Source organism: Cupressus sempervirens, chromosome 10 (assembly GCF_028749045.1).
Source record: "Cupressus sempervirens isolate cs-2001-9-10 chromosome 10, ASM2874904v1, whole genome shotgun sequence".
NCBI lineage: Eukaryota > Viridiplantae > Streptophyta > Pinopsida > Cupressales > Cupressaceae > Cupressus > Cupressus sempervirens.
This window is the reverse complement of record NC_143127.1, coordinates 821,401,065-821,545,243: the sequence shown is the minus strand read 5'-3', so window position 1 is coordinate 821,545,243 and position 144,179 is coordinate 821,401,065. Positions and strand designations below refer to the sequence as shown.

Here is a 144,179-nt window from a genome sequence, read left to right as displayed (position 1 = left end):
TAAAATGTACTAAATTGAAAGTGATTATAGAATTACATGCCTATATGGTTCTTCTTTGCCTATCCAAAAAAGAAGAATATAAGAAAATTATGTCTATTTATTGACTTATACTTGATGATCCATATCACTATGCATGATCCTCGCCAAAGGGGTTAAATTTCCTAAATGTGTTAATCATTTATCTTAAGTTAGATACAAATAACTTAGAAGACAACATGAACATTTCACTCAATTTATTTCAGGATACTTGCGTGTGAAATGATCAGAGCTTACTAGGAGTCATGTATATCTTTAAAAAATTGGACATGTTATACTTAATGTTTATATCTACACATATGGTTCTGAAAGAAAATTTTGGTGCATGTTGTACTTTAAAATTAGATCTTATTAGGAGTCATGTATATCTTTAAAAAATTGGACATTTTCTACTTAATGTTTATATCTGCACATATAGTTTTGAAACAAAAAAATTTGTATGTTGTACTTAGCGATCAAAGCTTAGTAGGAGTCATTGATCACATACCTTGTACATTTCAACCATGTCATTGATCATCTTCTTCATATATATCATCATCATCATCATCATCATCACCACCACCACTATCATCATGTCATCATCATAATCATCATCATCATCATTGACACCATCATCATCATCACCATTATTATCATCATCATCATCATCACCACCACCACCACCATCATCATCATCACCAGCATTATCATCATCATCACCATCATCTTGATCTTCATCATCTTCAACATCTTTTTCTTCCATAACATTATACTTTATCGGCCTTCCACTTGGTTCATGTCTAACAACAAATGACCAACCCTATTTATGTGGAACCTCTGAGTAAAATGCTTGCTCTCATTGGCTTGGAAGAACATAGGGCTCCTCACCAACTGGCTCAAATGACCTTGTATTAGTCATTGTAAATCCATTATCATGTTGAATAACAGTTATATCTAGATCATTTTGATTCAATTGTAGCTTATACTGTTTGACAATGAATAGAACTACCATTTGACAATGAATAGAACTACTTTGAAGGAGTTAAAGTCACACTCAGTTATATCATCCAAGATTCCATAGTATCTATTTTGATATTTTTGAGGATGTATGTCATTTCTAGATGATATATTAGTGACCTCAAAAATAGTAGTTATCCCAGAATCACAAGTTTTCTTAGTGTTGTCCAACTTTTTTATGCAAAATTTGTGCCCATGATAGTACATATCTTTGTGGTGTTTGACCTACAATTTTTGAAGCATGTGAAAATTATTTGCATTGTGAGTTGATATGAAACATATGAGTGATGATCATTAATAAATTTGTACATACCTATCCACTTCTTAAACCCTTTACTAGATCAACTACCATTAGTGTAACATTGGAATCTCCATTACGATGAGCTTCTGTAACCAATGAAGCAACACCTTCCCATGTTAATGAGAAACCATTTTGTTGACATCGTTCAATCCATACCATCATCCAATCAAGATTGTTCGCAATATACAAATGTATTGCATCCTACTCTCAACTAGCTATATTAAAAAAATACACCAATTATAAACAACTTATATTGAATATTTATAAGGATTAATTAACTACAATAACATCTTATATTTACCTTTCACTTTCCTCAATCTAACTTTGCCCATCAAGTACTCTCCTTCAAATTTGTTAATGGAGTTCAGATCCCAAATGTGATCTACATGGATCTCTACTACAAACTTAGGAAGATATTCACTAATGTACACCATGGTCTAGTATACCATATATCCCTCCACCATAGAATCCTCAAGATGTGCTCTCTGTCAAACCAATCCTTTCAAAAATTTCAAGTGCCTCTCAACCATATGTATTGACCTAGTTAGTGCAGGTCCACATAATTCAATCTTCTAAACTTGATGTATGAGGTAGTGTTCTTGTGCATTGAAAAAATTTGGAGGTAGAAACTTTTGCATTTCACACATAAGATGAGGAATTTTTCTCTTCCAATATTTTATATCTTCTTTATTGATTTCTTTTGATGACAACCACCTCATGTATTTTCCAAGATCGTATATAACTTGTTTGACACTATTCTCGAAGTGGTGTGGGAGAGATAGAGGTAGAATGTACTGCAATATTTGTAAAATGAGATTATCAATATTTTATAAAAGAATGCAATGAAAACTATATGTAGTATGCAAATATATAGTGAATACAAAATAACATGAATTACCTTAATAAATATATGTCAATCATGTGTTTTCACCCCTGGCCCAAATTCACTTTTCTTTGATATGAGATTGTTTATGTTCTCAGGAAATCCTATGGGAAATCATATTTTTTTATGACTTCTTTTATAGCATTGCTCTGTTGCTCCAACAATAACCAACTAAGGGAACTTGTATCAATCTGGTCTCGATTGTTATTTGATTGAATTAAAAAAATTTATTGCATGGTTGGATTCCTCAGTGTCACTAAAAATTTTCACAACTTTGTCTTTGTCGCGTCTTCCATCCAAGATTTTTCATAATGTCTTTGTTACATTCTTTCCAATATGCATAGGATCAAACAAATGCACTATTGGGAGTTGCTCGTAGTATGGAAACCTACTAAATTGTGTAGGATAACTTTTTAATCCTTTTGAAAGTTGTTCATTAATGCCTTGATGACCTTTAGGAGCATAAATTACATCATTAGTAAACAAAATAAAATATGAGTTTCAAACAAAAAACCATCAGATGGAATGACATTATCTCTGCGATTTATTTTATTATATTCCAACTTCCATAGGCGAGGTGTCATTCTCCGTGGCTTTGATGTAGTCTCATCTTTCCCATTGAAAAGATGTTTTTCGACAATTTAGTACTTATGATTTCTATGGAGAAAGTGTTTATTCTCATCAAACACCTACTTTCCTAAACTTTTTGAATGACAAGATTTCATCTTTGGACCACAAACTAGACATGCAAATTTTCCCTTTTTCTGAAGACCTATAATATCATGTATAATTGGATTAAATACATTAACTTTTTGAGCACTATAACATATCAAAAAAAGGTGTTAAGAAGAGAACATAACACAAAAATGTGTTAGTCCAAGGGCATCATGTATTGTCCATACAAGCATTGCATAGAATTGAAATTGTCTCTATCTTATTGGTTTAGAGATGTCATACATAGTGATCCCATTCCATGACACCATCAACTCATCGACAAGGGGCTCAATATATACATTGATATCTTTAACTTGGTACTTACCTAGTTGAATGAACAAAAATATTACATAATTATTATGACCATTTTGATGGATTATTTATAATAAAGTGATTTAGATGACTATTAAATGAAAAAATACCTAGAATAATCAGTGCCAACATTATGTGCTCCCTCTTTATGGTCATCCAAGGAGGAATGTTATTGTTGATAACAAAAACAAGCCACACTGAGTAAGTAGATCTCATCTCTCCAAATGGATCGACATCATCTGCTGCCAATGAAAGCTTGAGATTATGAAGTTCTTCCTTAAAGTGTGGCCATTTTTCCTCTATTTCCTTGAATGTTGAACCATCTATAGGCATTCTCATAATGTCATCTTGATTTCTATTGTGTGCTTGTTAATCCATAAAATGTGCCAAGCTATTGCACCTGAATAATTGTTGCAGACGTAGAATAATGAGAATAACCTAAAGAGCCTTACGAGGCACCTTTTTTTTTATTCGATCTTATCAATATCTACTAATATGACAAACAGGGCATTGTGTTTTGATTAAGTAAAAATAGATTTTTGAAAGGACCCGAAACCTTTTACAAAGGGACAAAAAAGATATAACAATGAGAATCTTAAACAATTGTGGAGAACCACCTGACTAACTAGAGGGACACACTAATGTTCCCAACATAAGGGTAAATAACCCAAGTCACACGTAGACCATCAAGATTTACATTGTAGTCCTTTCTTTTGAGAGCATAAAGCCATTTCAAATGAGAGTTTGGAGGACTTCCCTTTTTTCCCTGTAATTGCAGTCCAACCATCCTCCACCTTCCCTACAACTTTCTACCAATCCTTGCTAACCCCCAAAAACCCCCCAATCGAAGAGCTAGCAATAGTGTTTTGGATAAACTCAGCAACAGAAGGGATAGCAACAAAATTTTGACTCAAAGTAGACAAAGAATTAGGAACCACAAAATCAGCAATTGATGGAACATCAACAACATTTTGAGTCAAAATCGTAGAAGGGAGACCATGCATAGCATCCAAGACATCAACAGAATCCTCATCCAAAGTGAGATCATTATGCAAAGAACTATCCATCCCATCCATAATTGAAGTGGCTTTCTGAACCATATAATGATCATCTGAAACCCCCAACCACCAAGAAGGTGATTTCTTCAATCTAAACTTATTAGCAGAACAATGAGTAGCAATATGACAATATTATGACACTTCCTACACCTGAAGGGAATACCTTCATAATTGAGAAGTTGGATCTAGGAACCACTTGAAGAAGCCAGCTTTATCATAGCAGGGAGCCCTTTAGATATATCCATCTCCACAAGGATGCGAGCATACGTTGTCCTAAAGACATCAGAGGAAACCAAATCAACCATTAAGTCCTCCAAGACTGAGTCCTGCCATAGATGAAGGGGAAGATTCGGCGATTGAACCCAAAGAGGAATCTTATCAAAGGACTCCTTGGTTGGATTGAAATTTGGGTACCAAGACTTGGCCATCAGGGGGAACCATTCCTCCCAAGAGAAACCATAGCATAGGATAGAATCCCTATCCTCAGCATTAGCAAATTTCACAATAAAAATACCCCTAGCCACAGGGTAGATCTAAACTAAATCTAAAATGATTAGTACCCAAAATTTGGATATCCAAGCATGTAGATCTACAAGAGAGGGCCAAAAACCCCTAAAATGAAATATAGTAGTTGTAGTAGAGAAATCATCAACATATGTGTTAATCTCATCAACAATGTTTGATTCAAGGTAAAGCAAGATCGACTTACCAATAGGAATAGCCATAGCCTCGTGGCTAGCCACAGCAGGATGAGACCCCTTCCTCATAGCCAAAGCAATACCTACTTCAAAAGCTATCACATCTGTATAGGAGATAATAGAGCTACCACCAACCACACAAGAAATGGTAGGAGAGGTGACCACGGTAGGAACAGTGGCACTAGAACCATTGGCAATCACTATAGGAAGGGGGCCAAAAACCCTGACAGAGGATGTTTCAAGGAGCTTGGTCGCAACATTGGTAGCCACCTCACCAAAAACCTCCCATACACCATCACAAGTGGAAAGCGGTTTTTCAAAAAAATAGGTGGGAGCCATCGAAAAATATAAAATTTTATTAACTCTTGGTTGTAGGCACTACAAGCAAGAAGCCCCACTATTTCACCAAGGGTCAAAGCAAACAACTCTCAAATAAGAACCATTGTAGAGATCGACCCTGTGGAGACTTGAACCCTGGTTGCAGGCCCTATAGGAAAGAAGCCCCACCATTTCACCAAAGTTACAAGCCTTAAATTTTATTGACTCTTGGTTGTAAGCACTACAGGCTAGAAGTCTCACAATTTCACCAAGGGTCAAAGTAAACAACTCTCAATTAAGAACCATAGTAGAGAGCGACCCTGTGGAGACTTAAACACTAGTTGTAGGCCCTATAGGAAAGGAGCCCCGCCATTTCACCCAAGGTACAAGCCTAAACTTTGGGAGAAAAGTCCAGTCCTATACAAGGGCCAAGGGAGCAAGTACTTGGCATGAAGGTCCCGTAAGGGAAACTGGCCTATAGCCATTCTCCACTATGAATGGGAGTCAAACCTATGATCTCAAGGAAGTAAACCTCAAGGCATAGACCAACTCACCTACAAGTGGTGGCTAAATTTTATTGACTCTTGGTTGTAAGCACTACAGGCAAGAAGCCCCACTATTTCACCAAGGGTCAAAGTAAACAACTCTCAATTAAGAACCATATTAGAGAGTGATCCTGTGGAGACTTGAACCCTAGTTGTAGGCCCTATGAGAAAGAAGGCCCACCATTTCAAAAACTTTAGGAGAAAATTCTTGTCCTATACCCTAGGTCAACAGAGCAGGTACCTGGCATGAAGGTCTCGTAAGGGAAATTGGCCTACAACCATTCTCCACTACGAAGGGGAGTTGAACTTGTGACCTCAAGGAAGTAAACCTCAAGGCACAAACCAACTCACCTACAAGTGGTAGCTTAAAAAATTTATTGACTCTTGGTTGTAAGCACTACAAGCAAGAAGCCCCACTATTTCACCAAGGGTCAAAGTATACAACTTTCAATTAAGAACCACAATAGGGAGCGACCCTGTGGAAACTTGAACCCTAGTTGTAGGCCCTATAGGCAAGAAGCCCCACCATTTCACCAAAGGCACAAGCCTAAAATAGGGCATTGTGTTGCAAATTCATGTTGTTTATAATATATAATATGATCATTTGAACATGCATGTATTGTTTGTTACTCCATTCGAATATCTTTCATAATGGTAGTTAATTCTTGGTACGAGTGAGGTAGAATATTTGATGGTGGTAACAAACAATCACCTATCAACCTACAACAAAAAAATATTTTTTTTTAATATAAAGGATATTAATTGCTACACAATTCACCCAATGTTAATTGTAAGGTAATTATGACTCTAAAAAAAAAAAAGATAACATACCTTAACTTATGTGTCATTGCTATCTTGGATAAACCATTCATAACCTTCAAGTTCACCAACAACAATATAGCAACAAGAAGAGTTGTTTGGGAGCCTTTGTATAAGGGCTTGTGTGCCTTCTCAAGTATAGATAGATCAAGATCTACGTCAATTTCATCATCATCATCATCATCTTGATCATCATGATCTTCTTCATCATCGTGATCTTCTTCAATTGGATCATTACCTTCTACTTCTATATTCACACCTCCATGTTCCCTCATTTCAAAATCCACATTCTCTGAATTGTCATGGTCCACAACATGAAACCCAGGGTGGTTGGCCTATATCAAAATGATGACCTTATATTAACCATGACCATGATTTCACAATCAAACCATGTCTTATGTATTGTATAAATTATTAAAATACATACCAATGGACAAAATTCATTCCCCCCTTCAATGTGACCATGTTGCCTACAATGCTCCTTGACTGTTTTGATTAGATATCTTTGATTCTTTAAGCCCTTACAATTTTTGCAAGGACAATAACATTTTCCATCACCTTTTCTTTTTAAGTTAGACCACAGTCTAGCAATTGTCTCCCTATTTTGTTGTGCGTTGATATCGTCAAACATGGTCTTTCTTGAATGGAATGACTCGTTGGTGGAAGAAGGATGATTTGTTTGCAACTTGTAGATTCTATATCAAGTGTATTAAAAGAACATCCAACATTAATAATCAAGTTGCCTTTTGGTAGGGTGATAGTTGGATTGAAAAATATGTATAAATCTATTAATATTTAACACTCATTAATATTCTCATTATAAAATTAATCATATATTATCTAACCTTGCATTATTTGTCCTCGGTTATTTTACAAGACCATTCAGGAATATCTTTACATCACTAGTAATAATGATAACCATTGATTATGGTAGGGACCAATATCAATCAGCAATACATGAAACAAATGGATGAACACACCCACCACCTTTAAGAGGAAATAGTTCTTCCAAGGGGCCCTAAATTTTGAAAAAAATTGTCTAGTCTTTATTAAGTGTAGCCTAAAGCTCAAAGTCTTGGCCTTGCAGTTGCAGAGAATTTACTGAGTATGTAGGTGTACTAATTTTGTGAAAGTGTATGGTGCATGAAATTCTAATTGAATTTCATTTGGACTTTTAGGCATGTGGTTTTATAATTAATTTTCTTGACAAGGGAAGTGCAAAGTGAAGCAATCCTGCTTTTGCATAATGTTGAAGAATAATCTCTTTAGTCTTTTAGCTGCAGTTGCCAAGCTGGTGTAGGAATAATCTCAACTGGAACAGTGTTATAGAAGTCTCAAAGAGAAATCAATTACCCTACCAAACAAAAAAATTATGATTACCAGCATTAAATAAAAAGGCATCCCCTTTCCACCTACACAACTTTTTTATTAAAATCTATAGACAATTGTAAAGAGTAGCTTCTTAAATCTATTAGACAATAGGATTCATAATTGTTTCAATTTTTTTCCTTCGCATATGATCATTCCTTGTACATAAAAGGGCAATTGTAATCTATTTATTTTTGTGCATAGGGCTCTCTACCCGCAACTTGGGTTGTATCGCTAATAGTTTGAAAGAGAAAGAAATTCATTCATTTTCTTTTATTACCCTTCTACGAGATAAACTGTACATAGAGAGATATCAAATTAGTTTCTAATTGCATTGTAACTTAAACAAAAGCAAAGGCAATTAAGAGGGCTAATGCCAAGAAGTATTCGAGTATCAGGTGTCTTGCCTAAACTCATTTCAGCTAAGTTTGAATTTATGGTGGATTAAGCATATGTAATTTATTTTCACTTGTTTTTTTAGGTTATGTGTTTAACAAGCAATTAGCTTAAATGATTTTGATTCTACCATCCACATGTGAGCAAGACTCGAAAAAAACATTGAGTGGTGGAAGTGAATTATATATCTGAATAGCATATTATCGCATAGACTAAATCATTATAGTAGTGAATTACATGTATTTAATTAAGTAAAAATTTAAAGTAATGGAGGCTTTAGATCATGAAGGGTTTTATATACCAAATCAACAGTCATGCTCAATGTTGATGTCAACCTATGCAAAAAATTTCCAGGTAGACATGGCAAAGTTCTATATCACCAGATCCTATTTGCATGCTTATATATTTTGTGCATTTTTGTAATGCTCCCTAAGTAGGGAAAAAAAGGGTTTACTAACCATAAATAGCGAACTGAATATAATAGTTTTTCGATTTTAATTGTCTGCAAGATCCACTTCCTGTTCAAACATTTTGTGGAAGTGTATGGAAGAATGATGAAGGTCAGCTATCATTCTTGAGATTTTCTATATCTGCATCAGCTGAAATTCTAACATTTACAAATTCAAGAAGGCTACAAGTCATCTCTTCAATCAATTTCTCCATGAGTTGCATGAAGCATTGCCCATTGGAGAACACCATCCTCAAAATTGGATGTGGTGGTTTACCTGGTTTAATGTTCATCTTTTATTCCAAATAAACATATTTGTGTTTTTTTGGTCCAAGTCATGTAATTAATCTCAAGTTAGTAGATTTTCCTCTAAATGCCATAGGTAAGAAATAAAAAGTACTTCAATCAACCTTTGCTTTTGGTAAATTTATTTTGAAAGTTCTTGATTTAATCAACATTTCCATTCTAAGTTAAAGCTACTAGTTTTTTGTCAAACTATGTGTGACCGATGTGCTCTATATAATCCACTCTAATGACTTTCGAATATTCAACATTCTTCTCATTGACAAGCTTTAACTTGTCAAATTCTAAGACTAATAAATTTCTCATAGACAAGAAAACCTAATTCTATCCTTTCAACCTTCCTTGGTTATTCTAGTTTGTAATTTGGGGGAAACATGGTGAAATAATGAATTATCAAGACTATCTAGCAAGGTTTTGATAGCACTTCGTTTGATATTGAATAGGAGGAAAATACATGTCAATTAAAGGTATGTTGTTTTAAATTGTATATATATACTTCTAAAATGTCTACTATCGAGGCTACACATTCATTTATAGTCCAACATACGGCTTCACCCTTTGAGTAACCCATAGATGTTGCTTTTATTTCCTAAAATGAATCATGGATGTAAACTGTAAAGCAATGATACTAGTTTTCCTTTTGTATTCAGTTAGTATTGCAAAAGAGAATTCTAGACAAGTCCTTCTAAAGTAAATGGAAGAAAAACAGCAGCGTGGAATTCAAATTTTTCTTTGTAAGTGACTATTTCTGCAACTATAATTTGTACTCTCTTATTTTTGCTAATGATCTCAATTTGGTGCAGCCCTATACTGAATCTTCAAGACAATCTAATGGTGTCACTTCTTGATAAAAAAGGGTGACACCATTTCTCAAACAGGTTTGTTTTTAAAGAACTTTGTGAGTTTTATCTTGATATATAGGATTGAGAATATGTTTAAAATATTTGGCTCATCAAGTTAAAATATGAACTCATCTACAGAGATCGTAACCCCAATTATTGTTGAGAAGGGCTTCTTGGAAGAACTATTTCCTCTTAAAGGTGGTGGGTGTGTTCATCTAAGGTTAAGCTCCATGAAGATGTTCAATACTTTCTCACTTTCTTTGTAATCAAGGGAGCTCCTCAATAGAACCTTACATAGTTGCTCACAACATAATTTTATCCCATTCTACTATTGTCAATATGTATAGGCAACATTTAAAGGTCTCAACCTACTTTTCCAAATTTCTATTTTCAATAAAGAGAGGTCCTGTGAAGGAAGGCTAACTCAATGGAGGAAGGTACTTCCTTTGTGAGCTTTTCATGGATCATCTAGGACTCAAATCTAAGTATAAACTTTTTAGATGATCTTACAAGTTAAATAATGTTTCTTGCACACATGAGAAACAAAGAGGGTGCATTGGTATAACTCTTGATGCCAAGTGGTTTGAACCAATGTCAGATTTAGTTGACGATCAAGATGTTTCTCAGAGAGCATGAGATTTCAAACTCGAATGGTAAATACATTCAAAGAAAGGGGACTAATGACTTATTTTCAAACGATTCTTCATATTAGTTTTTCACAATCTATAAACTAGAATATGATTATTTTTACTTTTAAGCATTTGCATTTTTCAATCAAACACATTTAATGATCCATTATCAAAATGAAAAAAAGAGTAATCCCAATATCAATTGAAAAACTTTGACATAAATTGCAACCCTTGATAAAAATATGGATAATAATTTTACATAAGCAATTTTAAACATTATCTTCTTAAGGTATCGTCCACAACTCCTACAATCAAGACCATAGGATTACCAAACCTTAACATTGTATCCACCAACCAACAACTTGCATGAGAACATTATTCTCACTTGGTTGAAGGATTTTGGGTTCATACATATTCCCTATCACAAGATTAGTTCTCAATCTTCACCTGTATACACATAAAACATCATTAAGGTATCATTTGAAAACTCTTTCATAGTTCATTATCTCTCTCCCTATTTAATTCTTTGCATTCATCATGATTGCATTTGTCTAACCTACCACAACACTATCCTATTTCAGGCCAATCATCCTTCACAACAAGACATGACAAATCTAATTGGGGTTTGCATGACTTAATGAGGATACTAAGCCCTTCCACAAGTTCATTCTGATGAAAAGCTACACCTTTGGAATACTTTACAAGGAATCATGATGTGATCAGCATTTACATTGCCCATAATCTAAACTTGACAAGTTTGCACTTTCCTATTAGCATATAGGTTAACGCAACCATCTAGTAATCTTAACATATGGTATCTTCCTTACCCCTACCATTAAAGACACTTTTATCATGATGTGATCAGAATTTACATTGCCCATAACCCAAACTTGACAAGTTTGCACTTTCCTATTAGCATATAGGTTAACACAACCATCTAGTAACCTTAACATATAGTATCTTCCTGACCCCTACCATTAAGGACACTTTTAAACGACTCTATTGATTTATCAAAACTCCAACCATCTTGACACACTAAATATCTTTAATCAAATCAAATAAAAACAAGTTGTATATTATCGTGTCATGATAGTCTACTCCAAATCTGCAATTTCTTGTATCTGTAAGAATTTTCCTTAGGGAAAAATTCACTCAAGATCAAGGAACTCAAGCACAAGCATAGAATAGACCAGAGTATGATTAGAATAACAATATCCAAAATTTATTTATTGTCATTCAAGGTTCAGTTGATGTACATACACACTAGGAGTGCCTGAATATAAAGGCCTCTAGAATGCTTCTAGAATGTCTAGGAGTTAGCACATTGATAACTCTTACAACAAGGCACATGTCCACCAGAAGTGGATTATCCTCCATTATTCACAGGTGTAAGTGCAATGATGAGAGGATAAGCCTACAAAGGTGTAACACATTAAATTATGTTGTAGACACCATGTGCTTAATTAAGAGTGCAAATAACTTTGTTGTCAACATGACAACTCAGTTAATCATGCAAACTCTAGTGTTGTAGACACCATGTGTTGAATTAGAGCTGCTTACTTATGTGCTATCAACAAGAAAAATCATAAGAGTATGCAAATTCCTAGGTGTCAAACTAGTAAATAATAAAATAATGCATTGACCTAAGTAAACTTAAGTAAAGTGTAATAAGTAAATACTTATTTACACCAACACCCCCACTTAAGTGCAACTTAGGGGAATGCACTTAAGCTTACAAAAGCTAGGATGAAATGCATGATGGGTCTCGGCTACTAGGCCATGTTAGGTACCCATGTACATAATGCAATGCAATCTCTCATAAGGCAGAGAAAGAGAGAAAACCTCATGCGAAAAACCCTCCCCCAAAAAGAGAGATGAGAAACAAGATGCATGGATGGATGGAGTAATCAAGACCCCCCCCCCCATGATGACATACATCAAGTATATACAAAAGAGAAGTATGAGAAGAACATGATCCCAGTAGAGGAAAAGGTCCCTCCCACAAGAGAGAGAAGAAGAAAGGAGACAAGGTAGTCCCCCCCCCCAAAAATAAAGAATGTTGATTAGTGATAACTACTTCAATGTAGAAGTTGATCCATGATTGTTGAATAATGTTCCTCCCCTTTGGAAGAAACAATATCATAGGTACATATGAGATGCTTCCCCTATGTGTAGAAAGAATCCTAATGATAAATGATGCCTCTAAAACTTGCTCAACTATCCCTATGTCGATACTAACGGGTGCCCCTTCCAACACTGCTAAAAAGAACATGGTTGAATCTAGCAAGGATGAATGTAGAACCTGTCCCAAAGAACCAACTATCTCCTCAAAGGATAAAGAGATTTCTTGCAACTATTGTACATAAGAATCCATAATCATATCAACCTATGAAGGTCAATCATGTAGAGAATGGACATGAGGGTCAGATTGAGCCCTCGCAACAACTAAAGAAGTATCTTCTTCATCAAAGAGAAGATGTATATCATCACTGATGTCTCCCAAATCTGTTATGTGTGATTCCATGAAAAAACCTAAAATATCTATCAAGAAGTCATCTACTAATGCTAGAGCTAGAAGACTAGGTGTACCCTACTATGCTAGACCTATCACTGTGGCAACGGATGAAGTATTCACCTCAACAAAGAGAAGATGAATATCATTGATGATGTCTCCCACATCTTCAATGTGAGACTCCACAAGTATCCTTGCAATGTCTGAAACAAAGTTATCCTATGAAGTTAAAGTAGGAAGACATCATAAATCCTATTGCATTGAATCGAGAGCATCTGTGGCTAGAACTAGATCAGTAGCATCAATAGGAGCATCAAGAGGTGGGATCTCATCTGGAGTTAGAGGTATCATAACTGGAGTGATGGAAGATAGAATGTCCTCTAGAAATGGAGGGACTCGTGGATCTCCATATGCTTCCCAAAAACACATCCAAATTTCATGAGGAAAACTTGCCATACTAAGAAAGATTCCTCAGTCATACTTCTATACATAAAGCGAAGAAGATGATGATGTGTGATCCAAGCAGGATTAGGTGGCAATATCTTTGAAGATAGATAAGGAATCACTTCCATATGTTCTCTTCTTAGATGATCCATGATTAAGGAACTCCATTTCTAATAGTTCCTTAGTGTCAACTTCGGTCTTATACCAAACTGACATATTTGACAAGAATCCATGAGATAAATATATGCAGTGTGAGGCCTCGCCCCGACCCATCCTAGCACCGATGATACATTATTATTTTGATACTCATGACTTGATATGTCAGAACATTATTTGATGCACTGAATATCATTATGCTATTTTACGATGTGTGATGCTTTATGTCAGTTATTTGATTTCATCAATTAATGTTTTATGAACATGTATAATGATGAAGTAAATGAATGCAAAACTACCACTTTGATTATGTAATTCTAATGGTCCAAAATATGAGTAGAATAAGATAAACAATTGAATATTAGAAAATGGATGCTTTAATTTATATGATTTTTCTGATACGTAATTTACATAATGCATGTGATTTCTTGATCTACTGATGTGTGCAATGAGTGTGCAAAAAATTTAGCCACGAAAAATCAATGGAAAGATGGAACTAAACCGCTTGTTAATTTTGTGCTATCTTGCATTGTCTTCTTTGGAAGGTTGTTAATTTAGTCTTACTATTCTCCTAGCTTTTAATTGTTCCTATTAAGTCTTTAAGACCTAAATATATTAAATTTAAGTACCCTAGGGGTAAGGATGTGGGTGGGGAGCACATTCCAACCCCTTAGTCTATTTGGTTGACTTTTAGGGTCACTCAAAAACCCTACTTTTGGTTGATTGCGAAAATTGATTGTCTCCTCCATGTGTTGGTGACTCAAACTCCATCTTGAGTTTGCTTGAAGTCTAGTTGAGTTAAGGATCATACTTAGAGGCATTTTGGAGTAGTTTTGGGGTTGTTACCCAATCTCTAGTTTTGGAAAAAATTTGAAGATTGAAGGAAGAAAAGGAAAAGCTCTTCTCAACCCACCATTTTTGCCATAAATCTTTTGTGAAGGTAGGAGTTCTTCACTCCTTTGAATTGTTCTTCATGTGTTCATGCTTGAATCTTGCTTGAATCATGCATAAGGCATTGTGTTGTTTTTGTATTGCTTGCTTGTGTGTTGGGGTTGATTGGGAGGGATCTTAACTTGTTTTTCTTTTGATGTTATTCTCATGCTTGCTCTGATGTTTAATGTTTTTTAGGGGATTTCATGGGGATTGTTTTGGCATCACTCACCCTTGGATAAGGAAGAAGTGGTCATGTATGGGGGAAGGGCCTTAGTTGGACCTCAATAGTGTAGAGTCTCCTCTCATGGTAAGAGGAGGGAAAGAGGGTAGGGTGTATGGGCCCCTACTTTTTATCCCATACTTTGTATGAAAAATTGAATTCTTGAAGAAGGGAAGGAATGAACACCCTTGTTATATTGGCCCCGAAAGGGCATTATAGAAGAATGGAAGTTCTTGAATTTTAGCTCCGAAAAGGCTATGTTATGGTATGGTGATTGACATCTTCTATTGAGAAAATCCACCTCCCCCCTATTTTGGTTCATTATTGAACCTATTGTGCAAAATCGGGTTGAGAATGCATGCTTGAATTGTTCATCATATTATGTTGTTTTACCTCCATGTTAGTTGTTGTCTCCCCATGGTTTCCTTGATGCATTGAAGACATTGGAAAAGATCTATTGCAAAAGCCCTAGAAGAGATTTCAATTGAATTATAACATTATGTAAAAATGTATTTAAACTTTGATGTATTTGGCAAGGAGATCAGGTTTTCTTACTAGTTCTTTCTCAATGGAGCCTTGAACCAGGATGAATAATAGAGAAAGAAAAAAGATTATGAAAATCTCCTTGCATTGCTTTTATGTGATTTCAAGTTTTGCATATGTATGTGAGAAAGTAGGTTAATAGATTATGTCTTCAAATTACGAATTCTCCAGTTTTCAATTATGTAATGAAAAGTAATTTGATATGATGAAGTTTCCAATTCAAGGTTTATGTATCAAGAGGAAATAAAAATCTTACATTGTGGTCACAAAGTTCACTCTCTCCTTGTTAAATTTCATAATTGACACAATCAAATTTGATTAAGAATTATGCATCACTTTGAACTCTGAATAAAAGGGAACATACACCTTGTTGTAAGATGATTGATAAAACATGAATGGTAGGAGAAAAGAAAGAAATAACCCTATTCAAATCCTTGTATTAGTATATTGTTCATAAGAAAATCAATGTTGTCATTAGGTTAGAATTCACTCTTAGTATATCAATATATATATATATATATATATATATATATATATATATATATATATATATATATATATATATATATATATATATATATATATATATATATATATATATATATATATATATATATATATATATATATATATATATATATATATATATATATATATATATATATATATATATATATATATATATAGATAGATATATAGCAAAACATATCAACACTCAAAAAATGGGCTTCAAAAGCAAAATATGCATTCCTAGGAGTAAAAATCTCTCTAGAAATTGTATGGAGAAATTTTAACCTCTTTTTTTGGGACACAAAGAATCTTAAAAGGATTCTCTCAACATCCTCTTAACTCATTAAATGTTCTAATCTTAAATATATAAATAAAAGAAAACATTAAAAAAAAAGAGGGCTTATATGTTGAAAAACATACATATATATTTATCGAAGTTCCCCTCCACCTAATAAACTTTTTAAAGTAAATGCACCACTCACCCTACCCTAGCATGGTTGGGACTTCCTCCACTTCTCAAGCTATCCTCGTGTTAGAGGTACCTACGCATGATAGTTGGGCTGATTGGATTATGCTTGTCCTTTGCAATTTATGGTTGGCCACCCAGTCAGTGAGCCATTATGAAAAGGAGTAGCTTGTTCTTGTTTCAATATATATTAAACTGGACCATGCACATGCGAAACCTTCTTCCCCACCAAACAACTTGGATCACGCGCCATGGCCAGATCTTCATGATGGTACTGTCAGCGCTTGGGAATGGTGTGAGAATTGTTTTGAAAAGGAAATTATAATGAATGGGCCAACCATTACTCTTGTCTTTATGGCACCTGCAGACCTGGCACTCCAACCTTCCATAACCCCTTGTAACTTGCACTTCTAACTGCCTTGGGTAGCGTGGATGTTGTATTGGGAGGAGCATAGTGCTGAGGAGATGTGATGTGACATGTGTCACATGGTATGGGACTAGCCTAGGTAGGTATAGGATAGGTTTAGATTAGGATTGATGGGTTTGTTAAGTTTAAGTTAGTGGTGGGATTAGGTTAGTCTTTAGTTTTAGATTAAGTTAGTTTAGTTATTTTCCTTATGTTTTAAATTAAGTTAGTTTATTTGAATGTAGCATCAAAATTTAATTTGGATGCTAGTTAAGTTTTATGTGTGACTAATTTAGGTTATGTTTACACTATCTTTTTAATTAGTGGTTGTTAGGATAGTTAGGTCTCTATCTGTTAGAGACCTTGATTATGATGTAAAATAAACTAAGTTATGTGTATAGGTAATTTAACTTAGATTTTTAAACAAAACAAAAAAAAAAAAAAACTTAGTTCTAAAGTTGTTAACAATTTATCATGTATATTTTTAATTATGAAGTATATCAACTAGTTTTGTGTATTAATTTAGTTAAGGATTCAAATTTAATTAAGTCTTATCTTTGTAGTAATGTTAATGTTTTTATATATCAGTATTATGATTAGATTTGTAAAATGTACTAATAACATTCCTCTTTCAAATCAATAATTGTTACACTCTTATATAATGTTAGTAAAAATTTGGTTAAGTGTAAATTTAGTTTACTGGCCAAGGAAGTTAATCATTATGTTGTAAACTTAACAAGTTATGTTAAACTAATAGGGTAATGTAATTTGTTTTGCGTGGTTAAATTTAAGACAAGTATATTGTTGATCAATTAATTTCAATTCATCGTTGCAATCTTAATGTAATAACGGACCAAATGTTGATACCAACTTGATAACGAGAATTTAACTTTATTCAATGTATTTCTTCTCATGATTATAGACTTAAGATGTAAAGTAGTGAACTTATACTTTATCTATGAAGCAACTTATCGAACTTAGTGAATTTAGTCTTTTTTTTATAAAAAAAAATTGTGTGTGTTTTTGTCCTTATATTTTGGGCATGACATGCACCCTCCAAAATACAAAAATAATCAATCAACCCCCCTAATGTATAATTTGGCACTTTATAAGTAGTGTGATTACAATGGGCCACTGTGTCAATTTTGACCTTAGTGGGCTTCTGATTTTTCAATTTAAAACCTCCTTATATAGTTCAAATATGAAACTTTACAATGTACAACCATTTTTAAGAAATACAAAGCAAAGAAAGGACCTATTTCTTAAAGTGGTATTTCTATCCACACAAGCCTATAATCTGATTGTAGATCTGGAAAGTAGACTAAAAATTCTTCACTTTCAAAAAAAAATGGAACTTGATCATGTGTCTAGATGAGCCTGTACTAAGCCTTTGAGGTTGCAAAAATTAGGATTTGTGATTTGCAGAAAAATTTAGAAACAAAGAGCTCAGACATCCTGTACCAATGTGTAGATCATGAAATTCTACCCCAAAACAAAACAAAATTGCTTGCAAAAAGGAGTCCATATGAGGGAGATATCATTGTTTGAAAATCACCTTTGTATTATTTTTCCTCAATCGCCACTGTCACGCCTCCAAAAATTTGATGACTCTAGATTTCACCTTAGATGTCCAATTTTGATAAAACAAAAGTCAATTTTAGGGTTTTTTGACCTTCTAAATATGATGCCAATATCTGATTAGCACAAGCAAGCTCCAATCTTTGCCTACAAAATATCTCTCCTAATAGCCTAATGGCCAAAAAAAATCAAAAAATAATGCAGATCTGACAAAAAAATAGCAAAGATTCAAATGATAAAATATGCAGATTTGAAATTTAAACTCAGAGATCTGAAATGATCATACCAATTCTACAAATTAGGCCTTGGGGTGTAGGTTTGCAAAATAATTTTTCCTCGGATTTGACTATGGCCCAACATAGGCGAATTTATAGTCAATTTTCATCAAATCAATGTTTCAGACACAATGGCGAGGTCCGTTTTGGGCTCTAGACGCTCCCAATTTATGTGGATTCTCTAGATTGGGTCAAGGTGCTGAAGCAGGAATGGTCTCAAATGCCTATGTGAAGAGAATCTCCCTTAGCTCTGATACCATGTAAGAATTTGGTATAGCTCTAATACCATGTAAGAATTTGCAATACGAGAAATTTTTGTAGAAAAATATTGGAGCTTGTTGGTGCTAATCAGATATTGGCATCATATTCAGAAGGTCAAAAAAATCCCAAATTGACTTTTGTTTCATCAAAATCAGACATATGAAGTGAAATCTAGAGTCAATTGATTTTTGGAGGTGCGACGGCAGTGATTTAGGAAAAATAATATCAGAGGTGATTTTCAAACAGTGATATCTCCCCCATACGGACTCCTTTTTTCAAGCAATTTTTTTTGTTTTGGGGTAGAATTTTGTGATCTACATATTGGTGTAAGTAGTTTGAGATCTTTGTTCCTGAATTTTTTTACAACACACAAATCTTGATTTTTTCCACTTCAAATGCTTAGTATAGGCTCATCGAGACACATAATCAGGTTCTTTTTTTTTTTAAAGTGCATAATCTATAATCAGATTATAAGCTTCTATGGATAGAAATACTACTTTCAAAAATAGGCCCTAAATTGGCAAGTGACTATAAAGTGTTTGAATCATGCATTAGGGGAAGGAGGGGGTTTCTTTGATTCTCTCTTGCATTTTGGGGGGTGCATACATTCATTGATTTAATGGAGGAGTTTTGTCACACATGTCTGTGAATTACACCCCCGTTGACAAAAAGGAACTATCACAAATGGAGTGCTTTAATCATTAATCATCTAAGAAGCAAGCATAAGGAAGTATTTCCTTATTTATGTTCCAACAAACTGATCTCTGATATCATGTAAGTATTTTCCTTAGGGAAAAATTCACCCAAGATCAAGGAACTCAAGCACAAGCACATAATAGACCAGAGTATGATTAGATTAACAATATCCAAAATTGATTTATTGTCATTCAATATTCAGTTGATGTACATACACACTAGGAGTGCTTGAATATAAAGGCCTCTGGAATGCTTCTAGAATGTCTAGGATTCAACACATTGATAAGTCTTACAACAAGGCACGTGTCCACCAGAAGTGGATTATCCTCCATTAAGCATAGGAGTAAGTGCGGTGATGAGAGGATAAGCTTACAAAGATGTAGCATGTAAAATTATGTTGTAGACACCATGTGCTTAATTAAGAGTGCAAATAACTATGTTGTCAACATGATAACTCAGTTAATTATGTAAACTCCAGTGTTGTATACACCATGTGTTGAATTAGTATTTTTTACTTCTGTGTTTTCAACAAGACAACTCATAAGAGTATGCAAAATCCTAGGTGTCAAACTAATAAATAATAAAATAATGCATTGACCTAAGTAAATTTAAGTAAAATGTAATAAGTAAATACTTATTTACACCAACAGTATCCAATCCAAAAAAAGTATTTTCAGACTTAATATAGATCTTTCACACATCAATATACTCTTATTATACTATTTTCACAATATTATATCTATATTTTAACCACCCATCTAATGGAAAAAGCCCTACTACAACTTCACACAATCCAAAACCTTATCCTATGACAGTTTACTAGTCATGTTCTAGTAATCAAATGCACATTCTTTCCTTGCATGGGTTCCTAAAAATTACTTGGAAATTTTTTATCTACACCTCTCCATGTTCAATTGAAATCATGTAAAATATTACATTGGAATGCTTTTGAGTTACCTTGGGAATTACCCTTGTCACATTTGAGAAGAACAATTTTGTGGGATTCTGCTTTGGCGAGGGTAACCCATTCTTTCTCAATATGTGTTTGGGTCTGTCTTCAGGGATCCCCTACCAAATAATACACTTGTAACCTTGTAAAATAATTAGAGGGTTTTGCGCAAGGAGAAAAGATGTTCCATGTGTATAAAATAAGCATAATTCAAAAAATAAATCACCTAAATCAGCCGACTATGGGGTTTCTGTGTAGGGATTTTAAAGAATGTGTGATTCTAAGTATATACAAAATGGGTCTCTCAACTTTTTCATGCATTGCAATGCATTACCTCAAAAAAATCTTACCTTCTTTGTATGCGAACCAACCTCTATATGTGAACTCGCCTCCTCCCGCAAACAATGAAAAATGTCTATCAACTTTCATTTTTTTTCAAATGTAACCCAACGTTCGTGGCTATTTTGACATCCCTTGTTCATGGCTATTTCAATATCCCATGTTTCTGACTATTCCAACATACACGAGACCATAAACGAAAAAAAAAGTAGTTCACAAGCCAATTTGGCCTCTTGTCGAAAACTTTCATCGAAAATAGAGGCCAAATGTACTAGTGCTTGTTTGTTCACTAGTTCCAATCAACTCCATCAGCATCAATATTTTCACCTTTTTTCTCTGAAACTCTAATCTGTGTTATTCAATTGTGCAACACTCAAAAATTTATATTTCAAGCCTTGAACCTAATAAGCATCATCACATCTAATATTTTCATTCAACATTAGTGAACCTTTGCCTTTCATAGGACATGAAACATCATTTCTAAGATTAGCAAATCCTCCATCATACTCTTCTAACTTATTAAACTTATCTATATCACCAATCATATGATGAGAACAACCACTATCAATAATCCATGTATCATTTTTAATAACATAAGAAATAAAGTATTTTTTTCTTCATAACTTTCCTCATTTGAATCTTCTTTAACATCAACATATATAACTTCCTCACCTTCATGTTCATCATTAGAATCTAGCCCAATGTGTTCTTCCTCAACAATGTAACATAACTTATTTCTTTTGTCTTTGTAATATGTATTCCTTCTATATATGTTCTCCTTCTTATCATTATTCTCATTCCTACTCTTTTTAGGATATCTAGACAGCATATTACCAACTTTATTACATTTCAAACATATAAGGGGTAGTTTACCTTTGAACTTTCATTTTACTCTCGATAGCCTCCTTGCTAGCAATGCTTCAAGCTCATCCAATTCCTTGTCATCTGAATCTGAATCACTACCATCCTTGCTGCACTTATCTTTCCTTGAACTTCCAATAGTTAGTGATGTCTTCAAAGCATTTTCAACTTTAGATATACTGTTACCAAAGTTATTCAACTCAAATGCAGTCAATCTACTAACCAAAGCATCAAGAGTAAGGACATTACCAAGAATAGATCCGAATTCTTGAATAGTTGAAACTCTAGTAGCATAAATAGGCAAAAAGGGTCTCATTAATTTACTTACAACATCTTCATCACTTATGATTCTTCCAGTTGCTTTGATGGCACTAACAACTTCCTTGATTTGATTGCTAGATTGTGCAATGTTCTCTCCTTCTTTCATCCTCATGTCATTAAACTTTCCTCTTAGGTTCTCAGCTTTAGCTCTCAATACATTATGATCTCCTCCATGTACAAGTACTATTTTATCCCACATCTCTTTAGTAGTAGCAAAGTCTTTGACATCATCAAATTCAACATCATTTAGATAAGAAGCAATCTCAACCCTCTGCCTCTTATGTTCTTGTGTTTTTTTCATCTAATCAACTATCATAGGGCCAAGTTATGGTGATCGGTATTGGTTATCTAGATAATACATTGCATAATCTCCAATTCCTAACAGGTACAATCTCATCCTATTTTTCCATGATGAACCTCTATCTTATACATCTTCGGATCTTTATCTTGAGTCCCTTCAAAATTTTCTCCTCCAAACACTTTTCTTTGACACCAATTGTTAGATAATTGAGAGGGGGGGTGAATTGGTTATAAAGTTAGTTATCCTATAGGTCCTTAAACACTTTTCCAAATATATAACTCTAAAAACTTTCAATCCACTAGCTCAGTAAACTAATCAAACTTTACAATCTTACCTAATTTAAACTTTGCAATAAAATGTTAACTTTATATACCAAGTATCAAGGTAAATTTCATATGTATACCGAGTTGTAGTAGTAAACAATAAACGTGAAATAACATGCAACACAATAAACATCCACAAAATTTGACAAAAGTATTTTAACATGGAAACCCTGTTAAGGGAAAAAACCACTTGAGACTAGCAACCCAAAAATTTCACTCTTCTGAAGTAAGCTCAATTAGGATCCAACCTTGTTTAAGGTTACATACACATTGATAATGTGACCTTATTAGATTTTTTTCACCAAAGATCATCTAGACCTTATCACTCTTGAAATAACTAGAGTGACTTGCTCTAAAGGACTTACAAAACATTCAACTAAATATCACCATACAAATGAATTTTCAAATAAGATTGTTAAGTCCACTCGGTTAAGAGAATTCTATTACAATAGTTAGAGAGTAACAACAAAATGGTCTGAGAGTAGTGCAACTACTTTTGTTGTTTCAAATCTCCATTTTTCTCATCCTCTTTCCTCTATTCATCTTTTTTTTCTTTTTTGTGTCTTCCTTTTGGCTAATCTAGTCACATACACATCAACTTAGCAATTCTTTTTATTCATCTTCACAATGCATCTCTTCTTACTTATCCTCTGGCTATCAACTTCAACTTCAACTTGATCGAAAACAATGAACAATTTGTTCATCCCTTAAATAGACAAATTTTTGCTACTTCACCAGATTCTTCTATGTTTTTCTACTTAATCACAATCATTCAATCTTCATCTAGCTTAGATTCATTGAATCTAAACACTCAAGTATAACACATTCACCTTGAACTTTGTGCTTTAATTTAAATCATTGAATCTCCTTTATTGAGTCTTCTTTAAATTTCTCTAGTCGTAGATCTCATAACTAAATTCATCCTTATCTTCAAAAATTCTCAATCAATCTTTATTTTCATCAAATGTTAGCCTCAAGTTTGAATCTTCTACTAATTGTTCTTCTTTTCTTTGCTTAGTCAATGCTACATCCGCTTGGTCAATCCTACGCTCGGTTAACATTGTTCTTTCTCAATTAATACTACTTATCATTCACTTCTTTATCATGTGCTCAATGACTATAGTATCTAGGTTAATATTGATTTCTTTATTTGCCGACCAAACTGTCTTCTCACTTCATGACTTCATTACTTGCATATACATAACCTCAACACTTAATCAAATCATGTAAAACAATCAAAGCAACATTATAAGTTTTCATATTCTAACTCATCAAGTGCCCATTCAAATCCATACACTTAAAAACACTTTCTTCATCATTATACTTTCTTCAAATCCTCTTCATCAATCAAATGATATGGCACTTTACTAAATTAGCATAATGTCTTACCCATTAAGGCTTGACATCACTAACAACATAACAACTGATATGACTTTCACATTTACATTATCAGTGCTACCAGTTAGGGCTAACAAAAATTATTATGCTTCATCTAGGAATTAGGAAGTTGGAGATAGAAGGTGATTCTCAAATTATCATTAATGTCATTCATACTAGCTCCACTCATAATTGGCTTCTTAACTCTAGACTAGAAAGAGCCTTGAGTCTATTAAAATTGTTTGGCTTTACCATATGCAAATATATCTATGGGGAAAGAAAAAAAGAAGCAAATATTTAAGTTGTGGGAGAAGATGGTTCATCATTTACAGACATCAAGATCATATCAAAATCCACATATGTGTGTGTGTGTGTGTGTGTGTGTGTGTGTGTGTGTGTGTGTGTGTGTGTGTGTGTGTGTACATTTATTTACACACATATACATCAACAAGCATTTATTTATATACATATGAAATATATACACATGCGCACACACACTTCTAGTTATATTTATATTTATGTTTTTTTTTTTAGCTTGAGCTATTTTTATAGCCCTTTCACACTTATATATGTCTTCTCATTATAATTTATTTTTTCTCTAACATGATTTCCACACACAACTAAGAGGGGGTGGGAGATAGGGGTGGTGAATCGAGTATGAGAAAATATAATTAAATCCAAACTTATAAATCGAGTGCCAACAATTAGAACAATGGTGCACAACAATAAGAAACCAAACACCATAACACAATGATTTTGTTGACTAGGGAAACCCTTGATTAGAGGGAAAACCCTAGTGGGGATAACACCAACAACATAGTGTACTAATATATAAATTCCTTGTGAAAGGATGTGACCCAGTTACAAGTCAAATATTGTTCATTTAGTACAATAGTCCCTATCAAAGGATAGATCTATGTTATGAGAGCTTGAACCCTTGCAAGAAGGTTCCAACTCTATTAAAGGTTGATAAGAAAATGTAGACCTAGTGTCTTAATTCTTTGATAAAAGTGAAAGATAGATTCTTCAGGATGACATATCCAATAAGCACGAATGGATTGATTTACAACTTACTTGCCAAAACAATCCATTTGATGTCTACTAGGAATGATAGGTTCTACTCACACCTCTTTACAAAAATTTGAACAACTTCATTGCTCTACTCTGACAATCCAACATCAAGATTCACATATATACATCCCATACATACCTCCAAACAAGGAAAATAAATTTCTTGTATACCCAATAGTAATAATTAATTAGGTTGGCCTATTAGAGCTTCCCCAATACACTATTTATTACATATGACCATGCTAAGGCATGCACACCTTCCTAAGCATCTATACAACCATTACATAAAGTGTATCACATGTTACAATAAGAATATAACATTTGCCAATGATAATTCAAACACTACAACAACCCAATCGGCCACTAGTAAAATGTCTCGCACATGGCACATCAATGACCTTCCTAGAATAAGAAAAATGACTTGCAAATTCAAAGATATGTGCATGAACAAAGCGTCTACCATCTCCCATGCTTGCTAGTGTTAATTCTTACCCACCATTATGATATAGCAAAAACTCTAGAACTCACTCTTTTGCATTTTCTTGCACATTGGTCTGCTACCACTCTTCACAAAAAACTATACCTTATCCAGAATATCACATAAAGTACAGAAAACATAGAAATGATGTCTATACTCATTCTTCTACACAAATGTAAGGTTGCATATTCAAATATGGCATCCATTGTCTATGTTGAACTAATAAGAAGCCTGGGATATACAAAATCAATGTTTGTCATGAACCAAATAATATATGTTGACATCAATGACAAAACATATCATTAGTACTGTATATGAGAAATAAGCATGCAAGAAATACTAAACTAAGAAATCAAAAGCATTTACAAACTTGTTAAACATAACATAAAGTGAGACAAAGAGGAAACAACTCAAATGAGAATGTGAGCCATTAAGGGGCTCTCTCAATGAGATTGTTCTCTTGTTTTTGGGATGAGTCTATTTGATAGGTTTGGTATGTATGCTCAAATGCTCAAAATAGCTTCAATGGAGGATTTGGATTTGGGTGTGGATGATGGCTTTGTTGAAAAACTTGGTCTTAAAATGGCATTATAACTTTAGCTTAAAGGTTGTGATGATATGGCTTGGGACGGGATCCAATTTATAGGCTAAGGGCTTGAGAGATGGAGGGTTAAGATGCAAGGAGAGATGAAAGCTTAAGGAGGGCTAGGATGCACTCAAAGGGGAGCACATGGATTGTGCTTGTTTAGCACCAACCAGGGAGTGACACATGTCACAGGGTGAGTGGATGGAGGAAAGGGCAAGGATGAGTCAACAAAGGAGGCTCAAGGGATAATATCTTCATAAAGACCCTTCATAATGGCTTGTAAGAGCAATGAATGGGTTTGTAAGAGTCTTTTATGGCTTTGTAAGAGCATTGAAGGCTTAGTGGTTGGGAAATTTTGGAGGGAGTTGAGATTGTTGACTTTGCTTGGCTTAGGAAAGTCTTAAGCTTACTTAGGGAATGTGACAAGGTTAGGGGGGGATTAGAGGTGATTTAGGATTAGATTAGGCTTGTTAGAGATATGCAAGTGGATGGCATTCATGAGGGTGGGTGAGTTAGTGGCTACGCTTGGTTAGTATGGGTGGATGGGGTGGATTAGGCTAAAAAGGGGGTTAGGGATAAGTTAGGGGCTATTAGATTTGAGGGTTTTATTTATTAAAGTGATTTTAATAAATTTGGGATTTTGGAATTAGATAGGAGAATAGGATTTAATTGATAAATGATAGGTTATTTGATTTATCAATTAGGACTATAGATGATTAATTAAATTAATCGGCTAGGGGATGACAAAGGATTAATTAAATAGGAATTTAATTAATGATGCCTAAATAAGATTACTAAAGCAGTGTAATCAAATTTAGGTGTCTGCAAGTACAAAATCTCTTCAACACTCCCAAGTACTAACAATATCCTTCCTCTATTGTGAGCAATCTCCCCCTTTGGCATTGTTGTCAAGATATGGTGAAAAATCATCAATCCAAAAGTGATCATAATGTAATTTTCTAAATATCCTCAACATATACAATCTTCAAACTTCTTATGCATATACCTTCCTAGATTAAAGGTTTTTCACATATTCTCTCCAATGGAAATAGAACCAATATGTCAAATATCCATCTTTCAAGAAAAGTCTCCCTCTTAAGGAAGTTCTCTTCCCCTTAGGTAATAGTTTCTCTTCAAGGTACTTGTATTTGATCAATTCAATTTGCAACATAAAATAATGTCAAGTGCAAACAAATAATATTATCCAAAAATCATCACATAAGATCTCTAGGACTAGCTTAGCACAATGCGAGCACTCCTTCTAAGGCCCAATACCAAGCATCATGTCCAAGTCAATGAATGTGCTTTGAATACACTGGACATATTACTTGCATCAATTACTCTTCATAAGGAGGGATCATCACCCCAAGCATACCTATGAGATATTCAAAAGTGCCCTTAACTAAAGGTTTAGTAAATATATCTTCTACTTGCTCTTTTGTGCTCACATATTCCAATCTAATTTCCTTCACAAGGACCCTTTCACTCAGAAAATGATACTTGATAGTACTATGTTTAGTCTTTGAGTGTATTATTGATTTTTTTCACATGTTAATTGTACTTGTATTATCACAATGCATGATGATAGATTCAGAGAAAGTTTTACTTATGTCTTTCGGCATTAGTTTCATTCACATCAATTGATACAGTTATTTTTTGTTGTTGCTACATATTTTGTTTGTGTCGTAAATTGTGATATGCAATCTTACTCCTTGTTTAACCATGAAACTTATCTTCCTCCAAGGGAAAATGCACCTCCACTAGTATTTTTCTTGTGATCAAAATTTCCTGCTCATGATTTATTGTGAAATTATTTGATCTATCATACCATAAATGAAATCCCAAAGTTCCCTTCAAATACCTAAAAATTTCTTTTTGACGTTACCAAGTGTGATTCCTTAGGTTCTGTCTGATATCTTACCACTATACCAAATGCACTTGTTATGGAAGGTCTAGTATGAGTTGAGTATTATAAACCTACAATCATAGATCTATACCTTGTATGAATAGTGTTAGGGGAATCATCAATAGCAGTCAACTTGCAACCTGTAACCTTAGGTGTTCCAACTAGTTTGCAATTTTCCATACCAAACTTCACTAGTAATTCTTTAAGATACTTAGTTTAAAAGATATTAAGATGCCATCTTCAATCTAAGTTCTTTACAATTCAAGCAAGTATTTAATTTCACCTATCATTAAAAATTAAAATTCACCTTTCATTTCATCAAAAATTTGTTACTTACCTCATTATTTCCTCCAAAAAATAATGTCATCCACAAAAACTTAAATAATCAACAATCCATCTTAATTAATTCCTAGCTACATATTATTGTCTATGCTTACCTTTTTTAATCTCAAATGTAACAAATGTTCACCTAACATTGCACACCAAGCTCTTGGAGCTTGCTTCAATCCATAATGAAATTTCTCCAGTTTACATACTATCCTCTTTCTTCGTTAATAGAAATCCCTTTGGTTGCTCAACGTGTACCTCTTCCTCCAGCACTCCATTTAAGAAAGTTGATTTAACATCCATTTGATATATTTTAAATTTCTTAGTTGTGTATGCTAAAAATAGTCTAACTGCTTCTAATCTAGCTACAAAAGCAAAAGTTTCTTCAAAATCAATACCCTCTTGTTGTGAATAACATTTACATACCAGTCTTTGTCTCTTCCTTACCACCTCTCCTTGCTCATTCAATTTTTTTTTGGATACGCACATAGTTCCTATAACATTTTTGTCTTTAGGCCTAGGAACCAATTCCCCATGTGTTATTTTTCTCAGTCTATTTCAATTTTCCTTCATAGCATTAATTCATCATTCATCCTTGCATGCTTCATCAGTATTTTTAGGTTCAAATTATGAAATCAAACATATTTCATTCCCCATTCTACCTCTTACTTGCATTTACAATCATTTGTTCATCAGAATGGTTTAAAGCAACATACCTAAGTGTTCTCTAATCTTCTTTAGGTTCCTTAATTTGAACAAGAATTCCATTGTCAATTTCAAAGAATAGTTCTTGTTAAACTCTCATTCAATTTAACCAGTTAAACTTTTAATAGGTTCTTCAATCTGAAAATGTATTCCAATCAATACATACATACACACACATATATGTGTGTTTGTGTGTAGACACACGCACGCACAGACGCACATGCACATGCGCACACACATGTATATATAAACGCGTGCACACACGCACACACACATATGTGTGTATGTATATACATATGTATGTATATGCATATACATATATACACATACATATACATATTATGTACATACATACATACATACATACATACATACATACATACATACATACATATATATATATATATATATACATGTGTGTGTGTGTGTATTCTCAATCATATTTATACAATTAAACTTTTAATACAAACTTTTTGAACTTTTTCTCCTTTGATACACTTTAAGCATTCATAATTAAACATTAATGGTCTACACATATATTGATATATTAACGGTCAAATTTGCCCTCCCAAAATTGTGCAAAATAGCTAGATGAAGATAGTAATGGGAAAGAAAGACTCCTAGAGTAAGCAATTCAATACAAAGGTTCTATCTTAGACAATTCAGATGATGAAATTAGAAAGATAGTCCTCTCTAGCTCAGACAATATCTCATGTTGTATGGATATGGGATTCCTCCCCTCATTGGATTTGAATCATTGGGACTGAGTCAAATTTGCCCTCCCAAAATTGTGCAAAATAGCTAGATGAAGAAAGCGATGGAAAAGAAAGACTCCAAAAGTAAGCAATTCAATACAAAGGTTCTATCTTAGGCAATTTAGACAATGAAATTATAATCATAAGTCACATTTAATATATGTAAAGTCAGTAGTCAGCAAGTTGCCACAAACAAAATATCCTAATTTTGGTTTTTAGTATCTTAATTAGCCAATTTTGCTTAATATAGCTACATGCTCGTGGGAATCTCTTGCACTAATCAATTATAGCTTTTATTGATTTCTAGATAGTTAGATTGAACATGGTATCATAGCTCAGGACATTAGAACATGGTTGTTAAATTAGAATTTATGATTTTATATGTTATATGTATGTCTCCTTCATGCAATGATTCCAAATCTGTCCATATCTCATGAGTGGTCTCTAATTCTATGATATTAGTGTATTTTATGTTTGATAAGGCATTGCATAATTCTTCTCTGTCTATTGGTGTAAATATGTATTTACTATTTACACTTACTTAAGTTTACTTAGGTTAATGCATTATTTTATTATTTTGCATTATTTTATTATTTTATTTTGAGACACTTAGGAGTTTGTGTACCTTTTTGAGTTGTCATGTTGACAACACAGAAGTACGCAACTCTATTTTAGCACATGTTGTCTACAATACTGATTTGTGTGTTATACCCTTGTAGGCTTATCCTTTCATCATTGCACTTACTTCTGTGCTTAATGGAGAATAACCCATATCTGGTGGACATGTGCCTAGTTGTATGACTCATCATGTAGTTGATTCTTAGGCATTCTAGATGCATCTCAAAGACCTTTATATACAGGCACTCCTAGTGTACTCTCAATGCATATTGAATTGAATACATTGTTATTCTGATCATACTCCTTTCTAGTCTATAGTTGTGTTTGTGTTTGAGTTCTTAGCTCTTGGGTGAATTTTGCCCTAAGGCAAATTTTTACATGGTATTAGAGCTTAGAGATTTTCTCTTCACATAGCCATTGAAGACCATTGTTGCTTCAGCACATCAGCTCAAATCCAGAGTACCGCAAAAATTGGGAGCGTCTACAGCCAGAACAGACCTCGCCATTGTGTCTGAAATGTCGATTCGGTGCAAATTGGCTATAAATTCGGCTACCCTAGCCCAAAGTCGATTGTGAGGCAAAAAATATTGCAAATCAGCACCCAGTGGCCCCAATTTGCAAGTTTGAGTATGGTCATTTTTAGATCTGCAATTTAATTTTTTAGATTTGATTTTAATTTTTTTGTATTTCCATTACAATTTTATTGCAAATTTTTGAAAAAAAATTTCCCCAGTCGGGCTAGCAGAGAAAAAAATTTTGCAAAACTGGGCAGTCACAACCCGGCCCTGCAAATTTGGAGGTATGTTCTATTTTATCACAGGCAAGCATTTGAATCGACGGGCACATCAAATTTTATGGCATTTACACCCACCAGACTGCCGAAAGCCGAACACATTTCGGCTAGACACACACATCACGGCGGTTCGCACTCCACCAAGCGCATCGCGCTTTGTTTTAATCTGCGAACTCATTTTCTTTTAAATAGCCACGGCAGTCATTGCACATCCCATGTGGAATCTTTCTTTGGGAATTCCAACAATTGTGATTTTCTCCAGCCCGCAATGTTAAACATATCCAGCGTTGGCTTGTTGACTTTGGCAACCACTACAAATGATTCTCTGATGGTGGATTATTTATGGCCTAGTCTTTTCATTCTCTAACGAACTACATCCCATCTGCATTGGACAGCATTGAGTCCCAGTCAGCAGGTACTTGCTTGCATACACAGCTTCGTAACCTCTGCCACGTGGACTAATAAGGAGCCGCTACACATTCACCTGCTTGAAGACATGCTACCACCACGTGGAGTGATCCCTCTCCACCACGCGGACTGACAACTCACCATCTTCACACGTCAGTATCCATTGCCACGCAGGATACACGTCCACGGCCACGTGTACTGCCTGGTGGACCCTGCCACGTAGGCCATAGTATAGTCAGCAATCCGTACGACATGTGTTAGTTCATATGCCACATCAGATTTTTGTACTACCACGTCACCCTAGGGCACTATTTGTTCGCTGACATCAGCTAGACACAAGGTTAAATTTGATAGTCATCTAACCGTCAAAACTAGTCATTTTTCAACTGTTGCGATGGTTGTTTGACCATCTAATTTAAGTACACAATTTTCATTCTAAAACCCTCTCCATGTTGCTTTTTGATTTGGCAACCCGACTTTGAGAGCTCATAACTCAGTCATACGGACTCTAAATCAGGTGCAATTTTTTTTGAAATTAGGTAGAATTTTTTGAACTTTCCAGTGGTGGTGTTCTTTACTAATTTTGGTGCAAGGATTTTCAGAAATTGTGCTTTTTGGCGACTATACCTGTTCAATCCTACATTTTGCAACTTCAAACGCTCCATACGGGCTCATCTAGTCACTTTTTCAAGTTCCATTTTTTTTTGAAAGTGTTATTTTTTCGTCTACTTTCCAGATCTGCAGTCGAATTCTAGGGTTGATTACTTTTCAAAATTGTTGTACATCTAAGCTATAGCGCTTAGTGATAGATTTCGGCCTTAAAAGGCAGTTGTAAAAAGCAAAATCAAAAGTCCACTTTGTTCATTTTGACAAGTGGCCCATTGTACATGCACTACATATAAAGTGTCAAAAGCATTTTTTTTGGGGAGTCTTTTGATTGAGTGAAAAGGGGGGTGTGTATTGTGTTCTTATATCTCTCTTGTGTGCTCTTTTCATTTTCTGCATCATGGTTCACCGAAATGTCCACTTCTAACTTCACGTAATTATTCTACATGGAAAGATATTGCATGGAGTAGATTAATGGAAAAAGGTTATAGTCTTTATGTTGATGGTACAATTACCAAACCCATTGATGCTAAAGAACTCATTGATTGGAAAAAACAAGACCAACAAGCTTTAGGAATTATCAGGAGTTGTGTACATAAAGATCTCTTCTTCCACATCGTCAATTTCACGGAATCCAAACCTGCTTGGAGCAAACTTGAATCATTGTATGGTAAGGTGGATGAGGAAAAGGGATTTCAAATTGAGGATGATCTACTTCTCTTGGATCCAAAGAACTTTGACACAATTCAAGATTGCATCAACAAAGCCAATGAGTATAGAGCATTATTTAAAGATTGTGGAAACCCCATGAAGGATGACATGTTGATTCATCACATCCTGAAGAGGCTACCTTCAGAGTATGCTTCATTTGTTTCGAGTTTTAATACTCATGGGTTAACCATGTGAACTGCTTACCAAAGCCTACATTTGATGCATTTGCAGAGATGTTGATTGTCAAACAATTTCACTTGATAGATTTGGGACTTCTCACGACATCAAAGATCAAAGCATTGGTGGCTAGTGATGAGCACCAATCAAGTCAAGGAGGGAAAAATTCTAACAACAGAAAGAAGAAGCAATGGAAGCAGAAATCACAATCTGAGACACAACAGTCCTCACAGCAAGGCAATTCTTCTTCCAACAAGGACAAACTTTTTTGTGCATATTGCAAAAAGCCAAATCATGATGAGCATCATTGCAAGACTAAAAGAATCGATGAGTTGGAAAACCTACTCAGGAAGAACAAAATTCAAGTGCCAGGTACTTCCAAGGATTCAACTCCAACCTCTTCAAAGGGAAAAGGGCAAGCACTTATGGCAAACTCAAGTTCTTCTTCAAAATGGATACTTGGCTCAGGTACCTCCTATCATATGGGTTCTTCAAAGGGAGACTTTTCTTCATTGAAGCAGTCACAGGTACTGCACATCTTCGTGGGAGATGATACTAAAATGAAAGTTGAAGGGAAAGGACATGTGGAAATGGACAATGGGGAATTCAAAGATGTTCTCTACGTTCCAAATTAGCTCCAATCTCCTCTCAGTTTACCAAATCAATCACCTTGGAGATGGTCACAAAGTTGAGTTCCTTCTAGATTCAGTGATGGTGTGCAGTCTTAGAGATGATTCATTGGTTACAGTTGGGAAAGTCAATCATGACAAGAGGCTTTATTCATTCTCCCACTTTGTGCCTAATTCTCCTTCTCAAGCCTTGTTGACTCACTCTAATTCAAAAAATAATTTATGGCATGAGTGGTTTGGTCATCTTGCCTTCTGCCATCTTTAGCAACTTTTCTCAAAACACATGGTCAAAGGTCTACCTAAAATCAACTTTTCTAAGGGTGAGTGTTCATGTTCAATGGATATGCATCTTGAGGAGAAGTATGATAAAGGAAAGTCTTCAAGAGCTCCAGTTGTTCTTCAGTTGGTTCGCATGGTTTTAGCAGGTGCTTTTGCAGTGACTTCAATCAACCAAGGCCGCTACATCCTTACTTTTGTTGATGACTTTTCACGATTCACATGGGTCTACTTCCTTTATCAAAAGAGTGAAGTGGTTAATTAGCTTCAAGCCTTTAAGACTCATGTTGAACACAAATCAAGGAAAGTCATCAAGGTTCTACGGATGGACAACAAATGCAGATATGTGGATAGAAGACTTAAGGACTTTTGCAAACATGAGGGAATTGATCTTTAGAATCCACCAGCATTCAGTCTGCACAAGATAGATGTTGCAGCACTAAGGATTAGAACTCTCAATACCATGTCAAGTTGCATGATTGAAGCCAAGTCTCTTGATCCAACACTTGAAGTTGAAGCCATAAGCAATGCTACTCACATACTTAATAGGTTTCCTCATAATGCCCTAGATGGCAAAACTCCTTTTGAGGCATGGTGTGGCAGAAAACTAGTTGTGAGTCACTTCAGTCTTCAGTTGTCCAGCATGGGCAAACCTATCTTCCAAGGGATGCAAGGCACCAGCACCTAGGCCTTGTACTTTCATTGGGTATGAAGACGGTTCTAAGGCATATAGACTTATGGATCCAGAGACTCGTAAGATCTTTGTGGAGAAGGATGTTCACTTTGAGGAAAGTTCACCCAACTTATCCTCTAATCCTCTCCGCACTTCATACACTATGGAAACTGATAGTGACACTAGCAATAGTGTTTTGACAATAGATTCGGACACATGGGGTTCTATCAACAGTTGCAGGAAGAGGTCACATCATCAATACAGTCCACATGCTTATATTGCCACAGTGAAAGGTCCAACACAGCAACGTACATGTCTTCCAGCTCCAGCTTCAGTTGATGACTACATGGCAGACATTGCAAGTTTGTTCATGGAATCACACACTGCAAATTTGGGAGACAGCCTTGATGATTTACATCTTCTCTTTGATGAAGATGATCCTTCTATAGTTGTTGCGAGGGCTCACTCTAACCCACATGTCCATTCTCTACATGATCAATCTTTACAGGTTGGCGTGATTGTGGATCCTTATGAATAGCAGTTGTCAGAGGTCTCTTTATCAGTAGAGGAGACAGATGGTTCATTGGAACAAGTTCAACAGACATCCTTGCCAAATCTGCATTCATTCTTTTCAGCACAATTGGAAGGGGTGACCATCAGCATCGACACAAGGATACTTGAGCAGGTTTCAGGGCCACCATACATCTTCAGGATTGTACCTTTGCCTTTGTTTCTTCCAAAGGGGAGAAACATCATTTAGCGCTCTTGGACCAGCTTCTTTCTTGGAGCAGCACTCACTAGTCGACTTTCTTCATTGGAAGGGGGGTGGGGGACTACCTTGTCTCTCTTCCTCTTCTTTCTTATGGTGGGGGGGGAACTTTTTCCTCTTATGAGGTCTTGTTCTTCTCATTCTTCACTTATGTATATACTAGATGTATGTCGTAATGGGGGGGTCTTGATTACTCCATCAATCCATGCATCCATTTTCATCTCTCTTTTTGGGGGAGGGTTTTTCTTATGAGGTTTTCCCTCTTTCTCTGCTTTATGAGAGATTGCACTTCATTATGCACATGGGTACCTAACATGGCCTAGTAGCCAAGACCCATCTTGCATTTCATCGTAGTTTTTGTAAGCTTAAGGGCATTCACCTAAGTTGCACTTAAGGGGGGGTGTTGGTGTAAATACATTTTTACTATTTACACTTACTTAAGTTTACTTAGGTTAATGCATTATTTTATTATTTTATTTTGTGAGACACTTAGAAGTTTGTGTACCTTTTTGATTTGTCATGTTGACAACACAGAAATACGCAACTCTATTTTAGCACATGTTGTCTACAACACTTATTTGCATGTTACACCCTTGTAGGCTTATCCTCTCATCATTGCACTTACTTCCATGCTTAATGAAGGATAACCCATATCTGGTGGACATGTGCCTGGTTGTATGACTCATCATGTAATTGGTTCCTAAACATTCTAGATGCATCTCAGAGGTCTTTATATACAGGCACTCCTAGTGTACTATTAATGCATATTGAATTGAATACATTGTTATTCTGATCATACTCCTTTCTGGTCTATAGTTGAGCTTGTGTTTGAGTTCTTAGTTCTTGGGTGAATTTTGCCCTAAGACAAATTCTTACACTATCTCTTATGGTGCACTCATCTTCTCATCAAGAATAGCAATAGAAATATTAGGAGGCTTGTAATATTTCTCTATCACTACCCAATATTCTATTGTCATTGATGCAAGTTTCTCTCCCATGATCGACAAGTAGAGGAATTCTTAATTAGACGAGAACATCCACATATTCATTTTTCTTATCTCTTCTTCTCTATTGAGGCTAACAAGTATATCTACATTCTAGATCTTGGGGTGATCATAGATCTATGCATTTGTGAAGACATCCTTAATTCTAGATTGAATTCCAAGATCTACACATATATACATCTTCATGGATTTGATGGATACAACATCCATCTATGAGGATCTTTCATGCAAGGTGAATCTAGCATTATCTTGTTTATGTTACATTGCTTGTGCAATTTCAATTCATTTCAAGGTTAATTCCCAAACATGGATTCGACAAGGAAAACTCTTTTCCGCATTGTTTCCCCCTACTTTTTTGTGTGCAAGAATAGTCTTAGGAATTACAAATTTGGATTCAAGAATCTAAAATACCTTCATAGACCCTTCGAAAATTTTATCACATTAGAAGCATCCAGGACTAGGTCGACATTGACGACCACGACCTGGGAATAGTTCGACCAAGTCAACACAAGCTTGCACTTTGTGGTTGAAAATTGCACAACAAACTTCATTATCCCAGATCTATAGTTTTAGCTAATTCTCAAATTTTGGCAACTAGAATCAGATCTTAAGGTCATTCTCCTCTTTCCTCTAAGTGAGTTCATTTTTACTAATTTCCTAATTGCACTTACTTTCGCATCTACTTTAATCATTTATCACATTTACACATCATATTGACATAACGTTATCCTTAAGCAATGCAAAAATTCCCCAATCACCTCCACATTATTTGTTAAGTGATCTAAATCCCAACATTGCTCACCAATATATATATATAACACATCGTCAATGGCCCTATGTCTACTGGTGAAGTTCAATGGCTCCAAATGAGCCCACCAAGGATACTGTCTTGTTGGGTGCAAAGCTTTGACATTATAAGAGATGAGGTCGATATCGTGTCCCCAACAAATTTTGGCGAAATAGATTCTCTTTAGTCCTTGGATTTTAGCCAAGAGATTTCAGCCTATAGGCTCGTGCTTCCGTATCAGGTAGCAAAAATTTCTCCATGGTGGCCCTCACTCGAACTAGGTTTCTTGTAAGCTCCATGCCTCCGTAGGGCAGCCCCACTCGCAGGTCTGAGCCTCCATCAAAAAAAACCATGACACATCCAAGTTTTTTTTCTAGATCTGGCCAAAGATAAAAAGTGTGAAACTTGTCCATCCACCTGCTTGATCTATAAGACAAGACTGTTAATGTTATTGGGAAATGAAAAAGAATTGTTTTTGGATTTGCTAAATTTAGGTAGAACGTATTAAAGAATGTTATTTCAGGTCAAAATAATGCCGTCAAAATTATAATGTTGGATGATTGAAGTACCTAGTAAACCTTGATGTGATTTAAGGGTTTATAAGATTCTAGGTAATTATAATTAAATCTATCAAAACTATTTAGCCAATATTTTTGGCTGAGACATTATGTACATGATAATAATTTGTCATGTTAAAGGGAAAATTCAATAATTGTGATTCACTGTTATAAGAGAAAGTTTTCAGGTTTTAATATGATGTTGCGCAGAACTTCCACTCAAATGTGTTTCTAACAGCTATAAATTCAGTCACTGTTTCATGTTGGAAGTTTGCAAAAAACTTGAATAACTTATCATCTTCAAAACATTCAAAAGTGAAAATGGCATCACAAACTCAAAAACAAGTTTTGACAGAGTGAGAAGAAAATCCAACAGATTTTTACAGCTACAAAGTTCATTAGCTTTTCTAAGATAACATACCAGAATGCATCTAAATCTTGCAGTGGTAGGGTGGATAAGATCAGAATATTTAAGAACTATAATATACATTCTAGAAATGGCCTTGAAGTTAAGGCCTTTTCCAATTCCCATATTAAGAAATAACCAATCATATCATTTCTGCTCAATCAAAGATAGCAACAGAAAGCATGTCAAAATGATTTATAGTCCATATTGGAAAAGAAATAGAAGTAGAGTTTTTGCCAGATTAACAAAAAGAGTAGTCTCCTCCAATCTGCTTCAAACTAAACTTGGCTCTTATATCAATCACAAACATATTGTAGTTTCTTACATTTCCACTTTATCCTGAACTCACATTCATGTATACATCTAAGCTCTTGTTTATATTGAGGAGGCTCCAGATATTTCCTACTTCACTGCAGGTTTCCTGCGAGGAATGGCTTGAGCTGTCATCAATGCTACTCTGACAAGCTCTGAAGGAACAATACCCTGGTTCTGCATAGCTTTGTGCATTCTTTTTGCTTCATCTATAAAGCCACCAGCAAGAAGCCCCTGTATCAACCTTTCAAATCCTTCAGAATCCAATTGTTCAATGTTTTTCTCTATAATACTCAGTGTGTCTAGTGCCTTTTTCTTTAAGCCCACCCTTACATACATACCACAAAGACTTACATGAACTTTTAAAGGAATTGATTCATTTGCAGAGACTCCCTTTAAGACTTCCTCGGCTTCTTCTACCAAACCCAATTTACTTAACCAATGAATCAATACAATTGATGTTTCGACCCCAGGCTTAAAACCATCTTTCTCAAGATCCAACAGTAAGCTCAGTGCCTTATCAAGGTAATTCTTCTTCTCATATGCAGCTACCATGCTAGACGTGCATTTATCATCTGGCTTGTGACCAGCCTTCATCATATGATCAAAAACATTCCTAGCCTGATCTGGATCACCAGATTGACCATAAGCTTCCACCAGTAATGTGCATGATTCCAAGTTTGGCATGATACCAGCGAACTGCATAGTATTGAAAATTCTTTGTGCACCATCAATATTACCTCTCTCTGCAAATGCTCTGAGCAATACCAAGTATACTTCCTTCCCTGGTTCTATATCCTTAGCTTCCATCTCTCTCATCAAAGATTCTCCTGTTTTAGGTAATCCTGCTTTCACATAAGCCATGATCATTAAGCTGTATGCATTCTGATCTGGTTGAAGTCCGAGAGTTTTTATCTCATCAAATGCCTCTTTCGCTCGATCAAGATTCCCTAGTTTGCTGTACATGCGAATCAACACAGAACATGTCACTGCGTCCCGAGCAAACTTCTTTTCCTCCATAATCTGGAGAAGCCTTTCAGCATCTTCTAAACGATCTTCCTTTGCAAAAGTATCTAAAAGTTTGGTATAGTCTCTTACGCTGGCTTCAAATGAATCCTGATTGAGAGCAAATTCTGCAGCCTGAATATACAATAAATTAGGAACAGCACTTATATGCTGGATGGAAATTAATGGTAAATATCTTTCCTAAATATCACATCAACAGAGATGACATACACAATCATAATAGCATACCAAGCACATTAAGAAAAGGAATTATACCAAAGACTGTTTTAAAACAAAATTAGCATATCAGGAGGGAGAAAGTGGGTCATCAATAAAGGTTTCATCTTATTGACAGCAAAATCTTATTGAAAACATAGTTTGTCAACAAGTTATAGTACAAGACCATCCAATTTGAAAACCACATAGCAGCTACCTTGGTTTTAGCTGTAAAAGAAATTTACAGATTAAGAAATACTGAAACTAGAATTTATAAATTATATTTATATTAAAACTTAAGTTGATGTGGATTGAACTTGTAGTCCAACCTATAATGTGTCTTGAACTCTAATTTTTGATCTATGTATGAAAGAAATCAGTAATATGTTCCCTAAATTCAATAGCACAAAAACTTGCCAAGTTTTCCCTTAGTTCTTGTCAGGTCCTTGCTGATAATTTTTTTGGATAAGCTGAGTTATAGCCAGATTTGAATTTCTTTACTAGGATTCCAAATAATGTTTAAAAACTGGATTCTAACTTATCCATGACTTAATTTTCAATGCTGCAAAGCACAACAATAAAAGAAACTAATAAAAGTTTTGTCGACGCCAAAAGGATTTTAAATGTGTCAAGGGAGAATATTAGAGCATGCCACTCTGAGACATGTCTATGCTCTTGGAGAGACACATTGTTTACTCTTGCACTATAGGAACATGCAAACTAAGATCACTTATATTGCAACAACTTAGAAACCAGGAGTGATTTCTACTTTGTGCAAAGATGCCACCTCTATCCAAGCATTCTTCCCTCTTCAAGCATTAAGATACATTCCAAGGCCACCAATAGCATCGAGGCTGCTTGTTTCAAAATGATTAGTAACACCACTTGGGTCCTAGAACAGAGTTAAGGAAATATTTCCTCACTCACCTAAAGTGATCCTATATTTTAGGTCAATTACCATTCCTCAAACTAAGATTCATCTTACTCTTCAGTGCGATATATGTTATCATATCAAGTTTTAATCCTAGAAGCATGACATCATCATCTGTGCACATATCTCATCTCTCAAAGCCATTTACACTATAGTTGCTGGATATACTTTAATAATCTTACACAATAGACTGCATTGGTCTGGCATACATCTCACTAACTATATCCATGTTTTCATAAGTGGCTCTAACTCAAAAGACATTGTAGTTGTGGAACTTTATAAGAGCGAAAATAAGACAAACTAAATAGCATAGAATAAACAATTCCTGAACAGCTTAACAAAATAAATTTTAGTTTGATTCAGTGTAATACATAAAATGGACAAACTCTATACGAAAGATGTACTCTTTTTGCATTGCTTCATGTGTAATGCCCCCACCTACAGTCCCCTATCTCATTAAGATCGTGTCATGTCCCTGCGAGGGAGACTTCAACAAATCCATCACAGCAGTATAAATAGCCAAACATGACTGATTGCTAAAAAAGGAATGACACCATGGGCTTTTAACTGTTTGGGCCAACTTCGTAGGCTTTCAATTTTGGTTTTTGTGCTCCCATATATTTTGGTTCATAGTTTGACTTTGAATCAGAGTAATATATAAAATGGACAAACTCTATATGAAAGATGTACTCTTTTTGCATTGTATGTGTAATGCCCCCACCTACAGTCCACCATCTCATTAAGATAGTGTCATGTCCCTGTGAGGGAGACTTCAATAAATCCATTACAGCAGTATAAATAGCCAAACCTGGAGAATTGCAAAGAAGGAATGACAGCATGGGCTTTTAACTGGTTGGGCCAGCTTCATTGGCTTTCAATTTTGGATTTTTGTGCTCCCACCTATTTAGCCAACCTTCTAGGGTGATGTACCCTAGCTTTTTGCAAGATAATTGATAAATTAAAGTAAGTCTTTATGCTTGGGCTAACCCCTGTAAGTTTGTCCACCCACTTCGTGCAAAGTAGACAAAACATTAAAGAACTAAATAGCAGATGCAGGGGCGATCTGTTTGGTGCAGCTTTTTGTTGAAGAAGTGTTTGAGGAGGTACAATGAATAAATAAAAATTGTTTCAAGGTTTATGCAAACAAGCATTCATTGAATATTATTCCCATTCTAGAGCAGATCTAAGGTGCATATATATGCAGATTTTAAGGAGAATTATTGCAGACCTATGAGCAAAATTTGAGCCGAACTAAGAGCAGTTATAAAGAAGAGATAAAGAGTAAACCTTAAAAATGATTTGGGACACACTTTTGAGACAGATTTATAGAAGATTGCAAGGGTTGCATAAAAGCAATCAGCATCAGCACATAGGTCGGAGTCTGGACCATCAAGCAACCATCTCAAAAGGACATAAATTCTTATAAGAAGAGCAAACATCATACATATAGTTCGCAGACTTGGGCTCGGAGAGTACTCAGCAAGCCCAAAATTTTCAACTCAGCTAGTACTTAAGATTCAAATATCTTACAGAAACTTTTTTCTAAATTCAATTTTAAAAATGCATTAAATTAAAAAATTGACGTCTTATAGAAAAAACAATTGAAAAACACAATTATCAATATTTTCACCCATGTTTGTTAGTGTTTATATGTTCACAAGAGTTAAAACTTATGAAAACTCCCCCAGCAAAAAAAATTTGAGTACTCAACAACTCAAGAATACTCAAGAGAGTCCGCAAACTATGATCATACAGTGATGCAATAAAGAGACCAAACTTCCAAGGGAAACCATATCCAGTCAGCAGCATAAGAGAATAAAACCGACCCAAGCAATCAGGCATTTATATCAGAACAGGTATATCTATATATTACAGACAAGCAATTTTATTCAATTGTGGTATGCATAAGATGAATGTTTAGCATATGATTAATGACTATATTAACATGCAATTCATTATGTATGTAGGTAAACAGATTTGTCCTTTGAAAAATGATGAAAAGAACCTACTCAAATTACCCAGAAAGAAGAACAAATGCTACCAACAGTTGGATGAGTTATCATTGGATTGATAACCCTCCTCTGAATTGTGAGATACAGCTCCCTCTTAGAAAGATTTACAATGAATTAAATAACAGATTATGCCTTTCACCAGAAGACACAAAGGCTCACTAACATTTCACCCATAAACATGGAGTGAATGTGATTATCAGATCTTCAACTGGACAATGAGAGAAAAACCAACAAACAACCTCAAGACCATTTATCAAGTTTGTCACATTACGGAGGAAATAAGAGATATAAAACATCTTATTCCACAGACATGCATATATAAACCACACGATTACATACAGAATGTGCTCAATACAGTGATAGAAGAAGATATTCAGAAAGACATAAAGGCGAACCACAAGATTGAACCTAATCAAAAAGGAAAACACACTGATCTGTAAAGTAAACTTATCCTTATTTCCAAGTATAACAAAATGACCGTATGATCATTTTGAGCCTTCTATTACAAATACAATGCAGAAAGTATAAAATAAATCTCCTTATTTTCCCTCTCTTACACTCAGTCCAGAAAAATGCATTCTCCTTCCTTCCTTGCAGCTACGAGTCTCTCAGAAAAGTAGAAGAAGAACCCCCCCTTATGAAAACCTTGGGCAATAAATAACATTTCCAACCCCCTTGTCTGTTGATGTAACTAATTCTTGAAAAGATTATTAATTAACTTGTTCTTCTCTTTCATTTCATCTTCCCTTCGAGGAATTCTCCCTTTTATATTTTCCATTATATTATAATGTTGCTTCTAAACATTTGATATAGAACCTTTTGAAAACACAACATTACTTTTGTAGGGATAATTAAATTTTAGGCATGACTTTTGTAGTCGCAGCTCACAGTCAGTTTTGATAGATCTCTACTCAGGTGATCATAACTTTTTAATGCAATCATATTTTTCTGATCGTTCCGGTGAGATTCAAGTAAACTTGCCTCTTGACAACATGTCCGAAAATTGGGAAGATCCAGCAATGGAGAAAAATGTTATGCCCCCCGCATGGATACCCATTTTTCCTGTCAGAAAAATCATTTTTACAGGTTGCATTAGAAACTATAACCAATATGCGTGCAAATACCTGCACCTGGATTCCCATTTTGAGTTGCTCTTAGCACAACGAGGGAATCCACCAAATTATATAATCACCATATATGTGGCTAACAAGCTTATGGGTTGCAGCAACAATAATGCCCAGGCCAATGACGAGCAGCAATATCCCAAACATTTTCCTCTGAATTATCCAACTGTTCTGTTGTGCAATCTATTGGATTTGATTTATGATTGTTCTGATTTGTTCTTTAACATGCACTTCAGCTGGGCTGCAAAATACCAATGCGGTGCATCCATGAAATATTTTGGAGGAATAGTGAGCAAAACTGATGAAGCAATGACTGATATCTCCAGCATATAAATTATATGCACTTTATCAGGATAGTGTCAAGTTTCTATTTACTAATAGAGCATCACATAATACTCCCAATAGCTAAAACTCAAGTGAAAGAGCCAAGGTGGAGCCCTTTTGAATCTTGAATCCAATCCTTTGAATGGTGCCTTTGAACTTTGAACTTTGAGAATCTGAAACTGCCCTTTTGGACTTGTGAGCTTGAACCACTGAACTTGAACTTTGAACTTAAACTTGTAAATGTTGAACCTGTGATCTCTAACCATGAGCATTCAAACATTGAACTTGAACTTGAATTTTGACGTTCAAAGTTCAAGTTCAATTACCCTCTCTAATGCTTCTTTGCAATGCTTTACAAAAACATCACTAGCCAGAAACCATTATAATATGCTACAAGAAATTGGGAAAATTCCTTCATGGAGCTCAATTTTAAAAAATTTAAAACTTGGGTGCTAAAAGCAGGCTAACGGTTGGCTCTGACTGGGGACATGGACTGCAAGGGACATAGAGAATCCAACAATCCTTGGTATAAGAGCAGTGTCTAGCCATTGGGGGAATAGGGTCAAAGTAGAACAGAGAAATAAGAGAGGATTTGCAAAGGAGCAGAGGGAAGCAGGGCAACACCAAAACACCTAAACTAACAGCAAGCCAGACAATCAGCAAACTAAACTATGAATAATAACAAAACTTTATTTACAAAGGGATAGGGCGAGCAGACCATACCTTGAAGAATGAACCTGACCACTCATAGAAAACCATTCACCGGTTGAGAAAAGTACCTTCTAGTGTAGAACAATGGCTGGTATGCAAGTATGACTATTCTCAATAAATAGAGCACAACCATTTGAAAGAAAGACCCAGCATCCATATATTGAGAAAGTTTTTCGGGCAGAAAATTAGATCCAAAAATCCATTTTACATTGTAGAATATTGGCTACAAAATATCAACACCTTGCATAGGCTGATTCTTATCATGACTCCCAATGTATTCCACAAGATTCTTGGAAGATAAAGTTGGGCCTTTGTTGTGAAAACTTTTTCCAAGACTGCAAGAATGGTTTGTTGGAGGGCTCTTGTTTAAATCTGAATTTTCCATTTTTGAATATTCACATTTCGAGAATTCATTACCCGTATCATCTTCAAAATAAAAGGATTTCGTCAAAAGACTGCTATGAATTAGCACATCTTCATATTCAAACTCAAACACTTCTAACTCGGATCATATGCAAGATGTCAGCATAGGGGTAAAAGAATTTTCCTTATCTCACATCTCAGTCTTCTCGACATTTTGGAATGCTTTGGGCTGTAGCAATTCTTCATTGATTTCCACGTAATCAAATTGAAAATATTCATAATCAACCTGCAAGAATTTTTCTATTTTAGCATTATCAACACCACACATCCCATGGTCTTGCTGATCTGTAATACTTCCTTGATCAAAACCAATAGCTGAAAATGTATTAGAGTTATCAAGTCTAAAAGATTCCAATTCAGACAAAGAACTTCTAATAACGGACTTTCATTTGACTTTTCAACAACAAATTCATGCTCATGGGAAGAGGTATCCAAGCATGTTAACGGGGATTGTGTTGTGTGATCAGCCATGCTTTTTAAAGAATGTTTGTGTTCCTCCAATACTCTAAGCTGCAACCACTCTCCATGATATTGCGTGCAATCAAATAGGAAAGTATCACATTCCTCTTATTCATCGAATTAAAAAATACCTTTCGTTTCCTCCCCATCACTCTTTTCCTGTCCATGTTGATCTGCCATAGTTCCCCAATCAACATCAATAGCTGAAATTGCATTAGAAGCTTCAAAAGAAAACAATTCAAATTCCAGACAAGGAACAGTCATTGATATGCTTTCACTTGACTTATTACTACTAAGTTCTTCCTCAACAAGAGGTTCACGTAGGCAAGTCCTTAAATCATCTGATTGAGAGATGTGCTCATCATTACTTTCAATGTATAAACAGTGACATCCTAGCATATCAAAAGAATTTTTTCAGCTGATGTGGGCTCTTGAAAATCTTCATCATTAAAAACCGTAAGGTTTTGATGTAAAGAGATGGGGAGGATTGGTTTTGTTGTTTGAATAGCAGGTTTACATTGTATAGGCTTTGCCCTCATGTAACATTGCTGCTCATAAAGGCAAACTTTGGTTTGTACAACTCTTGTAAACTTTATTCCACTAAGGATAATATCATCATCCAACTGACAGCCTCCCTTTGTGCATCTTGCAATCTTCGCACTTTTAGACGTTGAAGCAAGAATCTAATTTCAGTTTGCATGGCGGCAATGAAGACACACAATTGGTTATTCTCGTTTGGTTGACAAGTTTGAGGGATCTTACAAACACATCTATTGAATCTATCTACAAAATCCCTCATAGTTTCATTTTCTTTCATTTGGATTTGAAAGAAATTTAATAACAACTTGGCAACATCAACCACGAGTTTAAACCTTTGAAGAAATTTTACCTCAAGATCATTCCAACAAGTGATACAACCATCTTGCAAATTCTAAAACCAATCAACAGCAATTTCAATGAGGCTCTTGGCAAAAAGTTCGACGAAGACATTTTCTTCTTGCACACCAAGAATCCACAGGCGACTGTGAATGCTCTAATCTGACCATCTGGATCTTGAGTTGTATCACCAACAAACTTTGGGAAATATTCTCTTGATTCTTTGGGGAGGGTTGAATGCTAAGGTAAAGAAAATGGTCCAATCTGAGCCCCCCATAGATTGGCTGCAACCAAAGCCATAATACACTAGACTTCTCTTACCAAATCAAATCAGAGTCGCCTCCCTCCGTCCTCGGGGAGGCACCTTCAGATGTCTGAGAAAAGAAAGCATTGATCTTTGTTTTCAATTCTCCAGCAGAGACGCCAAAAATCTGTTAGTGAAAAGATTTGTACGTCAAAAATGAAAATAGAAATTGACTCCAAATGCCCAAAATGAACGACAAAGAGTACCAACTATTGGATAGATTATCGTTGCATTGATAATCCTCCTCTAAATTGAGAGGTATAGCTCCCTCTCTTAGAACATATTCAATGAATTTAAATAATTGGATGTCTTTAACCAGAAGACACTCAGGCGTATTAACACCCCCCCATAAACATGGGATGAATGCAGTTATCAAATTTATATACTGAATAAAGAGAAAAACCAGAAAACAGCCACAAGACCACTCATTAAGTCTGTCACATCACAAAGAAAATGAGAGGAAACATTGTTTTATTCTACAACTATGAATGACGAAACAGAACTGCATTAAAATTTAAAACCGTGAAAGAAGTGACCACATGATCAGTTCCAATCTAAGAAAGCATTATTCAAACCTCGAGATCTGATATATGAAAATTCCTTTTTATTTTAAAGCATGACAGAATGACCACAAGATCATCTTGTCCCTGCAATTACAATCAAAGTGTAGAAAACAAAAAATAAATTCCATTTCTCTCCCTCTGTTGCAATCTGCACAAATAAATTCTACTTCTTTCACATAGCCACATGATTGCCTCAAAAGGAACCTCAGTTCCTTCCATCTTTTTCCAATAAGTAATCTTTGTTGGAAGTTTCTGGTTTCCCATCCATAACTGATTCTTGGAAACTGAGTACTTTCTAAAGTTTTTAATAAAAAATTTATAAATCTCCTCCTAATATTCAGTTATGAAAACCAAACATTACTTTAATATCTCCAGCATTGTTAAATGATATTTAATTAAACATCTGGGCGAGCATGCATATGTGCTTTGTTAAGGAAAACGGATCTTTATAGAGAAAGACCACTGCACCTATTTATCTCAAACTTGAAAGATTGTATATCTATATTTATTACAGTTAACCTGTAATGTGCAATGTTCAGATCAGAATATGTGACTAATGGTGATGTCTTGTGTCAGGTGACTGCAGTAATCTTTATGCCGTGTAATTGATATGATTATGTCAGTCACCAATAGCACTTGAAATATATACAAAGAGTCAATGTCCACAAAGGGACATGACTCCCCCGTGGCATATGCCACGGAGGGTCATGGCCCTCCATGGGCTTGACTTAGTATTATATAAGCACCGATATATAACTATCGGTTAGTCTAAACATTCAGAATGATGTGATTCCATCAGAATTAACTACGAAGAGTCATGGCCCTCTGTGGGCTTGACTTAAGTATTATATAAGCACTGACCTATAACTATCGGTTAGTCTAAACATTCAAAATGATGTGATTCCATCAGAATTAACCAATCCATATATATATATATATATGTTTAGTGAATAATATGTGTGTGTGTGTGTGTGGTGTTATTTCTCAATTTCATAAACATATAACTATAGTAATAATCTGAAACTTCAATCCAAATGAGACTATAATCTTAACACTCCCTCTTAGAAGAAAGAGGATTGAAATCATTCAACTTAGAAATGAACTAGTATCAATTTTAGATGATGAAGATAATGAAATCTTCAATCCACCATAATTATGATACATCCATTATCACAATTCCAGACTAGTTTGGAGCTAGATCCAGTGATAACACTACTATCAAGATATCCAATACAATCCAGGACTTCAACTTAATGTAGTCAATCTTGATACATCTGTCATCAAGTGTTTCATCCAATTTAGTGACACATGATAATAGGTCAAGCTATTGATAAGATCATTACCTTACAAAAGCAACCATATCCACATAAAAGATCATCACCTTTCATGCCACAACACATCCACAATATTGCAATATTGATTTTATTTAAATATTCATGAATAAATTACATAATACGAGATTCTAATCTCAAGTTACAGTTTAGTCATACCAAATTTGTTTCTGAAGTATTCAATTTTCAACTTTGCAAGAGGCTTAGTAAAAATGTTTGCATTTTGTTCTTCAATGCTAATGTAAATCAACTTGATAACATCTTTGTCAACCATGTCTCTTATATAGTGGTTAGGAATTCTATGTGCTTGGACCTGTTATGGAAAACTGAATTAACTAAAAATTTAATACAGCTTCGATTGTCACTGTGGATTATGGTGGGCTTTAGTGGTTTTCCAAATAGTCCATGTAGAAGTTTCCTTAGCCATACTGCTTCACGTGCTCCCATAGAAGCAGCCATATACTCAGCTTCAGTGGAGCTCTAAGCAACTGCTGATTGTTTTCTACTAAACCAGGATATCATGGCTCACCCCTGTGAGCATCAACTAGATCCAATGAGTGCTAAGTGTTCCATTTATTCTCATGAGAGATGGATTCATGTTGAATCACTACTCATGAAACATGGGTCAATGAGTTTGACTCAAAATCACACAGTTAAATCCTGATAGCAATATCACAATTTGACTTGCTGTGGAAATTATCTCCTACTTAACATAGCATTTTTCATTTCTTGTTTTCTTATTTTCTCTAGAAATCTCATCTGGCTCTACATTGTTCTCTTCAATCATTTTTATGGCCCATAGTGGTTTTTTCTTGTGATTTAAAACTTCATCATTCTAAATATTAGATGCAGATGTGTCTTGTTCTCCAAAAAAACTCTCCCTCAGATTTCCAATTGAATTATCTTCTATAGTGTTCTCCCTCTGATTTTCAGTATTATGATCCTCTTCTATGATGAACTCCCTTTGATTCTCAATTCCCTCGTCTTCTTTGTTTAAAGATGTTTGGAATGCGATATCTTCGTCAAACTTAACATTCCCACTGATTTCAACAACCTTTTGTCTTGGAATATATTCCATGTATCCCTTAGTTGTTTCACTATAGCCAACGAATATGCCTTTCTTTCCAGAAGGCTCTAATTTAGACCTTTTTAATTTTTTTCTTTGGGAATGTGAATGTAGATTGGACAACCGAAAATTTTCAAATAACTAAGATCTGGTTTATTCCCTATGAAGGCTTCTTCAAGAGTTATATTTTCTAATGTTACATAAGGACTTTTGTTTTGATGTATATTGTTGTTCTTGCTACTTTGGCTCAAAAAGACATAGGGAGATTTGATCATGAATCATGGCTTTTGTTGCTTCTATAATAGTTCTATTTTTTCTTTCTGCAACTCCGTTTTGTTGAGGATTATAAGGTACTGTAGTCTCCCTCTTAATCCCAACAAAAATACAAAATCCTTTGAAGATGTCAGATGTGTACTCACCTCCATTATCTGATCTTAATGTTTTTATTTTCTTTCCGGTCTGATTTTCCACTAGGGCTTTAAATTCTTTGAATTTTTTGTAAAACTTCATTAGATTGTTTAAGTTTAAGAAAGTATATCCACATTTTTCTAGAGTAATCATCAATGAAAGTCGCATAGTACAATAATCCTCCTAGTGAGGGTGTTGATATGGGTCCACCCAAATCGGTGTGAACAAGTTCCAGTACAATTTTAGACTTGTGTTTACTTAAGGAAAATATCATTTTTAATTTTTTCCTAGGGCACACCCTTCACAAATACTAATGTGATCAGATTTGAGATTAGGTATGCCTGTAGTGATTTTCCCTATGGTAGGAACGGCACTAAAGCCAAGGTGCCCTAATCTTCTATGCCAAAGTTCATTTGATTTATGGACTTCATGATTTAGTGCTTGTTGTTTTGCCTTAATGCTTAATTTGTACAGGCTTCCATCTCTTGATCCTATACTAATGGCATTTTTTATGTTAAGAGTTTTTACGCCATAGTAACAGTTTATCCTCATCGAAGGTGACACGATATCCTTGATTGGCTAGACCTGAAATGGAGATTAGGTTCCTTTTTATCCCTAGTACAAATAGCACATCTTTAAAATGAAGAGTTTCTCCTATTTTTATTTGTAAGGAGCAGGTCCCAATTCCTTTTACTGGATAAGTAGAATTATCTCCAATTGTGACTTCTTTTGTGCAATAATCTCTAAATGTTTCAAACCGATTTCTAAACCTAATTATATGTCTTGAAGCTCCACTATCTATCATCCAAGTATTATTACTTGTATTTAATTCACTTGACAAGGCTAAGTAGAATAGAGGATTTTCCACTTCATGAGACTCGGCTAAGGTAGCTTGATTTTCCTTCCTTTCTGGACAAAATCCTCAAATGTGACCAAACTTATCACATCGATAGAACTGTACTTTGGATATATCTCTTTCCTTGTGATTTTAAGAGTTATTTCCTCTCTTTGGTTTGAACTTCCTCTTCTTTCCTTTGTTTCTAGAGTTTGTATGTAGTGCTTGTATCTCTACTTCCTTATTTGTGCAGATTCCTCTTGATATTAGTCGTGACTCCTCTTGGGTGCATTTGTTCTTTAGTTGATCAAATTTGGAAGAGAAGGGCGACTTACACATTGAATGAAGGATTTCCATGATATCGATAGTCCTCTTAGGGCAATTAGTCAAAGTTCTGATTCGTCTACATTGTTTCCAATGGTGGCAAGTTGATTCTTTATTTCAGAAATTCTTAAGAAATAAATCGTTATTGCCTCTCCTCTGCTTATTTTTATGTTCATGGGTTGCTGCTTTAATGTAAGTATTCTGCTTGCATTGTTTATTTCAAATGTATCTTTTATAGTTTTAAATACTTCATAAGTTGTTTTCAATCTTGCTATTGAAGTGAGAATATGATCTCTAACGGCATTGATTATGATTTGCTTGGCTTTTCTGTTTCGTCTGTTCCAAGTTGTCCTTTTAGGTTGTTCAAGCATCTTCAGATCTTCTATGAAGGATTCTAACTGAAGTTCTTCAAGTAAGGCTGTAATCCGTATTTTCCATGGACGAAGACATAGCTGGCCGCATGTACTGGGAAAATATTCTCTTAATTCTTTAGTTAGGGTTGAATACTAAGGTAAAGCAAATGGTCCAATCTGAATCCCCCATAGCTGGGCTGCAACCAAAGCCATGACACACTGGACTTCTCTTACCAAATCAAATCAGAGTCACCTACCTTCGCCCTCAGGGAGGCACCTTCAGATGTGCGAGAAAAGAAAGCACTGATCTTTGTTTTCAGTTCTCCAGCAGAGTTGCCAAAAATCGGATCTTTGTAGAGAAAGATCACTGCACTTATTTATCTCAGTCTTGAAAGATTGTATATCTATATTTATTACAGTTAACCTGTAATGTTCAATGTTCAGATCAGAATATATGACTAATGGTGATGTCTAGACTCGGGCAAATGCAGTAATCTTTATGCCTTGTAATTAATATGATTATGTCAGTCACTGATAGCATTTGGAATATATACGAAGAGTCAATGTCCACGGAGAGTCATGGCCCTCCGTGGGCTTGACTTAGTATTATATAAGCACCGATCTATAACTATCAGTTAGTCATAAACACTCAGAATGATGCAAATCCATCAGAATTAACTAATCCATATAAATGTATGTTTAGTGAATCATATATGTGTGCGTGTGTGTTATTATTTCTCAATTTCATATACATATAACTATAGTAATAATCTGAAACTTCAATCCAAATAAGACTATAATCTTAACATGCTTGACATGTGGCCACACTTCATTTAAACAACACATTGTATCATGCTAAAATAAAATAATCCACATAGGATTATTGCCACCTGATCGAGCCTAAAATTCTGTCTCCATTTGAGAAACAATTGGAATTTTTTGCCATTGGTATCATAAAACATAATGCAAGGTGGAAGAATTAGAAGTATAATGGATAAAGCACTCTTGAGCAAATATATGGGAACCTTGTGGACAATTTTATAAAGAGATTATGATCATTGTTGTAACGCGGTTGATGTCATGTTGATGACTGATTATATAAACAGATTTTACAAGACTTATGGTAAAAGAGGATTCAATTAGAACCATACAAGCAGTTACAGCAGGAATCTTAGTTTTTTCATACCCCATCATTATGGTCTTGGCTTGGCAGCCAGCCATATGTAACAAATATGGCCTGGAAATTAAGGCTGAAAAAAAATCAGTTGATGGGAGTTCTTTAGCTGCTATATTATGAAGTCTACTGAAGAATTTGCCAACAAGAAGCAACTGAAGTTTCTGATTACACTAACGGCATGTGCCTTTCTAGTCAAGATTCTTTTGGCAGAAAAATCATCTATTGCAATATTGTGCTATTCCAGCTATTCAGAAAGAAATAGATGTATTATAATAAGGCGTTTATGTTGCCCACTTTGAAGTATGCATGGAAAAGTGATGAGATGAAAAGCTTCAAAGGAAACGCACTCAGCATGGTATAAAAGGAATTTCTGTAGCCTCTATCAGTATCATCCCTGTTTGGAAATATATTATCATGAATGGAATCATGTACAGAAGTTGCCGTCTGGACAAGGCTAAAACTATGTGAAGGAGATCATGCGTGATGTCGAAAGAAAGCAGGTGAATTTGAAGGTAATACAAGCGATGCACCTGTTATAATTGCACTAAAGGGTCATGCCTGAGAGTCTTTTATTCAGGAGGTTACCTTCAAGTTTGACAGACCATGATAAGGAGCAAATTCACAAGCATCTCATCACAGATATAGTTCAAATATTGAAAATATTCACAACATTATTCAACAACTTATGATGAAGCAAAGTAACTACATAGATTACTCAAGATATTCATTCACAGCATTTACAACAAAAGAATCTTGGTCACATAGCAAGAATGAGACACGAGTTCATCAAGTGAACTGGTTATTCACCACCAGATAAATTGGAAAAAGGGAGGTACAGTGATAAAGGTCGTGTTGAAGATTCGATGTTGGACATGACTAAGACAGAGCACAGCCAATGCGATTCAGATAACAAATGTAATGATTAGGATATATTAAGTAGATATAGACAAAAACAATTGCGTGCAACACCAGAGTCAGGGAAAGAAGCCACCGTAAGCTCTATACAAAAGGAGCCATCAAATATATGCGTTTAAGATTTGAACCAGATTCTCAAACTTGCAGACACCGTTGGAAGTTTGATATGTATGCGGATTGCAACTTCAAAGGATAATGTGCACGATTATGAAGACTTAACCAACTATCTCTCATGAAGCCTCCTGAACATTGAGTTTGTATTTCTATTGCCAATCATTTGCATAATTATTATTTAATGTGATTTTGTGTTCATTGCAGGTATAGTGAGCTTGCAAATAGAGGAGGAGCCCGTGCGAATTTGGAATGAATAACCAATTGAGAGACGGTAAATATCTAAGAATGATTTTTGTTCTTCAGTAGGTTTGGAGATGCACGTGGAGGGAGTTTTCAAATTGAACACGGAATAAAAAGGAATAAACAATATTGAAAGAGCCACGGTTGAAAGACAGAAGTTCACCATTATGATTGGAAGGAACAAGATCATTCAAAATCTCCAAGCAGTTCTTCACCTGTAGAGTCACGTCATTCCATTCTTCATCTCTGGATATCGTGGTCCTTAGAATTTGTAAATAAACTTATATTAGGAGGACCATGTTACATATGTTTTATAATTTACTTTTCGGTTACTCATTATAAAGGGGTATGATGTTTTGAATAGGCAACTGATGCCCCTTGCTGCTCTATAAATATGAGATGTAAAATCAAAGCAAAGATGCACACAATACATACACAATATTTTAAAGATTTTGGGCATTCTTAAATTATAAAAAGAATTTGTGATATATAACTTTCTTCTTGGCAAAGATCAAATGATTGAACCAAGCTGGTGAAATGTTGAAGCATGGGCAAATACTTTTTGTGTTGCTTGGGGTTAAATTGCAATGAATGGAGCATCATCGCTGAGTGTCTTCAATGCAATTTTATCTTTGGCAAAACCAATAAGAGTTTTTATTTTATTTTAATGCCTTAGAATCATAATATTATATAGTTCGTCTTTTGTGATCATTTTTATTTTCTGTAAATAATTTATTATCAAGATAAGTGGATCGAATCAATTACAGCTTTTCAAACTTGATAATCATGAATACTGTGAAATACTGACTTGTTTCCATATTCGTGTCTATTTTGTCTTTGTGTGAGTTGAAAACATTATAAACTAGTTTGAATATGCATAAGTACAATTGATTCGTCACATCTTGGTAGTTAAATTGTTTATAGATTCGATAGATAAGATTTCACAAAGTTGTATGTTAAAACTTGTAATATTGACTCTATCGCCTCCTTCAAATTCTGGCACCGGTCATTAATTTGCTTTTAACTCCTAATCCATATGCTGGCAACCATTTCGTATCTTTCCATTGAAAGTTAATATATTCACTTGTCTTCTCCATCATATCTTTTCATTTAAAACAATTTCACATTTTATTTAATAGTTAACTTCATTCATATTTCAGTATTTACAAGTTTGAAGTAATCATATTTCGAAGTTATCTTCCAAGTTATACATATTTAGGGGTTTCCTAAAAAAACACTCTTGCCTTTTTGGGAAACCCTTGTTGCACTTAACATAATCTTGGATCCAAGTGATCGGTTCAAGATCAAGTGCACCCGCCTTGGCCTTGCAGAGCCAGAAACGTAGGGAACTTGGGTTAGCCGTTTAGTTCCGTCAAGTTAGCCATAACCAGTTGGATATCCCAGCATCGAGTTGCCAAGACTCATAGGATTTCAATCTGCGGTTTTGGGAACCGACACCACCTAGACCCTTATACACCATAGGAAAATAAATTATCATGTTCTCTATAATTTTAATCCATTGAAATGGAGTTGTCATTCCCCAAATATCTTTTGTCAAAATAAGAGGTTGCTAATTTGTTTAATAGACCAGCATACAGTCAATTATAACTTTTGAATCTCAAAAATTGCACTATTGATTATTTTGAAAATTTGATTTTGGACAACATATCCAAAAGTTAGAAAGATCCAACAGTGGAGCTAAAAGATATGCCCCCCACACTAAGACCCATTTTTTCAATTTTTTGAAAATCTGTTGTTATAGGTTGCTGCTGTTAAAAACTGAACAGTCTGAACCTACGAACTTGAACCTGCACACCCAAACCTGTGAACTTGAACTTGAGAAACTGAACTTTTAAACCATGATGATTCTGAACTAGACTTATGGTTTGGAGATCTTGAATCACATTTGGATTTTAAATCGGAACTTGGATCTGCACTTCCGAACTAGTGAAATTGAACTTTGAACTTGAACTATATGTTAGCATGAATGTTGATGATACTACTTTGGGGAGTATCCTAAGCATTGGAGAGTATTGCTATCTTACATTCATGATTGTTTTTGTCATTGATGTCAACATAGCATTGATTCTGCAAAGACTGGCTAAGTAGCAGACAGAGATCTTGATGGTACGGACAAAGGTTTGATTGTCTAGTCATGCGCAGTTAGACATGTACAGCACAGTGTCCTGATGACGTGCTTAAGTGCACAGTGTCTGATTCGAAGATGTACGGAAGTTGTACCTGATTTACAGAGAGCAGTTCAAAGATAGAGTATTGGGAAAGCAGTTCCTAATGTTTGTTGGCTATCTTACATCTGGGATGTAACGAAGAGATGCGCAGTCAGGCAGTGATAGAGGACAGTCAAATGATGATGTCAGCGAGTGCACAAGCCCTAGTATCGCAAAAGTGTGAAGTTTTGTATAGACTATGAGTCAACAATGCTATTGTAATTGTAATTAATTAGTTATCTTATTTTAATTAATTGGGAAAGCCTTAAGGCTGACTCAAGGAATTATTATGAAGATATGGTATAAAGGAAAGATGTTTTCCTTGATTGTAAAGTGTGTGGAGTGTATCTATTGTTGCAAGAAATGCAAAGTGCGAAAAGGTGTAGAGTGCTTACTGAATGAATGTAAGCAATCCAAGGGATTATTTGATGCGAGATTTGAGATCTGGTTACAAGATCTGAAGGAGCAAAAGTCCAGTTGATAGGACAGAGACAGAAGAACAAGTACATTTCAATTCAGTTATTCTGCAAGTAATAATATAGAGATCATTTGGACAGTGGGTTAATTGGTTTTGCCCTTGAAGCTGTTTGGTCAGTGGGCCTAGCTGTCTTCCACAACTCCTAATAGGGTTGGAATCTCCTAACAGGGATTCAAAGTCTCCAAACAAGGACTCATATGTACCAAATGTTGTAACAGACTCCTAAAAGGGTCTATCCTCTAACAAGGAATATTTATATTAGTACATCATCTTGTGGGTACCATACCCATCGGGGTTTTCTCTCTGATCAAGGGTTCCCCTAATTAACATATCTGCTGTTATTGTGTATGAGTATCTCGTTGTGGTTTCAGTTTATATTACTCATATGGTTAAGATTGTTTAAGGTTGTTAATTGTGATATTAGTTGGAAAACTGATTCACCATTTCCCCTCTCAGTTATATCAGTGGACTATATATTCTAACAATTGGTATCAGAGCTTCAGGTCCTTGAAGGATAAGCTTAACAGCTTTGGGAGATCAATGGCGAATATGTTCAGGAAGGATAGTCCAAGATTCGATGGAGCCAACTATGATAGTTGGAAGGAGAAGATGAAGATTCATCTGTTGTGCATGGATCCAAGATATTGGATCTTGACAATAAGTCAGAAGACAATCGTTGAAGAAGAAAAGCTTGAAAGATGCAGTGAAGAAGAGAGAGGTCTATTCATGTGTAACATGAGAGCAAGAGAAGCTCTACTAACAGCATTTCCAGAGAATGAATACAGTCAGATAAAATCACTTGTTACATCCCATGAAATTTGAAAAGCATTAGAATCTACTTTTGAAGGTGATGATCATGCAAAAAGCATGAGAATACAAAATTGGATATGTGCATTTCAAGATGCTAGAATGATGGAAGATGAATCTGTAAGAAGTTATATTGGTAGAATATAAGAAATCGTTGCAGGAATTCGGTCTCATGGTGGAACTAAGGAAGATGATTAAGTCATATGGAAGATCTTGAAAAGTTTGAAACCACCATTCAAGTTGATGGCTCAGATGATTCAGCTAGTGATGCCTTGCACTAAGGATTTCACAAAAGAAACATTACTTGGAAGATTAGAATCAGAATAAGCAAATCTGAGATAGTCTGGAGAACTTGCAAGAGTCGAAACAGCTTTCAGTTCCCTAAACATTCGACCTAAGTTGACAAGGAGTGCAAGCACTCATGGAGATTTTGCTAGCAGCAACAACGCTGATGAAGACAAGAAGATTGAGGAAGGAATAGCCCTTCTGGTGAGAAGAGAAAAACATGGTAAGAAAATCTTTAAATGTTGGACTTGTAACAAATTTGGTCATTATGCATCTAAATGTCCTAAAAGAGAGAAAAAGTATAAGGGAAAGTTTAACCCTAGAAGAGATAGAGATTGAAATTGTTTGTATGCAAATGAAGAAGAGTCTGATGAGAAAGGTCAAAGTGAAAGTGATGATGAATTAGGATTTGTGGCTATCAAGGAGGATGATCTTGATAGAGAAATTAGAGAAGAAAGAGCTCTAGTTACCCAAGTGCAAAATGTTTACCGTATAGGGTAAACGGATACTTATCACATGTAGTATAGCAAGATAGAACACAGAACATATACTTTATTCATATACGCAATAAGCACTCCAATGCTTACAATATGATTTAGATGATTACAACGATTACAATGATGTTCCAAAGTCCCTTTCAAACGATGTACATTTACTTTCCCGAAGGGGTGACTCTACCGTCACGCACCCGTTCCGATACTATTCTACCCGTCGGCTACAATTTAGAATTTACTGACATCATCCCCCCCAAAAATAAAGTCATCTCAAGACGACAATACAACAAAACTCAAAAATAAACAACTAATTACATCAATGTATAGATACTAAGCAGAAGGATGCGTCCCTGGCATAGTGGTCGTCCGCGCCCTCAATTCGTTCAGCTCCACCTGTAGTTTGTAGACTTGCTCCTTCCGAACTTTCAATTCTACTTTTGCCTCCATCTAAAGCTCTAAAGCTGATTGCATCATCCCTGCAATCTCTCCCAGCACTTTCTCCTCATCTACTACTTTCTCCTTCTATACTGCTATCTGTTCCTTCTCCACTACCAATTTTTGTACCTGACTCTCTGTGTCTAACAGGGCTGCCCTCTCAATGGCTAGCCTGGCAGGTAACTCCTCCCAACCCCTCTCAGCTACTACCCAGTCTGCCTGGCTCCTTCGAAGGGTTTAATACACATCTATAACAAGATAGATCTTTTCCTGTCACATCACAATCACATTCCTCCCGTGCCTGTACCAAACTGGTCTCCAAAAACACGTTGCATCTGTAGCCTCTGCTAACACAATACTGTCTCCCTAGCCAATCTAACCTTGATAGCCACCCGTGCCACCTTCTCTGCCTCCAACTCCTGGGTACTTTTGAGCCAAGTATCGCTCTACTATCTCCAATTGGATGGTCAGCTCCTCTCAAGCTCTCTATGCATCCACCAAGACAGCCTCAAGTCCAACACCTACTCCGAGTGCCTCAAAGCGTAGCATCCCTCTCGAAAGGCTTGCTCCAATGCTCTCTCCACCTCTGTCACACAGACACTCCATGCCTACAACAGCTCCAAGTCTCATCAACTGGTCACACTTCCCAAGACTGATAACTGAACTGACCAAGGGTCGAGGGGCAACGCCCCCGCGCAAGACCAAATTAGCACTCTCAAACTCATACAAAAGTCCATGGAACACACCATTTCGTGGTTTTCTTCCAATCCCATACTCTTTTTGCCAACCACTTATGTTTTTCTACCTATTTATGTCTTTCCCTTCCCTTTGGTATCATACATTATTCATTGTGAAGTGTTTTGATTTGTCGTTTTTTTCTTTTTCTTAGAACCTCTATTATCACCCTTCTGTGTCTGTACGGTGGTCGTCTTACAATGTTTCAAATGTTCCCTTTTTTGTGTGAGCCGTATGGCAGTCCTTGTACTACAGTCCTTCCTTCTAGTCCGTACGGTAGTCCTCCCAGTCCGTACGTAATTTTAGTCTGCTAGCAATACGATTTATACTCATCTGTTGGTCGTACGGTGGATCACCTATGATCTCCTACTGCCCCTTACAAGACCGTACAGTCCACTATATTCCCTTTGTGTTCCTTAAGTCCATACGTCCGTACGGCCCATATTTTTGTGTTCAATTTGTCCGTACGATCATACGGCTATATTTATATCTCACGCTTCTTGATTGCCCGTATGGTGTTCCTCATTTACTCTTGCCTGGTCGTACGGTGATGTCTTTGCCTTAATCGTGCTTCCTCATTGTCGTATGGCACTTCCCTCTGATTTTCGATGGCCGTATGGTGTCTATTACTCTTATTGTATTCTCCAAGTCCATACGGTATCCCTTGCACTGGATGGTCGTACAGTATGCCTTTCCTTCTGCTTTGAGTGTGGTACGGTGCCTTGAACTATCTTTCTTCTTTTATCTTCTGTACAGGCCATACACTACACTTCTATGCCACCAAATTGCCGTACGGTGTTTAAGTTTCACCCTTCCCTCACTGTCGTATGGTACCTCTCCCTTTTCCATACAGCCGTACGGAGGCTGTTTGTGTGTACAATTCCTCTTTACAGTCCGTACACCACAATTCCCCCTTCACTAAGACAGTATTCTTTTTCAGATTTTTAAATTCTTTCATCATTCGTAACATATCCTTCTGTAATGCTCAAACTTTCTTGCTTGATTCCTCGTCGCTACTGCTACTTTCGAACAATGAATCGTCTAAATCCGACGATTTGTGCTTCTTCTTCTTGCTTGTTTTCTATTCACTATCTAGATCCATCACCCAATTATACACATCTGCGTACAATGCTAGAGGTACAATCTTCATTTTCTTCTTCAGCGTCGGTCCCTCAACAAACAATCATTTCTTTAGTCCGTCAGCCGGTGGGCTCTCCATCTTTCCCACCAACTCTTTTAGCCTTGCATAGACACAGATCATTTCGTTCTTTCCTTGCTTTGTGCTATATATTTCTACTACAATTTCATTATCATTCCTTAGCAGTTGAAACTCTGCTATGAACTTCTTCCTAACTTCTGCCCATGTAGTTAGTTTCTGAGGGTCGACATCCGCAAACCAATCAATTGCCACACCCCGCAAGGTCACTCGAAACTACCAAACCCAATCATCCTCAACTATTACACCATTCGTTGTCCATATCGTTTCACACATCTTGCAGTGTCTAATCGGATTTGTTGTTCTGTCACCATTAAACTTCAGCAATTTCTCCTTGGGTCTTGCCATTGCTACTTTCTTTTCATTCTATGGTACCTGCTATGTACCCGCACTGTTCTGAGCATCCACGTTGTTCTAAGTACCTACATTGTTCTAAGCACCCGCGTTGTTCTACACAACTGCGCTGCTTCAAACAATCGTCCTACTTCCAACAACCGCGTTACCTGGTGAGAAAAGATCTTCCTCAAGCGAAATTGTTCGATTCTCTCCCTATATCCGTTCGTCAAGCGTATCGAAAACAAAGAGTTCACTCCACGCTCATGCTCCTTCGGCACTTCAAGCCGTGCAAGTTACTTCCCTTCCATTCAGATTCTCTACCCTCGGCGTATACAGGTTAAGGAACTCCTCCCTTGTCTCTTCCACCAAATTTAATCGCTGTCGAGTCTCTTTTAACAATTCCTCGACACTCCTCGATCTGCTAGGCGAATGCACTCCCTCCATCTGTGCCCCTTCACCCCCTCAGTGTCCATTAGCAATCTGTTGAAGCTTCTATCTACACTCGGCCTATTGTGCTAAAATTAAAACTTCTTGTGTTGTGCGCATTTCATCCTTATCTTTTATCTTATTTCTATCCTTGTTAAGCAAATTAGGCATTAATCTTCATCACACTTCCTTCGTACTTGCAACAGGGCCAAATGTTTACCGTACAAGGTAAATGGATACTTATTGCATGTAGTATAGCAAGATATAACACAGAACAGATACTTTACTCATATACACAATATGCACTCCAATGCTTACAATATGATTCAAATGATTACAACGATTACAATGACATTCCAAAGTCCCTTTCGGATGATGTACATATACTTTCCCGAAAGGGTGACTCAATCGTCACGCACCCATTCGGATACTATTCTATCCGTCGGCTACAATATAGAATTTACCGACAACAGAAAATAAGTCTAATTGGATAATTGACAATGGTTGTTCACATCACATGATTGGTGATATGAATAAGTTTGTTAAGTTCGAGAATCATGATGGAGGTATTGTTAGAATTGGTAACAATGCAGCCTATCATATAACAGGAATTGGATCCATTACTCTTGATGGTAAAACTGACACTAATGATGTCTATTTTGTTGATGGATTGAAGCATAACTTGTTGAGTGTTGGACAGTTGGTGGACAAAGGTTATCTTTTGTAGTTCACTGAGAAGACTTGCACTATTAAAGACAGAGATGGTAAGATGATTGGAACTAGCACCAGATCAAGAGGTAATGTATTTCAATTGAATCCTACTGAGATGACATGTTTGGTAGATAAAGTGGATAACCATTGATTGTGGCATAGAAGATTCTGTCACATAAACTTTGATAATATTGTGAAGGTTAGTAGCACTTTTGCAATCAGAGACTTGCCTAAGATTGTTAAGCCTACTAATGTTGTGTGAGGAATGTATTTTGGCTAAGCAGAAGAAAGTATCATTCCCTAGCAAAAAGTTCACTACCACAGAGAAGCTGGAGATCGTTCACACAAATCTGAGTGGTCCTTCTAGAACAAGAGGATTCTATGGTGAAAGGTATTTTATGATTTTTGTTGATGATTTCGCGGGTAGCATTTCTTAAAGAGAAATCTAAAGCTTTTCAGAAGTTTAAGATATTTAAGAATAGAGTTGAGAATGAATCTAGTGTTAAGATTAAGTGTTTGAGATATGATAGAGGAACAGAATTCACCTCTAGAGCGTATAACATATATTGTGAAGAAAATGGAATCAAAAGATAGCTATTTGCACCTTAGCAAAATGGGATTGTTGAAAGAAGAAATAAGTCTATAGCAGAAGCAACTAGAGCAATGCTATTTGAAAATGATGTTTCTAAGACATTCTGGAGAGAAGTAGTTAATACAGTAGTATATACTCTGAATAGAGTACAAATCAAAAAAGGTATGGACAAGACACCTTATGAACTATGGTTTGGACATTCACCATCAGTCAAATATTTCAGGATATTTGGGAGCAAGTGTTATATTAAGAGAGACGATGACATTGGTAAGTTTGATCGAAGAAGCGATGAAGGTATGTTTCTTGGCTATTCATTGAAAAGTAAGGCTTATAAATGTTTCAACTATAGAACTAAGATAATAGTTGAACGTGCAAATGTAAGGATTGATAAGAAGTTTGGAACCAAAGAAAAGATAGTAGATTATAATTTAGATGAAGAAGGTAGATTATAATTTAGATGACGAAGATAATAAATCTAGAATTGTTAGAAAGAATGTTGAAGTTTTGTTTAAGGCTAACAATGACTTGCAGAATGATACGCTAACCTTTGAGCGTAGAGGAGAACTGAGTTTTGAACCTAGAGAATAGATAAGAGTTGAGATGTCAACTCCAACCCATAACAGACATCTGACAAGGAATCACCCTCCTGAGCAGATAATTGGAAGTAAAGACAAAGGCGTAATGACAAGGAACAGAATAAACGAGGAGATATGTTCAATATCTCAAGTTGAACCCAAGTGTGCAGATGATGCAGTCAAAGATAAGCATTGGATCAGATAGTAAAAAATGATACATGGGAGTTAGTTCCTAGACCAAAAGACAAGAATGTGATAGGAACAAAATGGGTTTTCAGGAATAAGATGACTTGGCAAGGAGAAGTTGTGAAAAACAAGGCCAGACTTGTTTGTAAAGGTTATTCACAGGAAGAAGACATTGATTATAAGGAAACATATGCACCAGTAGCAAGAATGGAAGCAGTAAGGATGCTCCTGGCTTATATAGCAAACAACAAATTCAAGGTTTACGAAATGAATGTTAAATCAGCTTTTCTGAATGGAGAGCTACAAGAAGAGGTTTATATTGAGCAGCCTAAAGGTTTTCCTTTATCAGAAGACAATGACATGGTATGCAGATCAAAGACAGCTTTATATGGTCTGAAGCAAGCACCTAGAACCTAGTATGCGAGGTTAGACAGTTACTTGGCAAAACTTGGATTTGCTAAAGGTACAGCAGACAATACTTGTATCTGAAAGAAATTGAAGATGGATTGCTGATTATAGTAATATTTGTTGATGACATCATTTTTGGAGGTAATGACGAATGAAGCTAGTGATACATTTGCTGAGATGAAGAATGAATTTGAAATGATCACGATAGGAGAAATGAAGTTTTTCCTAGGTTTGCAGATTGTGTAGAATAATGATGGTATATTCATTTCACAAGCTAAGTACCTAAAAGATTTGTTGAAAAGGTTTGGTTTGGAAAGTTGTAAACCTCTTAGCACACATATGATAATTGGTCACAAGTTCTCTAACAAAGATGAGACACCTGTAGTGGAGCAGAAGAAGTATAGATACATGATTGGAGGTTTGCAGTATCTGACTCACACCAGACCAGATCTATCAAATGCAGTTGGGATTGTAGCTAGATTTCAAGCTGATCCTAAGGAATATCATTTTGCAACAGTAAAGAGAATATTCAGATATCTAAAAGGGGCATCTGATTATGGGATTTGGTATGATAGATCAAGTGATTTCACACTTTGTGCATATATTGATGTTGATTGGGCAAGCAATATGGATGACAGAAAGAGCACCAGTGGTGGAGCATTCTTTTTTGGAGGAAGATTGGTTTCTTGGTTAAGCAAGTAGCAAGATTATATTTCGCAGAGCACTGCTGGGGCAGAGTATGTTGCAGCAGCAAATAACTATAATCAAGTTATGTGGATGAAAAATATCAAAATTGAGATTGAAGAACCTATTATCATTTACTATGATAACACAAGTACAGTGAATATGTCTAAGAATCCTGTATTGCATTTTAAGACTAAGCATATACCTATTAAGTATAAAGTGCTGAGAGAGAAAGCAACAGAAAAGGAGATCAGATTGGAGTATGTAAGTACTAAGGATCAGATTGCAGATATCTTTACGAAGCCTTTGCCTAAAGAGACATTTGAGTATTTGAGAGGTATGCTTGGGGTTATGCCCCTACCTACTTCTGAGTAGTTGATGTAGAGAGTGCATCAGTCCAATGGTACAGAGCACTATTATTTGACTAGATTGAATATTGATGCTTCCCATATGGGGAGTATCTGGTATGTACTAAGCAAAGTAACAAGAATCGGAATCGGATCGGAATCGGCAAGTTCGAATCAAATCGTGAATCGGCCATGAATCAAAATCGAAGGCCACGAATCGGAAAATTAAAAAAACCCTTGAAATTTAGTAACTTATTTCATAAACCCTTTATCGCTGATTCGATTCACTGATTCACAAAAAATCGTTTAGCTTGAATCGAATCATCGAATCATATGAATCGCCGTGATTCTTGGAACTATGATATTGAGTCATTGAGGACTCTTGGTATTTGGTATTTGATATTGAACAGTGTCTTTGGACACTCAAGTTGGTTGATGACTTGGATCAGCTGATTAACAATTGGTATATAACAATTAGTACATTGAGATTGACGTATTTGACATTGATGTCAATGGAGAAGAATATGCATGCATGAGATGAGGACAAAAGCAGTAGCAGAGAACTACTCGGTATTCTTGGAATTTAGATGTTTTCATCCATGTTGCCATCAATGCCAAAGGGGGAGATTGTTAGCATGAATGCTGATGATACTAATTTGGGGAGTATCTTGAGCATTGGAAAGTATTGATATGTTGCATTCATGACTGTTTTTGTCATTGATGTCGACATAGCATTGATTTTGTAAAGACTGGCTGAGTAGCAGACAGAGATCTTGATGGTACGGACAATGGTTTGATTGTCTGGTCATGTGCAGTTATGGACATGTACAGCACAGTGTCTTGATGACGTGGTTAAGTGTGCAGTGTCTGAGCCGAAAATGTGGAAGTTGTACCTGATTTACAGAGAGCAATTCAGAGACAAAGTATTGGAAAAGCAATTCCTAATGTTTGTTGGCTATCTTACATCTAGGATGAAGTGAAGAGATGTGCAATCAGGTAGTGATACAAAATAGTCAGATGATGACATCAGCGAGTGCGCAAGCCCTAGTATCGCAAAAGTGTGAAGTTTTGTATAGATTGTGAGCCAACAATGCTATTGTAATTGTAATTAATTAATTATCTTATTTTAATTAATTGGGAAAGCCTCAAGGCCAACTCAAGGAATTATTATGAAGATATGGTATAAAGGAAAGATATTTTCCTTGATTGTAAAGTGTGTGGCGTGTATCTATTGTTGCAAGAAATGCAAAGTGCAAAAAGGAGCAGAGTGCTTACTGAATGCATATAAGCGATCCAAGGGATTATTGGATGCAAGATTTGAGATCTAGTTACAAGATCTGAAGAAGCAGAAGTCCAGTTGACAGAAAAGAGACAGAGGAACAAGTACATTTCAGTCCTATTATTCTGCAAGGAATAATACAGATCATTTGGACAGTGGGTTCAATGGTCTTGCCTTTGAAGGTGTTTGGGCAGTGTGTCCAGCTGTCTTCCACAACTCCTAACAGGGATTCAAAATCTCCTAACAAGGACTCATATGTATTGAATGTTGTAACAGACTCCTAACAGGGTCTATCCTCTAACAAGGAATATTTATATTAGTACATCATCTTGTGGGTACCATTCCCACGGGGGTTTTCCCTCTGATCAAGGGTTTCCCTAGTTAACATATCTGGTGTTATTGTGTATGAGTATCTTCTTGTGGTTTCAATTTATATTACTCATATGGTTAAAGATTGTTTAAGGTTGTTAATTGTGATATTCGTTGGATAACTGATTCACCACCCCCCCCCCCCCCCTGTTATATCAATAGACTATATATTCTAACACTATATGGTTCGAGGTTCAAATCCAATATGATGACTTTCTACCCTAAAAGATGAAGAACAATTCTAAATTGTTGGACCAACTGATTTTTTTGAGTTTTTGAACTCCTAAATTTTGAACCTTATGCAATTGAAATTGAACCCGAACCTATACTATTGAATATGAGATCTCAAACCATGAGCATTCAAACTTTGAACTTTGAATCTAAACTGATCAATCTGCATTTTGAACCTTGAACCTTGAACTTCACAATTCAAGGTTCAAGTTCAAGAGTTTGCCTTTGATGTTTCTTCTTTACAAACATAATCTTCACAAGAGTATTGTTAAGCCAACATCAATATAAAATGCTGTAAGTGATTAAGGAAATTTCCCATGGAGCTCAGTATTTAAAATTTTTAATGTTGGGTGTTGTATGCAGGCTAACAATGTATATGCCATAAATAATTATAATGTAAAATGCATATTGTATTATATTAACCCGGCAAGTAATCATGTAAAGAGAAGGAAATGTAAGAAGAGAAGCAAATACAAAATCACCATCTAGGTAGACCACCCAATGATGGATGTCCAATGGGCCTATGACTTGGTGCCAAGAAAGTGAGTGCCCACTGTTGGGATTACATAGGAGGGTTTCCAAACACCCTATAGTGATTTCCATTCCGATCTCCATGATGATTGATTATTGGAAGATGAAAAAGGAAACGTGAATAAGGAGTGCAGATACAAGCATCACACTAGGTGCACCTCCCCATGTTGGATGCCCAATGTGCCTAACACTTGTGGCCAAGAGGGTGTGTTCGCTCTTGGGCTTAGTGAGAAGATTGCTCAAGTCAACCTATCATGCTCGTAGCAATGTAAATACAAGCCTTCAGCCCATGATGAATGGCCATTGTGCCTACCACTTATGGCAAGAGTGTGACTACTCTTGGGCTGTCATGGGAGAATTTTTGGGCACCTTATTGTGATTTCTTCTCAACTCTACAATGGTTGATTGTTGGAAGATGACAAAGGATACCTGAATAAGGAAAGTTAGATGCAAGCACTTCACTAGGTAGACTACCCAATGTTCGATGTCCAATGTGCTTACTACTTGGGGCCAAGAGGGTGAGGGTCCACTCGTGGGCTTCATGAGAAGATTGCATCAAGCCAACTTATCACGCTCTGGGACATAAGAGGATGAATAAGGAAATATGAATAGGAGGTGTATATACAAGCATCCCACTAGGCATACAACCCTATATTGGATGTCTAATGTGCCTGCCAATTGGAGCCAAGACAGTGAGTGTCCACTCTTGGGCTTAGTGAGAAAGACTGCTTTAGGCCAAACTTATCAAGCTCCTAAATTCAAACTCTATTGAGATTCAATAGTAAAAATAAATAAAGATGTAATATACATCTCATGAATTATGATAATTAAATATATTTTTACTCATCTATGTGATTACCAACCCTAATGGGAATAACTAGTCTTATGAATTATATTTGAAGTATTATCTAAAATGGTTGCAAAATCTCAACCAGATTTGTCTTGATAAAAACGTATTCGTTAATGTATGATTCTAACTCTTATTACTTTCTTTCTTTATTGCACTTGTGATTCTATAAAAAGATTGTGATTCTAGGTCAAGTTCTAGGATCATCCCAAAAGGGGGACATTACAAACAGCCAACCATCTTGCGAAAGGGGTGTATCTGCCTTAAACACTAGCAACTCCTCCTAACAACAAAATACATAATAATTAAACTCAAAAGTCAAGGGTACCTAAAAGATTAAGAACATTGAAGAAGGGTATATAGGAAGATAAATCAAGGTGAAGGCAAGGCAAATTATAGTAGAGATTATTCTTAGTTTCTTTTTTGTGGAATATGAATCAATGATTTAGCAATCTTGAGGATGAAAACCTTAATAGATCAAACAAAAACCCTTGATTTCTTTAAAAAGTTAGTGGAGAAGAACCCCTAACTTTAGCATAGTATATTTCAAGACATTAAAAGTTCTACAGGTATTCAAAACTAAGTTTGCATTTTTCAGAATTATATCATTAAATCTTCAATCTGATACATATATATATATATAAATTATTATAAAAGTTGTAAAGCCTATTTGAATGTGGAATATATCTTTCAAGCAAAATTTAGGAAAAATCCAGAATGGTATATTGCATTTGGTATTAGAAGATTAGTATTGCCAAAGAGATCAACGGGCCTTGGACGGAAAAATTAGAGGGAAGCATTACAAGAAACTAGTAGCCTATTGGTTGACAGTTTGTCTCTCCTTGGATTTGGTATATACCTTGACTCTTGAGTGTTGAATATGTTGGAGAAACAGGCTTTTACCAACAGAGGGGTCAGCGTATGGTGATATCACTTCCCTATGAATTAAAAGATACAGCTCCCCTGTATGCAAAGATTTGCAATGAATACTATTTTTAATAGACCTTAATCTGAACAGGGGTATGCTCTTAACCAGAGAGCAGAAGAGATAATAACAAGGTTACCCATAGCCACAAGCAACCCAAGCAGAGAGGATGATTAGATAGCTCACAGTACCCACAACTATGAATACCACAAGCCACTTTCAGCTCTTTCTATACTAACTTCTACTCTATACCACTACTCCTACATGCAAGGCTTACAACTACTGAATGCAAGGGAGGCACAATGAGAAACGAACATTCATGGACCCAAGTGGCTCTCCAACCAGACAAAACCACCCAACATCAATTTCACAGCCCACTTATATCCAAATCCCAAAGTATGCAAATGCAAGATTACTCTATAGGGATGCAATGAGCAACTAGAAACAGGGACATCTCCAAGGATGACAACTCTCTGATTACCCCGCCAAGCCACATTAACACATAGATCACTCTAACTCGATCAGTTTACCATTAAACACATCCCATTTCCAGTCACTAAAATGAACATGCAAACTAAACTATCAAGTGTCATGGAACAAGGGAAATGAAACAGAACCAAAAGTGAAAACAACACACAAATTGTTATATTGCTAACACAACACTAACACTCAGATCAATGTGACATTCACAGCTTCACATTCAATTGTCTTTCATTTCCATGCAAATCTAATCTAATGAACAACAAACATTCATGGTAAACTCAGAGTCTCACTCAATAGTCTCAGCTACAAGGGTCAATTCACAACAAAATTTGTTGATCCTTGTATTAACTTTCAAAATTACATTTATAAGCCCTTATTAGAATCTGATTGTTACATTCGTTATTACATTGCAGAGCAAATTAAGCAACATACCCAAAATTAGGAATGGCAGCAGTCATTTGTTTCAAAAGTCTACATCCGAGAAGAATGTCAAAAATGGCTACAATAGGAGGAGAGAGATGGAGATATTGACACTTTGTCAAAATTCAGTTGAACAAGCATCATGAGAAGAATGTAACGCTTCTGCTTTGTCAGTTCTTCCTCTTAGGTGTTACTGATTTGGCCTTATGTGCCTTCATAGCTTCAACAACTACCTTGAGCTCTGTAATACATTGGATGTAAACATTATCTGCTCTGACGACCCAATAGTCATGGTCTTATATCAATTTTTCTATTATGGCGACCTTTGATTGGAGCTTGTCTGATGCTTTCTTCAGGGTACCATCAATTGTTGTCTGCTCCAGAATCTTTGAATCTTGGAAATTAGCAGGACTAGTTGCTTCCTCAAACTTGTCCAAGCTCTCCTTCTTAAACTCCATTGATTGCTTCTGATGAAGTAATGATTCTTTGCCAACTCTAAGAATTCCATGACTGATGGCAACCTCAGTTTTCATGTCAATCACCTCTTGTAAAAGGGACAAATCCTTTGCCAGTTTCTCAAACTTTGATTGCATACAAGCTTGGTGATTAGTCATTGTCTCTTTTAGCTTCGATGAATCCAATAGCAAGTTATTAAGGTTCTCAATTAGGGGAGGACCTCGAACCATCAAGTCTTCTATCCATGCACGACCTATTTGTCCGAAATGTCTCTCTTGTGTAGTTTAACAAGTACATTTTTTGTTCTCCTCTACAGTGTGATCCAATGTGCTCGAGGTGGCACTGCCTGCCGAGATAACTGCAAGGGGCTCGAGCATTGCTCTTATATGTAGTCAATTAGCTCTTTATTTGAGGCCTTAATAGTAGCCCTAGCCAACATTAACTCCTCTAATCGATCTTCAATCCTCACATTAGTGTATTTCCACACATTAACCATGGTATCATACATTGGAGGGCTCATGTCATGTGTCTTCAATTGGAAATCACCTAGGGCTAGATCTTCAATTTGTACTTCCTTCTGTGGCTCAGCAATCTCCATGACCATATGTCTTGTATTGACATTAGTAGCGAGAGTTGCAAATGTCTTTGACTTTTTAGCTTTTGGACAAGAGGTTGGTTGTTGCATTGCTTGAGCAATTAGGTTCTTCGGAGGCACACTTTCCTCGATCCTCCTCTTCCTCTCAATAGTATCCTCCAAACAGGACTCAATTGTGAGGACATTCAAGGCAAATTGCATTGCAGAGGGATAAAATAACTTCCTCGCAACTGGGGGAGTCTCCTTCCTGCTTGAAAATGGAAAAGTCACAGGTTTAATTACAAAGTGAGCAGGGGGATTACCTTGATCACCTCCTCCTTGTTGTAGTTGTGGCATGCCTTGAGATTGATCATCTCCATCGGAGCCACTATCTGGAGGATTATCCTCCAATTGATTGCCATCTCCATCTAACTTTATCACTGGAATTGTAGAGGAATCCTTTCTGACTGATTGCTCCTTTTCTTTCTCCTTTGCCTCTATATCACAAACATTTCCAATGTCCAACAAAGAGCCTCCTTCACATGTAGTATCAACTTGCACATTCTTGTCTTCTAGAGGCTGGTCACCTGCTGATTGAGATGGACCCATTGATGTAGACGTGTTCGCTGCAGTAGTGGAAGTGGTTGCAAATGAAGTCTGGGCTGCTTCGGAAGACGCACCTGCAGAATAGCCAGTAGCACCAATTCTCTTTCTCCTTGCTCTGGTCTATTCCACCCATTTGTCAATCCTCTTTATAATGCTATCATCAAAATCTTCATCTTATCAATTATAGGGCCTTCCTAAGGAGTAGACAGAATGGGTGTGTCTTTAATTTCCTTTTCGTATGTAGCGGACCTCAGGTAAGATCCATCATCCTCTATGTCCACTCTAATGTTCACCTTATACAACTTAATTTGTTCAACAATTAGCCTAGACCAGAACTTCTCTCTGGTTTGGATCTCCATGAAGCAGTCAGCCCAGTAATCTTCAATATCAAGCACATGCTTGTGGTTTGATCCAAGCTGAAGATTATTCTTCACACAGTCCACAGGATCAAATTGAGGCCTTATCACTTCATAGTCCTTCAATTTATATCTGCCTTCAAAAACCTTGATCAAGTTCTTTGCATCTGACCTAGATGCACATGAGTAGGATCCTACAATGCTTGGGAAAGGAATTCTCGCTTTTCTAACAGCTCCACACAAGGCATTCACTTCGAGTATTTGCCTACATAGTTCAATAAACACAATCCTATCATCAGGATGCCTCAACAATCTCCATGGGAATCCATCGAATCCACCAATTCATATGTAGGAAAAGGTCGGGAACTGGATGAAACAGCATCTGAATTAGGTGACCACCGAAATTGCTTCTGGTGAGAATCTCCTTTCAAGACATCCTTGTAGCTCTCTGCACAATCTCATAGTAAAGGCATCATTCACCTTTACGAACTCCTCATAGCTCTTCTCGAGTTGCAAACAAGGGTAGAAATCATAGACTGCCTACATGTGGTGTGTTGCCAAAGTATAAATTAGATATGAAGATATGTGCAATTGTTTGAAAGCTTTGATAGAATTCATCTAGCTTGTAAGCTTATCACAGATAATTTAGGCCCAATCAATATATTGCCCATCTACACAAACTGCTTGCACCAAAAAGAAATGGTGCTCCATGAAGTTTAGGACCTCTTCATATCCTTCTAATCTCAGTAGTAGGCCCAAGATATTCTCAGTAGTAGGGCCAAGATATCCACGATTTCCCTCTTTAAGCTAGTTCCAAAGAGAGTCTTCAAAACTTTGTTCTTCTTGCTTCTAGGCGGCTGGAACCAAGTTGCTGTAATGTTTGCTCTTCACAAGGTCTTCTTTTCATTGAACATAGAGGCAGAGGATCCAAAGTCTATGTCATAGTATTCATCTCTGGTCGGAATACAAAATGCACTCTACATGAGACCTCTATTAAAAGTGAGCAAGACAAAGTCGTCTAGCATTTTAATTTGCTTTGTCTTTGCATCATACCTCACTACACACTCTTAGACAAGCTTTGGTGCTTGGACGGCCATTGGGAATCCAATAGCTTCTACTAGCCCACTCTCTTTGAGCTTTTGAGTGACAGGATGAATGGGCTAAGAGTTCAATCTCCCATGCAAATTGTGGAGATCATAGAAACGGAAGTAGGTATCTGTGTAATCCAATGTTCCAGGACTCTTCAAGTCCAAGGCAGAGGCGGCCTTTCTGAGGCAAATGGCCTCTAGACTCGGACTCAGCCGAATCCTGGCAAAGTCCAAGGACTCGCCCAGTCCCGAGCCCAGGACTCTCCCAAAACTTTTTTTTTCTTTAAATTTTTTTTTCTATTCTTTTTTTTTAAAAGATAGAAATTTCTAGGTGTTTTTTTCGGTGTGTATTAATTTTGAAAATGATGTTGTGGGGCTCACTGCCAATATTGGTTAGTATCTAGGTTTCATTATGAAGAAGTCACTTTCAGCATTGTAAAGTTCAATAATGTTGTACAGATATTTTCAGATTTACATATATTTGTGTTAGAATTCTATAATGATGTATATGAAGTTTTCTTTTTTTTTAGAGTTACATGTTCATGAATGTTAGAACTCTCTAGTGTTGTACACAAAGTTATAAACTTTCAGACTTATGTGTATATGTGTTGTTGGCTATGACCTTGATCATTTTCTTGGCAAAAATTTGTAAGCCAACTATAATTGTTATTAAAAGACTTTTACCGTTGAAGTTTGTGTTTCACCAAGCAAATTGATAGACATACTTGAGAGCCCTGATGTTGTCTACAATGCGCACATAAGTTGTAATAAACATATTTCTCAATATCTGAGTCTTCCATGACTTATCTTAGGTGAATTCATAGGAAGGCATAGGCTACTATGAACTTTAGTCTTCTACGCTCTAGCTGATATTTTGATATATGTTTTCAACTTTTAATTTCATGGATTTCATATATTGTAGACATTTGACAGTGACACTATGTTTAACTTTATATTATGTTATTCAGTTTTTTCTCCTTCAAAAATTCGCTATTATATTTATGTGATCTATGCAAAATTGTGTATGAGTGTTAAGTAGCTTCTATTTATCTCAATTATTGTGTATTTGATGTTAATTGACTAAATGATGCATGAAAAAATCTTTACATCCTTAAAAATCTTTGAATTTCATGGATTTTTCAATCTTCCGAGTCCTTGCCGAGTTCGGTCGCTGAGTCCGAGTCCGAGTCAAATTTTGACTTTCCAAATCAGAGGCGAGTCTGAGTCTCATAACTATGATCAAAACAGAGCCTTCAAATGTCAAAGAAGAGGAAAGATGCAATGATTAAAGAATATCAATCAATACTTAAAAATGATGTGTGGGATGTTGTACCCAGACCGAAGAATAAATTAGTTTTCTCTTCTAAATGGCTATACAAAATCAAGTTGCACCTAACGGTAGCATTGAAAAATACAAAGCCAGATTTGTAGCTCACAGATTCTCACAGAAGGAAGGAATTGATTATGAAGAAACATTTGCTCCAATAGCCCGGTACACATCAGTTAAGACTATCATAGCAATTGCAGCATCCAAAAGGTGGAAGATACATCAAATGGATGTCAAAACAGCATTCCTAAACGATGAAATTAAAGAAGTATATATTGAGTAACCAAAAGGAATCATCACTCGTGACAAAAATTCTCATGTGTGTAAATTAAAGAAAGCATTATATGGCTTTAAACAAGCACCTTGGGCATGGTATGAAAGAATCGACAGCTATCTCACAAAATTAGGGTATTCCAAGAATGAAGTTGATCCTAACATATACTTCAAAATAAATGGAGATGATATGATTATTCTTGTATAATATGTTCATGACTTGTTAATAATAGTTGAAGAACATCCCATAGCTAAATCCAAACAGGAACTAACAACAGAATTTGATATGAAAGATCTAGAACTTCTTCATTACTTCCTAGGTCTAGAAGTCTAACAAAAGGAGAACCACATTTTCTTAAATCAAGGAAAATACATTGTTGATATTTTGACTAAGTTTGGAATGATGGATTGTAAACCAATTACTACTTCTATGGAAGCTAACTTACATAAACTAAAGAATAGCGGATTTGAACCTGAACCTATTGATCCTTACTACAGGCAAATCATCGGATCACTAATGTACTTGAAGGATACTCGTCCTGACATTTGTTATGCAACTATTATGTTAAGTCAATTCATCTGTGAACCAAAGAAGATACATCTTATGGCAGCTAAGCACATCTTACGATACCTAAAAGCTTCAGTTGGTATGGGACTCGAATATGATCAAGTTGAAATCAATATTCATGGATATTCAGATTCTGACTAGGCCGGCAGCTCTACTGAACGTAAGAGTACTACAGGATGTTACAGTCTTGGATCTGCAATGATTTCTTGGTTTAGCAAAAAGCAATCTTCAATTTCCTTAAGGTCCACTGAAGCAGAATATATAGCCTCGTCCATGGGAGCCAGAGAGGCAATATGGTTGCGAAAGTTGCTAGTTGGGTTATTCAAGAAACTTTTAAAGCCAACTATCATTCATTGCGATAATCAAAGTTGTATCAAGCTTTCAGCAAATCCAGCTTTCCATAATCGATCTAAGCATATTAAGATACCTTATCATTAAATTAGGGATATAGTAGATCGAGATGTTATTCAAACTAGAGTACATATGTACAAATGAGCAAACAACGGATGTTCTTACCAAACCTCTTGCCAAGGTTAAGTTGGAATATTTCAGAGGAAAACTTGGTTTGGTCACATTGTCAATTTGAATCTTGAATTTGAGTTTCAATTTTATTTGTGTGTATGCTTCTAATTGAATAGTTGCATTAGATATGTAATGAAAGATGACGATCTTTCATAGACATATATATATTCAGAAGGTAATCATTGTAAGGTGATGACCTTACAAATGATAGAAATGTTATCATGACAGTTTATGTTCCAGATATGCCGGAGTCATTGATAATGAAAGTATTATGATCACTCTAGTTGTTGATCCAAAATGCTGGAGATCATAATATATGTTATGATAGTGTTCATAACATTGTGATTATAGTTATTTGACAAGTCACTATTTTAATGTGTTAAAGTCAGATAATCTGTTGTTTGAATGAATATCATTAATATTGATAACTTGTTAAAAGTTCATGAGATCTGATTGATATCACACTTCTCCCTTCCTAAGAGAGAGTGTTAAATATATAGCATTAGGAGAAGTGTTTGAATATGACTCTTCCTTATATACTCACACACAGATATATATATATATATATATATGTTAGAGAGGTCATTCATATTTGTTATATCATATTTAGATATATATGTTTATACACTAATATATATAAAGTGTAATGTCATTAGCAAAAGATAATCGATACTAAGAATTGGTAGTATATAATATGGTCAGACTTATCTAATTACATGCCCATGCAGGGTCTGACCCTACATGACCATTGGCCACGTAGAGTCATGCCCTTACGGGGGCATGTACTCCTTTCCTTATTTATATCAACTACGCTGATGGTCATGGACACCAATCAAAGTGGCAGTGATCCAAGTATTCATTGGGCAGTGATATAAGCATTCATCGGTGGTCAAACACTATTTCAGGTTATCATATCGATTTGCGATAACAATCTATACTCACTCACTCAGATAATTATATCGGACGTTAAAGATACAATATTCAGTCTAATATTATTTACTGACTATTATATCAGACTTTGAGTTTGTAATTAATAGAATAGATATTCAGATATTATCTATTATATTGAAATAATAAAATCAATTAGATTCCCTATCAGAGAACCTTTCAATTACAAATTTGAAATCTTTTCATCCCAAGGTGGTACAACATGACATACTCCTCAAGTCAGGCACTTCTCCATTCAAGCAAAAGTAATGGCAATACAGTCCACAGCTTTCTAGCACTATATTGTCAAAAAAATTCCTATTCATCATTCTGCGTGGGTAGCCAATATTATTCCAGTGCGAAAGAAGAATGGTGAAATCTAAATTTGTGTGGACTTTCGCAATTGAATCAAGCTTCATTAAAAGGCAACTACTCACTGTCGATCATGGATCATGTGCTGCAAACAGTGATTGCTTGTCAAATGTTATCTATGCTTGATGGTTTTTTGGCTACAATCATATTGAAGTCGGGGAGGATGACCAGTGGAAGACGACATTTATGATTCTATAGGGTGCATTTGCTTACAACAAAATGTCCTCTGGATTGATCAATGCAAGTGCTACTTTTCAACAAGCTATGTATGTCACATTTCACAACATCAAAGGTATTTTCATTGTAATTAATCTTGATGATATCACGATTTTCTCCAAATAGAGGAAAAGGTCATTTATATCATCTACGTCAAGTATTGGAGAAATACAGTCAACATGAATCTTCCTCAATCTCAAGAAGTTCATTTTGGGGATTACAAAAGACAAGCTTCTTGGACACATTGTGTCTAAAGACGGCATAAAGATTGAACCTAAAGGGGTCAAGTCAATCCAAAGTCTTTCACTACCTACAACCAAAACTGACGTTCACTCTTTCTTTGGTAAGGTGAATTTCCTAAAAAGTTTTGTTCTACACTTTGCAGAGAAAACTCATCATATCTCAAATATGATGAAGGGAGCAGTAGTTTTTCACTGGAGTGTTGAAGAAAAGGTTGCTTTGAAGGAGGATAAAGAAGCAACAGCACAAGTGCCTACTTTAGTCTACCCAGATTACACAGAGGACTTCATCATGTTCAGCTATTCTTCTAAACTCACTCTGTCAACCATTCTCATGCACAAGAATGTTGAAGATATCGAATCTCCTATCGCATTCATGAGCTACCTACTCAAGTCACATGAGTTGAAATACTCACTAATGGAGAAGAATGCCTATGTAGTTGTAAAAGCCGTCAAGTACTTCAGGTTTTATGTCCTAAATTCACATGTTCTTCTTGTCCCAGATACAATTGTGAAGTCTACCTTAATGTAGTAGGAGTTTGGGACAAAGAGAGCCAATTGGACTGTCAAAGTTCAGGAGTATGACATTGAAATCAGGCCTACCAAATTGGTTTGTGGTTAAGGCCTATGTTAGCTCATGGCTGAAAATGAGCCTAAGGAAGAGCTACCAGGGGACCTACCCAAGGTTTTGTTTATTAGTACGACTGATGAATGGTATTCTGACATTGCATACTTCCTCACGTATGGCGAATGACTAGCACACTCGACTTTCAAGGAAAGGAGTCTAAAGCTCAAAGTTACACACTTTGTTCTTTGGGACAGTGGATTGTGCAAATGCATTGTGTTGACAAAGCACAACAGGTCAGGTTACTTGAATCATTTCATGATCTGGCATGTGGTGGTTAATTCTCAGCAAAAGTTACAGCTCACAAGATTTTGCGAGCAAAGTACTACTGGCCAACTCTATTCCAAGATGCATACAATTGAGTGTGCATGTGTCACCGATGTTAGCAAATTTGTCAGTAAACAAAAACTTGCAGCTTTATCCCTGAAGCCAACAGTGTTCGAGGAACCCTTTCAGCAATGGGGACTTGATTTCATTTATACTATCAATCCAACATCTAGTGCAAGGCGTGCATACATTTAACTGCAACTAATTACTTCACCAAGTGGGCAGAAGCGATACCCGTGAAGCATGCAATATCATCAGTTGTGTGCATTCTTGAAGGACAGAATAGTTTCTTTCTTCACTGTACCCAACAAGATTGTGACAGACAATATTACAGCTTCCTCTTCATCAAAGATTACACAGATTTGTTTGAACATGGCATCACCATGTCTCATTCATCTTCTTACTATCCACAAGGTAATGGTCAGGCAAAATTGAGTAACAAGAATCTAGTTACTATTATTTGAAAGTTAGTGGATAAGAACCAGAGATCCAAGCATAAAGCATTCTTTGACGCTTTGTTGGCAGATAGAATCACACCGAAAAGGGCTATTGGTATGTCATCATTTCAGCTACTTTACAGTTTGAATGCAAAAATTCCCATAACTTTGGAGCTTCCCGCTCTTAAGTTGGCCAAAGTTGTCAAAGATGGAACCTATGAGAGTTCCTTGGATAATTGAATAATGGTTCTTCACTAGTTGGAGGAACTGAAAAAAAAAAATGGTGGATCAACTTGCAGCACATAACCAGCAAATCAAGGTGCTCTTTGACAAGGTGGTCAAGCAGAGAGAATCCCAGCAAGTGATCATGTCCTACTCTGGAACAAAAGGCAAGAACCAAAGAGAATGCACAACAAGTTGGATTCTCTTTCACGAGGTCCTTTCACAATCCACTAGATAGCGGTAGAGAACAGTTTCTTGTTGACTTGTCATGATGGAACTCCTTTTGCACTTCCATATAGTGCGCAATATCTAAAGCATTATTTTGAATAATCTCTAGATAAGTACCCATGTACATAATGTCCAAGTGTTTTAGATCTTTTATAGTTTTTAGGATTTTGTGTCTTTTCTTTTTCGGTCAGCTGACTATATAGCCCAATGAAGTAGATAAAGGCACTTAGAAGTCTAGATTCTATGCTCCTTATTGTTTCTAAAAACAAACAAGGTATGTTCCCTAATCAGGGCCAACTGTTGTCCTCAATTTTTCGGACAACCCTACACAAATTTCTCATCATTTCGTAGTGTTTCCTTTGCATTTTGATGTTCTAAATGACATTATTCTAAGGCAATATGTTTATACCTTGCATTGATTTAAAATTCACATCTTTCAAATGTTGTTTTTGAAGGTTTATGTCAAGTTTTCCTTCATCTTTCTTTCTCTGACGAGTTTTTCTTCCCTAACTACAAGAAATTATTTTTTGGTAACCTTCGAGTCAATTTTTGTTTTTCTTAATTATTGGCTTGGTTTTTTATTTTGTTTTCACCCTCAAATTGTTGCATTTTGAATTTTGTTCATTTCAAGCTAATCTTAGGCCTCAATCAGAGTTGTATTTCAAGAGCTATTAAAGAGTTGAGCATATTGTGTTGGCAGAGGATAGGTGTCCCTTGTGGGGTTCGCGACATGGCTTAACTGCCTCTTCTAGTTTTATGAGGGCTTATTTGGTTGCTAGAATTGAGAAACATCGAATTTCACCCTCAAATTGTTACATTTTGAATTTTTCTCATTTCAAGCAATCTTAAGCCCCAATCAATTGTATTTCAAGAGTTATTGAGGAATTAAGCACATTGTGTTAGCAATGGATAAGTGTCCCTTGTGGGGTTCGCAACATGGCTTAACCGATCCCTCTGGTTCTATAAGGGCCCATTTTCTTGATGATGCACTTAGTGAACAATTATCTCAAGTCTACGACACCCTTACTTATAATATGAATTTATACTTGTCTACATTGCAGCCTCTCTAGGATCTTTTTTGGCCTATCAACTAAAGGTGGCACATACTTGATACTAGTTTGGGATTACTATGAGCACCTTACTTTCATGACAAGTCAATCACACTATAGAAGAGTGCAAGATGTCTCCTTTGGATACTTTAGATGCCTTTTTGATAAAGAGTTTCCAAACAAGCAAGTGCCAGAGGAGGCTTGGCACAAAGTGAATGAGCATTGTTGCATGTTCCTGGGTTTCCCAACTTCACATACATGAGGCTCTGTTACTTCTAAGGTGAACCTTACATGCTCCTGCGCTATCTTACCAACAAGATCATCTTGATGGAAATGGAAAGACAACTCATGGTTGTCCAAGCATACCAATCCACTTTACATAGTCATAGTGGGAATCTCATTACAAAACCCACAGCGCATTGGAGGATATGCCTTAAGCGTCATGCCTAAGGAAAAATACATGGAGTCGGAACTTTAGGAGATCACACTCAAGAAGTTCATTTCCAAGAGCTATTTTGATTTTTGATTCAAGATACCTAAGTCAGTTGTGGTAGCAAATAAAGAGGCAGAGCCAAAAAGAGTTCAATTATCTACTAGTGAAGAAGAGTTGCAAGATGCTATCACTCCTAAACTATCTCAACCTCAAAGTGCAAAAGTGATACCTACATCACAAGACTCAATGCCTAAATCTGATGAGATTCCCATGTCTCTACTCGATATAGATGTGGACTCCTCTACAATGCATGTACCTCCAGTGAATTCTCCTGTAGATAAATCTATCATGCCTAATTCTTTAGTTGCTCCAACATACACATCAAAGAATCACTACAACAGCTTAGAGAATGTATTTGATGCATACTCTACCTTTCCTTGTCCAAGTGATGCACCAATGATACTCCTCAACACCTCGATTGCACAATTAAAACACTTCATGGCAGACGCTTCATGAAGTAATCCAACATCAGTGGCAATTTAGACTAAGACTACAGCCATAGTTACTATAGAGGTGCGAGTATATTCAATGACTATTGTGGCTACTACTTCTACATCCCAAGCCTCTTCTTTCTCTTTAATTCCATGCTGAAGCTCCTCCTCAAGAATTTGATTTCAAACACCTTAACAAGGCAAAGACTCTGAAGGGTAAGACAGCAAAAATAGTTTGTAGAGTCACACTTGATGAGTATGAGATCAAATACACTAAGGTTATTGAGCCTATGGTTGACAAACCAACAGAAGAACTTCAAGCCTCTAATCAAAAGCTCATAGAAACTGAACTTGGTAAGTAGACACGATTGAGTTGTCAGTAAGATGCACATGAAAGTAGAAGCTCTACTTTCCAAAAGGAAGGATAAATTGTGGGAGACGAAAAATCAGCTAAAGGAGGAAAATGTACACCTACTGGAAACAATTGAGAAGATTAACAACTCTTCACAACAAGTTCATCCCATCTCTTCATCTCTCCTATAAGAGTCAGGCGGGTACACTGAGCAGCCACTAATGATTCATGCAGCCCGTTCGGTCACTTTGCTAGAAATTGCACAACGAAACTAAACCATCAAGTGGTTGTTATAGATGTAAAAGATCCATCTCCATCTAAGGATTTTAGCAAACTATTGGAAGGTTTCCTATTCATTTCAGCTTTGTCTAGTAATGTTCCAGCTGATTGTAATACATAGTCGATAGATAGTGACACTTCTTGTCACATTTCAAGATATAGGCAACACCCCTCAAATATGGTTGAAAAGGATTCCAACCTTCAAGTTATAATTGGTACTGATGCAACTTATTCCGTAAAAGGGGCTGGTAACACTTCCTTCAAGTTAAACTCTGGTATCCCTCTTCACCTTATTAATGTTTTATTTATCTCGGGAATCAAGAGGAATTTACTTTCCATTTCTGCCTTAGAGGATAAAGGTTTTAATGTAGTTTTCACTAATGGGAAAGTGGTTTCTTGGAAGAAAGATTTTGATTTCAGCTATGCTCAAGTGATTGGAGGGCATCATGAAAGCCTTTATAAGCTTTCAACAAATCAAGTTCAAGTTTTAAATCATGATGTTTCCGATATTATTTTTTTATGGCATAAAAAGGTTTGGTCACCTCAACTTCAAATCTCTTTCTTCTATGGATGAGCTGGTTGTAGGTCTTCTTAAACTCAATGCTACTCACGCTGGTAGTTGCAAAGGTTGCACCTTGGTAAAGTTTTCTAAGTGTCCTTTTCATTTCAATGAAAGTAGGGCCAAGCCTGTGTTAGAGCTGATTCATTCTGATTTGTGCAGGACAATTTCTTCAGCTTCTTTAGGTGATTTTTGGTATTATGTCACACTCATTGATGATTTCTTCCACAAGGCATGGATTTACTTTCTTAAATCGAAAGAATCAGATGAAGTTTTATCTAAGTTCAAGGAGTTTAAAGCCTTAGCTGAAAACATTTCAGAGAAGAAAATTAAGATTCCCAAATCTAATAATGGAGGTGAATTCATTTCAAATACATTTCAGTCCTTTTGTGTTGAAGCAACAATTAAGAGGGAGTTTCGTGTCCCCTACAATCCTCAACAGAACGGTGTTGCTGAAAGGAAAAACAGGCCCATAGTTGAGGTTGCAAAAGCCATGCTTCATGATCAAGGTTTGCAGATTTTTCCTTTGGCCAGAGGCTTGCAGAACAGCAGTGTACGTTTAAAAACAGTAGTCCTCACAAAGTTCTAGATAACATAACCACGGAAGATGCTTTTTCTGGTTCCAAACATAACGTAAGTCATCTTAAAGTCTCTGGTTCCTCAATTTGGATTCATGTTCCCAAAGATAAAAGATCTAAATTAGCACCTTCAAGTAAGAAGGATTTTTTGTTGGTTATAGTGAATCATCAAAAGCTTATAGAATTTATATTCCGGGTCAAAAGATGATTGAGCTTAGTAAAGATGTTTCCTTTGAAGAAAAATCAAAATGTAGAAAATCCGTTGATTCTCCTCTAGATATTGAATAGGAAATTTCAGCAAACTCTCAAGATCCTTCCTTTGCTGCTCCTTCTTCTCCCAGCCTCTCTGAGAGGAAGGATTCTCCTTCTGGTTTCCCTCCTCCTAAAAATCAGTCTGATTCAGCTGCAGGTCATAGTGTTTAATTGAATGCAAAGAAAAGACCCCTGTCGGCAAGGAACACTATGCAAGATGCTGAAAACCATTCAGCCCCTCGGGGAACTTTCAGGAAAGTAAAAGACCTCAAAATTTGATGGTTATGTTGCATTAATGTGTAATATCATTGCCTCTGAACCTTCTTGTTTGCAACAGCAATAGGACAGCATGTTTTGGAAAGATGCTATGTTGGAGAAATATGTATCTATCATGAAAAATGATGTTTGGGAAATTGTTCCACATCCAAAAGGTAAATCACTTTTATCTTATAAGTGGTTGTACAAGATTAAACATGTTGTTGATGGGAGTGTGGATAAACTCAAAGCTATGTTTGTAGCAAGAGGTTTCAGTCAAAAGGAAAGAATAGATTATGATGAGACATTCGCTCTTGTAGCTAGATGCACGTCTATTAGAACCATCATTACAATAGCAGTTGCTAAAAGATGGAAGTTACATTAAATGGATGTCAAGACAACCTTCCTTAATGGTGTCATTGATGAATAAGTTTATATAGAGCAGCCTGATGAGTTCATCATCAATGACAAAAAACTCATGTATGTAAGCTGAAAAAGGCATTGTGTGGCCTTAAACAAGTTCCATGAGCATGGTATGAACATGTTGATGGTTATCTTGAGCTTGGGTTTTACGAAAAATGAAGCTAATCAAATCTTTATCTCAATAGGTACAATGATCTTATGCTGATCCTAAATCTTTATGTTGATGATCTTTTCATTATTGTTGATGATGAGTTGATTGGCAAATGTAAGAAAGACTTTGTAATAACCCCAACCGGTTATAACTTCGTCATGCACCAAATTCTTCTCAAATTCAATTGTTTGACATTTCGTCAAACACTTTGCAAGCAAGCTTTGATACCAATGTAATATCCCTTGCCCAAACTAAATGATTTTAGCTCAAGGAATATTGTCAAACGCTTGTATGCTGCCTTTCTCTTTTCTGATTTTTTTGTGTTTCAAATTGTTTGATATAGTTTGAATGATGCTAAGAAATTCATAAAGTTCCCAAATGATATTACAATACCTCTTGCAATGAACAAATATGCAAGTGCAGTTCTTTCTGATTTTTTCAATGCATATACATAAAAACTAGATATAGAATGCATACCTACAGCCAACTGACATTTTGACAAACAATTGGTATACAACTATCATGCTGATCATATATGCTATTAAATGGGCATTTCGTCAAACAAATGGTGTGCAATATATATTGTCTTTATTGAATTCATTCCCATGTACAATGTTGCTATGAATTTGCCAAGACAAATGAGCTTACAATAATGACTGCAGCAATGCCAAATCTAATTCTGAGTTATCACTTACAACAGCAAAATTATATGCCTAAGATTACAATGCTAACTACTAATAATTGCAAGAGGACCCTGATAATAGAGATGCCCAATGATGGAAATGAAAGTTGCAATTGGAATCAAGCATAAACATTGTAGCGCGACACTGTTCACGCGTACTGTAGCAGCAAGGAAAAAAATGATTACTAATGGCTGCAAAAGATGAATCTTCAGGTCTGCACTCGATAGTCCTTCAATATTCTTCAAACCCTTCAATTATTCCTTAAGTACAAATAGAACTCCAAAATGAAGCTCTCCTAAATGCCAAATTCAGTGAATATTTCACCACCTCAAATGGTTGCAACACTGAAGAACTGACACTCCCCAATGGCTAACTAAAATCAGAAACCCTTCGTTTCTTCTCCCAAGTTCATATCAAATGCAATTGACAATAATCAGATGCCTAACAATGAAGCTCTCACCTCTATTTATTCTTTTCCTTCACCCTTCTATAAGAAAATAAAATATTATTTAATTGCACTCTCTAGAAGCTTCCCCCTTTCCAATACAATAATTAGTTGTACTTCTAGAAAATGCACTCTCTAGAAGCTTCCCCCTTTCCAATACAATAATTAGTTGTGCTTCTAGAAAATTAAATTAATTACATATATAGTCACCTTTAGATTTATTTATTTGTTGATTTTAATTTAATTTATTTCTCCTTATTTATCCACTTAGCCTTCAAAGAATGAAAAGCCAAGAACTCCATTGGCGGCCCAAAAGATGGGGGACATTACAATCTGCCCTCCCTAAAATTGCTTGTCCTCAAGCAATTTAGCAACACAATGAACTCCAACCTCCACTTGGATCCCAAATGAAAAAGCGTGTGATACCTTTGTCAACATTGAACCAACTGCATACCACTAACATCATCAGGACCAACAACATAACCTACAGTATAGCACTCAAAACCTGTGCTAATGATGTAGGAGTTAGAATATCACTAGAAGAAAACCCCACAAGAAAAATCTTCCTCTTGGTCCCCACCCATATAATATATACTGAATTGGAATCCTGATCAACAATCCCTTGAAGAGATGTAGCTACAGGAGAACCATATGCACTCATGCCAACTGTATCAACAATAGGTGTAGCCACATCAAAATCTATGGACACAGGATCATTACCAACTGTCACAACACAAAGTTGAATCTTTACAGATGGTGAAAACTGAGCCTAACTCCAGTCAGGTGAGTGATCAACATCAACCTCAAACAACGGATTGTCATAAGACAATGTTACATCCATGTCGAACATAGGACTATCCATGAAGTGAACATCAACACTTTGTTAATCAATAGTATAACATGAATCTGTCACTATATCACTCACCTCATCAACAATAACAAGTGTACTATCATCAAAGCACACATCTACAGCCGCATGCATACGCTAAACTCCTCATTGGATGGCTCAACCGACACAAAAGTGGCTACTGATATGACAGTATCCTTGCATGCTCCTACTCCCACTATCGCTTCATCACCATCAAATACATGATCCGAGAATCTCATGCCAACAAATGCATCATCTGACTTAACCAAACATAAATTCTCATCACATTCCACCTCAATTGTGTCCAACTCATGCAGTGTCTCATAAGAAATGTCCCACAAATCTGAAGCCACAACTGTATCATCACATTTCGCTCTTCGAAAAAGTGATATCATGCTCTGCTCAAATCTCAGATTCGAAATCAGTTGGGTCATTCGTTTGTGATTTTGATTCATCTCATTCACTAGCACATCCAATTGTTTCACAATACCTTGTATCTCAAAATCTTCATCCCTTGGTGGAGAAATATGCCCTTTGTGAGTATAATGAATACCAAACCTTTTGTCACCATCCATAACGCTGAAAACCAAGTCCTCTAGTTGTGGGTCAAAAGAAAAGTGATGAGCACTCCTCACAATGTAATGCCAATAAAAACTCTCGATCTCTGTCAAGTGCTCATCATCATCAAACTGGGAATCAGAAGATGGCTCCAATCTCTGACTCTAAACTATTGGTCAGGGAGGATCCTAGGCAACCCTCCCAGCAAACCCAACCACAAAATCTCTTTTGGGAAGCATTGTAGCTAAGGTCTCTACAATCTTCTTCACCAATAATCGTATAGCATGAGAGCCTCGAATGAGAGTACCCTTAGATATACTGTATGAAACCTCCCACAAATCTAAGCTCTCAAGCAAATACTCCATGAATGACTCAATATAGTAGAAATTATGTGGAAGCATCAATCTACTCCCCCGCAATCCACAGTTGATCCCTCTGAAAATGTAACAATGCCAATTGTCCAATGCTACCTGTCGTATGAAAAGAAGAAACAGATTCACTTATGGTAGAAGGAAGCAAATCACCATGAGAACCCGTCTCTACTGATGCCCTCACCTCCTTTGTACATACTACACTCATATCCTGGACGAATGTGTTCGCTACATCATCATGTCCCTCATCCTCAATCATAGTAGCAAACTCACCACCAACCACAACATGCAACTAAACAGGGTCTGGGGCTGGTGTCGATTGTACCGTTCTAACTCCATGGTAACCTTATCCGACTGTGATTGTGACTCCTGAAGAGCGAATTGAATATACTGAAGAGAGTCCACAGTCACCTCAAGCTCCCTAGTGAGCTCAGCCACCTCCTCTTCTTTCCCTAACAACATCTCATAGCAGGTGTTACCCCACTCCAGAAGGTAATCCCTATCAGCAACTAACTAAGAGTACCTATGCTTCAAGATCCTAACAGCCTCTCGAAGTGCATGAACCTCTGCTAGAGAAAGAGTACTATCACCATGCTCAGCAAACATAGGAGCACCCCAACCAGATGTAGCTAACATCTGACGGATAGCATCATAATGCTCAAGAGCTAAAGAAATGTTACTATCACTCACCTTCAGCTGACAAGTCACATGATGCCTCTGTAATCCCTGACTCCTATGCAAGCTCTCTATCACACTAACTGCACTGAGATAGGAAACTGAATCAGAACTCTCCACCACAAGATCACTCATACGGGTGCTATCTTCCTTGCACAATTTCGCATCCAATATACAACTGCCATGTACCTCAACCAACTCCTCATCCGAAGAAACGGAAGCCCTTGTCATATCAATCTCCTCGCTTGTCTCAACTTCCACCTCAATAGTAAGATCCTGTAAGCATCGATCCTGGGACTCATCCAAAACCTCCTCGAAGTCGTCACCCAATATTTGACAAGGGGTGTCATACCCAGCACATCTCATAGCATCATCAAATGGATCATCAGATGTGTCCATACTATCTGCATCGACATCTCCTGACAAAGCCTCAACTGCAAACTCCTGACTTTGCACACATGACTTAGCATCACGCTGTGAATCAGTAATACTAGAGCATAAACCCACATCTACTGACTCCGCTAAAACACCCACATCACCAACATCACAACTGAGTAACTCTATACGTGCCTCTGTCCCACCTGAGGAAGCAACTGCCTCCTACACTGTAGCAACACCATGAGATCTCACATACAAATCTCCAATAATAATCATGTCCTCGAGAGAGCCGAAAGTATCAATGGTAACAACTGCACCAACTATCTCTGCACTAACTGTAACAACAGCTCTAAGAGCAATAACCTGTTGAAGCTCGGTGACGTCAACACTGCAAATAGGACTAGCAAGTGACGTACTAAATATAGGTACATTTGCATCAGGGACTCCTGTCGAGGAAAACTCAAGCTTCCTTCCCTGCAACCTCAATTTCGGCCTTCTAAAGGCGGAAACCATATACCTCGCTGCCCTTTCATTTGTCTTTAGATTCGACAAGCTCTCCGTCAATCTCTATTGATGAAGCTTAAGTCTCTCCATACTCTCTTGCAAAGCATTCATCTTCATGCTAACTTCGTCATTACTCCACTGACTTCTAGAATTGCCAGTCCCCCTATGTCTGTCTATGGCTAGAAAATACTAGAATGTTGGTCACTCCAAATGCAACAACAAATTTGACAATAATATAAATTTCCTACCCCATAGGATGACAAGAAACCACTGTAATAACCCCAACTAGTTATAACTTCGTCAAGCACCAAATTCTTCTCAAATTCAATTGTTTGACATTTTGTCAAACACTTTGCAAAAAAACTCTGATACTAATGTAATATCCCTTGCCCAAACTGACTGATTTTAGCTCAGAGAATATTGTCTAACACTTGTATGTTACCTTTCTCTTTTCTGATTTTTTTGTGTTTCAGATTGTTTGATATAGTTTGAATGATGCTAAGAAATTCAGAATGTTCCCAAATGATATTACAATACCTCTTACAATGAACTAATATGCAAGTGCAGTTCTTTCTAGTATTTTCAATGCATATACATGAAAACTAGATATGGAATGCATACCTACAGCAAACCGACATTTTGACAAACAATTGGCATACAACTATTATGCTGATCATATATGCTATTAGATGGACATTTTGTCAAACAAATGGTATGCAACATATATCACCTTTATTGAATTCATTCTCATGTACAATGTTGCTATGAATTTGCCAAGACAAGTCGGCTTACAATAAGGACTGCAGCAGTGCCAAATCTGATTCTGAGTTATCACTTAAAACAGCAAAATTATATGCCTAAGATTACAATGCTAACTACTAATAGTTGCAAGAGGAATTTGATAATAGTGATGCCCAAGGATGGAGATGAAAGTTGCAGTCGGAATCAAGCATAAATACCGTAGCGCAGATACTGTAGCGCAACAATGTTCACGTTTACTGTAGTGGCAAGAAAAAAAATGATTACTAATGGCTGTCAAAGATGAATCTTCAAGTCTGCACTTGCTAGTCCTTCAATTGTCTTCAAACCCTTTGGTTATTCCTCAACTTAAGCACAAATAGAACTCCAGAATGAAGCTCTCCTGAATGCCAAATTCAGTGGATATTTCACCACCTCAAATGGTTGCAACACTGAAGAATTGACGCTCCCCAATGGCTAACTAAAATCAAAAACCCTTTGTTTCTTCTCCCAAGTTCATATCAAATGCAATTGATAATAATCGGATGCCTAACAATGAAGCTCTCGCCTCTATTTATTCTTTTCCTTCACCCTTCTAAAAGGAAATAAAATATTATTTAATTGCTCTCTCTAGAAGCTTCCCTTTTCCAATACAATAATTAGTTGTGCTTCTAGAAAATTAAATTAATTAAATATAAAGTCACCTTTAGATTTATTTATTTGTGCTTAATTTAATTTATTTCTCCTTATTTCTCCACTTAGCCTTCGGAGAATGAAAAGCTAAGAACTCCACTGAGGGCCCAAAAGATGGGGGCAATTACAAACTCTACTTCTAAATTTGCAGTTTAATGCATTATTTTCTTGGATTAGAAATTTGGCAAAAGTCTAATGAGATTATTCTCAGCCAAGGTGAGTATGCTTTAGACATTCTGAAAAAGTTTGGTATGCTTGAGTATAAACCAAATGTGACTCCTATGGAGGCCATTAAAGAAATTTCAAGAAGTTGTTGCTGGTTCAAAATTGATTGACTGCACTCTTTATAGGCAGCTGATTGGTTCTCTCGTCTACCTTGTCAACACAAGGCCTGACATATGCTATGTTGTTAACACTTTGAGTTAGTTTATGAGTAAGCCAAGGAAATTTCATCTCATTGTCGCCGAACATATTATGAGATATAATAGGGGCACCTTATGAATGGATTGAAGTTCTTTTGTTCTAATGATCTTAAACTTCATGGATTCTCAAATTCCGATTGGGCTTGATGCATTGAGGAGAAGAGTGCCTCAAAGTTTTGTTTCAGTCCTGGGTCTCCTATGATTTCTTGGTACAACAGGAAGCAAAAATGTGTTTCCCAAAGCACAACTGAAGCCGAATATGTGGCAGCTTGCATAGCAGCTCGAAAGCTTGTATTGCTTTGAAAACTACTTAGTGGGCTATTTGGAGTATCTTTTGAATCTACAATAATTTTCTATGATAATCAGAGTTGCATAAAGATTTCTATAAATCCTATCTTCCATGACAAGTCCAAACACATAGAAATTAAGTATCAGTACTTAAGGGACATGGTACTACAAAAGCCTGTGAAGTTGAAGGACATTAGCATTGATGAACAAACTGTTGATATTCTCACCAAGCATTTGTCTATGGTGAAGTTCTCTTATTTTAGAGACAAATTGGGTATGGTTAATCTTGAGGCTTAAATTGAACTGAGTCTTAATTTTGTTGTTTTGCCTATGGTTATTTTGTGTCTGAACTAATAGATTGTAAGACTGTCATGTCCCCTTTTCAAATAATTAAAAAATAATAATCTTTGCTAAGGCAGGCAGGCCCAAGAAAGTGAAGTTTCGAAAAAAGGGGGTTAATCTTTGGAAACCGTTGGACTAATAAATGAAAATTATTATTAAAATAAGTTTCATTAACCTCTCTTGGACGTGAGTTACAGTTATGCCCTCTTTTAAGGGGTTTGGAGGCATTTTGGGGATTCCAGAACTTGATTTTTGCTCATTCTTTGTTATTCTTCAGACGCTGCCAAACCTGTGGAGAAGGAGACCCAAGAACGGGAGTTTGCAGGTTTCCAGGGAGACCCAAAAACGGGAGTTTGCAGGTTTCCAGGAAGGCTAAGGACAGGAGTTTGAAGCCATTCCATGTGCATGCTCATACAGAGTTTGCCTTTGTGTTGTACAGTGCAGATTTGTGGGTTTTCGGGTGTGTTTTTGGTATGAGTTTGGTGTTTCCAATTGAGTATTTCATATCAGTTTGGGTTGCTGCTGTATTTCAGACTTTAAGGTGTTAAAATAGAGTTGAATATATGTATTGGGACGTGATTAAACTTCTGAGATAGATTATTAGTGTTTTTGTGGTGTTTCCGGGCATTTTTGTGTTAATTTCGGGAGCCCGATGAGCATAGTTTTTGTCCTACATTTGTGAACTGTTGTGTACAAGCTATACGGATCTGAAAATGTCATTTTGTAGGCTGTTATGCTGCTGAAATTTCTGTAAAAATGTCCATTTTCAGATTTATTAATAATTTGTGAAGTTGTGAAGCTTTTGGCACTATTTTCAGCATACCCGATTTGGGGTTTCTGGAGAAATTTGGTGGATCTTTGTGATATTAGTTGTTTGATCTTAAAGATCTGATTAGAGGTTGAAAATATCATACAAAACCAGTAAAGGGACATTTTAGTGGTATCAGAGCCATGATCTTGCCAGCCTGAGGGTTTGTAGAAGCTTGCATGTCAGTTTTGACAACTACCCAGATCTTGCATGTCAGTTTTGACAACTACCCAGATCTTGCATGTCATAATTTATGATTGCATGTTGCTTCTAATCAACTGCATGTCAAAATTTATGGTTTCATGCTACTTCTAATCATTTTCATGTTAGTTCTTGGTGAATTTGGTGGTTGTAGAAGTTTGCATGTCAGTTTTGACAACTACCCAAATCTTGCATGTCAGTTTTGACAACTACCCAGATCTTGCATGTTAGTTTTGACAACTACCCAGATCTTGCATGTCAGTTTTGATAACTACCCAAATCTTGAATGTCAAAATTTATGGTTGCATTCTACTTCTAATCATATGCATGTTAGTTCTTGGTGAATTTGGTGGTTGCATGTTGCTTCTAATCAGCTGCATGTCAAAATTTATGGTTGCATGCAACTAAGTGAAAGAGAAAAAAGATATTTGCAGCAAGAAAAGAATAAAGAAATTTTGATCAAACCTCCAGTTGAAAGTAAAAGTACAAAATCCAAGGAAGGGAAAAGTATGGCTGATCCAGATGAGATGGCAAAGAAATTCTTCCAAGACATCCAAAATACTCAAAAGCAAACAGTGGATAGTTTGGCAGAAACTAGAGAGGCTTTGCGAATATTGACAGAAAAACTACAAGGAGTTGCATCTATTAATGAGAAAGGGAGCACTTCAGAGGAGCCAAGAAATTTGAAATCCACATCATCTAAATCAACCAAAACTATTTTCTTGCCTGCAGATGAGCCACCAGTACCAAATCCAGCCATTAATCCTATGGAAGAGGTTACAGGTAACTTGATTACATTAAGAGCTACTTATAATGGCTTAGATGATGACTTTCGTAGTTCAATTCCTTTTAGAGAATATGTGGATATGATGAACACTTTGATGCCCAAGCAAGAGTACAAAAGGTAGCATGACATAAGTGGAAGAGAGCTCAAAAATAAAATAAGCAAGTTTATAACACCTACTTTTGATGGAACAAATAAAATTTCAGCTAGAGCATGGCTACAAAAATTACAGACCTTCTTCACACTTAACCCCATGAAGGAGAGTGATGTTGTTCAAATTGCAAGTCTACACTTGGAAGATGCAGCCTATGATTGGTGGTATCATGGAATGACTACTCAAGGTCATGATCAGGTAACTACATTTGATGATTTTAGTCAAAGAGTGATAGATAGATTTGACCTCAAGGATGATGATTATGAGGATGTTGTTGTGCTTGATGGTGAGATACCTGGTGTAGATGAGCAGACATTGAGCATTCATGACTTTTCTGAGAGAGAGTACCAAGCACAGTTAGATGCTTCGTCACATGAGGTTGAGGCTAGTAGTACTTCACATGATTTATCCCGCCAGCTGAAGGTGAGTGAAGACAGTATTGTCACTACATTATCTCATCATGACAGGTATGTGGAGTTAGTTGGTATTGGTCATATTACTCAAGTCAGGATTTTGCTTGAGTTACCAGCCAATTCTAGTTTACAGATATGGACTCGAGATTGTTATATTGGCATCTGGGGTTCAGTTGACTGTAAATCTTTAACACTTTTTGGTAGCAGTGATTGTTTGGGTGCTACCATGGATTTGATTAGCAGATTGCACGGTGTTGTCTTTTCTTGTGCCAGGAGCTTATCCGATGTTGGTATTAGTTTTTATACACCGGTGTTGGGCTTTGTTCATATATCCAGTCGACCATACTTGCTGGAATGTGTTGATGATATTTCATATTTGGCAGTGTGTACAGATGAGTCCCAGGATCATATTGGCATTGATGACATCCAGGAGGATGTAGTGGGCAGTTTTGAAGACTTAGTTTCCTTGGGTACAGAGGAGTTGGATAGCAGTGCTAATGTTTTTGATACTCCGTATGTTGATATGAGCTTTAGATTTGATTCACAGGGTATGGATTGTAATACTCTAGAGACTAGTGACTTTGAAGATACTCCTTTAGACAGTGCATCAGAGGAGGTTTGTAGGAGACAGTCAAGCCAGTGCCATCATGTGTCTAATCAGTTAAGAGTTAGTGACCGAGACATTGCTATCACTTGCCAGCATTTTGATGCTGCTCGTCAGTTGTTAGCAGTTTATGGATGGGGTTCTCCTACTAGTGATGAGCAGGGAGGCAGTTATCTTTCCTTGACAGAGATCCACTCTTTATGGGAGGCTATTCAGATTTTGAGACAGAATTATATGCAGTTGGTAGCCGACAGAGATTATCTTACAGAGTGGGGGAGTACAGCATATGACGTATTGTTGGCCAAGGAAGATGAGGTGAGTGAGCTTACAGAGCAGCTTGAGGTGACTTCTGAGATTCTTGAGAGTACACAGTTGGATTTCAAGGAGTCACAGTTCCATTTGGCTAAGGTGACCATGGAGTTAGAGCGACTACAGTCTTTACCTGATTCTATACAGTCACAAGCTGTGGTGTTTGGTGATCCTAGGATGTCCATGGCCGAGATTGTCAGAGACAGTGGAGATGGGGATGCATCCATTCTTGATACTAACATTAGCATATTAGGTTCATTCCCACTAGAGTCAGGTTCAGTTGAGTTGGGTGTTGTAGCAGAATGTTGTATGCCTGACATGGTGGTGGCCTCTAGTACTGATGGCACGAAGACTAGAGATGTTGTATCAAAGACCATGTGTGATGTTGGTGAGCTGATAGTTGGCATGGTTCCTGCTAGTAATACTACTCCCTTCGCAATGTCTTCAGAGGTAGTAGTCAGTTCCAACTTGGTTAATGATCGATTGCAGTTAGTTACATCTGGATTGCAGTCTGAGCCACTGACTGATATTGGTGCATTCTATCGGCATTACACTGTGACGTATGCTCATCAATCTACCTTTGATGACCATGTTGATGAGATGATGATACAGAGATGTACTTTGGTTCCTAGTGCTTATCATCAGTTATGGGATAGTTTGATACCTCGGGATGAGAGTTGTGATGGGCATGACATGGTGATAGGTCCTACAGTTGACAGGTTGATAATACATGACTTAGAGCAGGAGTTTTGGAGTGATGCTTTAGCAGGTGTTGTTATTGATTCTACTCCTTTGGCTATGACATCTCCTGACTTAGTTGGTGATCAGTCACAGTGGGTTGTATCACTTCTTCATGGTGAGCTGTTGACTGAGGTTGGTTTTTTTTATCAACATTATATTGCAGGGTATGTACATCAGTTAGCATTTGATCCTTGTGTTGAGGAGTTGATGGCAGACAAATTTGGTTTGGATTCCATTTCTTACTCTTTATCTTGTAATGTCTTTTCACCATCAGCAGTGCATGGGAGTTATGGTTATGAGATAGTGGCCGATGATTTGCAAAGTTGTGTTGACTGCAGGAGTTGTACAGTGTGTGGATTCTCCATACTTGGTACAGTTTTATTCGAGAGCGTTCACCATTGTTGCAGAGTTGGATTGTACATTCCGTATAGGCCAGTGGGATGCGTTGATGGTATTTACTGTGTTGGTAGTTTGATTTGTCCACTTTACTTGGGTTCTGATGTTCTAAGAGTTTGTGCCTCATGGGTTTTTGATTGTGGTAGTGGTGATTTCGGAGTTTGGTTGAGCTATAATTGTCAGTTTGATTATGGATTCCTCTTGGTCATATTGCAGAGGATATTGCAGGAGCCTAAGTTAATTGGTAGTAGTATAGTTCATGACTACATTTGGGATCCAGGTGGATTGATTGGTTTATTGTTCAGCCATTGCTTGAGGACAAGCAATGTTTGGGAGGGGAGGACTTGTCATGTCCCCTTTTCAAATAATTAAAAAATAATAATCTTTGCTAAGGCAGGCAGGCCCAAGAAAGTGAAGTTTCGAAAAAAGGGGGTTAATCTTTGGAAACCGTTGGACTAATAAATGAAAATTATTATTAAAATAAGTTTCATTAACCTCTCTTGGACGTGAGTTACAGTTATGCCCTCTTTTAAGGGGTTTGGAAGCATTTTGGGGATTCCAGAACTTGATTTTTGCTCATTCTTTGTTATTCTTCAGAGGCTGCCAAACCTGTGGAGAAGGAGACCCAAGAACGGGAGTTTGCAGGTTTCCAGGGAGACCCAAGAACGTGAATTTGCAGGTTTCCAAGAAGGCTAAGGACGGGAGTTTGAAGCCATTCCATGTGCATGCTCATACAGAGTTTGCCTTTGTGCTGAACAGTGCAGATTTGTGGGTTTTCGGGTGTGTTTTTGGTATGAGTTTGGTGTTTCCAATTGAGTATTTCATATCAGTTTGGGTTGCTGCTGTATTTCAGACTTTAAGGTGTTAAAATAGAGCTGAATATATGTATTGGGACGTGATTAAACTTCTGAGATAGATTATTAGTGTTTTTGTGGTGTTTCCGGGCATTTTTGTGTTAATTTCGGGAGCCCGATGAGCATAGTTTTTGTCCTACATTTGTGAACTGTTGTGCACAGGCTATACGGATCTGGAAATGTCATTTTGTAGGCTATTATGCTGCTGAAATTTCTGTATAAATGTCCATTTTCAGATTTATTAATAATTTGTGAAGTTGTGAAGCTTTTGGCACTATTTTCAGCATACCCGATTTGGAGTTTCTGGAGAAATTTGGTGGATCTTTGTGATATTAGTTGTTTGATCTTAAAGATCTGATTAGAGGTTGGAAATATCATACAAAACCAGTAAAGGGACATTTCAAAGACCAGCTATGATAACTCCTTCACTCTGAGGTAGTGAACATCATGTTGAGCGAGTTCATGATGTCATCACGTTGAGAAATTCGTGATAGGAGTTGGATGTCATCACGTTGAGAAATTCGTGATAGGAGTTGGATGTCATGTTGAGAGATTCCATGACAATTCATGTTGAGAGAGTTTGTGATTAAAGGCTTAGTTGTGGTTGTTACAAATCAATCATGTTGAGTGATTCCATGATTATTAGTTGTGAATAAACTATTCCATTTATCATGTTGAGAGATTCCATGATTATGAGTAAAGTGTTTCTTATGTTAACATCATGGTTACGGGGAGACCCATCTCCACCCTAAAAGTCGCGTCTTGAAGATCGAGACGCGTCTCAAAGATTTTTTGTGTCTCCGGAGACCTCAAAAAATGTTCTTCGTCATGAAGTCTCCTGAAGTATCCCAATCTCCTAATCCAAAAAGTGAAGTCTCCCCAAAGTCTCCTCCTAATAAAATATAAATGCAAAATATAATATTAAATTATTTTATATATTTTAGCCCTCATTATAATGTTTTTAATGAAAAAATTAAGACCAATGAGATACAATATTGTGATTATGAGAGTTTTGAAATATTTGACTCTGTATTAATGTGACATTACTATTATTATTTACTTTACTTTTTTAGTTTTACAATATTACTATTTTCAAATTTTGTATTTAGCATTAGACTCATTAAACTATTAAAAAAAATTGTCGTCTCCAAGTACCCTCGTCTTCTATTTTTGAAAAAATTGTCGTACTAGTACCAGTACCAGTACCGGAGACCTCCAAGTCTCCCTGTCTCTCGGTGACCTTGGTTAACTTGTTGAATGGGTTCATGTCTACTTAGTCAATTTTATATTTGCTAAGAGGGAGTCTTCAATTTTATAGCGTCATATGAAATTCTAAGTAATTCAGGTATTAGACACTTAAAATTTCTGATATATCTACTCATGTAATTGTGATTTCTAGATATTTGAGTATTATATCCTAATAGTTCTATTGGCCTAGAACTCCGTCTGTGTGACAGGTTCAAAAGCAATGATCCATGGACAAGTGTCGGCTTGTTTTATTCAAGGTGCAAAATGTTCTAACATTTTCTAGCTATGATTGCTTGTGTGGAAGTTTTGGCTTCTCTATGTAACCGTCACCGCCAAGAATCATATGCATATGAGTTGACGCCACTTGATATGTTGGAAGTAATTGTGTTCCCACTACTGCTTGGGTGTCTCAATGCCTCGATTCTGGAAAGAATGTCATTCATGGTACGTATGTGCATGTGTGTGCTAAGGAGATGATGCCAATGTGTGCATTTTTCTAGCAAAATACAAAAGAGTTTATGCCCGTGTGTGTTTGCACAAAACATATTGCAATGAGCGTGTGCACATATACGATCAGAGCATAATGGAAAAATAATGAACATATTGCCAATACTCGTGTGTGCATATGCATGTCAAGAATAATGGAAAAATGTTAAGTGTATATGCCATTTGATGATTCAAGGAATATGCTCTCCATCTACAAATTAGAAGCTCTCTCTCATAAGATTTGATCATTTCTGTACAGTCTATTCTTGACTGGTTTGATTGATTAGTATTTTCTTATGTATATGTATATTAGTGTTGGGCAAAGCATATATATCTGTTGTAATTTCATCCCAACTAGTGTATATTCACATCGTTGGTTTATGGAGACCAAATCAATGTTCATATGTGAATCTTTGGCCATGATTAATTAATGTTTAGATACTCTAATTCAAGAGATTTGTAATTCTTATTTGTTTGAATAAAATTTACGATTTTTAGCAGGCTAGGTTGTTTCCCTCTGTGAAGAGGGTTTTTCCCAAGTTAAATCTTTTTCAGTGTTCGTAATTTGTTTATTCTAGTTCTATTTTGAACAGTAAGGGATAGGGTTTGGAAACTTGTTATTCCTAGCCATCAAAAAGTTACATGTTGAAATTGTATGGTAACACGTAATGGGGGACACATTAATAGATTGAAATATCACCTTGCACATATACCAAGGCATGATGCCAAACCATGCAAGGCAGTACCCCAAAATGTTATGTGCAATATGCAAGCTCTTTTAGAGGCATCTCAAGAAAAAATGAATTTAAAAAGAAGCAACAAGAAGAGATGGCATACTTAGTTGGAATTAGAAGTGTAGAGGGCTCTTTAAGTTATCATGGTCACCCTCCAATTCCACCTACTAGTACTACTGCATCTGCAAGTGTGAGCATTGGGCCTCGAGTTTGTATGCAAAGGTTCACACTTAATTTCATCTTTGTTCCATGCACAACTCCAGGAACACAACCATTGCTTGAGGGCATGGCTTGGAATAAAAAGAAGCATGAACAAACAAAGTTGGCACTTGTTGATTTCTTCTTCTACAACAACCTTCCATTTAATGCAGCAAGGTACTTATTATTTTATCTTTTGATTTGTATGTCTTCTCTTGCTTTCAAGACTCAAGAATTTGTTATGTCTTACTTCTCTTACTAGTAACTTAGAAAGTAGACTTATTTGTTTATTTAATTCGTCGTAGGTCTCCTTATTGGCAGATTGTGATAGATGTTGTTACTATTTGTGGTTCGAGGTTCAAAGCCCCTAATGATGAGGAGCTAAAAGATCCTATTTTGGCCCGATGAGTAGCTGATTTAAAAGTTGAAAATGAGGAGCAGTGTGAAGCATGGAGGGCAAAGGGTTGCACCATCATGACCGATGGTTGGACTGATAGAAGAAATAGAATACTGTTGAATTTTCTTGTTTTCTCATCAAGTAATTTAATATTTTACTTATAAAGGTAGAAGTTTGACGCAGTGCAAGGCAAGAGCATCCCCAAAGGAGATGTCCTAGCCCCTAACAATACAACCAGGCAGCGGAAACACAACAGCAAGAAACAATAATACAAGATCTGATACCAAATTACAATAATATATTCATAAAATATAACTAATTTCATGCAATGTGTCGGGTTGTAAGGCCTTCCCAGTTACAGCCAAATATAAAGCAAATAATAGTTTTGCAAGATCCCTCAAGATCCAATCCAAACCCTAGCTAATCCAGGTCCACACTCTAGTAGAAACCTCCAAGGAAGATTTCAACTTGTGCTTGCAAGCCCACCAAGCAATCTCCTTGTTTTCCAAGCCGCAACTACTAGCTCTGCTCCAACTTCATCCAAGATCCAAGTGTAAACTGCCTCACATTTGGCACTTTGTCAACACATTCACAACTCCATCACAATCCTACTGTAAACTACCTCACATTCGGCGCTCTATTCACAGACTCAGGAAAACTCGCTCTTCAGCTACTCCTCTTCTCCATGATGGATGAATAATGACTAGAGACTTCCCCACAACCCTTACTTATACCAATCTAAGCCACAAGTCGGCCCCTAACACAAATTAAATACAAATAGATAAATTAAATGCCACAAGTCGGCCTACAACAACAGTTAAATGCCCAAAATTGATGTCTGAGTAAAATTGCGATATCTCCTAGCTCCGATTGAATTAGAACTCGCCCTTCAAACCATAGGTAGAAATCTAGGTCCTCTTCAATCCCTGAAATTTTTATCCTCTAACTCATTGTGGAAAATTAGTTACATGGCCTGCAACAGGTACCAAAATAATATTTCTCCAGAAGCAAAGTAAAACGACTCAAACTTCAACTCAATCCATCCAATCTCTATGCAATCATGAGGAAAGGTTCTCCAATGTGCCTCCAACACATCCCTAACCATGAAAAGCATAAATCCACCAAAATCCAAACTCAATGCTCCTACATCAGACTCCCCAGGTAAATAGAAAAGTGCGTCCCACACTTTGATGCCTAAAGAAAGATCAACAACCATCTTTAGTTTCACCAAAGGCTTCCACTCCAACAAGGGCAAGAAAACCAATATGCTCATCTTCCAAATCTGCATCACTCTATCAAACACTAGAATCTCAACCATCCAATCAACATGCTCAAACCCAAGAACAAAATGAACATAATGCTTCAACAACAAATCCTCATCCACATCAGCAACTAGTGAATCCATACCAACAGCAACAAACCCCACATCAACACCAACAAACTCCACATCAACACCAACCTATAGATTTCTATCAACACATGCCAAACTCACAACACCAACAATCTCATTGCTCACAACAAGATGCTCCATAATACATAACTCACCACCAATAGCAACCGGATCATCCATGACCAAGTGCTCTACAATTTCCATGTCAAACTCAGCGAACTGATCATGACAACCAACCTCTCTCCCAACATCAACAACGATAAGAATATCTTCAGTAACAACCTCCAGCTGCTCTGCAAGTTCTGTATCAGACTCCACAAACTGATCAACAAAACTAACCTCTTCCATCTCAACTTTGTCATGCCATCTTCTCTCACAAACAAGTCTCTTAACCGACCAAACAACTCTCTTCCAGATCGGTAGACTCCAGCTCCACAAACATCTATGAAATTCCTTCCTCACCCCATCCTTAACTCAATCAACCAAGCTAGCTTCAAACTGAGCAGACATCTTAGAAAAATTCCTCTCCACCACATCATGGATATTCACAATCATCTCAGGGTCCAATTCTCTCGAATCCATCTCCCAAGATCTTCATAAACCCTCTGCAACAAATCCTTCCCATGCTCCTTGTGAAAACCTCGAATTATTTGCAAGTCACATCACAACTTGCCACCTCGCATAAACAATCAAGAAACACATCACAAGTCTAGGACCACGGATCTGCAATCCACAAACTCTCTACGATCATGCCTCAACAAGATCAGTCTTCCATTTTCGTATCCATTGATCCATCTATAAGCCCTCTGCAATTGTAAGTCAAAACCACGATCTGCCACCTCGCAACCGAGAGATCTAAGACTCCAAAAAGAAAATCCACCACTAGATCAAGATCAACTCAGATCTACTTCTCCAACCCAAGTCCTAGTGCAAATTACCTCAGCTTCGGTGATCTGTCTACACGCTCAGGAAAAACCTTCGCTCTGATACCACCTGACACAATGCAAGGCAGGAGAATCCCCAAAGGAGATGTCCTAGCCCCCAGTAATACAGCCACGCAGCGGAAACACAACAGTAAGAAACAATAATACAAGATCTGATACCAAATTACAATAATATATTCATAAAATATAACTGATTTCATGCAACGTGCCGAGCTGTAAGGCCTTCCCGATTACGGCCAAATATAAAGCAAGTAATAGTTCTGCAAGATCCCTCAAGATCCAATCCAAAACCTAGCTAGTCCAAGTCCACACTCTGGTGAATCCTCCAAGCAAGATCTCAACTTGTGCTCGCAAGCCCACCAAGCAATCTCCTTGTTTTCCAAGCTATAGCTACTAGCTCTACTCCAACTTCATCCAAGATCCAAGTGTAAACTGCCTCACATTCGGCGCTTTGTTCATAGACTTAGGAAAACTCGCTCTTCAACTACTCCTCTTCTCCACGATGGATGAATAATGACTAAAGACTTCCCCACAACCCTTACTTATACCAATCTAAGCCACAAGTCGGCCCAGAAGACAAATTAAATACAAATACATAAATTAAATGCCACAAGTCGGTCTGCAACAACAATTAAATGCCCAAAATCGATGTCTGAGTAAAATTGTGATATCTCCTAGCTCCGATTGAATTAGAACTCGTGCTTCGAACCATAGGTAGAAATCTAGGTCCTCTTCAATCCCTGAAATTTTCATCTTTAACTCATTGTGGAAAATTAGTTACACGGCCTGCAACAGGCACCAAAATAATATATCTCCAGAAGCAGGGTAAAACGACTCAAACTTCAACTCAATCCATTCAATCTCTATGCAATCATGAGGAAAGGTTCTCCAATGTGCCTCCAACACATCTCTAACCATGAAAAGCATAAATCCATCAAAATCCAAGCTCAATGCTCCTGCATCAAAGTTAGTAGTAAATTGATCATTGAACTGTATATTAAATTGATTGATGATTGTATTAAATTTCTTTATTTTTTCTTAGGTTCCACAATGTTTTTGAAATCAGTTGATGCCTCAAGGAAAACAAAAAGTGCAGAGTATCTTTGTGAGCTAATGAAGTTGGTGTTGAAGGAGGTGGGTGAGGAGAACATGGTGCAAACAGTCTCAGATAATGCAGCAAATTATGTCACTGGTTGTAAACTTCTTATGGAGAGGCACCGCCACTTATTTTGGACCCCTTGTGATGTCCATTGCATTGACCCCATGTTGGAGGATCTGGGTAAACTTCCTTGGAGAAAAACATGTGTAGAGCAAGGAAGAAATATTTACCAGGTTTCTGCCAAGTCACAAATTGAATCTGCTGAGTTTTTGCCCAGTCTGCATTTTCCAACTATGTGGTAGGGCATCACTCTCACAATTCTTTCTTCTTTGTTCCAAGAGTATTTGCAATTCAGTTTGAAGGATCTGAAACAAACTTTGATGTTACTTGGAGTTTAAATTGATGCTAATGACAGTTGTAGGACTTCTGCTGACCAAACCAAAAAATTGTTGTCATAAACTTTTTTGGAAAACTCCATGAGTTACTTGCAGCATCTCAATGACTCCATGGGATACTTGCAGCATCTCAATGGTTTGTTGTCACTACCCTCATTCAATTCTCATCCTCATCTTTGCCTTTTCTCACTAGGGGAGTCCTCTCCACCAACCAAGACCCACAAGTAATAGAAGTCTATTGAAATATGAGACAGCTTTGACTACTACAGGTAGAGTGATATTAAGTTTTAAAAATTGCATGCATTTTTATAATTTATTCCGCAGCTAAGAAATATTAGAATGTTGAATCAAATATGATGAGACCGATGCTAATATAAACCTGTGTTCATTGCATTACACTAATAAAGAAAATATGTCCATAGCACGTTGACAAAAGTCATATGAAGCAACTCAATAAATATTCCCACAATTAACCACTAAACTATCATATTAAATTTTGTCCAGCTTAGATATGTAGCACTTCAAACTTCCGAAGTTCAATAAACTAAACTACAATCATAAAGCAGGATTTTAGTTCATTGCACTGACCTTGAAAAAGACAATCTTATTTGATTTATTCAATTGTTGCAGCAAGGCAAGCCAATCTATCCTAGATGGTGCAACATTTTCCATCCAACGCGTCAATAAATCTGACGGATCTTCGTCAACAGACAAGGAAATGATCTGCTTAGTGATAGCCTTGGCTTTTCCTGACAATACAACAGGTTCAACAGGAGTTATTTTTTTCTCTGCTTCTTCCAACCTTTGGCCAATTTCAGTCCAGCTTGGATCAGAAAGATCTAACCCATACTCCACAAAATCAATCTTGCGACGCCCTTGTGACAAACCACCTTTATCCAGAGAAGACTGTGTTTGACCATACCCATTTCCAAACAAATTTGCAGACGACTTCTTATCAAACAATTTGTCTAGCCTCCGCTTATACTCAATCTGTGATTTCTTCTCTTCCACGAAGTGCATTTTCAAATCCCTGAGGAGGTCTCCCGTGATGCCAACGTCCTTGGCAAACCTACTGATGTTTTTCATCTCCTCAGATTGTAAAAATGAGTGAATCTCCCTGCTCACTTGGTTATTTCGCATGTCTTTAACAATGCTGCTCAAAACCTCACACACAATTTTCCACATCTCTTCACTCAAATCTTGGTTTTCGGAAGAGGAAATATTCATATTATCAAAGTCATTGAAATTCCCTTTCTCCATCTCTCCAATAACTTTATCAACTATGATTTCAAGCATACCATCTACGATTTCTATACCAGCATCAGGATAAGCTTCTGAAAGTTTAAGTCGCATGACTCCTTTAAACCTTTCCAAGAACTCATTAATTGCGGAAGTTTCTTCTTCTTGTTTGTGGGCACCCACGAATGGTGGGTTGGGCCTGGACGAATGAAATTCCAATGCAGAAGGGGAGTTGGATGAGCCTTCATTGTTATTTAAATGGCTGCTGCCAGAGATTTCTGTGCAAATATAAGCTGAACAACGGTAATTGTAAAGTGTTCTCTCACATTTTGCTTTTCTAACGATGTTTCTTAGGAAATAAACAGTTCTTCTACCTATAAAAGCTTCCATTACTGCTGAACCCTAAGTCCCAAACCCTGCTACTTCCAAACTTAATCTATCCCCCAACGGAAATGAACTTTTCGATACCTGAAACGTGATCGTACCCCTGTAACGAATGTATATATTTTCAAGTGCGTTTTTGCGTAGTTGATTTTTTCGCTCAAAACGTTGGTTTGGGGCATGCCTAGTGGGCAATGTCTATACATGACCCAAAATGTGCTTCATTAGATAAATTAATTATTAATTAATTTAAAAATTATAGCATACTAGCAATCGCACCCTCTAAGGGTGTAATAGGTATGCCGATTAAGTTTGCCATTTAAATTGAGTCAATTGTAATTAGTAGCAAGTAATGTTTGTTAAAACTATGTCTATATTGTGTTCATAGTAGAGAAATGCTAAACTTTAATTACATAAACATTTCTTTTAAATTTCTTTTTTGGGTACTAATTTTGTATTGTTTGGTTTTTGACAAAGTAAACAATATAGTTGTTTAAAATTGAGGTTCGCTAATTCAAAATCAAAACAAAGTAGTCTTCAATTGTAGTATGTAGTCTACATGAAACTCATCAAAGTTACTTCTAATTTGTTTGGATGTAGATTTGTTCTTGTTTGTTAAATAAGAAATTTTATTTTGTCACAAGTGACAAGACATGAAATATTAATAAATAACATTGGTTCAAGGTTCATGGTGGAAAGAACTAGCAAGAAAACCCTGAATCCCTACCAAATACAAAAGAGTGTTGACTTAGAGGAGGTAGGTGGGACCTTTGAAATGCCCTTATAGCATGGGCTACAATCAATATTGCTTAGCTTGCACAAATTGTTTTGATTGCATAAATTTATGTAGGCATAGTTGAATTTATCTTTTATCTTGATGTAGTTGCTTTTTTATTTGATAGTTGTTATAAGTGTGCCTCCTCCTCTATCCTCCGAGCTACAAATGGATTTGTGCTCATACGTGCATATCTGTAAAATGTAAAAATTAGGTTTATGTGCAAGTAGGCAATATCTTTAGCCCTTTGAAATTGCGGTGAATGTAATTCCTTGTCGGTCAATGTTTCCAATGTCAATTGTGGCACGTTGCAAAGTAAGCCCTTGTGCTTTGTGTATGGTCAATGCCCATGTCATTTTTAGTGGTATTTAGCGTCGATATCCACTACTCAATAGTGTTATTGATGCATCATGTAGTTGATCAAGTCTCATGGTTGGCCACTATATTTTTTGAAGCGTACAACAACAGATAAGGGAAGTTGTGGTGGTGTTTCAATATTTTTGTAAATAATTGTTGTTACTTGGCCAAGTGTGCCATTGACAAGTCTTGTTTCAACCCACAAATTGGAGAATAGCATAACTTGTTGCCCTATGCATAGAAGTATGTTTGATTGTAGTTGTTCATCTTCTGCATCTAAAATTGTTGAACCTATAAGTTTTTATGCTCTACAAAGGGTTGTTGGCTTTGTTGTAGATAATAACATTTGTTTATTATGTAATGAAACCATTTCATTTGTGGCAAATAAGTGTGTAGATTGTAAAAACATGTGTTGCTCTTCGGTGGTCATTGAGGAGTTTGATCTTGTCATTAGTGGTTTTCAATTTGCAATTGTTGGTTGTGCATTTCGCGAGTTTGAGAGAAGGTTACAAAACCTTATTTGTGCAACATCCTTTCCATATTGACGAAATATTTTTGTCAAAGTTATAATTGTATTGAAATTGTGCCATAGTGTTCCCCCATATGATGTTGACGCATACATTGGAATGTCTTTCACTGGTGATAATTGGCCCAAATCATTGAATAGTAACATAGATTGCCCTCGAAATGGGACATTGTTTTGGCATGGAAATGTTTCTTGTAACTATTTGTCAAATTTTTCCATTAGCTTTGGCCCAATGAAGCTCATTTCATCTATTAGAATATATTGTATGAATTGCATTATTTGTTGGAATGTTGCAAGTGTTTGCCCTTGCAATGGTAGCATTTCTTTGATTGGTATTTGAAATGCAAAATGAATTGTGGACACTTGTATATTGAATGCTACTACACCTGTTGGTGCAAGAAGAAGAAGTGGTGTCCGTCTATTTCAAATTGATTTTGTTAGCATTTCCTTGATGCAACTAATCAAGTGTGATTTTCCTATTCCAACTATTCCTTGAACAATCGTTCATAGTGGAGAGTTGGATGTGTTTTCATTTGCATGCGAACCAATTATGTCGTTGACTTCTTTTTGCTCAGATGCTAGTGTGCTTTCCAGATTTTTGCATGCTATGCTATTAGCATGAAATGTTTGACCCTTGGAGTCAATAAAGGAAGTAGTTATAACTTCTTCTAATGGGCTAACTTCACCTTCTCTCCAATCATGGTTGATATCTATGTTGTGTTGTCCTAACATGTCCATTTCATCTACATGAATAGGTTCTCCTAGTTTTAGACTAGAAAGAAGTTGTCATTCTTCATGTATGTCTTCTTCTATATTGTTTGTCTCCATAAGTGGACTTTCTGGATAATCTACTACAATTGTTGGTACATGTGTTCAGTGGACATGCCATGGAGTATACATGGTTTTGAGTCTTTCCCAATTGTGTATTATTTCTTCATCTGACTTCCCCAAATCTTGTTCAATGTTTCTAAATGGATAGTATAATATTATTTTTGTCCAAAAAAATGTAGAATATAATTTTTCATGCATAGTTCAGATGGTGTTGAATCTTGGAGAGACTCAAACAATTACCTTTTTTGGACATTCTTTCCATTGGTGTTTTTTGTGTGATGATTTGTAAGACCATTTTTGAGTTGCCTCTAGAAGTGACATTGTTTTAAGATGTGAGGGTCGAGCAATGTATATGTTGATATGGTTTGGTGACATATTTATGATTGTAGGGGAGATGGAAATACGATCTACAATTTTTTTGTGTACTAAAAGAGAAACAAATGTCTTGTTGTTGATGCAAAGGGGAAATTTAAGTAGGAGGTGAGAGGTCTCTTGTGCACCAATGTCTCTTTCAACAAGTATGCCAGTTAACATTTTTCTAAAAGAATTTGTTGCTAGTGTATCAGATGGAAAATTGGTGGAAATATGAGATAGCATTGAATAGTATGTTTTAGACTTTTGCTCTACTTTTGTGACATATTTTGCAATATACTTGAGCACTGCATTTAGTGATATAACAGGTTGGAAGTCTATGTTGGCTCTCCAAATGGACAAAATTGATGGGTTGTGTAGGTTAAGGCATTCATCATCTCTAGCTTGGTTATGTTTGGGTTGGCCATTTTCTACAAAAGTGATGTTTGATTTTTCTTGTAAGGCCCACAGTGCTTTATAGTGACATACCATAGTTGTTTACTTACTTTGAAGACAAGTTTGAGGTGTGCATTTTGTACATCACTAGGCATGATTGAGTAATTCAACGTAATCATTGAGAGGGTTATTTGTTGATATCTTATTTGTTTCCATTAAGCAAGGGTCCTCTGTTATTGCTCGATAGAATGTTTGATTCCTACTTTTAGTGCTCCTTGGGCTCCATGCGAAGACATACTTATCAATTTATTCAATTGCACTTTCTATAGATTGTTCATTCTTCCAGTCTAGTTTGTCAAAATTTGGTGTGCCAACTAGCCAATCAAAGCCATGGACGTGTGCAAAACCTCTACATTACCATTCATACCTATAGAGATACAAAAAATAGTATGTAATTTAAGAAGGGCTTAATTCATTAGTTGACCCTAGTAGTTTCTCGAGGACCTCTTCATGAAATATAGTAAATCTATGATGCATGTAAAGTGAGGTAAGATGTGGATTCTCAATTATATTTTGTAACCTCCATATAGCAGTTGCAAAATGATTTGATGGTGTTTTTGAAGGCATTGCATTGTGTGGGTCTATCCATTTTGTATCTGTTGCAACAAGAGTAAAGAATAGTGTTGGATAGCCTAGTTGAATAACCATGTCAGATAGCTTCATTCTTATTTCATTCCAAAAGGGCCATGTTCCACATATCTTTGATGTGAATTGTATCAATTGATTTGCTAGCTTGTCATTAGGAAAATCCTCTAGTCTTTGTCTGAGGGCACCAATAGTTGGGGGTAATGAGTCATTTATTTGATGTTGTACAAAAATTGAGGTTGTGGTGTAACTTTGATGCCTCATAAGTAAGTTCAGTAAGAAGTATCTATAACATGGGTGTTGACCAAATCTATTAGCATGGTATCAAATGAGGTGGAGAGTATATTTGTACATTTGTATTTCCTTCACTTGTTGTTGCTTGAAGTTTGCAATTCCCTTAGGAAAGACAATAGGAAATGTCATTACAAACAGTCCTTCAGTGTTATACTCATTTATGGGGATTGGTGATATAGTTGGCTTTTGTATTTGTGAGGGACATTCTTTGCCTAATTGGAGTAATGAGTGCACCTTTGAAACCTTTGTAGATGTGGGTGGAAGATTAGCCACAAAGGAGGATTGTATTTCTAAAATTTTCTATAGAAGGTCTTCATTTGTGGCTTGTGTTTTCGAGTATTCTAATTCTTTAGAATCGTCTCTCACTGTAGTTTGAAATAGAAGGTTTGATATGTTAGTATGTACATTAGGTAAAGATGATAACACATGTTCATCTACTTCTACATCTTTGTAGTATGGATCATTTTGTATCTTGTACTTCAAAGTTGTGTTTACTCGATCCCTACTAACATAGAAATTATATTATTTTTGGCCAATGCTTTCCCTATTGACCACTATTATATCTAAATCACCAATGTCCCTTAGCAATTGAGATGCTAAGGGACATATCCTTTTCAATTCCACATCTATAACATGTTGTTTTTCCATCAACTTCCTTAGTCTTTATTCCTAGGTATCTTTCCATGCATATTAAACATTTGGACATGTTTGTTAGTGCATCTAACTTTGAACAAAAGTTTTTTCTAGCTCTGTAATATTCATTATTGAATTGTGGTGGCCTTCTTGACAGAAAGGTCAATTTGTCTATTAGTGAATCAACACTTAGTTAAAAGGTTACATTTCTACCAAGCTCTATAGTTGCTACCCAGCTTATCATTCAGTTTGCAATGTTAACCAAGTGATTTAGTTGTTCTCGAGCCAAGTAGTCAGAATACAGTGTCTACTGAGCACCTGAGTTAGTTTGTAGTGTTTTGTTGAGCTACACAATGTTTACCAAGCTTCATAAACAAAGTTCAGTGCAAACCAAGGTAGAGGCTACCGAGCTATTCAGTAGAAGTGAAGAAGATCGTAGTGTTAACCGAGATATGTAGTGTTAACCAAGTCCAATAGTGTCTACTAAGCTCATAGGGTTAACAAAGTGGATCTAATGTTGACTGAGTCATGCAGTGTCAATCAAGTGATTCAGTTTCTACCGAGTCATACCGTGTTGATCGAGTTCAAGCTACTTGGAAGTAATTAGTATGGATCAAGCTTCAAGTTCAATTGAGTGCCAAAGTTTGCCAAGCATTGACAGTGTTTGTCGTGTATCAGAACATCACAGAGTTTTTCTTCAAAACTTGAGTTACACTAGTTGGGCTTACTTTGTGAATTATGATGAAATTGATATTGTAGCCGACTCTAGTAAGTTATGGTTTGGATTGGTATATATGTAATGCATTGTATCATATCCATGTATAATATGTGAAGAGTATATGATGAGAATAAGTGTGAATTAAAGAAAGCTACAAGCAGTAGAAGGGACAACAGAGATTTATCTATCACAGTAAGGTGATCATTATAATACAAGGAATCTTAACTAGCAAATTAGAGTTGTAGATCAGATATCAGCCACTGGTTCATCCTAACAATTGCATCAGTCAAATCCTTTAATAGGGTAGACCTAACAGTCTTTGCTAAATCTCTTAACCGAGTGCATACTTTATTGTATGTTTGTAAATCCTTTAACAAGGTGGACCTTGCAATCCTTATTGCTCCTAACAAGGCAGATCATCAGAAGTGGTCAATTGTAAGCCTTAACAGGTTAACTTTATACTGCAATATTAAAGCTTGTGGGTATCATCCCCGCCCTAGTTTTACTTTCTAATTGGAAGGTTTCTAGGTTATCATATCTTGTGTCAAAGTGTTATGAATGTTTATTTTCTTTCATTCTTTCATGCATGCAATTAGATCATAATATTATATGAATGATTAATTAGTAAAGTAAGATAAAGTTTTGTTGGTTCCTGATTCACCCCTCCCCTCTCAGTAACCTTGCCTACCTTATATTTCCAATAGGCCTTTCATTGGAGTGAATTGGGTTGCTATCATGTATAGAATTTTGGTATTGAGGGGGAAATATTGGCAGGAAGGTGGGATTTTCAGATGTTGAGATTGCAGCGCTAGTACTTACAAATTGCACTGTTTGTTTCTTTACTCTTTGGTTTTTTTTGATAACTTCTACATTTGCATGGTACCTTTTTCATTGCACCTCATTGCTTTGAGCCCTCTTTGTGACATCTTTATTAGTGTAGACTTCCATTGTATACTTGTCTATCAAACTATTATGTATCTATGAATAATGAGTTTTAAAATGTTGTGTTTGTCAATATTTTAGAATGTTAAATGAACTAAAAAAACTTATTGGAGCCTATCTCAAGTTGGTACTTAAAAAACACATGAAAGCATATTTTTGAAAGATCAAGGAAAAAAACATGATAGTAAACTTATGAATTCTGAATTGAGGCATAATTAGATTTTCTTACATAGTATAATACCATAAAAATGAGTGATTCAACATGTCTTATAGTATTTGGAAATTTGAGTTTGTAAATGCCATATTAGGAAGCAGAATATTTTGTTTCCAATATACATACATATGTAAACATTGTTATGAGTCAAATAAAATGTTATGTACATTGGATTACACTTAACATTATTGATAAATTAGAGGTTGTACATTACACTTTCTAGTGAACTACTAAATGGGTCTATTATATCTTAGGCCATTTTAAAGGTTGTCATAATGATGGTTTGAGTATTTTGCTCACCAAATGTGCATTCCTTGATTCTTAGATTAAATATATATTAATAATTTATGAATTTTTCAAATATTTGTTTACCACCATCAAGTTCTACAAGCAATAGCCAGAAATCCTCTATAGAGCCCCCCAACAAGGCATTTTCTAGTCCTTCAAATGTTGTAACTTTATGGAGTTCACTTTTTTCATCTCGCAAATCCATTTTCAACATGTACCTAAAATCGCAAGCGGGCAATTTGAATAAGCATTTTGGGCATTCAAATGTAGTAGGAGAGGTTTGAGTCACCTTTTTGTTACATTTTTTTTCTCCGTAAGTTCAGGGCATGATAGGTAGTAAAAATTGTCCATATGGAGTTTTGTAATCTTGGCCATTACACAAGTATCCTCCTCCTCAAAAATGGTTCTATTGATCAAAGATGAAATTTGGTACTTGATTTTTAAAGTTTGGAATAAGGAAGGAATTTTTGGACAATGCTTTTGAAGGATTAACGGTGGTTCTAGTGACATACCATGCTTCAAGTGTTCTCACTTCCAATTTTTTTGGATTTATTGTAATTAACATTGAAGATATACTATCTAATGCTTGTCCACACCATGAAATAATGCGAGTAGCTTGGATCAAAATAATTGGTGGATCTGGTACCAGTGACATTGTTGAAAGTTTCCTTCCTTCATCTTGGTAAAGGTCACCCCTAAGTGTGATATCAATAGTACAATTAGACATATCATTTATGGAAATTGTACATTTAACCCTCTTAGTGCCATTTGATTTATGAATGGTTGATGTAGGGGTGATAGAGAGAAAAATCCCAATGACATCTACAACAAAATTAATAGGAAAACATTGCATAGAATCTATGCTTCTAATGTTAAAGCAATGCAAAGGTATGCTAGATTTGACAATTGTTGAAATAGTTATGGTGGATGAATTGTGTAAAACTATTTAAAATGGGTTAGTAGAGTTGTTGTATTTTGGGTTGGCAACTTTTACTCAGCCATTATCGATGACATAGAGACAACCTGATTGGAGTACATTATTGAATTCATCTATGACATCATTGAAGCATATCACATGAATTATAGTATTTTCTTTGTCAATAAAGTCAAAACCAAATACTTTTCCATCATGTCCAACATTTCTAAAGTTGTGAACAAGACTTCTACTCAATACACTTTCTTCAATTGACCATTTTTTATGATATGGGGTCAATTTTTTTTAGGGGGTAACAATAGAAGTTGGAAAACTTTGATTAGATCTACAACTTTCTTCCTTATAACAAATGATGCCAAACTTTGACTACTCCTTGTCAAAGTGTTGTTGGTTCCTTTTAGTAGTGGAATTGGTGTTCCAATTATTGATTGTGTACTTTCTATGACTTTAGCGCTTACTGAAATTGCATTGCAATAGAAAAGTGTATACGATTTAGTTTGTAGATGTAACAAATAAACAATTGAAGACCATAGAAATAAGTTGAAAACATATGTGAAATTTGGAATTTTTTTGCATGTGTATTATGTAAGGTAGATGATAGAGTCTTCTTGTAAGTTTTTATCCACAACAAGCTTGTTATATTGTTGAGGAATAAGGCAAGGGTGCATGTGCACGCCATGCAAGAGTTGTAGTCGATAGGTGACACTATTGGATCATTGTTTCTTTAATGGTTGTATACTTGAAACTTGTAGTACTAGGTCTTTAAGTGCCACATTGGATAGAAGAGTGGAAATTGCACTCATTGTTAATGGTGTCATTATGTCCATGATGAATAACTAGCATAAATAGATTTTAGTAAACGTACGTTAAGATACTTTAAAAGTACTAATGAAGGTCTAAAATTTTAAAAAGTTGAGAAAATTTGAAAACTAAAATCATAAATCATAGTTATTGAGAAATTATATGTATATATCTTAAACAATGCATATCTATTACTTTTTTATGCTAAAATTGATTATTGTATCACAAACAAACAAATTTACAAGTAAACCTTCTATACATAGCTACACTAACTATGAGATACGAGATCTGATTATTCCTATAACTATGATGGGGTTTACTTACAATGTGTATTGACTTATTCTCCAGTTTATGCTTTATTCAAAGCTACAATCACTACTAGTTATGGGATCTTCTTGTCCCTCCAAGTCAGATGGTAGTAGCCTATAACCTAGGGTGGGTATGTGAAGTTCTGTTTGCTTGTTTATTACAGTTGTTGGTTGTTTTTTTGGTGGATCACACTGAGGTTTGTTTGAGTTACATGTATCAATTATTGGTGCCTCTATGGATAGAGTAGTCTTTGTGGGCTTTGGTAAAAGCAAGACAAAATAGATGCGGTGACTTTTTCCTGCATATTGGGGTCCATTTCTTCCTTTGCCCCTTAATGCGCACCAATGCCTCTATCAAAGTTTTCCTATTAGAAGGAATATCACAAATTCTGATAAATTATACTTTTGTGCCATTGCTTTTCCAACTTTTATGTAAATTGGATGTCGAAGCCTTTTCCTTTTTATTTTAATTAGTATCACCATCTTAAAAAAATTAATGTTATAAATATCCTTCTACTACTAATAATGTTGACTTATTAGTGTCCATATAATTGTGCCTTTTCAAAGAGTTATGTGCATAACAAATATTTATTGGAATTTTGTAGACAACTAATGCTTTTAAAATTATTATAAATGCTACTTGCAATTTACTTAAAATTATTGATATACTTTAGTATTAGAATGTTTCAAGTAGTTGTCATGCTTGTGTACCTTAAATTGATTGAGATATTGACATTGCAAAATCAATAATTTTGTATGTAGGTAGTTTGCAAAATGAAACACCTGCACACCATATCAAATTGTACAACACTGGATAGATCTTCATGAATCATAATGTAAAATTAATTTAACAACACATACTACTAAGCATGAATCTTCCCATTACTAATGAGATTATTGTGGTTAGTATGATGTAAGTTGATAACAAAAATAGTGGAAATTATTATTTAAAAAGATATTCAAACGCAAAACCAAACTTATTTAATGTTTATTCACTTTGTCATTTATATAAGTAAACAAAACACTACACTATTATTATAAATTGATACTTTCTACAACAATTAAATCCAAAAAAGAAATTAACTAAAATAATTTTTACATTTACAATAAATATGTGCTTAACATAGAATGGTGAACAATAAGTAGTAGTAAAATAAGATCTAGATATTGAATAAAATATGTTTACCCACATTTCTTTGTTAATTATTACAAATAAATATAGTAATGTATAATTGTTTACTTATAAGTTTGATACATCACTTGAAATATATACTTAATTTAATAGTAAGAAAATAGATTTTGTAAACATGTACAAAATAAGGTTAAATTTTATGAATTCTCCAACATGGTGGAGATAAAATGCATTCAACATATGATAACTATCTAATTAAACATATTTTCAATGCATTGAAGTGGATAAAAAATATACAATTTATTGGTTTGTAATCATAAATTAAGGTGTAGGAGTGAGTGTGTTGGTGTTGAATAACTAAATTAAAGACGATAAAAGAAAAACTATTTGGAAACAAATTACCATTTATTATGTACAAAACAAGTATAATTTAATTTAATACAAAACAAAACAAATGCATTGGCAATTTAAAAAAATAAATGTGCGGTATCCTTTGCTATCGACAATTTAAAGCCAGTTGCATGTATCTAATTACTAATCTCTTTGCTAAAATTAAGATACATGAAAACTATGATCCTACAACACTGACTTAAGTCCATAAGAAGTTTGACAAGTAAAATATATTACGCTTACTGATTTTTAAAATTAAAGAAGATACATAAGAGTTTTAAATTATTTTTTAAAGTCTTGTCGACCAATATTTCATCTTTTGCTTTCACTGGAAAAGAAAACAATACAGAGTTTGAAATCAGTTTTTTAAAAATTCAAGAAAACAAAGAAACATATGGAAATGAATAACACTTTTTTTTAAGAGCTCTAATACTACCTATGTCTAATCACAAGGTTCCATTTTCCAGCTAAATGACCCTATTATAATTCTGGTCTTGGAAGAATTTAGTATCAGGCATTCTAGCAAACAAATATTTATAAATCGTGGATATTAGTGCAAAATGAAACAAGTTTACAAATAATTATATTCTATGCATTATAATTTTAAAAAGATGATTGAATTAAAAACCATACCCTTGAATAAGACCTTTTAAACTATTTTTCTTCTAGGCTCAACAAAGTTATTTATTTGTTTAAAAATGAAAAACGTAATGTGGATTAAGATAAACATACTCAATCTCGCATAAAATTGATAATGGATTGTGTAGTCTCTTTTTCACCTTTGAATCTATGAAATTGAAAAAATTAACAATAGTATGAGAAAAATTAGACGCATGAAACTAAATCAATCAAGAAACAACAATGACTAACAAAGGCAATAAGAAAAATTAATTCGTAAATGTAGTTATAGAACTTGCAAATGTAGGCTATAGAAATTGCATTTACCACTATAAGGTTTTGTAGAGTTCAACTGATAATGACCACTAACAAAATGCGTCTGTGAAGAGTTCACCCAACAATGGATTGGGACGAAATGCAGTTCGATCGTCTTAGAATAGTGAACACGAGTTTACAAACTAAAATTCCTTGCACTTAATTACAACTATCATTCTCATGGATGTTATTTTTCAAAGATGGAAGGAAGACAAGTATAGGCTACAACAAAAAAGTGTGCACAATTAGGAAACAACTACAAATTGCAAGAAAAGCTGTAAACTTTGCACACAAATCACATATGGTTGGAGAAGAGGGTGGAAAGCATGACAGACATGCACAAGCAATTAAAACATTTTCTTACAAACCCAACATCACATTTTGAGACCCCTGAATTGCATGTTGGATGCATAGTAAATGCATGATTCACTCACACTCATGGGAAACAAATTTCACTTCAAATAAATGTTTTAGGTATTTTGTATTACCATCTATTAGGTGTTGCTCCTCATCCTCTGTGAGACTAGAAACCACAACTTCAACTTCCTTTACCTAGCTTTTTGAAGGTGGAAGGTGTAGCTAACGAAGAAGAAGTATGTGATGAAGAAGAAGTATGCAACGAAGACATGTATGATTCAAGTACATGACCTATCATAGATACACAAAGTTTTCTATCAATACCTGTCTCAAAAACTAAACTTTCTCCTTGTGCAACTAAAGTGGAAGTGGGCTAATCAATGACCATAATGATTTCAAACATCTTGCAAGTAGTTTAATGGCCTATCAACCATTGATCCAAAATCATACGTTGGTTTCCTCAGTATAGTATGCCTTCGGCGTAAATATTTATTATTTTAAATTTATTTAATAAATATCAATAAATTGTCTATGTATTTTAGCTCTTAAATATTCATTTTTCTTCGATGTGGTTTTAAGTCTTTTTAAGATTTAAAGTTTTATATTGAGATGTCGAAAGAAAGAGGAAGTTCCAAATAAATGTATGAATGATTTCAATAACATTTGGAGACTAGATAGTCTAAGGGACCAAAATAAAATCATGTAGCCTTAAACAATCTCCTTATTCCTTTCCATCTTTGATCTTCTTCTATGAATCTTAATCGACAACCCAGTAGTTTAGTTGACCTTATCCTATTTAAATAAGTGTTACATGTTGTTGAATTTCAAGATGATTTCATGTTGAGCTTGAATATCATCATAAGTTGTGCATTTTTTGAAAAAGTGTCATTCAATTCCAATTGTGCTTGTCCTACAAAACATGCAAGTTCTCTCCTCCAAAGTATCTTTGGGCCTTTTCCATCTACGTATCTTGCACCTGAGATGATGCAATCATATCCTCAATTGTGTCAATAATAGCCTTGTTTTCACTTTAATAGCAACCCTTAAATATCTTTTCTCCCTATGCTCCCCAATTGGTTGAACTCTTGAATGAAGTAAGCCTTTTTTTTACCAATGTTATTAGTCCACATGGCACTCTCAAAATTCTCTATGAAAAAAAATCTATGTCCACATTTGTATTACGACACTTGTGTAGATTAATGTCCATTTATTCAACCACTTTTTATTTCACTTCATCCATGTTTTCTTTTTATAGTTAAGATCATCTTCCTTCACAGTTTTCAGCCAACATTGGTCATGCATGTTTTCAATCTTCTTCAATCTTCTTTAAGTAACTAATTTATCATTGATGCTTCCAATGAAAAAAACTCAACTTCCACTAAAAAATATCATAAGGCACGAAGGTTATAACTTTGTGATTACTTGTGATTAGATGCTTTTGAATTCTCTCCAATTGTCTCTAGCAGTGGTTTGACATGTTTCCACCCCAAACCTTGCAAGCATAAAGAACCATTAGTGTAACTAGCAAACTGAAAAGAGTCTTTTCAATTTTCCAATCCTAGAGTTCAGTCATTCTACATCTATTTTGGAGTAAGTACAAGGTTTTACATCCCCTGTGTATCCTTCTCTATCTACATGTCTCCTAAATATTATGATAGTCAATCCCAAGATACTTGTATTCTTTCACAATTTCCAATGGGCTTCCTTCAAAAATGAACATAATTTCATTTATTTTCTCGTTAAAGAGAAAATGATTTTTGTTTTGGTAATGTTCACTTGCATCCCAACCTCTTGACCAAAAAACTCTAAGGCCCCTAAATGATATTGTAGAAGTTGTCAAAACCAACTTCATAAAGTCCAATGTTGAAGTTGATGAAACCTCAACCCATAGCTCCCAAGAATCACTTGCATACAAACACCTATCACAAAAAGAGAGAAGTAAAGATATGGAGACTTGAATTTAGGGATCCCTAGAAAAGGAGGCATTCTTGATGTGCAAAAAAAGAAATTGTAATTGAATCAAAAAGTGTATGAATGTTCTTAATTACAAAGAGAGGTCAATCCTTATAAAAGGAGATCAAAAACCTAAAAGGTAACTAACCTAGGTTGTATTATAATAATTAAAAAGAGATTTAATTATTATATGTATAATGTTTAGTTTAAGTAAAATAGAGCGAATAAGTGACTTATTATTTAAATCAAAATAATATAACTAATAAGACATTATCTATTAATCTAACATCCAAGAATCACCCGCATGCAAATAACGTGTCACAAGGAAGAATGAAGCAAAAGCCAAGAGAATAGCTATGAAAGTATGAAAGATTTATTTCTTAGAGATTGAAATCAATTAAAAAAAATGCAATAGATCAATCCTTATAAAAGGAGATCAAACAATTGTAAAGAAACCATAAAGGGAAAATATTTAATGATTAAAATAATTGTTAACTAATTAATAAAATAGCTAAGTTAAACCATTTTACTCTAACACCCCCCCTTAAGATGAGCGACAATGCAACTACAAACAATGCATAAAAAGAAAAGGAGACTACAATGCAAAAATTAAACAAAGGTCCCAACAACATCGACTGATTAGGTACGCAAACACAACCAAATATCTGTAAAGAAGAGAAATGAAGTCACATATGAAAATCTCTACTCCAAGAAGAGATAGAAAAAATGTTAAAAATTTATTAAAGGACTATAGAAGCCTCCACATTAGAGAATGTTCCAAAAAATAGGAACAAAAGGATGATCATGAAGAATGCCACTAAAGCATACATAAGTTGTAAATATTGTGAAAAGATAATTGTTGATCAAAAGAACCTCCATTGAAATAAAATGTGACTAGGTTTATAAGACTATAATCTACGTGAATGCCCTTGAATGACACTACTCAAATTAGGAGGCAAATAACTAAACTCAAAGATACAGATAGCATAAAATACCAAAGCTTGAAGAGTTGATCAATCGAACATGGAAGGTTGCCTCCAAAATAGGAACAAAAAGAAAAGTGTCCATGTGGTAAATGATCCATCTCACTGAAATGTATAGGTATTTGTTGGCCATTTTTACCCTCCCACCAAAAAATTGAATTCAAAGGTAACAACTCCTCATGTGCCAGTGATGAATGCATAATCCAATATTGCTCCTCAATAGAGGCAAGATACGAGCAAAAAGAAGTCTACCGAACCTCAAACTTCTCAAACGTAGCCACCTATCCATACAACTCCCAAGGCTTCAGTCAAGGCAACTAATACTCCTTTCAATGTGGTAGATCAAATGAAAGAGACTAATGTCAATATCTCTATACGAGATGTTGTTGCTACTATACCATCATAGAAGAGACAATTACAAAAAGAGCTAGAGAGCATAGAGGTGAAAGATCAACCACGTAGAGAAAAAATGCGAAAAGCTTGGTGCATCCAATAAAAGAGGGAGAAACAAGTAAGAAAATCATGCCTCCTTCTTTTTATGTTTCTTTGATCATAAGAGATAATCTAGTCCATAATTATATGATAGATTCAGGGGCTAGTAGTTATGTAATGCCTAGGAGTGTGGCTAACCTTATGGGTATCAAATATGAGCCAATGGTTAGGGATGTGCTACAATTAGAGGGAAGCTCTATCAAGACTGTAGGAGTCTTAAATAATGTAGAGATGGCCTTACATGCATGCCTTAGTTGTATTGTAACACAAGATATATCAGTAGCTGAGGTCAAACCCCATTTTGCTATCTATCTTTCTAGATATTTCACTGCCCAAATAGGTGGCTATATTTCATCTGATTGGTCTTACATGTTCTTTAGAACAAGATATGGAACTAAGGCTTTCATAAGAGTAGAGCCTCTAGCCCTTAATCATATATAGACTTATACCCCTAGTCCCATAAACATGAATTGCACTATTTTTGAAGAAGATGGAGACATAGAAAAGGAGCCTGCTACTTCTTTGGTAGAGGTGCTTGATTATCTTCTGGATGAGTGGGCCACTACTTATTAGTCTAACCCAATGCAAGAAGCCCTAGAGACAAGTCTTGGCACATATTGCATATTAGAAAAGGATGCCCCTATTCCTAACCTTATAAAGAAGAAAGAAGATATTGATGGATTATGGAGAATGTTCTTTGATGGTTCAAGAAATAGAAATGGTTTAGGGGCTGTTGTCATGCTCATTTCCCCTAAATTGGAGAAGTAATATTTTTCTTATAGGCTTCAATTCAGCTACACCAATAATGTAGCAGGGTATGAAGCTCTGATCCAAGGTCTCCAACTTGCACAAAAGAGACGAATCAAGACTCTAAAGGTATTTGGAGATAGTGAACTAGTTGTTAATCAAGTAAGAAATCAAAATATCACAAAGAATAACCTTCTCAAATCATACAGACACAGAATGTGGCATCTTCTTGAAGGTTTTCAAGCATTCAACATTTAAAGTGTTTCTAGGAACAAAAATAAACATGCTGACAAGCTTGTAGCCATTGGTGCTTCTTATGATGTACCATGGCCTATTGAGGATGAAAAAGAGCAATGCATCAAAGTGTTTGTAAGGCCTACTATTCTTAACAATTACACAAATTAGAAAGTGTTTGATTCTGATATACAAATTATCAACTTCTTGCAAAATGAGGCAGAATTCTCTAAGAGAAATCAATCTAGGCTGTAGGGCCAATATGGTGATCAAAACATGAATCTTAGTTCAAACAAGCTACCCAAAGGCCTAATCACTTTGGAGAATATTTTCAACCCCAATGATCAAGCAAGGAGCATAGGGTTAAACTTGGCTGCAAATAAAGATGATCACATACTAGTTGCAATTGCTGATGGAAAAACTCTAGATGTGGGAAAGATATTCTCTGAAATTGAATAAGTAAACCTTTATCATTTATGTCAAGAATTCAATGATGTATTTTCATGGACATATGATGATTTAAAGGGTTTTGACTCAATATTGTTCCAACATACCATAGATTTAAATAGTGGTGCAAAACCTGTTAGGCAAAAACATGGGCCAATTAACCCAAAAATTGAGCCTATGATGAGAAAGGAGTTATCCAAGCTTATAGAAGCCAACATAATTTTTCCTATTAAACATTCTTCTTGGGTAGCCAATCTTGTTCCTATTAGGAAGAAGAATGGAGAAACTAGCTTATGTGTAGACTTTAGGGACCTTAATAGGGCTTCTCTTGAGGATCACCATCCTCTCCCTTCCACAAAAAAAATCTTGTCCAAGGTTAGTTGTTATGAAATATTTTCCTTCCTAGATGGATTTTCAGGTTATAATCAAGTGTTAGTCCAAGAGTGTGATAGATACAAGACTATCTTCACTACTAAATGGGGCACTTATGCCTATAGCAAGATGCCTTTTGGAATAACTAATACAGGTGCTACTTTTCAAAAGGCAATGGAGATGTCCTTCAAGAATATGATTGAGAAGTTTGTTATAGTTTACCTTGATGACATAACAGTCTACTCCAAGAATGTGGCATATCATTTTGATCATCTGATGCAAGTTTTCATCAAGTGCAGATAGTATGGTGTGTCATTGAATCCAAGCGTGTGTTTTCCACTAGTCAAGGAAAATTGCTTGGACATATTGTGTCTAAGGAGGGTTTAACTATTGACCTAGAAAGAACAAAGGAAATTCTCACTCTCCCACTTCCTACTCATAAGAAAGGGCTACAAAGCTTCATTAGTAGATTCAAATTTATAAGGAGATTTATCCTTAATCTTGCTACCATGGCTAGGCCTCTTACAACTATGCTTAAAAAGAATATGGTTTCCACCTGGACAAAGGAAGGGAGAAATAGTTTTGAAGAATCAAGGCAACAATAACATCAGCTCCTACCCTTATCAACCCCAATTTTGATAAGGATTTCATTCTCTATACCCTTGGAGGTGAGTCAAGTATATCACTTGTCTTGACACAACTGAATGATACAAATGAATAACAACATATAGCCTTTTTCAGTGAAGGTCCAAAGGATTATGAAGACAAGTATAGTAATGTGGAGAAATAGGTCCTCTCTGTCATAAGGGCCTTAAAGAAGTTCGGACATCTGTTATCACATAAAAAGATCCAATAGAAATATGAATGATTCAATACATGACATGACAACCTTCTTATTGGGAGGAGGATATCCACAAGGATTAGACAGAGCCAACAGAAGTCAATCCAGATTGCAGTCTGTCCCTTTTGTCCTTGTGGATGGGATTCTTTTCAGAAAGAATCTAAACAAAGCCCTACTAAGATGTGTTAGCACTAATCAAACTAATAGGATGATCAATGAGTTTCATGATGGTTTTGATGATGGTCATTTCTTAGCAAGAACCAAAGCTATGAAGGTTATAAGGGCTGGTTATTATTGGCCAACTCTGTTCCATGATTATTATAGGTATATAAGGAAATGTGAGAAGTGTGCTTTCTTTTTAGGAAAATAGAGATTAGCAACTCTTCCTTTGCATCCTATTCAGGTCGATCAACCATTTTATCAATGGGGACTAGATTTTATTGGTCTAATCAATCCATCTTCTAGCTCTAGTCACAAGTGAATCCTAGCTGCAATTGATTATTTTACAAGGTGGACAAAGGCAGTAGCCTTGAAGGATGCCACAAAGATATTAGTGGTTGAATTCCATAATGGAATTGTAACTAGATTTGGCATCCCTTCAATAATCATATCTGATAATGCTAAGTCTTTTATTGGGACCCATATTTGTTCTTGGGTAGTTGATCATGGAATATATTTGAGTACCTCCTCAAATTAATACCCCCAAGGCAATGACCTAGTTGAGTCCTCTAATATGAATTTGATTAGAATCATGAAGAGGACTATTAAGGACAATGAGAATTGTTGGAATTCAAAATTAAAAACAACCCTTTGGGCTGACAGAATTACACCTAAGAGAGCAGTAGGAAATTCAAATTTTATGTTGGTGTATGGAAGGGAAGCTAGGCTTCCTATTTCACTGGAATTCCCTTCTCTTGAATTAGCTCACAGTTGGAGCTAATTGAGGATGATGACATGACTCCCAGGATGACAGAATTAATGGAGCTAGAAAAAAAGAGACAATAGGCTATGTAGATACTTAAAATTCATTTGTAATAGGTTAAAAGGAGCTTTGACAAGAGGGCCAAAGCTAGGATTTTTAGAGAGGGAGACCTTGTTTTCAAGTGGGATACGAACAGAGCCAAACTAGGTAGGCTCTCCAAATTTGATGCTATCTAGAGTAGACCTTATGTTATCACCAATTTCAAGGAGACCAATGCTTTCCAACTATCTAGGCCCAATGGTGATGTCTCATCAATTCCAATTAATGGAATTTACCTCAATCCCTGCTTCTAGAGAGGGTTAGGGTTTTTTGTATATATTAGGTTAGTTTTCAAGTTTTCCAAGAAGTGCTAAGCACACGTTATCTCTTTGTAAGATAGCTAGGTTTTGGAATTTTTTGGTTGCAAAGGAGAAGAACCCATGTTTTTTATGACTCTGTAGCCCAATTGATGCTTAAAGTTACTGGTCATATACATCGTAGGCTAGTATCCCCTCTGAGTCACCAAAATTGTTGGCCATTTTTGCCCTCCTGACAAAAAATTGAATTCAAAGGTAATAGCATGGCTAATAGTTATATTTTTGAATATTCAAATACTCGAATATTATAGGGTTACATCAAAACCTTAGCATATCTCTTATATTCCTAAGTCTTTGAGCCTTTAAATTTTCCCTTTAAAATTCAAGTCGTGATCATGCAACTACCAGTTCATCATATGGACGTAGGGGTCTTTTGATGATGGCAAGTGAATTTCAAAGCTATGATGTTATGATGTTATGATCTTGGTAGTTGATCGTAAGATCGTCAAGCGGTCAGGGCAGAGGTAAGACACTATGAATGGTTAGCGATCATAAGATCATAAAGTTGAATTCTTAAGTGCCCAATGTTACCAAATGATGAACAGGTGGCCAACTTTGATTGGTCAGGAATCTTAACTATGCATGGGGATTATTATTTTATTGTGATCATCAAATTAGGATAAATCAATGGATAACGCTTTCTCACTTTCTCAAGATGCATGATGTTTAGCCATAGCGATATAGCGACATTGTGACATGCGTTTAGGTGGGCCCATTTTCTTTAGTTCTTATTGTTTGTGAGATCGCTAGGGTGAAAAGTCAGAGTTGCAATGTTACGATCAATTTTCTAAGCTGCGACCTTACAATCTGGTGTAGGATCATGAAGCTAATTCTAGGAGTTGTTGATGTTACGATACTTAGTTGTCATAACATCATAGAAGCATGCAATCGCAAGATGAGGAATAGAAAGGAGGTCTTTTGATCTTACGATAGCTTGTGTTTGTGAGATCAAGAGAGTAAATGAAAGGGTCTCCAATGTTGCAACATGGTCAAATCGTAGGATCATAGGTGCAAATGATGAGACCATCAAAGTTGTGATAGGGGTTAGCTACCTGCAATCATAGGATTGTGAGGGTTATGGTTGTTGTTGTTGATGTTATGATAGACCAAAATTGTAAGATTGTAAGGTCAACTAACTGTGTCCATAACATCGCATGGAAAGTAAAAGGGTCCCACGACCATATGATAGATAGCACATCGTAAGATCTCAAGGGCAAATTGATGGTCCTGCAACCCTATGCCAAGATGTTGTCGTATCATCGTGTTGTCATGAGATCGCAAAGGAAATGGTGTGTTGAAGGATCATAAAAGAGATCCAAGGAGGGCTCAATGTCACAATAGGTTGACAATTGTAAGATCATAGAGATTATAAAAGGTGCCTTTGACCATGAGATATAAGGGCGATCATAAGATTGTAAGGGCCATGTTCCCAGCTAAAGATGATACAAGGGTTTTGATCTCATTGACAATTGTAAGATTGTAGGTTCCTGAGTTGACCATGATAAAGGGTTTCCATTTGTATGAGTTCAAAAATATAAAAGGGTCTTTGACTAATGAAATTTTAGGAAAGGTACAGAGCAGAGGTTGAATATTGTTGACTTGCTAATCTTTCTAACTTGGCATGTTGATAACAAAAAAGAAGCAACTCTTTAATGGCAGATCAAATATCTTTGATCATCTGCAACCATTTTCAAGGTTCTCTATGCCTAGTAAATGAAAGAAGGACACTCTATCATCGCCTGGTTATCCATCTACCCTATCAAAATGATAATGGCCATCATTTTTGTCTTCTCAAGGCTCTGTTTTAGTGAATGATAGGATTTTCTACATCTGGACATGTACTAAGATCAAATCTTCTCTAGATTTGCAGATGATTGTTCTCTACAACCTTAAATATAGTTGTTGTGCTTTGCCTTAGGGTAGAAGCTATCTGAGCTATGCTTGCACTATAAAAGAAAATTTTGTAACTCTTCTTACGGTTGGTCATTTTTTCTCTGATTCTATAGTAGTATTGCATTCCATGCTCTGCTACTATAATTTTCTTTTGTCTATAATGAATGTAATCCTCTACTTTACCTCATTCTCCCATAAATATTAGTCCAAAATCTTCTTGCCTCTGTTGGTGTTTTGTTTTCATTCTTCAATCTGCATAACAGTATCTACTATTGCCTTTGAATGTTATAGAGTGAAGTTTCCTTCCATGCGACATTTCATTTGGGTTGGATTAAGACAAAGGTTGAATCAATGTATTTTGAGGTTATATTGATGAATAGTGCATTGTTAGGCAGAGATATGAGTGAACAAACTATTTTGGTGTATCACCCCCTTTAGATTAGATTAGGTAGTTTTCTTTCATGCATTCCTTCTCACTTTTCCTCTCAAAGAGTAGTTAGGTGCACCTTGATAGTAAGGAAGCCAATCTTCTCTAGAGACTCAATCTCATAGTTCAAGTCCCACAACTTGGAGATTGTTTCCATGTTTCACAAGGTTGCCTTTAGGTAAAAACTTTAGGCAAGGGTGTAAGCTTTTGTGACAACAATATCCAACCACTACATCCACCAAGTACATAGGAATAAATAATGTATACATATCTCACTCCATCGAACCAAGGAAGCATATGAACAAATAGGAGAAATCCCCCTAATGCAGACAAGGGCGAGTAACAAGCAACTAAAAAATATGGTCAAGAAGAAATGTATGTCAAGGAACAAGATCAAGATGCACAGAAAATACATCATAGTGTTGTGAGGTCTTTGAACATAGATCATGAGGCTAATGTTGTGGAAGGAACACTCACTTGACAAAGGTAGATGAAAAATAAAGGAAAACATCAACCCCCCATGACACTATATGACTAGTGCATGTACAATAAGGCATAAGATGTGGTAGATCCCAAGAAGATGGATACAAAAAAATAGCACTTTATCTAAGTGCATTTACATAATTTTTACAAAATATCTCAACATAAATCAAAAGAGACACAAGACTTATACAATACAAAGTACAACCCAAGATGAGTCATCCCATGTGACTAAAATGATCCTTGGGCTTGAAACAACCAAGATATTCACCAGAGTGCAAAAATATAAAAAATTAAATAGAATATACCTAAAGTAGAATCTCAAAAAAATACCTATATCGCTAGAAAGAGCATAGATTAAGCTTTTTGACAATATAAAGTTTTCAAAAAATGGAGTTTAGCTACTCAAGATATGTCTCCTATAGTGTAAAATAGAATCCTTAACTTTGACTACAACAAGTATCAACCAAAAAGCATCAAAATTTGAAAAAACCTACACCATTGTGATGAGCTTGGAACTAGCTTTTTGTTGACATCTCGTTGGAAAAAATAGAGTATGTATGCCCAAGATACAGCCAAAAAACTCCAAGGCTACTCCAAAAGGGCCATAAGGGCCAATAGGATGTTGACGTGGCATTGAGGTCATCAAGTGGTGAGGTTAAATTTGATTCTTATTTTGTCATCACTTCAAAAATTACCCCCTTTAAAAAATAAATGCCAAAAAATAATTATTAGGAAAAATCATCGGCCGGTGTTGGGCAAAAATCCAAGTGGTTAAAAACATAATATATTGCTAGGAAATACGTGTTGTCAAAAAAATAAAGTCCTCCACTGAGAAATACCACTGTGAGATGGGAGAGACTTCCATTGGCAGGGAAAAATGCCAAAGTTATGGGAAAAAACTTTGTTTTTGGGAAACTACCCCAAACTACTAAATTGCAAGAATAAAATGGGAAACTGCAAAATAAGCATTGCAAAAACTATCAAAGAATTGCTGCTAAATTGAGTACATATGGGATCCACATGTGAGAATATAGGTTGACTTACACAAGGAATGGGGCTTGTAATTCAGAGAGGTACAAAGGGCCTAAAAAGTCGTTCCAATCGAGGCAAGAGGCATTCCAAGTGTAAGAGGCGAGATCCACCATTGTGGCACAAGGGGCCCGACATGGTGTCTAAGGTTGGGAGGAACATTGACATGAGGGTTATCAGTCTTGTGTCTGTACATTGCACCCCCACCAATTTTTTCCTTATTTTCTTTTTAAAATAATTCCTCTTCCTAAAATTACATGCATATTTTCTTCAAAAAAGAAGCATGCATGCACCTACAGAGAGTATTGTAAAAAAAATTGCTTTTATTTTTTTAGAAAATAAATAAATCAATGCATCAATTTTTGTGCCTAGGTCATACAGTTTGGGTACAAAATGTTTTTGCCTTAGTAGTTAACTGTTTTTGAATTAGATAAATCCTATATGAAAATGGGGGTGTTCATGAGCTATGAATCCATATATGAGGTCCATTTAGGCCCAAAGTGCTCCAAAGAAAGACTCACCTCCAAATCTAATAAAAAAACCTCTAAAACCTTCAAACCTTTGAAGCTCCAAAATTCTCCAAAAAGTGAGAACAGACAGTGGAGATCCATAATTTTATACCATGTAGAAGTTATAAAAACCAACTTCATAGCATCCAAAAATCACATGCATGCAAAATAACTTGTCATGAAGAAGAATAGAGCAAAAGGACATAAGATGACTATGAAAATATGAAAGACTTATTTCTTAGAGAACAAAATCAATAAATAAAAAATGGATCAATCCTTATAAAAGAAGATCAAGAAACCCTAAAGGGAAAACATTTAACAATTAAAATAATTATTAAATGGTGGGTTGACCCAACAGTGCAATGACAAATTTTTAATCCTTGTAAGTCATGTTGTTACAATGTCCCATGTTTGAATCCCCCACTTTCAATAAGGAGATCATGTCATGGTGGATCCATTTGTGGTGGAGGCATGCATTGTTGTGGTTGTAGGGAGATATAAGGTGGTTGCCATAGTGGAGAGATAAGGTGACATGGAGGTATAAGGGTTTGGCATCAACTAGACAGTATTCATGCAGACCAGTGTTTGAAACTAATGAATATGGAAATAATGGTGGTCAACTCTCAAGATCATTGTTGGGCTAGGAGTGCTTGTGGACCTTTTCCTGGACCCATAGTGGAGTGTGATAGTTGTTCCCATTGAGCTTGGTGTCCCTACTGAGCTTTTGTGCTTATAGGTCTTAGTGTTAGTTTCGGGGATGAGTTCCCCCATATTGTGGGCTCACTGGTTCGTAGCTCTAGTCAAAAGAAAAATATAACTGATCAAATAATTTTTTATTAAATGTGAACAATGGATAAAGAGAACTCTTAAGAAGGCATAAAATATAATTTATTAAAATAATTAAGTTAAAACATTTTACTCTACTAGATCTTTTAACCCTTGAATTTTTATATATATTAAAATAAGATTGTCAGTGTACAAAAGAAGCTTCAGCATGTACCCTCTCAAATGGACACATTCTCCATCTTTTTTGTTTAATGAAGTTTCTAATTTATCAATGTATAACCCAAACAAGGTTGGGGATAAAGGACATCCTTGCTTAACACCATTGTCACTACCAAAGCATTTGGACATTCCTTTATTAGTTTTGAATTTAGCTCTAAATATTTCATATAATCTATGCATTGTTTCTCTACACTCATCAAGAATACTCAATTCTTCCATTATGTTCCATAGCTTGTCTCTAGGGACCATACCAAAGGCTTTGTTAAAGTCTGTACAAAATAACAATAAACTTCTTCTCATTGATTGTCCCATATTTTCTCTATTAAATGTAGGAGAGTGATGCAATGGTCAATGGAAAAATGCTTAGGTTTGCAATGGACCTATCTTTTTTCACTTTTCCCTCTACCTTCTACCCAAGTGTTGATTTTGTGTTATATTGTGCTCCCAAAAATATTGCAAAAAAGGCGTTTAATCATAATAGTGTGGTAGTTATATGGATTATTAATGTCAACACTGTTAAAAGATGGAAATAACCACACTAGTTGTTCAATCCACTTGGAAACCCTCATAAATGATACAACTAAAGATTCCTTTCATGCGAGGCACAAGGACTTTCACTCCCCACTTAAAAAATTCATCTTGCAAATGATCAATATCTAGCTTTAGCACTTAACAATTTCTTTATCCCTATATTATATCTTCAACTGTGAAGATTTCCTTTGATGTATTCATTATGGGAGGAGTGTTCTCCTCATGTGGGCATTCATAGAGTAATTTTTCATACTCAAGCCATTGAGCATTCATAATAGTATTTTCAATGTGTTTCCTCTCTTGTTATATCCATTTCCAATACTTTTTGCGATTATGCTTTCCAAGGAAAATCAACTCTTTTCTTCTAGCCTTAACATACTCTTCTTTATCTCTTGAATAAATTTTATGTTTCTTTGTGTACATATTTCCCTTTAATAGATCTTTTTGGTTCCTTACATTCCTCATCACACCATGGATTTTCCAAAAATGCATTAGAAACCCTCTTTCTACTACATGGTTGCTTACATGCATTTAAAGTCTTTTGGATTATGAAAATAAAAAAAGCTACTATTAACATACTCAAATACCTCATTAAGCTTGTCACCCACAAGGAGATTATCCATTTCATGAAATTCTTGCTCAAGCATTGCATTTAAGATGTTCTTGTTCTCCCAGTTTAAGAGGGTTTTTCCATTATTAGTTGCTTTCTTTTACATGTAGAAAATATGTTTATTATGTTGGCTACTTGAAGTGAAGTACAACTTAATGAATAAAGGTATGTGATCAGATTTCATCTCTATAGGAAGAACACCATTTTAGAATTCAAGCACTCTACCTATAAGGTTTTGTGAACAAATTACATAGTCAACCACACTCTTCCCATTTTATGTTCTGCATTTAATAGTCCTTGAATTTGGCCAACCTCTCATCCTATTGCAAATAACCAAACCAAACAAACTATAGAACTCCAACAACTTTGTTCCAAAATTGGAGACACCTCCATTATCATATTTTAAGGCTTGTTTTCAAGATTGATTGCTACCCTTTTTCAAGTATAAAGGATTATCTTCTCTATTTTCACTATTAATCATCTATGAGGATTGATTATTAGTCTTCCTATCATTGAAGTCCCTTGCTAACATTATGTCACCAGTGGTTTTGAATACTAAAATATCTTTTCTCAATGATGCATATTGATCTTCCTTATATGAAGTTCTTCCTTTTATAGAACATCATGTTTTGTAGGGCAAAGCAACATGATAAATTCAATAGGATTTTGGTATTTATAAAAAAAGTTTCATCATTATATCAAATGTCCAAAAGTATTTTTAGGCATGCAAACTCATATGTGTGTGTTAGGATAAAACCACAGACAAAAATAAAAACTACATGCAAATATAACCAATAACAAAAAAATGATAGATCGCACAGAAATGAACACAAGACACCAAGATTTAATGTGGTTCACCCAATCCATGGGCTATGTCCACCAAATAACAAGTCCGATCTTATTACAATCCAGTGATTACAACTTGATTACAATCTGTAATCCCTTACAGCTCAATACTGCCACAAGAAGCAATTTTGCATCACAATATAATGAAAAATACCTAACCCTAAACCCTTTTATACAAGTATTTTATCCATTTTAGGGTTACAACATGTCGGCCATAATATGTTAGCTATAATGTCAGTCACCATAATCTAACAATCTCCCACTTGGGGACTGATCAGGCTCCACACTAAACAACAATCTCCCACTTGGAGACTGATCTTGTAGCAATACCACTACCACATGGGGCTCCCACTGGATCAAATCACCCAGGACTCTGTTGTTCTTTGATTCATGTTTAGTCTAAAAGACCAACCAAAGCTGAAGAGGAGTTCAGCTTTTCCCTAGTTACAACCTTTGTCAATATATCTGCTAGATTGTCATTTGTATGGATCTTCTCCAGCTTTAGTTGTCCATCCTCCAAAACTGACCGAATGAAATGGTACCACAACTGTATGTGTTTGGTCTTAGAATGTAGAGCTGAATTCTTTGCAAGATGAATGGCACTCTGACTATCTATGAACAAATAATTATCCTTCTGAGGATGTCCCGATTCTTCCAAGAAGAACTAAAGCCATATCATCTCCTTGGTTGCCTCTGTAGCAACAACATACTCTGCCTCTGTAGTGGATAGAGCATTAATCTTTTGTAACCTAGAAACCCAGCTCACGGCTACCCCACCAACAGTAAAGACATAAACTATAGTACTCCAACTGGTATCGATATCCCCTGCCAAATCTAAGTCAACATAGCCCTGTAAATCAGTAGTAGAGCCCCCAAAGTGTAAACACTTATTGGATGTTCCTCTCAAATATCTGAGAATCGACTTGACAGCATTCCAATGCTCAAATCCTAGATGACTCATATACCTGCTAACGACTCCCATTGCATGTGCAATATCTGGCCTAGTACATACCATATCATACATTAAGCTTCCTATACCTGAAGCATAGGGTACCTTGGACATCTTATCCTCCTCTTCTTGTGTCTTAGGACACATCTCCTTAGTCAACTTCAAATAACCAGGTAAAGGTGTGCTAACAGGTTTAGCATTCTCCATAGAGAAACGTTGCAACACCTTCTCAACATAATCATCCTAAGATAGCATCAACGTTCTATTCTTCCTATCTCTGCAAATCTTCATACCAAGGATTTGTTTTGCTGCCCCCAAATCCTTCATAGCAAATGTATGTGCTAATTAGCATTTTAGCCCCTTAATATGATCCATGTTAGACCCAACTACAACCATATCATCAACATATAAACATAAAATAATGTAGCTATCATCATCCAACCTCTCAAAATAAACACAGTAATCTAAATGACACTTATTATATCCATGCTTATGCATAAAACTGTCAAATTTCAGATACTATTGCTAAGGTGCTTGCTTCAAGCCATATAAACTTTTCTTCAATTTGCACACTAAGTTCTCCTTACCTTTGACCTCAAATCCCTGTGGCTGAGCCATATATATTTCTTCATCCAAATCACGATGAAGGAAGGCTATTTTAACATCCAACTACTCTAAATGCAAATCTTCAGTAGCCACAAGACTTAAAACAGTACAGATAGAAGTCATTTTAACAATAGGAGAAAATATCTCATCAAAATCAATTCCCTTTTTCTGTGCAAATCCTTTTACAACTAACCTGGCCTTAAATCTTTTTTTACCTCCTTCCTCTTCTTTCACCTTGTAAACCCACTTATTCTGTAAAGCCTTTTTACCTGCAGGCAATTTGTGTAGATCCCATGTCTTATTTTTCAGCAAAGAGTCCATTTCATCTTTCATTGCAGACTCCCACTGAATCTCAGTATTCACCTACATAGCTTCATCATAACTTTCAGGTTCACCAGCATCAGTAAGTAAAATAGAATACAAAGAGGGAGAAAATCTTTGTGGAGGTCTAATTTGCCTCGTTGATCGTCTAACATTCACCGGTGTGTGTGGTATTTGTTGTTGCACATCATGAGGAATGGCTGGAACATCAGCTTTTGGAGTCTCATCCAACACTACATAATCATCTTCTTTCTTCTCATGTTGCTGCAACAGATCTTTGTACAACACTTTCTCATTGAATATGACATCTCGACTTCTAACAATTTTATGATTTTCAAAATCCCAAAGCCTATAACCAAATTCATTAATGCCATATCCAACAAAGGCACATGTAGTGCCTGCCCCTAAGTCGCATTTCTGTTATCATTGCCAAACTCTTTTAGGCCAGTTTTATACTTGATGTTTAGTAGCATTATTTTCAGATTATTAGATGTTGTTTTACACTCAATTTATTATATGATGAGATGACTTGGTACTCTATATTTCATGCATGTATGATGATTATTCAATGTTTTCAATTATCAATGATGATTAGTTATATGGTCTATTATCACACGTGCTTTCTTATGGATACTTACCCCATACTGCATGTGTATGGTGTGCGTGTTTGTTTTCTTTATGTATGGTATTTCTGATGTGGTTAAGGAAGGGAGTCGTAGTCACCTGCTAGTCGGGATCTACACGATGCACCACTTCCTGCCATTGTCTGTTTAGCTTAGAATATTGTGTCTGTACATGCGTGAATTTTATGCAGGTTGCAGGTACCAGGTATCGACTTCCCTGAATTGCCAGGATGAGCGTACCCTATCGCATTATCTCAATGGTAAGAGAGGGGAGATAAACTCTTAAGTCCAAATCCTAAACCCTTTAGCCAATTGTCCTAATTGATAATTAGGACAAGTATCTGAGTTAAGTACCCTCCGAATGCATCAAATGATGTTATTTCGTGATTATAACCCTTTTTGTTTGATTTAGTATGTGTTCTTCTATGATGGGTTTTCATATGTTGCTTTATGAGTCCTTGATGTATTTTCTATTAATTAAGTTTAATTAAAAGGATTAATTAATGATTTAATTTAATAGAAAATTATTATGATTTTTTAATATATTTAATTATATTTAATTAATTGAGAAATTAATTAAATAAAAAGTATTAAATTTGGAAATAAAAGTTTTAAGTATAATTTTAGAATGTGATAGTATTTATTTAATTTAATAATAATATATATTTAGAGTTCATTTTTAAATAAATGCTAAATATTATTATTAATTGAATTAATAAATATTTTATCAATTAAAGTTTCTTAAATAAATTAAAAGTGGAAAAGATATTAAATTATTAAAGGTTTCTAGATCGCATGATCTAAGCATGAGTTTAAATATAAAAGAAATTAATTAAAATGATTAATTAATGATTTAATTTAATAGAAGACTATTATGACATTTTAATATTTAATTATTATTTTTATTTAAATTGAGAAATTAATTAAATGAAAGGAATTAAATTTGGAGATAAAAGCTTTAAGTCTAAATTTAGAATGTGATAATATTTAGTTAATTTAATAATAATATATTTAGAGTTCATTTTTAAATAAATGCTAAATATTATTATTATTTGAGTTAATAAATATTTTTATCAATTTAGTTTCTAAAATAATTTAAAAAGTGAAAATATAATTATTTAATAAAAGATTCTAGCTCGCATGACTTATGCATAAGATTAAATAAAAGAAATTTATTAAAAGATAAAATAAGTGAAAATAATAATGTTACTTTAATTTCATAAAGTGTGCATGGGATTAAAAGTAATAAAGATTAAAAATAGAAGTCAAGTAGAATATTAAATAAAGTTATTTAATAAATCAACTTAATGTGCATGAAAGATGAATGCAAAATAAAATAAAAGATAAGAAAGGTTAATTGGAGTTAACTCAGTTGTGCAAAGAGTCTTCTCGGGTGAACGCACAATTAAGTGCCCCGGTTTGAGGAGAAAATTTGCTTATCACAAACGTTGGGGGTTCATTCTTGGGGAGGAATGGGAGACAACATTTTTAGAAACGTATTTTGGATTGGGAATTTAGGGGGAGACAAAGAATTTTGGAGAGACAACTTTTAGAAGCAAATTTCAGAGGAGCGGGTTCTCGGGGTTTTCATTTTAGCATCAGAATCAGGTAGGGTCTTGTGCTTTGATCACTGGTTAAATTATGCAATTTGAGATTCCTGTTTTCTTCGTGAGTGTTTTAAAGAAAAATCAAGTCTCTGGGTTCCATTGCATGAATCTCTTGTTCTTTGGTTCTATATCTACGTTAGGGTGTTGTTAAATTATGAATAGTAGAAAAATAAATTTACTTAGGAACCCTCATCTTCTAGCTTAAAGAAGACACGATTGGATTGGCAAGGGTTCAAATTTTTTTATAGTCGGAGTAGTACTGGGATGGGTGACCTCCCGGGAAGTCCCGGTGTTGCACCCTTCTTTTAATGAAATTTTAAATTGATAATTTGGATAGTTGGCGATAGTTTCTCTATCAGAGTAATGTGGAGATCAAATTTTTTAAATAAAAAAAATAAATAAATAAAAAAAAAAATAAAAAAATAATAATAAACTTTAAACTTAAAAAAAATAAAATAATAATAATAAATTTTTGGGAGGGGGCGGGAATACCCACACCCCCCCCGTACCGCTCCGACAGCTCTGCCGTCCCTGCCGTAGAGTACTGCGGCAGCGGCAGTACAGAGTACTGCCGGCGGCCGCAGTCCTCTGTGGCAGGCCGCAGGCGGCCTTTGTGTATAAGCCGGTGGGCTTAAAAAAAATTACGCAATTTTTTTTTATATATTCGATTTTTAATTAAATTAATGTTATTCAAAAGGGTTTTTATTAATATTTAAAACTTTTATTAATAAATTTTAATATGTTTTTTTTAATTTAATAATGTTTTAATAATAATCTTTATTAATATTTAATAATTAAATATTAATGCATTTAATATAGTTTTTTTTTATGTAAGTATTAATTTATTAATTAATTTTTGGATAAATATTAATAAATTAGTAATTAATGTAGATATTAAAATAAGTAATTAAGAACAGTGATTATTGATTAAATTAATTGAAATTAGTTTAATTAAATTTAATTAATAATGAAAATTGTTAATAGAACTGTAGATTTATATAGGATTGATTTTTAGTTAAATTGAAATTTCTTATTTAAAATAATAGGTCATCATTTCAATAATTAAATAAATAAGTTTCTTCTAATTATATTGATTAATTGACTTAGAATCAAAAGTAAAGTAATTGTACAATTTTATTCGAATATCTATATGGGTTATATTTATATGTTAATTATGAGACAAATGGGTTAACGAGTAGGTCAAACTGTGAACTTATTTTCGTGAAAACATACATTAAACTAGAAACAAAAATATTACACTTAACCTGATTACATACGTTCAAATCAATCTAGCAGTGAGAATATGAACTATATTGTCTATGTTTTGAGATTTTGGGGTTTGTTCTAGTATTGACCAGTTTAGGTTGTTACCAGAGGCTCGGTGATTGTGAATGTGATGTTATGATTTGTTCTCGATCTTTTCAAACCAACCAAGGTAATGTGATAGTATGCTCTATGGTGGATGTATTTACTGTTTGTTATTGCTTTCCAATTTCCTTGTGTGAAGCTGAGGTGTATGTATTTGAGATACCTGACTTAACCATTTTCGAGTCTCGATCAGTTATATTGATAACCATTTTTGAGTCTCGATCAGTTATACTTGGATTGCTTTTCGGTCGCTTGAGAGGACTAAAGTGTTTGTTATGTTCTTGATGATGTCATGTTTTGACTTGACCATTTTGGAGTCTTCGATCAGTATTGTAATTTACTATTGGGATGCTTTCTGGTTGCTCATTGGATTTCGTGATTTATCATTGATGCCTTCAGTTGCTGATAGAGAACTGTCGTGGTCATATGTTTATTATTTGATATTATCTGTTGCTCATGACGAACTGATGTAATTTTGTGGCTTATCTTTTATGATATTTTTCAGTTGCTTGTATAGGACTGAGGTGATTTTATTATGATTCTTGATTTGTGATTTCATGAGCCTAGGGTAGGTTATCTATGTGTAGAGTCGAGAAGTGGCTTGCAATGGGGATCGGGGCCTTAAGAGGCTGCCTGGAGTAACCCATTGTAAGTTGATTTAATAAGTGAAAACATTTACACTAAATAAGGGAAAATGAACCTAATAAGATAATTGTATGTTCTCTCCCATGCCTTGAGTGCTAGTATAGACTAGGATGGGGTAGAGAGAACGCTTGGTTACGACCTTGCATTCCATAGTATGCCTCGTCAGTACGAGAGGATACTAATGGCCGCAGGGATCAGTAGGGACCCGGGATTCCTAAGGGATTGCTCGGGTAACTTCTACGTGACTTTTGCGATGACACTTTCCCGCTTGCATATTAGGTTTCCTACGTGTCTTGTGGTACCTCTGGGATTAAGATGTCGATCATTTTAGGAACCCTTGAGTTAGCATACTTATAGGATTTCCTGGACTTAGAGAGTATTTATGATTATAGGTTTTGTTATCCTATTTGGGACTTGAGACTATCTCCTCAGCGCGGTGGGAGTGGACCATTTAGGTTCCACGCGGTCGGGTGGTAGTGCTTTTACTCTTACCATTGAGATCCGTTCCGTGGTCACCGTGGCTAGAGTGTTCGTGATTGGCATTTACCTTCACTATGTTCTTGGATTATTATGATGGATGGGTAGATTTTATGATAGATGTTTTATCATTAAGGATGTATGGATGTATCATGTATGGTGAATAGTTTTGTAAATATCTTTACTGTACTTTGTATCATGGATTCATGGAGGTTGATGTATTTCTATTATTACATATGTATATTCTTTTAAGCCTTTCATACCCTGTGACTTGTACAATGGATGATTGAGCATTCCGAATTAGTTTGCCGAGAGGCATTCGGATCAAATGTATATTATGGACATGGGACTTTCTGATTATTCTTTCATATGTATGTGATAGTTGTTAGACTTAGAATTAATTAAATTTAAATGTGACTCAACGTCTTGGGATCTTTAAGAAATGTAACTTACAATGTATGTTTGTTGATGATTACATGTTATTGCTTCCGCTACTATGTGTTTGATGTGTATGTTATACTTTCTTACTTCAAAAAAAAAAAATGTTTAGCAAACTTAGTGAAACTTTAGGTTAATTCTTTTGGATCCCTTGGCGGGGCGTTACAACACATTTCTTTGATTTAGCTTTGAGCTTGGTTCTATTTAGAGAGTCTATATAAGCAAAAGCTTCACAACTGAAGGTCTTGAGAAAAGAATAACTCACCTTCTTACCAGTCCATGCCTCCTTTGGAATACCACAACCCAAAGGAGTAGAGGGACCTCTATTAATCAAATATATTGTAGTATTGACAACCTCCTCCCACATGTGTAAGGGCAACCCAACTTGCAACCTCATGCTCCTTGCGCGCTCCATTATAGTCTTGTTCATGCATTCAGCCACTCCATTTTCCTGCGGAGTCCTTGGAACAGTTTTCTTTCTACGAATACCATTAGTGGAGCAATAATCTTCAAATTCATGACTACAATACTCACCACCATTATTAGATCTGAGACATTTTAATTTCTTACCAGTCTCATTTTCAACCAAGCATTTCCATTTCTTAAAAGTTTGAAATACATCAAATTTTTGTCTAAGGAAATAAACCCATACTTTTCTAGTTGTGTCATCAATAAATGTAACATAATAATGAGAGCCACCAAGAGAAGATACCTGAGCTGGTCCCCATACATCTGTATGCCCAAGCTCTAATTTCTCCTTTTTATTTTCCTTCCCAGTCTTTACAAAACTCACTCTCTTTTGTTTTCCATACACACAACTTTCACAGAAATCCATATTAACAAATTTCAGACCTGGTAAAACTTTCTTTGAATGAAGTACTTTCATACCTTTCTCACTCATGTGCCCAAGTCTATTGTGCCACAACGATGTATCAAAATCTACAATAGCTATTTGTTCTCCCTGCTCAACTGCAGCAATTATTCCTGAACATTCATTTTTCTCTGAAACAATCAAAGTAGAAGGAACAATATGACCTGTACAAAGATATAAGGTGCCTACTTTCACACCTTTTGCTACTACAAGGGAACCTTTTTAAACCTTCCAATTTTTATCATTAAAAGTAACTACACAACCCTCATCATCGAGTTGCCCCACTAAAATTAAATTCCTACTCAGCCTTGGAACATGTCTTATCTCATGTAGTAACCAATGATTCCCATTCTGGAACTTAATCTTAATTTTTCCCTTTCCAACTCTCTAATAGGGTTCATTATCCCCCAAATAAACAAGCCCAAAATCCCCTTGGACATAATCAATGAAATAATCTCTATGAGGTGTAGCATGAAATGAAGTACCAGAATCTAAAACCCATGAATCATCAACACTTTCTAAAGATAGAAGCAAAGCATCCTCTTCGGATTTGTTACTTACCACATTTTCCTCCTTGTCTCCATCTAATTTATCTCCTTCATTTTTCTTTCGATTCCAGTAATCTTTCTTTTTGTACCCTGGTTTCCCATAGTACCAACAGTCGTTCGATCCTCTTGATCGAGACCTCTTCCCTTTTGACTTTCCTCTTGATTTCCCATGATTTCCAGAGTTACTTCCTCTCTCAGTCGTTCTACCCCTGCTTTGTGCATTCAAAGCACTTCCTGATGTAGATCCACTTGAGGATTTCCTATGAGTTTCCTCACTCAAAACAACACCGATCACATCATCATATTTTAGGGTACTAGATCTAGGAACATAATTACTCACAGCCATTACCAAGCCATTCCAGTTTTTAGACAAAGAACAAAAAATCAAGAGAGCCCTAATTTTTTCATCAAAATTGATACCCATAGAAGATAACTAACTAGTAATTGTATTAAACTCATTTAAATGATCTGCAACAGATCCACCTTCTTCCATTTTCATATTAAATAAATGCTTCATGAGAAATACCTTGTATGAAGCAGAGGGCTTTTCATATAGTGTCGCTAGGGTTTTCATTAACTCTTCTGTCATCTTTGCTTTTGTAATATTAAATGCCACTGATGGTGCCAAGCATAACTGAATGCTTTCATGTGCCTTTCTGTCCAAAAGATCCCATTCAGCATATGACATAGTTCCTTGATTCTTGGCTTTGTCTTCCAATGGCTTCCATAAATCCTTCTGATGCATATAGTCTTCCATTTGCATCTTTCATAACTGGAAGCTCTGCTCATTAAACCTATCAACCCTCAGCTTACCCTCATCTGCCATTGCTCTTACTCAACCGTGAGACTCCCACTCAACTGTGAAACTTTCCCGCAGAGGATAACTAAAAAAAAACAACTAGGCTCTGATACCACTTGTTAGGATAAAACTATAGACAAAAATAAAAACTACATGCAAATATAACCAATAATAGAAAAATAATAGATCACATAGAAATGAACACAAGGCACCAAGATTTAACATGGTTCACCCAATCCCTGGTCTACGTCCACCAAACAACAAGTCTGATCTTATTACAATCCAGTGATTACAACTTGATTACAATCTGTAATCCCTTACAGCTCAATACCACCACAAGAAGCAATTTACATCACAACATAATGAAAAATACCTAACCCTAAACCCTTTTATATAAGTATTTTTATCCGTTCTAGGGTTACAACATGTTGGCCATATGTCGGCCATGATATATCGGCTACAATGTACAGTACTTTCCTGATCAATCACCATAATCTAACTCTCTGTGTGTGTATTGGGGGGGGGGTGGTTGGGGGTGTGGGGGAGGGGGGAAGAGGGTTTACTTATGGAGGAACCTTCCTAGTTAAGCATGCTTGAGCTAGAGTAGCACTGTGATAGGTTATGTTTCGAGCTAATTGATTTACCTATATGAACATCACCTAAATAAATTGAGTGCCAAGTGACCCATTCAATATTATGAGAGATGGGTTGTTGTGATTCACTACTCATGAAACATGGGTCAATGAGTTAGACTAAAAAATCTACATAGCTGAATCTACACGTGCACATGTGCATGTGAATTATGTAAAATAAATAAAACAAAATATTTTATAAGAGAAAATATTGTTGCTTAGGGTGTAGTTTTGTAGAGGGGAGATTTCAAAATAATTTCAACAAGTGTTTGTGTGAGTTTTTTGCAATATTTTAAATTTGTTGGTCCTATGAAATTTGTATACAACTCATTTAAAAAGTTTAAACTTTGACATTTAAGAAAGTTGGTTGTCTTCTAGATTTTTCTTCTAACATCTTCAAGTAAATTTGATTTTGCCAAAATAGAATGATCAAACCATAAAATGATAAACCATTTAGAGGAAAAATAGACCCAAACTTTAAGGATCCATAAGGCATGTTACCAAAACCTAATTTTTTGGTTGATAAGAAATTGTTTATATTCAAAACTCCTAGATCAAAACATTAGTAGAGATAATAACAAACCTAGGCATGATTCGCAAATGGGAAAGGGAATGGTCTACATTGAGTAAAATTAAGGAATGGGGCATGGATAAATGGGGTGTAGATACCAAAGTTATCACTTTAGCTAATGACTTCTTGCTCGTAGATTTCTTCGATGGCAATGAGAAATAGGAATTTATTTCCAATGGTTTATACTATAGAATGAAAAAAAAAAAGAAACATTAGGGACTTGTAACCTAATTTTGATCCTTGGAAGTATAATTTTTGTGTGAGTCTAGTTTAGATGCACTTATATAAACTTCATATAAAACAATTTGAAAATAGACACTAGCGAAACTTGGCAATGGTCTGGGTGCATTTTTGCTAGCTGTTAAAATCATAGAGGACAAATGTATAGGTTCTTACACCCAAATATGTGTAGGTGTTAAAACTTATTCCCCTATTTTGAGGGAAATTAAAATTCAGTATGAAGGAAATAAGTGCATTCAAACAGTGGAAAGGGAGGATGCATCATTATTAAACCTAAGCTGCAAGTTAAAATATCATGGGAGATCTAAATGTTTGACAACAATAAAAAGAAAGTAAAATTAATAAATGCATAGTCAAGAAGAAGTTGGTAACATTAAAGGAAGCAATAAATGTGAAAACAAGGATATTTGATGGTCCATCAAATACCTAGAAAATTGTTGAAAACAGATTTATACAAGTATAAGAATGTGTTTCAATCATTGTTTTGTCACTGATGTCAAACCTGCTACTTTCTGTTAAGACAATTGTTTAGTTGATTTGAGTACTATCATTTGTTTGATTAATGAAGAGGATTTGATGAAATGGGATAACAAAAGATACTAGAGAAAAGGTTGAGCTATGATGTGAAAAAGGAGTACAAAGATAAGTTAAGACAGTTTTGATATAGTGCATTGATTATCTACTTAGGGTTGTAAAGGATGGATACACTGACAAAATCTAGAAGAACAAGTAAGAAGAATTGAGTTTGCCAAGCTTGACTGAGCGAATAGTACGTGCCAAGAAAAATTAGTGCAAGTCGAGAAAAAAATTAGTTGGAGCTAAGCAAAGTCATAGTTCAGTGTATGCTGAGTGATACCGTGTAAGCCAAGTAAAGTTTAGTTGATGCTGAGCACCAGTAAACTTTAGTGTTTACCAAGTTAACTAGTAGATGATGAGTGAAAGAACAATACGGAAACCAAGTGATAGTATATTGATGCCGAGTGCCAGTATTCATGTTAAATCATATATTTGATGAATTTGAGCCAACTATTTTGTTTTCTTGAATTTTGTGAAGCGTGTGGAAGATAACTATGATGAGTTGGTGGCACATAATTCATGGTAAACCATTTTGAGGCAAATTAAAAGAGGATTGAATAAGAAGTTTCTAGAAGGGAATAAAATGAAAAGATGGGTAGATTCATTGAATCCTACCTAATCCTACCTAAACCTAAAATGGATGATAGAGGATGAATGATAAAGGATCTTAATTTTCTATTTATAGAGATAGTTGGTTAGAAGCAGGGTTGGTCAATGTTCAAGAATCTAAGTTAGACAAGAGGTCTAAGGCATTGTTTCATTCAAAGAATGAATAGAAGAGACTGTTATTGGCAAGAAAAGAAAGAAGGCTTAAGAGTGTGAATGCTTGAAGGTTGAACAAGCTATCAGAGCTAAAGTGTGTACAAGTCAAGCATAATGGAGGACTGAAACAAAGAGCTATAATCTATAGGTGAGTTGTAATTTGTTATTAGATCAAACCTTATTGTTACTTTCTAATCATTGTACTAGTCTAGGGTAAATCCTTTGG

The 144,179-nt window shown here is 35.7% G+C and overlaps 1 protein-coding gene across 1 annotated transcript; it reads right to left on the bottom strand.

Annotated features, from left to right (window-relative positions):
- Positions 1 to 38,547: 38,547 nt before the first annotated feature.
- NFD5 (pentatricopeptide (PPR) repeat-containing protein) lies at positions 38,548 to 105,555 on the bottom strand. The gene is made up of 2 exons (XM_089804673.1): positions 104,324 to 105,555; positions 38,548 to 39,831 (listed from the first exon to the last, which is right to left on the bottom strand). The coding sequence occupies exons 1-2, from the start codon at positions 105,362 to 105,364 to the stop codon at positions 38,782 to 38,784; spliced, it is 2,091 nt and encodes a 696-aa protein (XP_089660799.1). The 5' UTR covers positions 105,365 to 105,555; the 3' UTR covers positions 38,548 to 38,781.
- Between the last annotated feature and the right edge of the window lie 38,624 nt (positions 105,556 to 144,179).

Coding starts and splice junctions, on each gene's coding strand:
- NFD5 (XM_089804673.1), bottom strand. CDS start 105,364: ATGGAAGCTTTTATAGGTAGAAGAACTGTTTATTTCCTAAGAAACATC. Junction 39,832..104,323: donor ATAAGATTGTCTTTTTCAAG/GTCAGTGCAATG, acceptor TTGTATATTCAG/GCTGCAGAATTTGCTCTCAA.